At 42.7% G+C, this 144,179-nt stretch overlaps 6 protein-coding genes across 10 annotated transcripts; 2 read left to right on the top strand and 4 right to left on the bottom strand.

Moving 5' to 3' along the window:
* Positions 1-42,316: 42,316 nt before the first annotated feature.
* On the bottom strand, positions 42,317-54,043 carry nt5m (5',3'-nucleotidase, mitochondrial). The gene is made up of 5 exons (XM_030399245.1): positions 53,290-54,043; positions 50,753-50,853; positions 48,872-48,932; positions 48,639-48,753; positions 42,317-46,839 (listed from the first exon to the last, which is right to left on the bottom strand). The coding sequence occupies exons 1-5, from the start codon at positions 53,563-53,565 to the stop codon at positions 46,700-46,702; spliced, it is 693 nt and encodes a 230-aa protein (XP_030255105.1). The 5' UTR covers positions 53,566-54,043; the 3' UTR covers positions 42,317-46,699.
* An 811-nt stretch (positions 54,044-54,854) lies between these two features.
* cops3 (COP9 signalosome subunit 3) lies at positions 54,855-65,576 on the top strand. The gene is made up of 12 exons (XM_030399242.1): positions 54,855-55,039; positions 56,010-56,139; positions 57,818-57,930; positions 58,468-58,517; positions 59,553-59,645; positions 60,049-60,228; positions 60,353-60,493; positions 62,530-62,703; positions 63,427-63,513; positions 63,811-63,924; positions 64,044-64,124; positions 64,930-65,576. Exons 1-12 carry the CDS (start codon positions 54,985-54,987, stop codon positions 64,981-64,983), a joined length of 1,272 nt encoding a protein of 423 aa, XP_030255102.1. The 5' UTR covers positions 54,855-54,984; the 3' UTR covers positions 64,984-65,576.
* Positions 65,577-66,068: 492 nt separating this feature from the next.
* On the top strand, positions 66,069-87,716 carry usp22 (ubiquitin specific peptidase 22). 2 transcript variants are annotated; one of them, XM_030399240.1, is made up of 13 exons: positions 66,069-66,584; positions 72,001-72,133; positions 77,426-77,539; positions 77,868-77,969; positions 80,077-80,243; positions 80,339-80,486; positions 80,830-80,932; positions 83,291-83,449; positions 83,803-83,929; positions 84,024-84,115; positions 84,742-84,804; positions 85,131-85,280; positions 85,422-87,716. In XM_030399240.1, exons 1-13 carry the CDS (start codon positions 66,465-66,467, stop codon positions 85,462-85,464), a joined length of 1,521 nt encoding a protein of 506 aa, XP_030255100.1. In that variant the 5' UTR covers positions 66,069-66,464; the 3' UTR covers positions 85,465-87,716. The 2 variants fall into 2 exon arrangements, with proteins under 2 accessions (XP_030255100.1, XP_030255101.1); XM_030399241.1 differs by lacking the exon at positions 66,069-66,584 and adding an exon at positions 67,701-68,044.
* On the bottom strand, positions 87,711-95,017 carry tnfrsf13b (TNF receptor superfamily member 13B). Its single transcript, XM_030399244.1, has 6 exons — positions 94,827-95,017; positions 93,934-94,117; positions 91,592-91,726; positions 91,195-91,311; positions 89,704-90,012; positions 87,711-89,514 (listed from the first exon to the last, which is right to left on the bottom strand). The coding sequence occupies exons 2-6, from the start codon at positions 94,004-94,006 to the stop codon at positions 89,252-89,254; spliced, it is 897 nt and encodes a 298-aa protein (XP_030255104.1). The 5' UTR covers positions 94,007-94,117; positions 94,827-95,017; the 3' UTR covers positions 87,711-89,251.
* Positions 95,018-109,091: 14,074 nt separating this feature from the next.
* On the bottom strand, positions 109,092-119,306 carry LOC115571668 (somatostatin receptor type 2-like). Of its 4 annotated transcripts, XM_030401182.1 has the most exons (5): positions 118,642-119,129; positions 115,337-115,499; positions 114,608-115,203; positions 112,905-113,230; positions 109,092-111,062 (listed from the first exon to the last, which is right to left on the bottom strand). In XM_030401182.1, exons 3-5 carry the CDS (start codon positions 114,993-114,995, stop codon positions 110,631-110,633), a joined length of 1,146 nt encoding a protein of 381 aa, XP_030257042.1. In that variant the 5' UTR covers positions 114,996-115,203; positions 115,337-115,499; positions 118,642-119,129; the 3' UTR covers positions 109,092-110,630. The 4 variants fall into 4 exon arrangements, with proteins under 4 accessions (XP_030257042.1, XP_030257044.1, XP_030257041.1 ...); XM_030401184.1 differs by lacking the exons at positions 115,337-115,499; positions 118,642-119,129 and adding an exon at positions 119,225-119,306; XM_030401181.1 differs by lacking the exon at positions 115,337-115,499.
* Positions 119,307-138,866: 19,560 nt separating this feature from the next.
* LOC115570795 (somatostatin receptor type 2) lies at positions 138,867-143,291 on the bottom strand. Its single transcript, XM_030399529.1, has one exon. It carries the CDS (start codon positions 142,781-142,783, stop codon positions 141,764-141,766), a length of 1,020 nt encoding a protein of 339 aa, XP_030255389.1. The 5' UTR covers positions 142,784-143,291; the 3' UTR covers positions 138,867-141,763.
* Between the last annotated feature and the right edge of the window lie 888 nt (positions 143,292-144,179).

The following is a 144,179-nucleotide window of genomic DNA, read 5'->3' as shown; positions in this document are numbered from 1 at the left end:
ATCTTCACTGTCCAAATTTAGGTGACATCCACTTCTGAGAACTGTGATGTGACTGTCAAAGCAGGAGCTGACACGAAATATTCCAGCGTGCTTATCAGCTGACGAGGATGAGTCCAACATACGTCATTAAAGACACACGTGGCGAGAGAACGGAGACGTTATCACCATAATGGAGACTAATGGCGCAGGGAAGGTCCAGAGGATCCTGCTTATGCAACACAATGTCATAACTGACCTTAAGCACGTTACGGGTTGGGAATGCGAGGAAGTAAGCCACAGAGCCGAGGTGGTCTCATGGAAACTGTGGTGCTGTCATATGTACTGTGGAGAGAGATAGAAGCAGAGACGACAGCCTGTGGAGAGTAATATCTGAGAGCTATCAGCGGTCTGCAGCGCTCGGTACACCCCAGGAGTTATTTGGTGATTACTTTTTTCTCTAGGTGCGCTCACTTTCCAGCAACCAATCGACTGGACTTCCAAATCCGGTCAACCCCATCATCAGTTTTTTATTACTCTGTTCTTGTTAGTGGCGCTGACACCCGTCACTCATAGCTTCCCAAACAGAGACCCTCGGCAACACCAGAGAGATCAGCTGATGGAGGATGTAGAAATAGGACGTCTCTACAGAGTGACTTTATATCCAGTTAAAAGCTCAGCATGTTTTCCAAACCTGCGATAACTGGTTCTTTAGCCACTGTGGGACAGCGAAGCAAGCTGTTAAAAAATTATAAATATTATTATTAACAATATGAGCAGTCATTAGGTGTTCTGGCTGCCTGGTTAAGGATTTTTCTGGCATTTAATTCTTTTTTTTTTTTAATTGACAAATCGCTTCAAACAAGGGGATGGACACAAAATATTTTAATTTTAATTAATAATAATAATTAATTATTTTATTTTATTTTCAATTTTAAGGCAAGAAACCACAAATCTAAGAGTGAATCTCTGCTTGCATTGTCTTATTTATATTATTATATGTATTATTTATATATTTTATATATATTTGTAACTGTTTCGACATAAGATGACAGCTTCAAAATCATTTTGATGGGGTGAATGTCCGTCACAGCCTGTCACTATCATGTAACTGCAGTGAGAGTGGAGGATCACGGTGTTATATACCGAGCTATTTACAACACATAACACTGTTCGTTTGCGGAGCCCCTATCTGGGTTTTTTGGGAAACTCCCAATTTTGAATGATTTAATTTGAAGCTGTATGCTGCATGGAAACTATGCACAGCTGTATTCTTTGGGAGGGGATGGGGATAATTGTTAATGTTTAATTCAGTATAAATGCACTGCTCACTGGGCTTTCATTTTGGGGAAAGTTGCAAAGTAGTTGCACGTACGACTGATCTGGGATGAATTTTCAAGGTTCTAAACCCACAACAATGCCAGTTGAGTGAGTCTGGACTGAACCTGTGTGCAAAGTTCTGTTTACTTTCATGCATGGGAAGGCAGACTAACATATTAAAACTTCCCTCCAGCCTCTGAGCCTGGGTTTTTCTTTTTTCTAGCCCTGCTCTTTGGTATTCTAGGATCGTATTGGTAGCATTACCGCTCTTATTACTTACACAGTGCTGCTGTGTGAGTAGTGACGTGGATATCAAGCCTTTTCCTCTGAGACGGGAACTTTGCTCCCTTGCATTCATTGGCAACCTCCTCAAATTAAATCTTCTAAAAAGACGGGTCATCTGGAAAACTATACAGCCTTAATTTGCCACTGAGCCGTATCAAATTGAAATGAATCCAGAGTGTTGGCTAACCCTTGAGCCCTCCGTTTTATGAGCCATCTTATGTAACAACTAGTGATGACGCTGCACGCCGAGACAGCATTGACACTTTTCGTAAGAAAATAAGCCTAAGAGTCATTTCCTTGAGATTTTTGCAGAGTTTGTGGCAGATGAGGCAGAAACCTGTATTTCCGCTCTGGCAGGACTGGGCCTGTGGACACTTCTTGCAAAACACAGGGCTGTTGATACACCAACCTGTTACACAAAAAATGATTTACTGACAGAGGGATGATGAGTAGCCCGGCCTCTGGCAGCATCAGGCTTAATCCGTAATGTATTTAAGTTGCAGCAGAGCACCAAAGCAGACATGCTGAGATCAAATTTATAGGGCAGGCCTCTATTTCAGGGTGACATAACAGCATACTGTCCGCTCAGCTGACAGGTTGTTATGGTCAATTAGCAGTATTCTAGGAAATACATCCACACTGAAGAATGAGGCCCTTTGTGTAGCAAGGCAGAAAGGTTTCTGAGCATTTAAGCAGGTAATTGTACGTAGAATCCCAGAATAAAATGATCATTCACCTGACAACAAGCAGAATGTGTCGGCTTTAAGGTTCATCTGTCAGCTCTGTCACGATTGCCTAACCCTGACCATACCTTTAGCAATGCCTCATTTTCCATTGCTACATTTTTTCCCTAAACCTGACTGTAACTGCTAAAATTGCGAAACCACTGGATATTTTTAATGAGACACTGGGACATCAAGAAAATGTTGGGCCTAAACCTAACCTAATGATAGGCACAGCACTTACACAAAATGAAAATAAAATAAGAAATGTCAAGTTTGCTAAATAATTGTCGTTTGCAGAAAAGAACAAATTGATTTCTACTTGTTGAGCAATAAAGTCAGTGAAATAGAGCTCAACAGATCAGTCAATTAAATTAAAGTCAATTTTTGGCGATCATGTAGCTCACTTCCTAGAAAAAACGGCCAAAATTGATTGGACAAACGAAGCAATTGAAAAGTCAAGTGAACAATTAGGGAAGTTGTGATTGGCATTATTCACAGTTCACTGAGACTTGATAGGCCGAATTGATCAGCAGTGATCAATCATCAGCAGCAGTGGCTTCGACGTAGTTGATGTTAACCCACTGTTTACCTTTCAAACAGGAAGAGAGCCCTGCAGGAGTCAGTGTCTTCCTGTCGTGTCATGTGCATACAACACATGCAATTATGTTGTGTTTGTACACGTCCAGTTACATCCTAACCAGGTTTAACCTACACTTTCATGCACGTGAGCCTGTATTCTGTATGTGTGTGTGTGTGTGTGCGTGTGTGTGTACCAAGCCTGGTGACTGATTGGTGGCCGCCACCTACGCCCTACGCCCTACGTCCGGACGCGGCAGCACATGATGAAATCGACTCTGGTTAGCCTGTAAGTGAGCCACAGGAAGTCATCTGCAGTTAAAAGTTAACATCAGTGTTTTCACTTGGCGTGCACGTAGATTTTTTTGCCCAGGTGAATTACACAATTCATGTTCATGTGGATGACCTGATTTTAGATAGATGTTTTCCACATTTATAACATTTCTTTGAGACAATTTAATTCAATTCAAGAAAGCTCGAAATCAATACAAGTATTGCAGTCATCCTGTTTTAAGCTGTAATTTTCAGGTCGATGAACTGGAAAAGGAAAAAAAAAAATGCATCTCCGAGACGGTAAATATTCGTTGTGTACAACACACGGTGCAAAATGTTTCGCAGACTCGTGATGTGGGAAAGCAGAAGTACATATTGAGCTCCAGTGATTCTTCTTTTCCTTTGTTTTTATGTCTCCCTCCTTCATGCTGAGACAAACCTTAATGCAGAAAGACACACAGTGGCACAGAAAACAAACACATCCACACATGTACACACACACACACACACACACACACCCAAACACACGCATGGAAATTGCTCACAAATCTAATTTCGGAGCGTCTGCAGCCGCGCTGGGTGCCCATCCTGTGACACGGATGACTGCTGCCTGTTTGTCTTGTTTGGCTGGAGACCAGGCCTATCATCTAAATGTTGTAATAATTTGCTCCAGCAGATGTTCGACTGCTTGGCTGCTCTATTGCATAGATCGAGAATAACAATGTAAGTTAAGACACCGTGTTTGTCGTTCGCGCGGGGATTAACCGTGTTCCAGTGTCTCATACGGTTTGATAAAACATATTTCTTGGTTAAGTTCAGGGCTTCCGGGCATGTGTTGACTACTTTAGTGAAGAGTCCACCCTCTGTGTGCACTGGAAGCGTCACGGTTCCGCATAACACGCTTGAAAGTGGCATAATGGACCGTGACTGGCTTCCACACGAGTGGTGATGTCACAAAATCCCGCTCAGGCATCGTGCACGAGTTGACCTCAGTGACATTCCACTTTCAGCACGTAAACGCGAAAACTAGCGCCACATAGCTTGCATTATTGTCCACAGTGACGCTCTAACATTCAAGCATTGGGGGGGGGAACCTTACGGATGTATGTTTTTTGATGTTAGAATCTGAAGTTAGTGATTAATTTTGTATTACTTTAAAAAGTATTACACCAGACTCGGTGCCATGCTAATGCTAATGACTTGGGCCGTCTCTTCTGCCGGATTCAGACTACGAGATATTTATTTGTCTGTTAGAAATGAAATGAAATTCAAAATCTGTCCTTTCTGTAAGGACATTGAGAAGGGTCCCGGATGCAGAGTCAGATGTCGTCCACGAGGATACCTGGGACAAAACGATCAACTTTTGTGCCCGACGGTTGCAGTTTGGTTAGGTTCAGGCACCAAAACTACAGAATTAGGTTAAGGAAGAGATCGGGATTTTTGAAGTACAATAGTTATCTTTGCATATGAACAGCAGTGAGCTAATTATGTAAGCTGATCTAAGGGTGATCAGTAGGTTTATATCAGAACATGATGTCTTGAATATCCGGTAACTGTCGGAGGAAGAGGAAATACAAATCTACTGTGTAAACAATTATATTGGATCTGTTGCTATTTAGGGAGATGGGATGAGTTGCGGCCCTGGAAGCTCCCGCCTGGTTTTCGGCACATACTCTCTAACAATCTACCAGTATCAAGCAGACACATCTTTGTTTCCAGAGCTGGAGAGAGCCTCCACTCTGTGCTGCTCCCGCGGGATCTTCTCTGCTCCTGGGTCAGCAGCAGCAGGGCAGCGGGGGCCTCGCGTGATGAGGAGCGTTTTATGAGAAGCTGATGATTTGTGTGTCTTGCGTGGGAGGATAATCTGCCCCTCTGAAAGGCTTTAGATCTGAGCAGACAAGACACAAGAGTGAAGATTCAATTACCGGATGAAAAAAAAGGCGCCTTCATCAAAGGTCCCGCTGATGTGAGTTTGGGCACCATCGTGTTTGCATGGAGGCTAATCCACTGACGCACGACATCAATCGAACAGCAGCAATATCACAGGCCCCAAACGGCCGCGTAGACCCACCACCAGGATTCGGTCTGGTGATTGATTTGATGCACGGCGGGTGGGTGATGACTCAAGGGTTTGAAGGGCATAATTGGCTTGTTGTAGTGCATGTGCTGACTGTTCTTACACATCACCGTGGCTCGCCGTTCTGCTGCAGCCCTGTTAATGCTGCCCTTTTCGTTGCGGACCTTCAGGTTTCGACGCGAGGGCTTCGCAACGAGACGGAGTGTCCTCCATTTCCAAGAGCGCTGCTTTGACAGGAGGACAAAAGGAATGAAATGAAAACATCTTGTGTGAGTGGATTATAAAGACAGGTAGTCCTTGCCTAACAATGTGGCTGCACTTGTATGGACTGGAACATTTGAAGCGGTGCGGCTCTTTATTCGCTGCGTTAAGCGATCTGTTTTTGAAAATGTGAAAACAGGAGCGCTTTGAGTGCATGTTTTTCAATCTCGGCTGCTTTTCTCCCGGGGCAAACAAGTGACTTACATGTGCCATTCATCGCGGAGGCTCTGTTGTGTTTCATGCTGAGTTGGCCCCCACATGCATGTGGTGCACTTTCAACCCTGCCCCTAAATATCCTGAGTCCACCACTACTTCTTCTTAATCAAAAGTGTCCCAAAAGTGCACAAAGTAATCATAGGTGAAACATTGTAAAAGGAGCGTTTTTTTTCTACTAGATCTGTAAGTAACAAAACCTGCCTTCTTGTGAACACAACCAGATGTTTCACAGCACTAAGATCAGGGTTTCTGGGTCTAGTTTTTGTTTCGTGCATTTGACAGTAGCCAGACTGTTAACACTTAAGTGGCAGCACTAACGCCAAAGGGACACGCTGGGGGGGGGGAATGTTGAACAGTGTTTTAGTTATTTGCAGGTCACTGTTGAAATCTTCATTCCTTTTCAAAGTACTTTAATACAACATATAAAATAAACCCACTGCTCTTCCAGGTTTTGAATCCAATATTTGACCTCCATTTCAACATAGATAAGAACCGATCAGATCAGACACCCAAGAGAAGAATTAAATGTTTATGGCTGAGCCATAGCAGCTGATGGGGAGAAGGCTGATACAGTTTAGGGTACAACAACAACTACCAGCCAGGCTGAAAAACTGTTGGATACAGTACATGGCTTGGCTTTGTGTCACGAGAGGAGAGTTTGAATGTTACTTCCTGGTTTATATCGGGCAACAACACTTGTTAAGGTATAGGAAAAGAGCATGGTTAAGGTCAAAATAAGCACAAATGTTACATAAGTTACATCATAAGCATATGTAGGTGAGGTAACGTACATACATACTGGTACTGCGAACACCAGAACTGCAACGTGATGCATGTGTGTACCAAGGCAAGGCGAATTAGTCACTGTCAAAGTAAAGTGTATCGGGTGTACAGCGCGATGATGGGCGGCACTTAGTTCTATATTGTTTAGCACAGTTTATTGTGTACACAGTTTAATATGCTAAGGAGTGCACATAATATACTGGAGTTGATGTTCTACTGGAAGTGATTATGGTGCATCCATCATTCACCACCATATTTTGACACTCATCATGGCCTTTTTACATCACGTATAGAAAGAGGTCAATACAATGGACGGCAGGTAAATACTCGACAACCTCTATAACAGAGGCGTATTCCCTCAAGGCGCTTGTATTAAACTAGAATGCTGCATTTTTCACCTCTGTGTTAATGTGCTGAAAACGAGCAGGTCTGTGGCGGATTAGCTTTGACCCTAAAATAGGAACTCGCCGCGTTGTGTGTAGCACCTCTGAGGTCAGAGTTACACAACTTTAAGGTTGGCTTTGATGAGCAGCACACACATTGCTGTATCCAGTTTGCAGTATTGAACAATCTCATTAAGTTCAAGTTAAACTTGTGAATGCCAATAATAAAAGCAGCATTTACAAAGAAGTAATCTTGTATAGAAGAAATACAAGATGCACTAATGAATCATTAAGGTAGAAATGGCCACCTTCAATCTATTTTATGTCACATTTTGTCATGGCATCACGCTACTGTGAGTAAATGACAGTAGCATGATGATGTCCTCCCTGACCCGTCAACGACCAGAATACAATATCGACATTGTGTTTTGTCCAATGATACTTTCAAATGGTTATTGTCAGTTCTTGGTAAAGTGACAGATTGGGGCGGCAATAGCTCTGGGGCGGCAATAGCTCAGTCTGTAGGGACTTGGCTTGGGGACTTGAAGGTCGCCGGTTCAAGTCCCACCCGGACCAAGAAAGAATGATGTGGACTGGCAGTTGGAGAGTGCTTGTCCACATCCTGGGCATTGCTGAGGTGCCCCTGAGCAAGGCACCGACCCCTAACACTGCTCATTGGGCGCCGTAGCATGTGTGGCTGCCCCTTCGCTCATCTCCTCTACACTGCATGTGTGTGTTTGTGTGTGCACACCTGTGTGTAATGTGAGTGGAAAAAGGAATTTCCCAATTTGGGATTATAATAGTATATCAAAAAAAAAAGATTCATACACTAGCGTATTAGAAAATAAATTATAATGTTTGAAACTTCTACACAAGACTAACTCGGGAGGAAGCCGTCGCCTTGTTGGAATAATAATGATGTCCTTTTTTTCCTGAGCTATTTATTTCATATTCATGTCGAAGCCATTGTCTGGGAACAATTTGCCAACGTAAGCGATTGGCGTGATGACAAAGACTGCTCGGCGGCAGAGCAGTTTTGTTCGACTGAACGCCGCCCAGCTTTTTGTACCAGTGACGGAGTGAGTAGGCCAGAGGGATTTTATCAAACCCCTTGAAGACGATTTTGACGTGAAAGAGCGGGTGAACGACGCTTTCAAGGTGCAGGCGGATGATCTGGGGAGCAGCGATGGTGGGAGGTTAGAGTGCAACTAATAAAGAAAACTTATTAACAACAAACCCAAACAACGATTTGTGGGATTTGACTTTATTCGGCTGAACAAAGTTGCCCGTGTCTGGTCTTGCAGTCAGCCGGTTGCAGTGACCAAACGAGTGTAACATGACGTGATGCAGTGGTTTGGTTTTTCATCCGGCCCCCCTCAGCGTTTCGAGTCACCAGGCTCCTCCAGAAAATTTCTCCAAGTTAGGAACGTCATCTAGTGTGCCTGACCTCAACGTGACAGGACTTTTACTTCAGCATCATTCACCATCTCCGTGTCAAATAGTAATAATTGTCGAATTTGTCTCGGCTACAGCTGCACATGATTCCACAGACCACAAAACAATCTGCCCTCAACCCAAATGACTCGGTGATGAGAGGTCAAGCAGTCGCTGCTCAACAAATCTGCTTATGTCCTTAATGAAATCAAAGAATCTGAGGATTTTTGAGTCACTACAGTTTTTACACTTCCACTGTTACCTGGGGGTAGCAAGCGGGGACAACTATGCCCCTTCCTGACAGACGTGCTTCCATTGCGCTTTGATTTGACCCTTATTTCTCTGGGGGGGAAAAATCTAGCCCGATGGAAGAAGGAAACAGATTTGTGAAATCGAGGTTAATAGGGAGCCAATCTTCACATGGATGGTGTAATTTCTCCGCAGCTACTAACACGCGATCAGTTTGCACTGTCAAATTAATGGAATTATTTGGAAAATGCCTGTGATATGACATATTTTACATACCTCAAATAAAATATCTCAACATGTGGGCCACAAGCCCATGCACACTCATTTCAAATCTATTGTCTTTCTGTTTGTCTAAGTCTGTGTGTTATCCAGTTATTCTGTAACATATTGGTGTTAGTTGTCAATAACTGAACAATCATTTGTGATTAATCAGTAACTCTGAGTCTGGTATTCCTCCCTCAGTAAATATGTGCAGGTGGACGGTTCGACGGGCAGGGACAGGATGTCCTCCAAGCTCACGTGAGAATGTTTACATCTGCAAAGAAAGACACATACTGACAAAGGAATGGTTCTAGCACCACGCATTCTTGGTTTAAATCTCAGGCATCTGTACGGTATGTACCCGGTGCATGACTCAGATCAATAAGCCGTTACCTATTTAATACGGACGTGCTAACAACAGCTTCATCTGAGTGTTGTGCGTCTCTTCCGTTCTCTCTCTGTCCATCTGTCGCACCTTTGAACTCCTTCAACCTCTTCAACATTCATGATCACTTGATTCGTATTCAACGCCTGAGCATCCACTCCGGTGGGCTGCACTTCTTGACTGTCATCCAGTGTAAAAACCGCTCACCTCGAAACCAGATGACAGACGAAAAAGAATTTCATGTAGACAGGCTGGAAGCTTTAAACTGGTGTTTTTAATATAATTGTCGTCTCGTCAAGGCCATGCCGCAGTTTTAACCAATGCCATCAGATTCTGGTGAAGCCGAATGGGCTTTCCCTTCTCTCACAGATGTCCATTTCCAGTAAAACAACAGATGTGGCACAGTTCCCCTGTCTCACCATTCTTTCTTGGGCTGTCATCAGTCTTTGATTCTGAATTTCCAACTGGAAAAAAAACCCTGGGGCTGTTTTGGAAATGGCACATCTCTCATGACGCAATTCACGCCGTTCAGATCATACAACAGCTGTCATTTTGTTTATCTGTGAGGTCGGAGTCCGAAGCCCTGGGGCACCTATCTATTGTCCGTGTTTGTACTATACTCCTCTGGGAGAGGGTGGGTGTCATGTTTTTGTATCCAAGTTAAAGATGAAGCTAAAAGTAATAATAATCAAGTTGGAAAAAATAGAGTGTACATGCGGAGTGATGAGGGAGGATAATTGAGGGGTCTCACATCTTGAGGAAAGAAGCTGCTCTGTGGTCTGCTGGTGTGGCAGTGGATACTTCTGTATCTTTTGCCAGATGGGGGAACAACAGAATGTGGCCGGGTTGGCAATTGCAAGTGTCCTTTGGGCTCTGTAGAGAGATGAGCAGCAGTGATGATCTGAGCTGGTTCAAAGGTGCAATTTGTAAATTAGTTGACATTAGTTTGAGACACAAATAGAAATGTCAAAAGAATATAAAGCAATGTGACCTCTGATGTTATGTTAAAGATGCCTGTGAATGGTGCTGCAGAGATATCCGGCATGCTAATTAGCTGACCCGTGCCCAACCTTTTTAATACCATTCTGAGCTCCCAGTCCGAATGTCTAGCTGCATGGCTAAATGAGCTAACTAGCTAAAGACATTGCAGTAAGCAACAGTTAGCACAGTTGCATGAATTTGAGAGATGGCCAGATCTTAGTTTGTTTTACTTAGCTAACTGCTATATTGACGTTTAATTTATTTCATTTCTATAGGGGCTGGAGGGTTATATTAATTATTTGTCCCTGCAGCTATGTTTTATCAGTTTATCTTTCATTCTGATTATTATTAGCTAGCGTAATGCAGAAGCCCCTCCTGACAAGGGGACTCCCTAAAAACTTGGTGTTTCACCCAGACGGCCGTGGTTTTGCAGGACGCAGCAGTGATCGCTTCAGCGAGTTTTCAGGTTTTTAAAACAATATTTTTTACTTCTCAGTCACAGTTTGGGCAGATTTGGGCAACAGAAATACTGAACTTTAGGATATAAACTACAGCTACTACTTAGGAATCAAAAATCAGCATTCACTTTTGGTTTCAAGCAGGGCAGGAGCAGAAATGATTGCCAAGAAGACGAGACATTCAGAGACTAGTTGATGAGAACACACACCAGGCTCGAGTACCCTGAACAAGTGCACCTTATGTTCTGTTTTCCCTTTTCCCAGAAACACTAACCAGGCCTGGCCTGTGATTCGACCCTGTCATCAGACCATAGGCCTCTTTCTCTAACTTCTCTGCCGTTCATCAGATGATCTCTCAACTGACGCAAGGCCCTAGATACCAGTGAACTTTATCCTGAATGTGTGGCATTAAAGTCGGGCTAAAATACTTGCGTTGCCTTTCGTTCTTCCAAAAGCAGGTTTTGTCGTTTCATATAAGATGAAGCAAACATGGGGGAAGTAATGCTGTGGCTTGTTACTATGCTACAAGAAAGGACAACGCAGAAGAAGCAGCTTGCCATCAGCGCTCTAGCCCCCGTGAAAAATCACCATGCAGTGATTTTGCACAGGTTAGTCATCTTCGTTATATACTGTAGAATGCAAAACACCCGAGGCAGTGCCAGTTAGCAAGCGTCTGTATGGCAAACCTCGACATATGTTCCCTCGTGAATGACTGTGTCCGACAGAAGCAAGTCTCTTTCACACGTCGAGTGAACATTTTCCCCTCTCCCATCCTCTTTTCTCAAAAGCGGAACAAAGAAAAAAAATAATAAAAAAGCGGAAAAGGGACTAATGGCTCCTCGCGGGGAAAGAGATTCTGCCGCACCAGAGATGAAGAGCTCTCCGGTGAGTGGAAAAAAAAAAAGAAATTGCAGGAAATAATGTTACCATTCTGGGAAAATCAATGTTTCAAGTGGGGGGGGGGGCTGTTTTATTACTTTGCGGTTAATGAAAAAGGTTAAAAACAACCCTATGCAGTGTGTTCCTCGATGTTCCACTCAGGTGCTGTTAGAATGTCCTGTTCGGTTTAATAAGCATGGCTGCACAAACTTGGAAAATCTAAAACTTGGAAAGACAGTGAGTGTAATCAGAAGCCCAGCCCGTGTACGCTCCCATATCTAACTCTATCAGAGCTCACACGGACATCCTTTGTTATTGAGGTCGTACTGAGGTTCTCGCAAATACAAATATGCAGCTTAGTTGAGCAATTTTCCCAAAATGTGAAATGGATTCGAGTCCAAGGAGTGTTCAGTTGACATCAGCAACGCCAGAAAAATCAGCAGCTGCGTTACGTGAGCCCGTGCAGGTTGCTGTGTATCTAGATCAGCTTTATTGTCTGTTGTATTACCGCGTCCCTTGTTCAAACAGCCATGAGCATCTAAGGGTGTGTGTGGGCTTGTGAGTGTCTGTTGTAAGCTGCCGCAGCCTGGCTGTGCACATGTCTGGTTAAAAGCCAGCCTTGATTCTTTTCTGCGCTCATTTGTTATTTTCTTTAATTTATATTTTCTTTTCTTATACCCCTTTTATCACGAGTTGATAATAACGTGGGTGCTTCGACTGATAAACTGTGTTGTGACTCCTGCTTATTGGTCCCTAGATTCTCGAGAACACTCAGGATATCTATTTGATTCGGGTGAATCTTATCAGTTACGTTGGAATGAAGACATCACTGCTGCGATGAGCTGTTGTAAAACAGCTGTATGCCGTGTGTGTTTGAGGAGCTGTTTGAGCGCGCAATGCCGCTGGCACCATTGCCCTTGTCTAGCATTTTGGGCGTGCTCGTGTTTGACCTCAGATAGCGTAAGTTCTACAGAAGTGCTGATCATCTTTTGCCTAAGTATTGACGTGTCAAAATCGTGTCCTTACCTGTAGTATTTACCCACCTAGATTGTCCGCCACCTCACCAGCATAACGGAACTAGGTGGCGCTCGGCTCGTGGTGCTCAAAGAACCAAGAAAATACATTTGAAAAAAAAAAACTAAAACTCAAGAGCAATGTCTCTTTCTAGCAATTGTAACCCAGTTACTCCAGGTAGTCCACAGACCCTGTTGGGAACGGTTTCATAGGAACTACACCCCGTCGACTGTGTCACTGTGCAGAAGGAAGAGGCCGGAGGTCAACACTTATGGTAACACTTATAACACTCTCATCCTTGAGTAGCAGCAAGTTTGCTTCCTTCGCGGGGATAAGCGAACACAGTCTATGGATTATCTTGCGTAACTGGGTCATGATTTCTAAAAGGAGACATTGCTATTGAGTCTTTCAAATGTTTATTTTTATGCTCACAAGCCGAGCGCCATCTTGTTCCACTATATTCGAGAGAAGGCGGATCTCAACGGCCAATGACTCACCCCCGAAAACGATCAACATGGATAAATTGCACGACAGGTAAGAGGGAGAATATGGGTGAAGTGTCCCTTTAGAGGACTGACCTTTTCCTTCTATGGAATGTGATTTCATTTTAGCAGTGGACACAGCCTCATTTTCACAGCAATTTCCGTTTCGGTTTAAATAAAAAGGAAACCGGATCGCCTTCTGTTTACGTGACATTTAAGAGACAGTGTTTACTACGGAGGGCCGACAATGACCGGGTTACCTTAGTGCACGCTGCCATTCAGCTTTACTCATTGATCGGCAGGGCAGGCCTGCATGCGGTGACATCCGCCGTGTTATTATCAAAACACAAGTGACGTCAACCAGAAACAGTTCATCCTTACTACTCTGGGAAAACATTACGCAACATGCATATTTATCAGGTTAAATGTACAGTATGCCAGGGTCAAGGAAAAGGCTCTTTTATCAAGTATTGAATATTTGTCTGCTACTACACAAAACTTCAATTCCTCTTATTCCCTTGATACTGACCTCGCTCTGTTACAGTAAGTGCCTACCTATCCGTACAGTAGATGAGTCACAGAGAACATTATTTGTGTGGATTATGATCCAAAGTGATGTCATCTGTGTACTGTAGAAACAGAGGTACCAGCTAAGACGTGAAAACATTCGGATCCTACACGCTGCCTCTCCCCGCCGCTCCTCTGATGGCTCTGATGGAGCTGGCGAGTGTTGAACCAATGGGAAAGAAGAACCACGTTTGTTTTAACATTATAAAATGATTAATGAATGTTTTTTTGTGAATGGGGTCTGGTGGATCGGCCTTGAGACTGATACTGAGATATAAGGTCTAAATATTGTTCATACTCTTAATACTCCTAATATGTATACTTGTATACTGTACATACTCTATTTTCATTTAGTACTTCCAGTGATATTTATATACTGTACATACTGTTCATAGACCTTCTCCACTCTATTTATATGCTGTGCATGCTGTAATATCCGTCTGCTGCACTATTCATACTGTACATACTTTGCGCTTCACTGCTTTTTTTGCACTTTTGATTACGCTAACTGCATTTGGTTGTATCTGTACTTGTACTGTGCACAATGACAATAAACTTGAACCAAATCTAATCTTGTCTAATCTAATAAAAGACGTGCAGTGCAGTGTATGTGATAGGAATTTTTGTGTCTCTCTGGTGAACTGACAGCTGTCTGACAGCAGGGTCGATCGGCGTCTCCAGTCACACCTGTCGTGTTGGCAGCGCCTCTCGACGCCTGTGAGACGCAGACCGATCACACTGGGAGTGACAGGCTTTCACACCAGCTTCAAACCTGTGGAAACCAGCGGCACCAGCCAAGAGGTTTCACAGTTCGCCCCACGCGGTGGCTCTGCCGAGTTCTGCGGTAACCGGCTGCCGTTTAAAAAAAAAATATTTTAATCTCTCCTCCCTGCTGCAGAGGGATGCCAAGCATGCAAGTTGTGAATTGCATCTTTAATATTCTATCTACCTATCTATCTATCTATCTACCTACCTATCTACCTATCTATCTATCTATCTATCTATCTATCTATCTATCTATCTGCTTTTGAAGACTCTAGGAACCACGAGTAACCTTGAACCCTGGGAGTACAATGTTCTGGAGGGTTAATGGTACTATGAGCTCTTTAAGATATGTTGGGACCTGCTATTAAGAGCTCTGTAAATGAGGATAAGGATTTTAAATTCTATTCTGGATTTAACAGCTAATGTGCTCTCTAATAGTTGTTGTCAGTACGCCTCGCAGCGTTCTGTATCAGCCGGAGAGCTTGAGACTAATTTGGCGATTTTGCATGCGCATGCGGAAACTCGGAATGTGTTCGTATTAGGATGTTTCACGCGTGTCTTATCAACGAGTTTCATATCATGTTTTTGAGCTGACTTTGAGCTGTCGAAGTGGGGCAGCTCGACGCGCTCGAAACGGCGCGTCAACGTTTGTGTGATATCCTCAGACGAGATGTGGAGGACGAGATTTCCGGCCCCGTTTGCGATGATGAACTTTTCCAAACTCTAACAGGTGGCGTTTGTGCCGACACCTAACTGGAGCACAAGGACAGCGCAGCTGCAATGCCAAGATGGGTAAAAAAGAAAAGTTGTTAAAGTTTGTTTTATATGGGAGTTAGGGACATATCCTGATCAACGGTAACTGTGAGATTCCTGGCGGTGGAGCAACGTCGTCTAGAATGACTGTAGCATTAGAAAATGTGTTTATCTGTGTCGGTGCGGCTGATTGTGTTGTTGCTTCCTTCTGTGACTAACAGCCAAAGCTCTGTTTCTACTGTTATGACAAGAATACAACTATTAATTTCACAGTTAACTTTTTTCTCATGACTCTGTAAACAAAGATGTTTACACTGCGACGGGGGCCGCCCAGTCATTTGACTCTGAGAAGAAAAACATGATCTGACTCACTGTGAACCCGTTTCTCTGAACTCTTTATTCAGAACTTGTCTCTGGCCACACACTGGCAGAAAGTCTACTTTTCCCAGTTCATCCCCATCACCTATATATCCATCTAAAGCCATACACTGACCCAGACTGCAGTGCACAGTAGCTCTTCTCGTATTAGCAGTGCAGTGTGTGAACTGTGGACGCTGTGCTTTATAAGAGCATAAGAGCAAAAAGAAGGGGTAGATACTGTAAGAGGAGAGACAGGAGAGATGTTTTTCTGACAAGTGTGTGTCTCAACGCAGGCTTGGGAAAAAATACTGAAATTCATCATCACACCTGGCCTGAGAAGAGAGCGGAAAATGCATTACCATTGGCCCACTTCACATGACGGGGATGAAATGGGTTTTTTTTTTTTTTTTATGCCTGACTATGATTTCGGAGTGTGTGCATGGTGAAGAATTACACGCTCCCTTGGTCTCTAAATGGGAATTTTTGTTCCCATTAAGGGACTGTATGAACATCTTTTAGACTAAGAGTTGTGCTGAAAATGGGTAGGGTTACGTATACTTTGTTTTTGCCGAAGGGGAGATCATGGGAAGGCAAAGGATGCTCTTTGTGTTTTTATTACTCCAGATTTCCATAATGTGTTTTTTGCAAGCACAAAGTAGCAATTTGGTTGAAATTAGGGGCTTATTTTTAGCTTTCAGGACAAACAGCAACAGTGTAATCACTGTATTAAAAAAACACAACTACACTGATAAGATCACAACAGCCACAGTTCCAAGTATTTTGAACAGTAACGAGGACATGTACACACAAACTCCCTCATAAAGCAACGAGAATGGCCATTTCACACAATGTTCAGCGCAAAAGATATTCACACAGAATTCTGAACATACGCAATTCAATTCTATAGCAGTCGGCACAAGGCTAACCCAGCAGATCTCAGAATGTGAATGTTGCTATGGAGGGAAATTATTTTTGTAATATGTTGCTGAGTAACCCATGAACTGAACATTCAGTTAACCAAACATTACAACGTGAGGCCATGCAATAAATGTTGCACTCGTGCACATGCAGCGTGATTAAATAAGAGGTTTTATTGCACTTCTTTTGCAAATCTTAGAAAGTGGTTTTATTTTTTCGACACTTTCTGTTCCCGCCCTGCCCTTTGAAAGAGTGCTGGAATGTTTCTTTTCCGAACAAACACTTCCATGCTAAATGTTTTTCACCCTGAACCGCACAAATCATACAGGTCATCTATGAAGCACATTTTCACTGGGGTTTAGCCAGCTGGTTACATAACGCTTCTTGTGGCTTATTTTTTGTGTGTCCATGGAGGAGTCATCGGCACATCCCATAATCCTCTGCAACTCCTCATTATAGGGCACAAAAGACTGGCTGTTTAACCGAGACAACTTCAACCTTCCGAGCAGCTCACATACCTCTGTTGGGTTAGTGACGGAGCGCAGTGAGGCTGTGAGCTGCCATATCGCCTTAACACTGTTCTCAGAGAGCATTAGGGTTTGCAGTGTCCTACTATGGCAACTCTCCATCGCAGTGCCATGCCACTTGGCCCCACTGTTGACACGATGCATTGAATGCCGCCAGGTTAGCGTCCCTGTTGGAGGCAAACCGTGAGTAGGGTATGAACTGAACTCGGCAGGTTGGTGAGCCAATAGAGTAACGCTGTTGGCGTCAGGTGTAGGGGTGTGCCAAAATATCGATACTACGATATATCGCGATATTTCGTCTTGAGGTACGTTATCGATACACTGGTGCCAAATATCGATATTTAAAAATGCCCACCACCACCACCCCTCTTCGGAGGACAGCTTTATCTTTATTCAAACATAGGTATACAACCAAATAAAATTCAAAAAAATGGTTTAAGTAGCTCTGAAACCCACACATATAGATATTTAATGATAGTTGTAGTCAGTGTGTGTGTGTTAAGAAGAGACACTGTGCAATATACTCTTTGTTTACTTGGCTGTCATTCATGTGAAATGTTTTGTAATTGCTGTGAAATTGATTCAGTGCAGTCAATAAATTCTGAATTTCTTCAGTGACACAGATATTGTGATGTATCGTGGATAAAATTCCTTGCAATATATTGATTATATCAGAATCGCTGTATCGTGATATTATCGTTATCGTGGGCAAAATATCGTGATAGTATCGTATCGCGAGGTACCTGGTGATACCCAGCCCTAGTCAGGTGGTATATTTGCTTTGTCAGCGATCAACATCGCAGTTGCCAGTTTGTGGGGGGAAAAAAGAGTAACAATGGCTGTGTTTTCCATTATGCGCCAAGCGAGCTAGCATTATTAGCAACGTTAGTTAGCACTGGCAACATGAGATTGTATTAGCAACGTTAGCTAGCGCCCTGCCAACCAACCGAGGGGGCCGATGATACGGACAGAATGCAGTGTTGTAACATGAATACAATGGAGGGGATGAGATGGAATGCCACATTAAGAGGCTGACTGTTATCAATAAACACCTTTAATTAAAAATAGAAAAAGTCCTCCACTAGTGGAGACTGCATGGACAAAACAGTTGCGTTGTACCCAGTGTGGAGGATAACAATCATGTCTCTGTATTCGAACTTTGTTTTATAATTCACAAAAAGCTAGATAGAGAAACAATAATGACAATTTTTAGAGACAACACAACCCAGCCTGCTCTACTAATGGGAAATCCAAAAATATTACAAGGTTACAAGGTACATATATTGTCATTTATGATTCTGGTAATGAAGCTGCTCTGTAGTCTGGTGGGTACGTCAGCAGATACTTCAGGGGGCAGCTGTGGCTCATGGGGTAGAGCCAGCAACTTGTTATCAGAAGGTCGCTGGTTCCTTTCCTCTGGTCTGCATGTCAAAGTGTCCTTGTGCAAGATACTGAACCCTAAATTGCTCCTGATGTGCTGGTCAGCACCTAGCATGGCAGCCACCGCCATCATTGGATGAATTACTGTAAGGCGCTTTGGACGAAAGCGTCTGCTAAATGCCCTGAATGTAAATGTTTAACAGTGTTAAACTGCTGCCTGCCTTTTCACGAGCAGTCAGGACCACCTCTGAAGTTCTCGGTCATGATTAGATAAAATGGGCAGGGATACCAGAACATTTCGATCCTCATGAGCGTGGGAAAGAGAGACACGGTTACTGACCAGTCACTCACAGCAGCCTTAGGTGAATATGTTTCACTCCCCCCCTTTCTCCACCACAGTTACTTTTATGCAGTCTTTGTTTTAAAAAAATGTTATCTCACAGTAAACATGTTTGATAAATGTTGAAATAAAGAGCTGCTGGCAACGTGCGTGCGTACACAGTGTGTATAGTGTGTGTGTGTGTGTGTGTATGTGTGTAGATGGCTTTACATCATTGATTAAAGGTCACAGGGCTTTATCTGTGTAGCTCATCCAGGCACAGAATGCTCCCTCCCGACATCCTCTCTCTCGGCTGTGACCTTCCCACAGTGTCCAACTTCTCACAGCTGCACTACTCACACACTCACTTCTGTGTATACCATATGGCAATAGCTAATTATGTTACCACACATCACATTAAACACACACACAGTCTTTGTATTCGCGGCCACTATGTAAACTCATGAACATAGATGAGAGGTAATGAATCTTCTTTCACCCTCCCAGCTTATGAATACTATAAACAGGGTCTGTTTTTCATTTAGTTCTTGTTTATTTGAAAAAAAAAAAAAAAATGAAAGAAAGAGAAAGCGATCTGGATGCACACAGTGCAAATGCATGCTTTGCAGCAGGTGAGTGGGTGCAGAGGTGGCAGCGGAAGAAAACATGACAGGTGTTATTGTACAGCCTCAGGGCCTTTGTGAGAGCAAGGTTGGCATAGACAGGCGTCATTAGCCATTAAGAAAACTGACTGGATAGATCCCACGGCCACATGTGTAGAACCAAAAGTAGAAAAAACATTTGTAACAGAGCAGCAGTCACTGCCCAAAGAAAACATGGTCTGAGCAGAGAGCGACTGAAACAGTCTACTAGAGGCATAGGAATGGTTCAAGGACACGTTTGTCTCATGCAGCACTTGCCGTGTCCTCATCTGAAGTCGCAGAGCCGATCTGCCACGGCGAGATAAAGTTTCAAAAAAGAGACAAAACAAAGAAGCAGAGAGAAGTAGGGGTTGAGCAATGAGATAAGACAGGACGTCAGAAATGAATGGAGCGCAGAACAAAGTGATAATATAAACATGTGACGGTTAAAGGACCAGTGGGTAGGATTTAGTGGCATCTGGCTGAGAACATAAACCTCCCTTCACTCTTCTCCTTTCAAGTATGTAGAACCTTTCCAAAAGGCCCTCTCCAGAGCCAGCAGAGCTTGGTTTGTCCATTCCAGGCTACCGTAGGGACATGGCTTGGCCAACAATGCAGTTTTGTTGAAGAGGCCCTGCTTCCTCTGTGGCCTTTTTCTAAAGTAATGAAGAAGAAAAAAACAATTACATTTTCCAAGATGGAAGGTGCCTGTTTTACTTTTTTGACAAAACCTATGAAACGTTTATCTGTGACATGCTGGCTGAAGAATAAGGAGGGAAGAGTTGTGGAAGACCACACCAACAATGCCAATTGCACAGTAATATCTAATATTGCCTTGTGTTTGTTAGCAATAGCTAACTTTAGCCAACACAGAGAGCTGGCTACAAAACACTGATGAAATGATTCTCTTCTTTTTGTCTGTATTTTCTCGGCTGCTTGTTTTAATGTTGTGATAAAACCATTTAAATGTGTATCCAACATTCTGAAGTGCAGTGTAACAGTCGCATTAGAGGAGAAGAGCTCATCAGGAAAGTTACCCTATAATGTGGGTTACACAACAATATGTTACTGTAGCTAATGTTGGTTTATGTTTGCTTCCCTAGTCGGGGTCATTCCAGGGTTCTGTGTCCCCAAGATATACGTGGAACACAATGGGAACGTGACAAAGGTTCCTTTGTTCCAAGGGTCATATGTTTCCCAGTGCTACGTACAGTACATACAGTATTCTCCCAGGGTCTTATTCCTCCCATGTTTCACTGCCATAGCACACAAAACAATGCTCCCTAGCTCTATATTTGCTCAATATGACACAAGCAACTCGTCAAAGGAGTTTTTCTCTTCCCAAGCAGTGCCATACAGGTTAGGGTTAGGGTTATACGCTTTAGGTTGAGCGTGGTGGTTGTGCCTATTGTTGTTTTGAAGCATGGATCCAATTTTAAAAAAAAGGATGTTTATGAAATATTTTACCTTGAATCGTGTCAGATTCGACCCATTCACAGTATGAGTGTTCATGTGTGTAACAGAATGATGAACTGGGGAAAACACAGAACATTGGGTACGGAGGTTTCTGGAAACATACATACACTCCCCATTAGCCATCATAGCTACATGTGTTGGTGACTAGGGCTGTGGAAAGGCCTCTCACCATATTGAACGGAACAACGGTGTGTTTTATTGTTCAGATAATAAATCTAGGGTAGGACTTGGTTATTTCTTACCACATAGTCGTACTATGAAACCAGGCTCTTGCTGAATTGAACCTCCTCTCACCATGCCACCCTACCAGTGAGACTGAAGAGTCTGGCTGAAGACTGGTAAGATCATAATGAATTTGTTTTTGCAGACAATGATGAGCATAATTTGAGCTTCAACTGACTGTGCAGCCTGACGGTGAGACGTCAGCACGTTACGTCTGAGAGATTCCTTAAATGTCAGCACGTTGGCAGGCCAGACGCTGCAGCAGAGCTGTAGCAAGAACATGGAGGAGGACACAGACGTCTTTTTCTGTATAGAATCACATGTTTTTCAGTCAAGGTAAACACACGCGACTCTTTAAAGAGACGAGAAATTTCTAGGAAATATCTATATCTAAATGATGGACAAATTAAAAACCAAAGATAATTCACCTCCTAAGCCTCACCCTCCTCGAATCAGTTTCTAGTAGTGGTGCCTTTGGCAGCAGTTAAAGCCTTCAGTCTGTGTGGTCTGTATCTGTGTTGCACATCATAACAATGCAACTTGCCCTCTTCCTTATTTGGTAAAGTGGTTCAAGCTTGATAAGGTTTAACTGGCGAGTGGGACAGCCTTCTCTAAACAGTGCTAATCACCCATTTAACTTATTTACTCACATACAGACCAAAAGACTGTATGTGTACAAATGAATAATAATTTCAAATCCAACCATTTATTTCCTCTCAAATGGATGTAGACATGAATAGCAGGACCCAAGGTTTCCCAGCGGAACATTGCATTGTGATGAGACGACCGATGTTTCACCTGTTAGTGCTTTCATTGTTGTGGCTGATAACATTTGTATTTCAAGCAGTCTCTTGAGTCCTTTTTCATTCAATTTCCTCTAGATTTATAGTATTTAACAGCAATACACAGATTGGCAGTACCTGCAAATGGGATGGAAAAAACTGAAACTGAATAATTAGCCCTGCACAAAATTATCACACAGGCTGTGTGTGTGATTGAGGTGTGATTTCCCTAACCGCTCTTTGAAGTCAAGTCTTGTCATACACCACCTGCCGAGGCTGCTTGGGGTTACACAGTCATTTTTGTCACCGAATGTGTCATGGCTGCCCTTCCCACTATATCTATGTGAGAATTTTGAACCTACCGTTGCATAACACATTGAGTGATGTCAAGACTGAAGCTGAGCTAGGTTCTGGCTAAGTAATCATTTTGTGCGGGAATAAGATTACCAACTTTTTAAAAATATACACATTCCACTTTTAATTTGAAAAAAAAAAATGACAGTTAAATAAAAATGCAAGTTGGGTTTCACATTTGAACAGATAGCCAATAGATACAGTACTTTGCTTTCTTTCTCTGTGATTAAAAAAAAAAGTGTAATTACAGTTCCAAACAATGGCAACAATGGAAAAAATTTAAACATACACTTCCAGATTCTAATTTCAGCAGCATCTTTGCTGCGTACGAAAGTTTTGGAAGTAAACTGCTACATTCAGCTGTTCCTTCTGCCGTGAAGATTAATACATGAATAAGATGTTAGGCCTTAATAAATAGATCGCCTGAACACTGCACACAGTACAAATTAGAGCCTTTGAATTGACATCCTTCAGGTATAAAATAGGTCCAAATTTTTTAAATCTAAATTTGAATGAATAGAATAGATACTTTATAAAGTTAACTGCTACACTTGGCTGATCCTGCTCACGCTAGTGCCGAGAGAATAAATCTAATAGAAAACATCAACATAAATAATATAGGCATGTATTTTTAAAGCATGTTTAATACTGAATTGCTTGCAAACATAAGCAGTGTGAATGTATTTGATCATTTGTATATATAGTTTTATCACAGTCGTGAGGCTAACTTCCCTTAGCGCGTTAAGGGGAATTCCCATTAAGAGTTAGCATCAAGCTAATGGGCAAAATGGTTGTCATGTAAAATCAATCGCAGAATTCATACAGTATCATTTCATCGTAGATGGAATGCAATTCATATGCTATTGGTTTCATACAAAGATTTCAGACATATTGACATATCCAGTTTGGCACACAGTGATTTCAAGTGAATAGGTACTCGGAAAAAATAACGTAATTTGTTTGGTAACCTTGAAAGTACAGAGCTCAGTACCCAGTCCTACTTTAGAGCCTACATTTCCATAGAAATCACATTTTGGCACTGCTCTCTTCAGTCCAATTTGATCTATATCAAGCACAAGACTGTGCACATTGTTACACCACAGGTGGCAACACATACCATCGCTCCAGAGCAGACAGCAGTGTATGCAGTGACCTTTTGAGGCTTTACGACTCTGATAGTCACAAAAATTATAGCCTCTGTGCGTGTTTCTTCATAGATGAGTCCAAGTAAAGGACAGATAAGTGGGTTACTCATCCAAAACAGCACTGGAGGGGAAATGATGACATATTAAACAGTACCCAGCAGCTGCAGTACAGCATTAAGTCCCAGAAAGCTTTGAAAGGGCTCATGTGATATGGACATTTCAGTGTACATCCTCTTTATCATCCCTCTCCGTTTGATCAGTTTCTTCTAGCAATTAAGACACAGTTTCTTGCAAGGAAGTCTACTATAAACGTGGTGCCATCACCTCTTTTTATGATCATGCTTCACAAAGGTGTCTGATGTCAACAGCAGACAGATTAAAATCTTTTCCAACTGATGATCTGTACCTGTATTGTATCAGATTTATTTCCCTCTATTGTCAGTACCCTAAATTAGGGGTTGACCGATGTTTATTTCAAGGCCAAAACCGATACCAATTATTAGTAATCAAAGAGACAGTCCATATTGGGAAAAGGGTGGGGGATGGTGGAAGGTTTCAATAAGCACAGGACTTTGATTCAGGAGACCACTGTTTGTGTCAAATACGAAGTCAGAGAGCCAGAGAGTATGACGTGCTAAAATGTCTAGCTATTCTTTGAAAGCACAAGTATTTTCAGCTGCCATCGCAGCATGCCGTAGAGACAACTTGAGGTGATATCACAGTGTCTCTATTTGACCAGTTTCGGGTCCATGCCACCACAACGATCAACAAGACGGACACGGAAAAGCAAGACATACACATCGCAGCTTTAGTAAAGTGAAAGAGATGATGCTTATTTTTTATTTTCAGTGTGCCAAATCTACCAGACGGGTACGCCCGCCACATAGGAAGCCATCAAAACACTTCCAAACGACACAGGAAGAAGTTACAGTGGGGGACTAATCAAAACACTTCCAAACGACACAGGATGAAGTTACATTGGGGACTAAGTATTTAGTCAGCCACCAATTGTGCAAGTTCTCCCACTTAAGATGAGAGAGGCCTGTAATTTTCATCATAGGTATACCTCAACTATGAGAGACAAAATGAGGAAAAAAAAAAAAAAAAAATCCAGAAAATAACATTGTCTGATTTTTAAAGAATTTATTTGCAAATTATGGTGGAAAATAAGTATTTGGTCAATAACAAAAAAAGTTCATGTCAATACTTTGTTATATACCCTTTGTTGGCAATGACAGAGGTCAAACGTTTTCTGGAAGTCTTCACAAGGTTTTCACACACTGTTGCTGGCATTTTGGCCCATTCCTCCATGCAGATCTCCTCTAGAGCAGTGATGTTTTGGGGCTGTCGCTGGGCAACACGGACTTTCAACTCCCCCCAAAGATTTTCTATGGGGTTGAGATCTGGAGTCTGGCTAGGCCACTCCAGGACTTTGAAATGCTTCTTACGAAGCCACTCCTTCGTTGCCCGGGCGGTGTGTTTGGGATCATTGTCATGCTGAAAGACCCAGCCACGTTTCATCTTCAATGCCCTTGCTGATGGAAGGAGGTTTTCACTCAAAATCTCACGATACATGGCCCCATTCATTCTTTCCTTTACACGGATCAGTCGTCCTGGTCCCAGACATCAGAGCATGATGTTTCCACCCCCATGCTTCACAGTAGGTATGGTGTTCTTTGGATGCAACTCAGCATTCTTTCTCCTCCAAACATGACAAGTTTTTACCAAAAAGTTCTATTTTGGTTTCATCTGACCATATGACATTCTCCCAATCCTCTTCCAGATCATCCAAATGCTCTCTAGCAAACTTCAGACGGGCCTGGACATGTACTGGCTTAAGCAGGGGGACACGTCTGGCACTGCAGGATTTGAGTCCCTGGCGGCGTAGTGTGTTACTGATGGTAGCCTTTGTTACTTTGGTCCCAGCTCTCTGCAGGTCATTTACTAGGTCCCCCCGTGTGGTTCTGGGATTTTTACTCACCGTTCTTGGGATCATTTTGACCCCACGGGGTGAGATCTTGTGTGGAGCCCCAGATCGAGGGAGATTATCAGTGGTCTTGTATGTCTTCCATTTTCTAATAATTGCTCCCACAGTTGATTTCTTCACACCAAGCTGCTTACCTATTGCAGATTCAGTCTTCCCAGCCTGGTGCAGGTCTACAATTTTGTTTCTGGTGTCCTTTGACAGCTCTTTGGTCTTGGCCATAGTGGAGTTTGGAGTGTGACTGTTTGAGGTTGTGGACAGGTGTCTTTTATACTGATAACGAGTTCAAACAGGTGCCATTAATACAGGTAACGCGTGGAGGACAGAGGAGCCTCTTAAAGAAAATTACAGGTCTGTGAGAGCCAGAAATCTTGCTTGTTTGTAGGTGACCAAATACTTATTTTACCGAGGAATTTACCAATTAATTCATTAAAAATCCTACTATGTGATTTCCTGGATTCTTTCCCCCCATTCTGTCTCTCATAGTTTAAGTGTACCTATGATGAAAATTACAGGCCTCTCTCATCTTTTTAAGTGGGAGAACTTGCACAATTGGTGGCTGACTAAATACTTTTTTGCCCCACTGTATCTCCCACAAGAAAGAGGGAAAAAGTAGCCAGTGTTGTCCAAACTAACCTCACAGCACTTGAGCAAATTGCTGTTTGGCGGAGCGGCGAGGCGGGGGATTGAGATGTCAGACTGAGCAACACTTCAGTTTCCTCAAAGCAGACATCCACTCGACTGGAGCTCCTGTTGACTTTGTTTTTGAGAGACTTTTTTGCGTTGGCGCAGACTGCAGATACAGTCACACATCACACTGACGTCAAGGGGGTCGTCAGACTTCTTTCGCCTGCTGGAGAGGCAAACATTGTTTTTTTATAAAGAATCTGCCTGTTGAGTATCGGACAGCAAAGGCCCATTTTTCACAGTCCTGTTGGGCCAACATTCAAAAACCACAGCAAAACACTGTAAAATGAAAAATTATATGCATCTCAATTTCGCACCAAAACATGTATGATTTCATTTTACTATTTGGATTGTGATCGTCGACAAGATGTTGAGTCACAGTTCATCGGAGGCAAACACAGACACCTTTTCTGTAATTATATAAACCATAGATAAATGTTTGCTCGCGCACTACAAACACAATCCTTGTCTCTATGTTGTATTCAGTTCAGCTGAGTTGGACAGATAAGATCTGTTGTTACAGGTCTTATGTAATGTGCTCTGTGTTCATATTTTGTACTCCTGGTATGGTGACATCCTTGCTGACCTGATTTAGTTTTGTTTTTTTTAATGTCAACTTAAGCTGCTCTGTTTGGCTGTTCTCGTATATTTTCTTTTACTGTTTTTTGGCTCACCCTTCCCATTGCTGTTTAAAGCTGCTTTTTTGTAAAGTAGTTTGCGATCATTTCTGCTTAGAAAAGTTCATTTTAATGTGTGTTTATTATTTTTACATTACACAAATACACCAGAGCCGTTCACTGTGTCTCTTTCCCTTATTTTCCCCTCGCTGTGTCTCCCTCGGTCTAGTTTGTATAGCGGCAGCATAACAGCCTGTAACACTAGATGTTATTATACGACCACCTTATAAAGTTTCTGTTGCGAAAAGTTCCATATCTACACACCACGAAGATACGGCGCATTCATTCATTCAAATTAGCCTTCATCGAAAGATGCGCTATGTAAGAATTGGCCATGTGTCAAATTGGCAGCTTATCCCCGGGGCGGCTGTGACTCTGGGGTAGAGCCAGCGTGTTGTTATTGGAAGGTCGCTGGTTTGATTCCCTTGGTCTGCATGTCTTGCCCAAATGTCCTTGGGCAAGACACTGAACCCCAAACTGCTCCTGATGTGCCCGCCGGCACCTTGCATGGCAGCCACCGCCACCAGTGTATGGATGTATTTATAAATCACTGTAAGTCGCTTTGGACAAAAAATGTAAATGTAGCTACGGTGTGGGGCTGGACAGGTAGTGTACAGTGTGGTTATTATGATTTAGTTTTTATCAAAAGCAGCTGCCTATGACTGCTTGAAACAAAAACAGCAGAGATGCGGGCAGTACAATCAAAACAACGAGCTAAAAGATGCCGTATAGAGCCGTGGAGCCGAAGGGAGCTGGACAATTCTCTGTAGGTTTGTCAACGTGTGCCATTTATCTATAATACATATATGTTTGACTCACTGTTAATGTGAAACAAACCGAATAATAAAATAAATGATATGAATAAAAGAACAGAGACTTTCCTTGAGATATGTAAAGCTTTCCGCACGGCTCTATATAACAACACATAATCGTACATTGAACAAATCCTTTAACAGGTGCTGTAACAGCAGACAAAGACTTTCCATTACTGTAACTCTACTGTAATGGCCCTTATGTAAGCCCAGAAACAGCATTAAGTTGAGTTAGTATTTCTGCAAATAAGAAGCACTCACTGTGCCACCTACATCAGTGAATCAAGATGAGTTGTGTTTGTTTTCAGGCACTGAAGTGCACATGCACGTGTCTCAACCAGACCCGTCCGTGGGAGTGAATGGACGGAGAGTGGGCCGACATCTGAGAGATGTAAGAGTGTGTGATTAGTTTTAGCTCACAAGCCTTGTGGATCACTTAATGGCCCCTCTCTCATCTTTCGTCTTTCTAGACAGCCCTGTACGGAAGTGTAATACGCCTACTCAGACACGTCCTCAGTGCCATCAAAGAAAAATGGTTGTCAGTGCCAATGTTTATATGGATATTTTCAGGCAATGATGGCCATGCGGACCGCTGGCAGGAAATGGCCTCCCTCATAATAAATCCATGCTACTTCCACCTTTTTACGGGCATGATCAGAACAGATTCTGCAGGTATTTTGAGGCATTTTAAACAAAAGACCAATGCTGTTCTTTGTCTTGGCAGGGAATGTGAATTTGTTTTTGCGAGGAACATGCTAACTCTAACACCTGGAAATAATGATTAAAAAATATGACATGAAATTAATTTTGAACCATAGGGTCACCAATACTTGTCTTAGGTGGGGTTAGGATTTCAGATTTTCGAAAAAGGAGGGATTTTTTTTTAAGAGGCCCTGTATCGGAGTAACTGTAGATTTCACATTTCCACATTGTTTCAGATTATAGTGCTGTAAGTTTCTTCAATTGTGTAGGCGCTATATGAATACCGTGTTGTGACGTCTTAGCTATACCGCCTCGGCACAATTGTGGATGCAAGGACAGTTCCTGCTCAGGCCCGTGAAAGCTGACCAATCAGAGCAGACTGGGAGGCTTTTAGGGAGGCTGACCTTAAAGAGACAGGCACTAAAACAGAGCGTTCAGACAGAGGGTGAATAGAGGTGCTGCAGCAGTGGTCAGTCCGTGAAAAATCATGTGTTTTTTTTCCCGTTAAAGCAGGTGAGGATTCTAAAATGCGACCTTTAAAATGTAGAGTGGCCACAACATAGAGTTGTTTTATTTTTAGGCTCTGCTTTACAGAGCCTAAAAATAATGTAGCAAACTGCTTTTTCACACTTTGCTACATTTTTTTTAAACATTCACCCTGAATGATTAAGGCACAAATGAGGTTTCACACCGCTATCAACACATATTGGATGATATCAGTCCCAGGTAACTGTCTGAAACTGGGTTCTAGCTCTGAAACACAGTCTTATTATTAGTCTGGGAGTTGATCAGTGTGGTTCAGGTATTACATTAGGGGACACAGTCAGTGGTTAGTCATAACCCAGTCTTAAATTGAGCTTGCAATCCATACATTCACAAAATGTGTGTTGGGACTCGAGGACAAAACAGGTTTCCCACTGCCCCGATATGACGACACACAGCGTCAGCCCGAGTCTAAAAACAACAGCGCACCAGGGGAGTCGAGGGAATGCCATGTAAGTATTAACATACTGACTCTGAGGAGTAGCGCTGCGTGCGCGCACACACACACACACACACACACACATTTGTGAGTGACAACTTGGCATCAACGTGAGGCACCACACTGTGAGCCTTCCTCTCGCGTTGCAGCCTCAATCTGTTACCCAAAGACGTCAATGTGTGAAGTTTCCTGGCAGAGAAAATCAGAATGGAGGATGCTCAGTTCGCTGTCTCGGGCACACACACTCGCAATGAACACAAATATAGACATGAAATACAGACGGATACACAGGGCGTTGGGGTCGGCTGTAAAAGAAGAGTGTCACCTAAACCCAGCGCTCCAAAGGTAAAATAGAAAGTATAATATTTAGCCCTTTTGATAACCAAAGAGCTGATACTGGACCAATAGCAGCAGTCTCACATCACCCCTCATGAGGTTTAAAATCCACAGGACATCCCGGTGGAATCCACCACTTTAGCACCATCTTTGAAGAAATGTTCACACCGAAAAATGATTCATCGCACCAGAAAGGAAAACTACGACATTTTCGTGGTCGGGGGTGGGGGGTTGTAATTTTCTCTGTTTGTTTGTTGTTTATTTATTCATTTATTTCATTCTAATTTTAGCCCTTTTCTCACATCAGAACTGGATGATTCAAGACTTGGGGTGGCAGCTCTCCGTCCCGCGCTTGCACACACACACACACACACACACACACGTACTGTACACTCACCACACACCAGAGAGGGTTGCAGTGAGTCAGTCTGTGCATTGCACTGGCACAGAGCCCTCTTTCTTTTTCCTCTCCCTTCTCGGGCCACACGCGCATATGCACACAATGATACAAACGCTGTGTCATTTGCGTCATCCTCCATTTCCGCGGCTCCCGCGCCGACGCCGTCCGGGTCTCCATTGCATCCGAGCTCGCTGAGTTATTTATCGTCACGCTCTCAATGGAAACTTCACAGTCCTTGAACCTGGCTCTCGGAAGATGGCCCCGTGATGGAAAAACAAAACGAAGTCAAATGATATTAAGGTTTTACAGTGACCTGTTGATGAGGGGAATACCATGACTCAACAACAAGCTACACTATATATTGACCCAGAGTCATTTGAACAATTAGAAAACACATGTATCAACTTGGCTGTGTCAGGTAAGTGATTGTAAAGGTTGCCAGATAAAATCATCAATAAAAAGGCTGCCAGCTGCCTTACTTGACCTACTTACCCATTCTTGGAAAGTAAACTGCAGTCTCAGTGATCACACATTGACTTACCTGTGGTGAATGCACTGAATACTTTAACTTTAACCATTAACTGTTGCTATCAGATACTTTAAAGCTACACTAATCACTACTAAATGTATTATTTTGCCAGTGGATCTAAAAATTATTAGATCGTTAATTATTAAAAATTATAACGAACTTGCTTTGTCCGCTATATACCTGCCCAGTGGATAACAATATGCCGACAGAGTTAGCTAAACAATCATAACCAGAAATGCCAATGATGCTGCCCCTGGCAAAAAAAAATGTCAGGGTGAACTTGTTCTGGATGTAAGGAGACGAGCCCTAAAGGTAAAAACAGTTAGCTTTTTCACATTTCTACAGATAGCGACCAGGTTAATGTGAGGGTAACTCGCCATTTTGAGGTTGGGGTTGCAAAGTTGAAGGTTGTCGTTGTTTCCCGGGATGGGGATTTTGAAAGTGTTAACGGAATGGCAAAATAAAATAGCCTGTTGAACATTGTGTAGCATTTATCAGCTAAAGAATTGGAATTTTTTTTTTGCAGCAGACAAAGCTTAAAAAAAGAGTGACAACTGGGAAAAAAAATCATCGGGGAACAGTAACGTACACGTTAGTTTTTCTGTGTGTGTTGGGGTGTGTAAATATGCAAAGGTTTGCCAGCACACTGACCATAACAACTTAATACAGTCAATGCTGTGCTAACAGCTTAAGACACAGCTGTTAATGTTAAAGATCTTTTTAGATCATAATGCAGGTGTAGTTGCTATATGAATACCGTGTTGCGATGTCTTAACTATACCACTTCAGCACAATTGTGGTGGCAAGGACAGTTCCCTGCTCAGGCCTTTGAAAGCTGACCAATCAGAGCAGACAGTAGCCCTTTTTAAACAGCCTCTCCGCATTATCTCCGGAGCGGTGGTTCGCCAATTCCCTGCCGATGGTGATTCACACATAGCAAAGCATCTCCGCCTTCACGTGTGTAATTCACACAGAAACCCGGTCGCTGCGGCTCCTAAAGAGGTGTGACGGTACACGTCATGTTGATGACGTCGGTGTTTCCCCAGGTGTTCCCCTTGTCTATCTAAACCCGCGGACAGTTTATAATCATATGGATGCTGTTATAATGTGTAGTGATTGAGATCCTGACCCACCAAACATCCTGGAAAGTGACGGAGTTAAGTTTTTCGCGCTAAATTACATAATTATACATAATCACCATCAGTAAACAGGACACTGTCTGACTCTGTCACTCACGGGGACGGAGGCTGTTTTCTGGGGGAAAGTTCCCTGAAGTCTCGGTCCGGAGGACTGACGGTCGCGGTGATTTATTTTCATCACAAACACTTGGTGAGTTAAAGTTTTTTGCCGGTGACAAACGCTGTTTTTCGGGCAGAAATGTGACGAAGAGCCGGTAGGACGGACAGGAGGACAGACACTTCTCCACGTACAGCTGTGGTATTTGTTTTCCTCATATAAGTTGCCAAAGACAGTTACAGTTACTACGTTACTTTTGTTCGGTCCTGTAACGTTGCTTTGTGGGACATTTCTCTGTATTTAGTTGAGTGAAGGACCTGTGTAGTTATCAGACTGTCAGACCGACACGCCCTCGCTCCGCGCCACCGGATTATCCGTTCACACTGGGACGGCTCGCCAATAATGCGGCCCTGATACTACCTCCAGAGGCGGATCAGCACCGGAGTGAAATTTCCCCCCTCTCCGCATCTGAAACTTTCACACAGAGGAGGGTGAGGAGAATTGGCGCAGGATCCCCGCATGCAAACGGCAGTGTGAAAGAGGCTTGTGCTTTCTGGGAGGCTGACCTTAAAGAGACAGGCACTAAAACAGGGAGTTCAGACAGAGGGTGAATGGAGGAGCTGCAGCAGTGGTCAGTCCATGAAAAATTATGTGTTTTGTTTTTTTAGCAGTAAAGCAGTAAAGATTTTCTGGTAGACACCCAAAATAAGAGCATGAACCTGAAAATGCGACCTTTAAAATGTAGTGTGGCCACAACATAGAGTTGTTTTATTTTAAGGCTCTGCTTTACATACGTATCTCACACCTTGCTCCCTTTTTCTGAATATTGAAGCTCTCAACACATATGGGAGTAAAAAAAAAAACGTCAGCAGCTCACCCCGAAGATTTCAGTGCTATTCTCCCATTTCCTTCTAACCATCACCACCGGGAGGCTGCCTCTCAAAAGCGTCACGATGGAGGAAAAACGCTTGGCGTGGTTGCGACAGGATGCTGAGGGCTTATTTATATCAGGCCATACTTTAGAGAGAGTCCCAATAATTGAGCGCATGTGTTTGATTGTGATTATGTGCCAGATTCAATAAAGGTAACATGTTACCACGCAGAGGATCTTCAGATGCACAAACCAAAATTAACAATAGGATGAGGGGGTGAAATGAAATCAAGCATGTTTGTGTGGGTGTGTGTGTGTGCACGCGCGCGTGTGTTTGTGACGTGAGCAGCCTAATGTGAAAATTTTCCAGCTCGGTCCTGTGCCTGGAAATGAAGCAGCTCCATAAAGAGACGTTGCCTCTGCAGCCGTCAACGGCCACGTCTGTTTTTTTTCTGTGAGAGACGGATGGCAAAGTGATGTGGTGGTCTGCTCTCACTGTGGAAATGTACCCGTGTTTTTCCTTACCCGCTTCTCACACACGGACACGCGTGGCACACGACGGCGGGCAGAAACAAACGCACACACGCGGCAGGCTGTTCTTTCCCATAGTGGGAACACATAGGAGATTAATCATGACAAACTTAACAGCTCATCACACCGAGCTGAAACACAGACAAGCGCGTCCCTCACTTGCATAACAATCACATTTTTCCCACTCTCTTCATTTTTTTTTCTTTTTTCCGCAGAAATAATCAAGCCCTACTTGGAAATGAATTACACTTTCAGGGACCTTAAGTGGAGCAGGATTCGCAATTAGTGAGAGTGCGGCAGTAGTCAGTGCTCCTTCCTTGAAATGTAAAAAAAAAAAAAATAAAAAAAAATAAATAACTTTCAGTGCTGGACTTAATTGTTCAGCCCTGAAACTAATGCATATTTCATTGTCTTTCTCTGAAGAGTAAGTGAAAAATAAAATCCCACCCAGTGTAAGCCTGACGTGCGTCAATGGTTTTCTTTGCAGCTTCTGACAGAGATACTGTGAACTCGCTGCCTCCCTGATGAACTAGCCGAAGAGTTGAAGTCCTCCTCCCGATACTCTGTGCTTTTAAAACCATCTGCACTCAAGGAACACACTTCCCTCCCCTGCTTGACCCACTTTCCTTTAACGTCGCCTGCTTGGTGTAGTGGTTGTAGTCGTCGCCCTCAGCATGTCAGCCACCGTTTGTAAAAACACTGAGAGGTTGAAAGTGTTGATTGATCTCTCACTGAAGTGTTTTTCGCCACTGAGGGAGAGCACCTGAACTAAAAAAACACAACAATGACCTCAAGTTGCATTCTGGTCTAAGAAGGTGCCTGTCAGTGCATAAACTGGGAACGTCCTCTCTTAACTGAAACTCTCGCTATGGCTGCTGGACATTGCTGAAACGGGCGGCTCTGGATAAAAACCAGTTTAGAGGAGATCGTGCCGTTTATCACAAAACGAAAGCTACTATGATCTGTTTTTGTTCTTAATCAACAAAGGATTAAGTGATTGGGTATGTGAAAGGGAAGAGATGGAGAGAAGCACCACCCGTTTCTGCTGTTCCACTCAGCTCTACTGAGCATTTTATCATCTTTCAGCGCACCATTTTTGGCGTCGCATCTACAGCTGCGACTTTGCTGATCCAGCTCACTCCGAGCAAGAGTGAGAGTGAACAGTAAGACTGAAGCTCCGCAGCGAAGTTTGCAGCTGTTTTTCGGCAAAATTCTCTGGAAAAAAACAGAGTGCGGTGTAAGTATAGCTGATGAGCATAGAGGAGTGTTAAGCAGCTACCGGTCAGAGCCGGGTATTTCATTCGAAACAGAGCGGAAAGGAGAGTGAATGTTGGTCTAACATGGTTGAGGTCGCCTATTATTATTATTATTATTATTATTATTATTATTATTCCAAGTATTATTATGCAAGAACAACAATAACAAAACAAAAACACAAGAAATGCACATTCTACTAGAATATATTCTTATATACAGAGTATTAATACTGCTACAGTTGAAAATAAATGGGTTATTGCACATTGCTTTCACTATAAGATGAACTATGAAATATACTAACTAAAGCCACATTAACTGAAATGTTGATAACATGTCAGTGTTGCGTTTACAGGGGTTTTCCCACTGCCATGTGTGGCCAAAAAACCTCACCAACATCAGATTTACGTGAGGAGAACAGTCGATATTTGATACGTCGAGAACTGTGTTAGAAGGGCTAAAAGCTGTGATGCTGCACCACTGTATTTGTCTGACAGCTTGACTGTCTGCTGATCGTGCTACGTGCCACATCCATTCAACATACTGCAGGCTCAAAGGGTTCAATCCGAGCACTGTGGCATAACATGTTGGCTGCTAGAAATATGTTGGGTTTTTCTTTATACTTGTTGCTTCCCAATTCTCCCCAGAAGCTTCCTAATGCAGCAAGTTGAACCCTTCTAGACTCATAGGGGGGGAAAATAAACTGAGTTGCCAGGTGTCTTTCCGGAGGCAACTTGAAAGTGAAACGGCGATGACCCACATTACGGAGCCTATATGTGGACATTCAGCCGCCCTCCTGATGATAGTGCAAACATTCACCCCTCAGATCTTACTTAACCTCAGGAAGTGCTTAGGATACACTCGGCAGACCCAATTTCAGGTCGCTCGCCGCACAAATGAAAGAAAAAGAGACCAGAAAGCTTTTTCTTTTTTAAAATCTTTTTACAAGTGAGAATTGATCAAATCCATAATTGGAATGGAAACTTCGATTTAGAAAAGTTGTTACGCCAGTCAATTGGAACAGTTAACCATATTCATTGAACACAATGCGCTGGGAGACAGGCATGAGGGCGACAACACCGGGCACCATAAAATAAGCTTATCACTGTAATTGTTGCTGCACTGTAATCGACTGCAGGTGTGTGTGCGTTTTTCTTTTTCTTTTTCTTTTTTTTTTTCCAGTGTTTGTCTTCCACCCATAACACCAGCTCAGCAAAAAAAAAACACGGCGTCCTGTTCCCGCAGTCACACAGATGGATGGCTAGAGAGAGAGACAGAGAGAGAGAGAGAGACCAAAAGACAGATGACAATATGCCAGACTGACAGATTGACAGGATGAGTCGGTCGCTGGCAAAAACACGCAAGCCGCTGACTCAGATACTTCGCGCCACCTGGGATATCTCTGAGGCACAAACACAAGAGGAATCACACACTCGTGCACACGGAGTCACGCACACACATGCAACGGGGCGGAGAGAGGCAAGCACGCGCTGCCGTCTGCAAGATAATCGTTACTTACAAGTACAAAAGTGTTTTTAACAGTGACATTTTCAGAAGTCCATAATTAGCGGGTTGTTCCTATTGTTTGGGCTAGCAGCTGTGGAGCAGTCCGCTAAGATTTAGAGCTGGATATTACATTATTTGTTACAACGTACATATGATGTCTTGGCACAAAAAAATAAAAATGAAAAAAGTATTATCGTTGGGTCTCACAAAGCTCGGGAAACTTTGTTGATATATGCATGCTTGACCCAGTTTCCGAGGAGTTTGGCTCACCGGATGCAGACTGTGGGTGTAAAGTCTGCAATCATGCGGCCAATTCAGTCAGCATTCTTGATTATTTTGCTATCTACGGTTAACTGCTCTGAAAATCCATGTCGCTTTGACAGACTATGATCTCTGGGCTAACAACCTGCAAGCTGAAAAAATGGCGAGCTACCCTCACCCAGACCTGCAAGCTAAACGCCAGGGCTCGCCTTTCTTTCGTACGCGCCACCAAAAGCAGTTATCCCGGAGCAATTTTTTGCACGATTGGTTTCACCATTTCTCAATGGTGCAACCGGACCTTTATCGATTGCTGACACAGCACTGAAACTATCTTTAAATCAGCGCCTCTATCGGAAGCCTCTATCCAGAATTCATAGAACAACTGTCACATTTGTAACTTTTTTTAAGCTCCACCCATCAATATTTTTCAATTGACAATTAACCAAATGCCTGTTTGTCACATAAAAGGGGCTGATCGTCATGATCAAAAATACTGTCAGTGGTATATTTTGATAAAAATGAATGAATAATCATGAGTAGTGGTATCTTCCAACTCAATCATTCTGTGCAGCTTTTTCAGTGTATCACAAGATTCAGGAATTTAAACCGGTAGCATTAGATTTTCTTTGGCCACTTTCTCATACCAGCAGATTTATTAGTGATGCTTCACTTCATGCAGACCCTTGAGTATGCAGTATGTTGAATCACTGTGTGATGACTATGTTCTCTTGTGTGCAAGCTTCTGCACAGACATATTGTGTCATTTTGTGTCTACGAAGCTCCATGAAGTCGAGCGGTGACGCAGAGTCGATCCCTGTCACATTGTTTTTTGCAATGTCACTTGACACATGGGTAATATACAGATATAGCCACTTTAAAGAGGCAAGTCATATCATCATTTCCTGATTTGTTGTAAAAAAAAAAAAAAAAAGAAGAACACGGCGGCTATAAAACCAGACTAATACCGGTATGATCCGATCTGGAACAGAATATGCAGCACATTTCAAGCATGTCTCTTTCCTACTCAGTTGTAAAGCAATTAGACAAACAGAAGGAGAGCAATCCAAACAGACAGAGATGGTGTGAAACACAGGGAGGGGGTAGGTGGTCCAGCGCTGTGACGAAAGGAACAAAAACAACTCTGCAAACAGGAAGAGCTCCACCTGACCTGTTTTCTTTGTTTTATGTGCTTCGGCGCACTTTCCGTTCTTCCATTTTTTCCGGTCTTGCATTTGTACTGTTGTGCTGTGTGGAGTGTCACACACACAAACACATATGTTCCATGAAACATGACCACGCAAGCTCAGTGGAATACGCAAGGCCGCAAAATTATGACCCTTGAACATCGGCAGCATGTGGTTGACTGTAAAGCTGAAGTCTAATCCAAACATAAGTGCTGACTTCAAGCCCCCTTTGTTTCAGTGAGGACATCTTGTACATTATATGACCACTGGACAAACAATACACACTGTGCTGTAGTACAGACCGTTTCCTTCGTATGTTCGATATGAGCCCACTCCCATAAGGCTTCTGTATTTGTCTTCAAGGAAAATTCTTACTGCTCTGTTGGGATTTCCAGGGGACTGTGACGCATTAGCCCAAAAGAGGACAAGGCCTTTGTACAATGTAGTGCATTTGCACAAGGACGTGCCCTTTATTCCAAGGCTCAACGCAGCTATTTGATTAAGGCTCCCTGCTGATAAGCAACCAAATGATTATTGTGTTCCTGATTAAACACTTTCTTTCTTATTCAGGTTTCAAGGATTCAGCTCGACTAATCAGAAAAAAGATTTATAGCAAGGACAACAATAGAATAAGCTTAATTTCCTTCATCACCATGATGGGCAAACAAGGTTGGCGCCTATTATTAATTTGGTAAAATTGGTGATATTATCAAGCTGATATCTGCCTTTGTTAAACACATGCATCTGTAGTGTCAACCTCCATTAAGTATTTTCCAGAATTTATCATGCATTTAAAACAATGTTTAAAGCCGCACCAATCAATTTCTTTACATAAACAACTGGTCAAATGACAGTGTGTAATATGAAAGAGGTCATTCGCGTTGACCAAAAAATGTCCCCGCAGCTCGAGTCTTTTAGCATCACTGTTTTGGTTTTAATGGCTTGCAACGTTACTGGTTTGGATCACTTGCCACGCTCATCAACCTTTTTCTGACCCAGAAATATATGGAGTTGTGGGAAAAGAAATCAGAAGACGCAGTACGGAAACTACCAAGTCTGTCCTAGAAGTAGGATGGAATTTGTAGTTGGGATAAAACAAGCGTGGGCCTTTTATCAAGGAGACCCCTGTTTGTGTCTAGTATTAAACTAAAAGGCAACTGGAAGTTATTCTAACTTACGTAGCGCACATAAACTATATCACATACGCAACTTTACGTTACTAAAGAAGCTAAGTCAACTTGACCTAAACCATGATCTTTTTCTAATCCTTACCAGTTAGTTTTGTAAGTTTAACATAATCAAGTAGGTCTGTTGCCTAAACCGAACCAAGTAGTTTTGTTGCCTAAACCTAAACAAGTAGTTTTGTTGCTTAACCCTAACCAAAGAGTTTGTCTAGCTAACCTAAGCAAATACTCCTGCACACAACCGAGTAGTTTTATTAGCTAAACCTAACCAACCGACTTTGTTGCCGAAACCTTACCGAGCTGTTTTGTTAGCTAAACCTAACCAAGTTTTGCCGCCTAAAGCTAACCAAGTAATCTTGTTGCCTGAACATAACCAAGTAGTTTGGCTAGCTAAACTTAAACACGTAATGGAATTTGCTAAACCTTACCAAGGACTTTTGTTGGCTCAACCTAACCAAGTGGTTTTAATAATGAAAACCTAACCAAGTGCATAAGTCTAACCAAACAAGACTGTTTCACAACATTAACCATGATATGACGAAGGTACAGTCCAGAGCACCTGTCACTTGCGCGTTCATATATGTTGTTTGACGAATCGTTGGCAATGGACCTATTCAGCGATTTAGGTTTGAGAATGTGTTTCAGCTGAAAAATAGAATATGGAACTATTTTCTAACACCTTTGCTACGTCAACAGTCCGAATTAGGTGTTTAGGCTGCGCACAGTAATTGTAATTGGTGACTTTGGCCAAAATGATACAGCTAATTAAAAAAAAAAAGACTGAAGTCAGTCAAGTCTTGGCAAAAACAACAGCAACCAGGGCTAAAGTGCCAGACAGCATTTATGTAACTGATGAAAATAACAACCAAAGGAATGGACAGATGGATGTCTCCTTTTTTTCCTTCTGTTTGATGCAGAGAAACCAAGCACCACCTGTACGAGTCCGACAGCACGACACACTGTTTTGCCTGCAGGTAAAATGACACGTACAGAAGAAATGTGGCTGTCTGTGGGTCTGACTGTAGAGCCACAGAGCGAGAGACCAAACACTGACCACTGATTGATACTCAGCTGGTGTTACGTGTGGAAGTGAGTCACTGTGTGGGTGTCTGGGTGATGACTGACAACTTTTTAATTTACATACAAACACAACGGGACACGTGACCACACACACACACACACACACACACACACACACACACACTCCATAGTATTTCACTTGACGACCACGATGAAAACGAGGGGAATGTCGTTTAATGAGCATGTTATTTTGGTTCCATTCAATTCTACTGTGCCCCGAGGAAAATGCTCAGCACAAAAAAAGACCTCAAGAAAATCTCATCCTGACCAATTTCCCTATTGTCCTCCCAATTCCAGTTTCATTTTTCTTGCTTTTGAAGGCCTGACATCTTGTTATTGGCTGTGAAGTTACATGAGGATTGGTATATTTTTGATGCGGTGACGGCAGGCGAAGCAAACTCGTTTCGCAATCACACAGATTTGTCATCCTATTAACATTTCAGATTACAAACGCTGTTAGTCACCCTGCGCTAAAAACCAATCATGTCCAAATCGGGCTTTGCTTTTCCTTTCTTTTTTTTTTTGTCCTGTGCCATTATACCGCACCTGTTTGAAATTAAATAGGCCAGCAACACTTCCTTCAAGCCTCTCAGCTCATGTGTGCCCCCTTACACCCGCACCTCCACCATAAACACCTCCACCGTGCTCACCGTGCCTACACTTTGAGTGCACATCATCAGGTTTCCTACCTCAATATCAATATTTGCAGAGGACAAGTGGCGCCAATCTGACTCGGTTTCGCAGCAAAGAAAATGCAGACTGATGCAAAGTTCAGGCATTAGAACACTATTCACTTTGAAAATCAGGTGCACATTTTCTTCAGTCTGTCTTTAAGCTATATTGCCCATGTGAATACTGGAACAGCTCCTCCCTTCCTGAGCATTTATCCTGTTCATTACGGGCCATAAGAGATCTTATCCAGGTTGCAGGATGTTTGAGCAGAGAATTCAGTTGTATTGACTTGCTTGGTCAAACTGAACGGCACATGCAAACGGTAATATTTGGACAATTATGAAACACTGAATGCTTTTATTTTTTAAATTCTTTTTTTTTGTTTTTTTTTTTACATTTAAGTCAATTGCTAAAAACTTCAAAATGTTCGCTTTTTAGAATATCTTCACATGGAATCTCACGTTGTCAAAAGCATCAGTGCTTTAAGGATGTGACTCAGTGCCTATAACAGAGAACAACAGTAGTTATGATATATGATATATTAGATATTTAGAAACCGCTAACAATAGCGACACACCAAAGAAATTTCACAGAGCCCCTTTAATGTAACACGTTATAAACGGCATTTTAGGTCCCTGAGAACTGACATTTTGGAAAACTCCATCTTTGTTGAAGATACTTAGACACCCATGTCCGCTTCCTAATCAGGAGGTGCATGATTTGCAAATGTGAAACGACATGTTGGCTATCATGATATTGTGGAGTATTTGATTTTTTACATCGGAGGAATGGATTTTATATTGATATATTCATTAAAGACAAAGGCCTACCAAAGGGGAGACAACAACAGCTTATAAAAACAGCATTATCCATTCTGTGAAGTGAAGTCATGTTTCTCCGCCTTGTTCTTCGTATTTTTCGGAACCAAGCAACCAGCCTCGGGGTAAACGATCTAATACAATTCCTGCTTGGCCGGCACACGAAAGCCCAGTCTATGTGAGAGGGAATTGTCTTAGTGTGGATGGAGATTATTTATAAAACGGTGCTAAAGCGCTCGTCTGGATGGAAAGCGTTATTGCTTAAAAACGCTGTTTCCAAAAATACCTTTGTACGTGTGGACCTGGCCTAAATTTGCTAAAAGCCTGTGAATACAACACTGAGAACAGACTGCAGGCAGCCAAATTCAACATGAGTGCTCAGTGGCTAAACGTTGTCATACAGCAAGACATTTCTGGTTTGTGCGGAGCGTGTGTGCCTTCACAGTAAGACCGACTGGAAACTTTTTCAGGCTTGCGGGTCGCGAGTTATCAGAAGTGTGATCATGCGCTCGGTGTACGAGCCAAACAGATACGCAGCGAAAACTCAGCCAAAGACGTTATTCTGCCAAACAGATTCTTAACTTCCCAACTGTTTCCATCTGATGATGTCTGCGGAGACGTTCGTTTTGGCAGGTGCAAAATGCGGATAAATTAGAGCCATTAAAATGTCCCGAGCCTGATCGGAAAAAAAACTACAAGAACAATGCTGTTTTTCAAGTGGATTCAGCTGCATCCATCAGTTTTTTCTGGATTTGTATTTACCTCAACACGCAGAACAGTCTTTGCATGAAAAAAATAAAATAAAAAAGGGTAACGCACCATGTGGCTCGCAGCGGGAACAAACAACAACAAACTACCTTTTTTAAAAAATCTTTGTCTCGTCCCCCTGTTAAGAGACGATTCAGAGCGTCACTCTGTTCTTTGCCAATGCATTCTGGGATAGTCACCAGCCCCTCAAAACCCCGCTAGGCTTCCGTTAACAATTTATGAATGACACGCTGGCGAGGTCTTTGTTCCATTCAACAAGCCCGACTCTAAAATCGCACCCGGGAGACAGAACTCGATTGAGCAGCACAGCAGACCTCAGGTGCATGTTGGGGTGAAGATCTCAGTGTAGCAACTGAGGACAAAGAAATGAACAGAAGGTCTGAAAAGAACCGAAGACCAAACGCTGTGTGCGGCTGATGAAAGATTATCTAACCCCACTCTCTCTTGCTAGACATGTGGACGTGTTGACAGAACCATTATGGAGAATGACTGTTGACAAGTAGCGGCCGCACACCATCTGCTGCACGCCGCGGTATGGGCGAGTCAGAGAGGTGATGTTGTGGTTCATGCGAGGACAAGTCAAAATGGAACGAAAGACAAAACAGTCTACCGTGATTACACTTTTAGAAGTCTTTATTAAAGCAATGCTTTTTGAATCGTGGTTTCACAATTCTATCTGTGAAAAAAAAAACGATCGTCCACAAACATGAGACATTCATTGACAAAAATGGCTGACATACAAGTGACACACATGCAAGTGTTTGTGCGACCATTTGAACAACAGCGCGGCTGCTGGGGTTGGCTGGTCACGTGGAACGGAGGGCACTTCCCGAGGAGTTCCAACCACAGAGGCCTCCGGCATTTGTGCCAGGCAGCTGACCCAGTTGACCAGGTGGTTAGTGTTGGTCGGAAGTACGGCGGGGAAGCAACGCTGCGACTTTGAAAGTCACAAAAGCGGCTGCAAAACTGAGGGCTGTGTACCGAAGACGGAAAATATGAGAAAGATGCAGTCATGCATGTAAAGCAGTGTGTCTAAATATTGACTGAAAGATATTTCTTGGCCTGTTTTTTTTTTCCTTCGTATTCACACTTTCCCTCGAGCTTCATCTGTGATCTCCTGTTGCATCCTACAGTTCAGTGTGAAGTGAAACACTATACTGCTCGCATGTGCGAATGAGAATATGTGTTTTCGACATAGTATCACGGCAATTTCCACCTGCAGGATTGGTGTATATTGAGCCCTCAGCACAGCTATCTTTCCTGTTCGCGCCTTGGTTTTTTTTTAACTCAGTGAAGCACTATGGACCGCAGTGGTGTCGCAGATAGGAAGTCAAGGTGGATGGTGGGCGTCTGTTGTTAGGTTTTTAAGCAACAATTATTTAAGTTCCTGAAATAGGACGAAAGCAAAACCTAATCTATGGTCAGTAGGAGGTTCAAAGGGGAACGCCATCGCCCCCTTGTTAGCAAAACGACCAAAATGTGTCCACTTTGTTATCCCTCCATCCCTCACATCCCCACTCAGAACACTAATAGGCGGGCCGCTGTCAGGATCTGGACCCAGATGCCATCCTATCCAGACCTCCGATCCATAACCGAGGATGACAATCATTACTGTCAGAGAGTTTCTATTTTAACTGGCGCAGCTTTCTAGCCTTTTAGTGAGCCAGAAAAACTCACGGACCAGTTGCGCGCGTTGTAAATCGCTCACATAACGCTGATCACTCAGCTGATCATATCAAAAATAACTCTTATGAATGTACAGTATATCTTCAATGTATGTATTGCCCATGGGCAGTTCAGTTTTACATAATGTGTTACATGAAGTGGAATCATTATGCAAGTTAGGAACAATCTTTTTCTGGACTTTTGTTTACGGAGGTTTCCTCAAACTGGACCTCTGTGAGTTTAACTTGTGTTTTTTCTCTTTCTGAAACCAATCAAGTTTCATCTTTGATCAATAGTGTTCTCTCGTGGTGCTATTTTAAAATCGCCTACAGTCTATAGGATCCACCTGTGTTATGGTTAGGGGAACGATCATGATCGGTGGGTTCATATTAATACATCTTTGTGAAATACCGAAATACTAAGATTTGTGTACGCTGACGTGAACTGTTCATTTTAAACTCGTGCTGTTGATTAAATATAATCAGTATTTGACAAACTGCTGCGATACTGTGTCGGTGTTTTCACAGTGTGTTGGCCCCGTGACGGAGTGACAACTTGTCTTGGGAGACCTCTACAAGGCACCTTAAAAATAGATACCTTTGGTACCCCTGAGAGAATTTAAATCCTTCATCAATCACATTCTCTCTGTTTGTTCCCGTTTTAATTTAAGTGCTTTTATGTCTAGTTTCTTTTATGAACAGTATTCATGTCTGCTTGTAAATGTTCTTTCTCTTTACTTGACACGACTGTAAACTCAAAAGGGAAATAAATGATAGATAAATGCAGCCTCCTTCGTTCTGTTGTGAGCACTGTAGAGAGAGAGAAGGCAGTCAGAGTGTACGACAGAAATCAATAGTAAAACAAAAAGATTTATGGCTATAAGGAGGCAGATTTTGACATTTGATATCAGCAGTTTCTCATGCGTAGCAACGTCTGTTCTGGAATGATAGAGTGATGGCAAGCTGAAGTCTAGACTAATGTTTATATGTGGCTGTTCCTTCCATGTGTTCTTAACCGATATGATCGGTAAAGAGGGGAAATTACAACAGAGATCACAATAAAGCAAGATCATCGTGTTTAGTCAAACAGTTTGCCAGAATGTCAGACCACGAGCAGAGGACAAGTTGTCCAAACTTCTGTCAAAAGGAATTTGTGAGCTCATGTGACTTTCGGCCGTGTGTGTGTGTGTGCCATAACAACAAACAAAGAAAATGAAAATGCACCTTTAATTGCACCAGAGAGAGAGAGAACCATTAAAATTTTCCACAGCCCTCCTATAATTCTTTTCATTGACAGGCAGAATAAAACACAGGCTCTAAAAAAAACCCCCCCAACCGACAGATAGAAGCGTGTTCGAATTACATGCACGTCACTCAGCGCCCGGCACGACTGTCGTAACACGTGGTCAGCACCAGCCACCTTCTTTACCACAACACATTAGCAGCAACAGGCTAATTTGTCACTGGCCTGACAGGAATATTCACAATGGATTTGAACATACTTGTGGCAAAATCCTGACAGAAAGCTGTTTTCTTAAGTGTTCGCTTGCTTAAGTACATCGTCGCAGTGAAAAAGAGTAGTCAGACAAATGCAGCTTTGACGACACCAGACGTGGATATACTTTCTATTCATCGTGTTGCGGGGGTATTATTTTTAATCTGATGCAACGTGCTTCTGTAAACACGCTAAGAAGGGAAATTAAAAGTAAACAACAGTTGTGAGTGTATGTTTCATGGCTTGTTTCGCCACATCTACTCCAAAATGGTGCAGATCATGACCACTATTCAAACAAGAGTTTTTTGTATTAAAAACAGATGCCAGCGCTGTGAACTGGTTTTGACATGTTGGGGCAATGTAACTTGATACAATATGCCGTCCGACTGGCTGTGTGAAAGTACAGCATGTAAAAACAGGAAGTGTCTCACAGCGTAAATCATCTCTTCTGAAGCTTAGTATATCAAATCTGAATAACTTTTCTTTCTTTAATACTTTCAACATATTCAGCACACATTTCTCAATGAATGTCAGTCTAATATATTCAGCACTAGTGATGGCTTTGGCAACATGCATAATGTATGTGTGTCAATTCTAAGAATTCTTTTTTTTCTCCTCGGTGTTATAGTTAAGATGCATAGATCATTGTGAAACAGGAAATAATTACGAGAAGGAAAAAGAAAGAAAAAAAAAAAAAAAAAGCACCAACGTAATCATACTGGCCCTTTAAAAATCTTAAAGAGATATCTCTGTGCGTTTATGTTTGAAGGGCAACTCCAACAACTTTACAATATTAAAGTGTGTTTACAGGTCTTGTGGAGTGCTACTGAAGCTGTATGTAATCTGATGAATTGCCTCCAGTCATGTCACTATGTGGCTACGTTGCATTGTGGGTAATTCAGGTGACCAGCGGACTGCTTTTTATAACCTGCCGGCCACATTACCCACCGTGCAACTTAGTCACCGAATGACATTGCTGGAAGCAATTCACCAGATAACATGAAGCGTCCTCTGGAGCCACAAAAGGCTTTTTACTACTTTTTTTCACATATGCAGTAGTTCTCTCCAAGCTCTGTAAACACACTTTACTGTGTACAATTAGTGGAGATACCCTTTGACTTACTACTCAGTGACCCGAGACACACTGCAGTACTCTAAAGTAAAACGATAACCTGACATAACAGTTCAAGTGCTTGTCCATCCAGGTCACTCTCCTGTGTGTATGTATTGCACATAGTCGCCAGTGCCTATGACTCATGGAGGCTATTGTTTTTTTGTTGTAAGTGCGAGTGTTTAGTGGAGTGCCCTGTAGTTGTGAGTGAATTACAGTCCCCTGACTCATTAATGCGACACAATAATGTCAACTACTGATGAGACCTTTGTGAAGAAAAACCACAGATGAAGTGGCTCCACAGAAAAAGAAAAATGTTTTCAACAAAAACAACAAAAACATGTAGCATGCAGACACAGAGCAGCTAACAAAAAGTCCAATCTGCTCCTCATTTTGTCCTAGTGGTCAGCTGTTCTGCCGTCACAGTTTTACAGTAGAAGTGGTGTAGACGCTGGGTTGTCGACGTCTTCACCTTCGGTCTCAGAGCGCCCTCCTGTGGTCGAACAGGTGAATGTTCTCTCCCAACAGAGTGCAACAAGTGTCTGCTTGGTGAATCTGCCCTGTATGTTATTGTGAATTTGGCTGATCACTAGCCTCTCTCTTCTCTTCTTTTCTTTTTTTTTTTTTACCTTTCTCTTTTTCAAATGATAAATTCTGACATCCCGACACAAGCGTTTCCTCTGTGCGTTCACACACACGAAAGGTGTGGAGATGATGCCGGAGCGTCCTCACTGCCTCTTGCTGTCCAGGATGGCCCTCCAGTCGTCCGACCAGGACAGGAGTCGTCTCTGGGACGGGCTGGTGGGTTGATGCTCGTTGTGGCAGGCGGTGAACAGGATGTGCTCCCACGTTGGCTTGGGCTCCACTCCTGATCAGGAGGTATGGAAGGCACAAACATTGCGTAAGGGACAACCTGCACATGTGTCACTGCTTTACACAACCCAGGCCAGCAGCTCACACACCGCTAACAGCTGTCTTAAAAGCGGCTAATGAGGCATCGAAGTTGATGTATGCAAATAATTACACCCACATGACATTACAAACAGGATTATGCAATGCTCCTCTTTTCACATTTGTTTCCCTCGCTCCCTTCCTTCCTTTTCCTTTCAATCTTTGGAACACACTCTTCATGTAATTATTTTGATAGTATTTTGCAACATATTTACATTTTGATTTATGCCGCTATGTTTTTGCAGTCAACGATCATTATATGCAGCACTTACGTCAGCGAAAAAACCTCAGCTACGGGTTTCAAGACCAAAGGACTTACAATGTTGTATTTAGATTCCCAAAACCCCAACCACATAACAGCAATTGACCAATCATAGCTTAGCAACTGTCATACTTGCAAACACTTGCGCAGGAGTCTACCCATTTTTATCCCCATCCCCCGCTGTGCTTTCCAATTGGTAATTTCTCCCGCTATTCTTGTGATTTCAAAATTATACACATCAAATGGGTGTTTCTCGGTTTCTGAGTGGGATGTTTGTCAGGGCACCTAGAAAAAGCCAGCTCAATCAGAGGGGACTTTGTGCAAACAACCCTGCCTGATGTGCTAATTCCTCAGTGCACTCTCTCAAGCCCGCTGCTCCACTCAGTTTGCTGCTGAAAATGGATGAAACGGGTCCAAAGAAGAAATACACTCTTCACTGATCATTTCTTTGTATATTTTATATTTTATATGGTTTTTTTTGTTGTTGTTATTTTACTGTGAGCTATGAATTTAAGACTAGTTAAACATATTTTCACTTTCACGTCTTTGCATTTATTCTTTTCATCTGTGGTTTAGCATTACATTGAGGCATGGGCATCATTGGTCGCCCACCCACCAGCACTCCCATCTTCTTCGCAGCCTAATGGTGGCAGGAACGGCTACCATCATTTTCTAATCACTTTAACATTTACATTTAATCACATTCAATTATGTTACGCAGATGATGTTTTTGTTGGGCTGAATGTCTATAAAACAGTTCAGTTATTCTTTTATAAAGAGGACTGATTTGTTTCCTTGAGAATAAGGGTGAGTAACTAACAACGATTATTACAATGTTTGCTTTATGTACGACTATGACTATGTATCACTGTAGCTTAGCAAATGACCAACTGAACCTGGTGTTGCTACTTAAGTTAGGAAGAGCTACATAAGTTACAATAACTTTCTAGGTACAAGACTCAACAAATCCATGTCGACAGCAGCTAAACACTCAGCAGGAGAGTTTCTGTCCAGACCGACGTGAAGCCTTTCAGCAGTCAACTGCAGTTTAATTTGACGGCACAACAAGTTTACGGCAAATAAATGTACTAAAGTACTTTGCTTGGAAGTGAATGAGTCTTGTCTGGTAGCAGCTGTGATTATTTTAAGCTTACAAAAGCAACGTTTACACGCAAATGAGAAACCTCCTTTTTCTGCCTTTGTGTGAAACCAAGGAGCAATTGTTTCATAATGACTAAAAAGGAATAAATCTGACACAGTTAAGGCTGGAGACTACATGTGTTCAGTGCAAGGGGGAGGAGGCTTACTGAGTACAATGCAAAATATTCATAAATATATCTCACACGGAATGATGTGTAAATTATTGAAAACATCAAGATGTTGAGATGAGCAAGATAAACCTTGCATGTGCACACAGACACACACACACACACCGACACGTTTTCGGTCCTTACCTAAAATGTCAGGCTTGTCATCTATGAGGATATCTCCGGTGATTAACGTCTTGTCTCTGGTCAGGATGACCTGCTCCAGGAAGTCATGGCCCAAATGTTTCTCTACCCAGGCATACTGAACACACACATACACACATGCACAGTTGATGAGATCTAATTAGAGAAAGGAAACATGGTAATAATTTACAAAGGAAACAAAATAGATGTTGTTGATTGGGGGGGGGGGGGCTCACCTTCTCATATGGGCAGTGTTTGTACTGTTTTATTGGGCTGGTGCAAATAAAGACATCTGTGCTGCGGAGAGAGACGGAGACAACGGGGCCGGAGTGGAAAAAATTGAAAACATACAAACACCTCGATAAACCAGCTGCTCAGACTTGACAAACACATTGGCTCTTTATAACCGGAATGAATGACTATTTTGGCGACGGGCAGAGGGCCTTCAATGGTAGGACAAGTGAAAAACACGAGATCGCACCATATGGCAGATTCCCCAGATAAGAAAACATCCCATTCATTCATTCAAGCGCTGGTGTTTAAAGAAACCCATTCATTTCCACCAGGAGAGGAAATGTAAACACGCAGTTATCTAACTATGGTGGCTATTTTTAGGCGTTATTCCACTGTGTTGGCTTTTTTGGGGAATACTTGCCGAAAATAGCAATCGCAGATAGCTCCATGTTGACCGATGCCAGAAACAGTAGAGTGCATTACAAGCACATGGCCGGTGCTGACTAGTAAGGCGCTATGGAGCAATGTTTTTTTATGAATGGATCCTCGTTTTGTTTGCACTCATTACATTTGTTTAGCCACCACATAACACTGCTTGTAAACGTAACTTTTGTTTGTTTACAATAAAACTCCATAAGGCACTTTTAAATGTGATCACAGTGTTTCACAAATATCATAGCTCCTGAAGTGAAGGTGACTCAGAAACAGCAAAAACAAGAGGACATGGAACCTCTGACACAGCAACAGAATGACTGGTATTCGTTATCAACCCGAGACAGTGTCTCATTGTGTCTTTATAAAAACAAATATAACATGTTAGACAGTCTGTTTTTGTTGCACAAGTCAAGGAAGATTTTCTTCCGTGAGTGTGAACGGCCCACAGCACTGACCTGCCTATATCCCATATTTAAAAGGTCCCATATTATGCTAATTTTCGGGTTCATATTTCTAATTACAACTAGAAAATGTTTACATGCTTTAATGTATAAAAATAAACAAAAAAAACACTGCAGTATCTCTGTTCAGACTCCGTATGAATTAATGCTAGTGACAATCTCTTAAAGGACCCCCTCCCGAAAAAACCCCACTCTGCTCTGATTGGTCAGCTCTCACAAGCCTGAGCAGGGGACGGAATCATCGTGACATCACAACATTATGGAAGTCCTGGCGGCTTGTTTGATGGCTCAGTTCCTGAATACAGGCTGTGAGCATTTCTCTTTAAATTGAGTGTTTTAATACTTTGACAGTATTTATATAGCATATATGTATATAGCGCTGATGTGCTCTGTAATCAAAAAGACAGGAAATCTCACTTCTGCAAACTGAGACCTTTGAGTTGCGTACAGCAAACATGGAACCATGCTTTGTGAGTCCTCTTTCTCTGACAAGTTACAATCTTAACAACTTGACGCAATCCCCAACCATTAGTGTGCACCTCCGTTTGATGTCACACGCCAAAACTCTGTGTCAAACCGATTACCAAATGTTTCGATCAATTAGCCTAACAAGTGCCTGCAATATTCAGTAAACATCCATAAATATGTAGGAAGAGTCTGAGCTGCTTACTTTAATCTGTTTTTCTTCTTCTCACATGTTTCTGTGCGAAACCATCCACCACCTTGTTAAAATCAAGGGCTCTCAAAAGATCGCTAGATGAAAATTGCTACCTGTTCATCTTTTCCACCCAGTACTTCTGTGATTTGTCCAGTGAGAGGCTCAGTCCTCGTGTTTATTTCGCTATGAGCTCTCATTTATTCCTGCTTTGTTTTCAATACACATTTCAAGATGATGTTGCTAAGAAACCTGTCTATGGCGCATTTCAATTTGCCATCAGCCAAAACTGTCTGTATATGAGATGAGTGAAATGCATCATCAAGACTTACTTATCCATCTTGGCCATCTCCTTGACCGCCTCCACTCCTCCAGGCAGTGGTTCCAGTTCTATGAAGAAGTCCTTGGACTCCCAGATACTGATGGCTTTTTCCTGGATTCAAAAAAACAACAACAATATGCATATTGACTTGGACATGCCCAAAGTGAGGTCCACAGTGGGAGGCTATCGAAAACACACCTAAGAATGTCTCATATATGGAATTTAGCTTATCGTCTTGAATAGTACTCTGGTGATTCCTCTAATATCCAGTTCAACTCTATAGGTTTAGCTCATTTCTTTGGGCTGGCCATGAGAGCTGCCAAAAAAAATGCATTTTGTCTAAATGGATGCTGAGGATCTTCCAAGTCACTCGCAATGGGTGAACAAATTCAACCATTGTATGCCATTAGAGACGATCAGTTAGAATGCAAGAGGCAAACCACAGAGATTTCATAAAACATAGCAAGCTCGGATTGACTTCCTGGAAACACTGCTCCCTTTTAATCATATCCTTTATTTTTCTTATTTGGTTACTGACTTATTTTGCATTTTCATGTTGACTCTAGGGGTGGTTAATCGGCCCAATTTCCCGATCCGATTCCGATTATTGAAGTCTCGATTCGATTACAAAACGATTTTCGATTATTAACGATTATCGATTCGATTTTTGATTATTAACGATTATCGATTCGATTTTCAATTATTAACGATTATTGATCTTCCACTTAACATCAGTCAGCTGCTGAATTATTTTACTTATCTTGGGAGTAACACCTCACAGCACCTTCAATATTGTATAGTGTAACTGTAATATCAAAATTATTATTCTTTAATTTGTTTTAAATGTAGTGTTTCACTGTTAAAAGAAAGCTGCAAATCTCAGCAGCCGGACTCATGTTAGAAGCATTGTTGGTGACGAGAACCAGGGCGTGTTTCTCTATTCCCCACTCGTCTGCCATTGCTTTGAGAAACTCACACATATTTGCGCCTGTGTGGCTATCATCCATAGCTCTCGTCTGAAGTACGTAGGACATTAGCTTCCATTAACTGCTGACATAATGAGCTGTAACGGTCACATATGAGACTGTAGCTCTGGATGTCCAGGCGTCGCAGGTTATTGCGACCCTGTGAGCAGAGTTGAGGGACACTTGCACGGAAAGGTTTGTCTCCTTGTAAAGATTTGGAATCGATTTAAGTGTGAAAAAGCTCCGGGATGGAATAATATATCTTGGCCCCAGACTGTGGACCATGTAGCGAAAGCCAGTAAGAGGAGTACTCCAGTTTGTATTAGTATTTCAAAAAAAAAAAAAAAATTCAAATTGATTTTTGGAAATTTAATAATCGAAACATAATCGTCAATATTGTAATCGCGATTAATCAATAATCGATTTTTTTCACAACCCCTAGTTGACTCTGCGATCCTTTGGAAGAATACAGGGCGCTCCGTTGTGTGTATATATATATGCTACAGTTTTCTGATGTGCGGCTGTTACCCACCACAGTATATTTGTCAAACTGGATGTAATATATGATTTGTAGACTGTGTTATAATGCAGGTTGCATGGAGCTTCTCCTTTGCCTGTACCAAATATAGCACACATCACTGATGTATATGAAAGTAATCTGCTACACAGCATATATGTCATAGCAGAATGTGGTAGATATTTTTTTTTGGAGTAAAAAAAGTTCAATAAAAACAATGTTTGAACAATAAACACACACACACAGCTCAGTATCTGCGTACATTGATAAGGTGTAAATGTGTGTGTGTGTCCGGTGAGCGTACATGTGCTCTGAAAAAGGAATGTCCAAAGTGCACCGGTCTCAAGTTCAGCTAGAAACTCCCAACTCTTCGAAGGAAACAAGTTTTCCCACAAAATACAAAAAATAAATAAAAATAAACGTTCACACGCTCGACTATCAAAATGACATTATTTTGTCTTCAAAAATTGTCACTATAAGAGCCTTTATGCCTGACTATAGGCCTGTGATTGAGTAAAGCATGATGACAAATCAAAACCCGGAAACCAAATGAACCCAGTCAGTCAAGAGTAAACTTTAAACGACACTGTTGGTGAACTAATTTTGTCCTTTTATGATGCTGGCTACGTTTTGTGCTTTTCCATCCCCTCATGTGTGAAAATAATGACACAAAAAACATGCAAACAAAAAAAAAAACTTCAGTGTTTTAACTGGTCGCACTGTGCAAATGCAAACATAAGACATATACAGTAGCCACTGCCGTCCTCTCAACTATGTTAAAATTTAAATGCAAACTATATTATTTAATAATAATAATTTTTAATAATTACATAAAATAACGTGGGAAATGTTGTGGATTTACATTTTCATTTTCAAGTTCACATTATCATTTTTCATAAAGTCCCCTCTGGTCTTCCATTGAGGTAGCAGTATATTCTGTACTAATGTAACTATTTTACAGGGGGCCACTGGAGCCCACTCAAGGGCCTCACGGTCTGTGTAGGACAGCAAACAGGAATTTCGGGAACTATTTTTGAAAACGTGTAACCGATACTTGTCACTTACACACAGGTCACTCCTCAGCCGCCCGTATTGCGTCGACACCCAGAACCCCCTCCTGTCATCCAGGGTGATGTAGGGCTCGCTGGGGTACCTGGCCCGGTACTTCTTCAAGAACCCGCCCTCGAAGTCCGCCAGGACCCCGTCCATGTCAACCAGAACCCGCAGTCTCTTACCGGAGGCAGAGGTGGACGACATGTTTACGCAAATCCTCTTAACCGGATCACGGAGCAGAGTTGTTCCTCTTCCGAGTAGGCGTGTTGTGCCGAACAGTAACAACATTGTTGACTGTTTTCAAAAACGGTCACTGCGTCGAGTGGAGACTCTGGATAAAGTCCGCATGGGAGTCAAAAAAGTTTTCCAAATACTGCAGCAGTGAGACCGTGTCGTTCTCAGCACACGTTATTTTGTTGGTGCTGTTATTTGTCTTAAGGCAGTAAGTTGTTGTTTGACTGTTAGCTTAACTTTGTCACTCTGGGCGTCTCTCTGCTGGCCAGCTGCAGTTGAGCTAACGATCGGTAGCTTACTTTAGCTGTAAGGCTAGCCGCATAAGGTGCGGACAGGTCAAATGTGACAAGCCTTTTGACCACAGTGTGCTGGGAGCTGTTTGCATCGTTTGTCAGTGTGTATTCCCCACAGCCTGCCTCAACCCCACAACATCTGTGACAACTGCTGCTGGGGGCAGCCTGAACTACGAGGAGCAGTGCTGGCACTGCAACATCAAGGACAGTGGGAACAGACTGTACTACAACAAGGCTGTTCGCAGCAAAGATTATTTAGGTGAACGGGACGGCTCACTCCGGCGCTGTTCTCCGTGTGAGAGCCAAGCATAACAGTTTTACACACAATTCACCACCACCATTAATATTTTATGGTCTAAATGTGACAAGAGATAGTCCACTCTGAATGGACGAGGTAGTGTGTTGCTCATATGCCATGATTGAAAATAATCTCTACAAATAAGAGACAACGCGCTCAGCCGCAGTCATTAAACAGTTTGTTGAGCGTGCTGTCCTTTACTTTTCTTTTTGCTAATCATTTCTAAACGTTTGCTTTTACCATCGTGCAGTACATTACAGTACATTACTTTTGAGTAATTAGTTATGCATACGGTGGTACAGCAATAACACGTAAAGTATCACTTTTGTTATATGTAACAACAAAGATAACATAATTTAAATCAAGTGTATGAAGGCAACTGACCAGCACACAACAGTTTTCCATATTCATGATGTACATCCAGACTGTGTCCAGTCTATAAACACCGGACGCTTAAAATCCAGTTAGACAAGTGCTCCTACACCCTATACCATCTTTGTTAAAAACCCGGTAAATCATACGTCAGTTCCCTTATTTCTTTCCCCTTAAATGAAGAACGGGCACTGCAGTCTGAAATACACAACTGTAGAGCATTAACACACTTAATAAACACAAGAAGTTACAACTTACTAATAAAAAATAGTAATATTGAATGTATGACTGTCATATTAAAAATACTTTTAGGCAAATCGTGTGGCTGGCCCTTTAAGAATCCACTGGTCGATTCGTAAACTCGTTGCAGTCTGCTCTGTTCTTATGATCTCGCGATAGCTTCACATCAGTGGCGGCTGTGTGGCCCCCCTGTCTTAGTCCGGACGGAGTTGTTTCTGACGTTTGAATGAAAAACAGTGCAAATTACCTCCACTTTGGACCCAGGAAATAATGGCTTCAGCCTTGGAGCAGTTTGTGAACAATGTGCGGCAGCTCTCCGCTCAAGGTATGGTTGCTAAACTCATTCGAATGGGAAGTATTAGCTAGTTAGCTAGCATATGCTATTCAATGCCTTGCCGATAGCTAGGCAGCCAAACTGGTCAGAGCCCTCTTTTTGCTTTATCATGTAAACACACCGCAAAAATGACTTTTTATGGCTGCGAGAGTTCTGTAAAGTGTTACCAGAAGATGCGTTAGTGTACAGGGACGCCAGGGATAACCGTGAACTAGGTGGGTTATCAAAGAAAATGTCTAAATCATACTTTTTGTTTTTGATCTAGAAAATAATTTCTGGGGTTTGCCTACCGGTAGTCCCGCCCTACCGCACCATGATTGGCTAGCGAACTGAATTAGCAAATATTATTGGTCCAAAGTCATCTGTCAATCTAACTTGCATTACCTATGTTGCAAGGCCTTGACAGGACACTTGACCGGGCGATTTCTACTGAAACACTGATTACACGATTATTTTGGACAGATTTGTCAGTAAATTTGTTTTCTACATTTGCAAAGAATAAGCTCACGACAGTCGTGGTCAAGAAAAGGTACATTTGATAATTAATTTTGGCACTTAAAAAATAAACAAAATGCCTCAGCATACCTGGGGGGGAAAGTGTTTTATTGATTCATCCTCATCGTTTACATTGGTTGTGATAGGGGAACTGTTATAATAAAATGTATAGTTTTGGTAACCAGTGCGGTTACATCTTTGTGCATGTGTCCCTCTTGTGTACACCAACAATTTATTAAGATTATAATGTTTTAGCAATTAAATGCCATTAAATCCTAATATAACAGTAATTTAATTACAAAGCAGAGGGCCTGCCTAAAGCAGTTCTTTTTAAAAAAATTTCGCATCCAGCAATGCAATGTAAACCGTCTTACCTATATAGGACAGGTGTCTTTCCAAAGATTTAAAGTACATACAATAATGTTTTTAACTCTGTCTCTGTTTTCCTGCCCTCTAACCCCCTCAGGCCAGATGACTCAGCTGTGTGAGTTGATCAACAAGAGTGGGGAGCTGCTGGCCAAAAATCTGTCCCACCTGGACACGGTGCTGGGGGCGTTGGACATCCAAGAGCACTCCTTGGGCGTGCTGGCTGTGCTGTAAGTAGCATGCTCCATCTCAATTTCTTTTCTAGGTTTGTCACCGTCAGTGTAGTTGGCACCAGTCAAAAAACTCCTCCTCAGGCTGTAGTGAAGTCCTCTGCTGATTTGATGATTTATTGCTTTGTTTTTGTCTTTGTATTCACTTCCGTCCATTGTTGTGTCCATCTATCCTCCTGCCTTCATTATGCTTTATTTCTGCTCCTTTTTTTCTAAACTGGGCCAAGAGATTCTTTTATTGTTGTGCCTGTTGAATGTCACATCATACTTTTCATGAAGGGTAAGGTAGAGGCGGTGGAGCCTTTGAGAAATATTGTTAACCAGGAGGAATGTTAACCAGCTCAGTCTGAGGTGAAAGTGTGATTTGCCAAGTCAGTAAAAATAAACCAAGGATTCTTTTCTCGATTAATCCATTCCTTGTTTGGTCTATAAGATGACAGAACATGATAAAAGATGTCGATTGGACTTTCCCGAAGCCTAAGATGACGTCCTCAAATTTCCTGTGTTGTCCACAACTCAAAGATAGTTCAGATAGTTCAGTTTGCCGTCATATAGGGGGAGAGAAAACGGCAAATATTCCCATTCAAGAAGATCTTGAAAAAGTACTCAAACTTCTTAATCAATTATTTAAAAAGTTGGTGAATTATTTAATCGTTCACAACACATTGCATTTCTATAAATGATCCAATATTTGTACGTCATAAAAAGGGTGCCATGTCCTGCTTCTGTTATGTTTTTTTCTTTCATAGGCTGCCTGTTGCATGCAGGACAGCAAATGTGATACAACCACAAAGCAGCTAAGAGCTACCTGTTGCATGTACAGCTGATAATGTAGACATGAACTAACACTGTAGCAAAAAAGAGATTGTGAATCAAGAAATGCCCATGCTGCATTGAACAGTCATGAAAATGATGATTATGTTCAAATGATTCGGTGTGATTGTGATATGTAAACCGTGGGAAAATCATAAAATTATGTTTTTTTGTTTTTTTACTTTAAGAAAACTCTAAATATTCAGTATTTCACTTGTGCAGCATGAACCCTAAACCTTGCAAAGCTCAACACTGTTCCATGGAAACCATTTGACTGGTGCAGTTTTTCTATATGAAGAAAACTACCTTCTGTGTATGGAAATGACCAAACAACTAAACCACTCAATTTTGCATTGACATTTTTCATCCCACATGAAGCTGTCATGTAGATACATAATATACAATATATCTGCATTAAAATGTCTAAAAACAACTAGGCCTTTGTTATAAAATCTGTTAAGTTTTGTACTTGGATTATCCCCAATTTTATTGTTTCCAGCAAAGTTCAAACCCAGGGAAGGCTGTTATTTTTATTCAAGGTAACTGGTTTGTTTGGTTGGGTCACTTGTTGCCATAACTTCAGGAGAAACACCAGATTATGTCAGAAAATGAGGAAGGATGTCAGCTAAGACGAACAAAACTTAAAAGCACTATCTCGTCCGTGAACATTTCTGCCTGAATCACATCATACAGATTTTCATCAGCAATGTTTTTTGTTTGGCGGTGAGGACAACAACTCCCATGACACTACTCCACAATGTCATCAGACTATGTCACATAGCAGCAGAAATCACATACTGTTCATTTGAGGCCTTTTATTAAGTTCTCCTTGCTTGTGCTAACCTCCTACTCATTTTTGTTCCAGATTTGTGAAGTTCTCCATGCCAAACATCCCTGACTTTGAGACGCTCTTCTCCCAAGTACAGCTCTTCATCAGTACCTGCAATGGAGAGCACATTAGATATGCAACAGACACTTGTAAGTCCAGAAAACCTTTCACTCCTTAGAAAAATGTTTTGTATCCTGTTGTGTTTATGTTTTACAGGTTTTTACTTGAACAAAAAAGATTTTTGCCCTAATCAGTGTTCTGTTCTGTTGCCAACTATACTATGCCCACTCACTTGTGGCCGTATGTCAGATTCGGCTTTTTTCCAGTCTCCAACTGTAAGCTCTTAAAAGTGTTTTAGTTGTCACCCAAAAGCAAGAACATGCTGCATTGTTACAATGGTACGGCATCTGTAATTCAGACTGTGACAGTCAGGTAAATGGCGCAGTTGAGTCTTTCAGTAATGTTCAACAGAATCTGCTGTTGTAAATTATATCCCAGATGAATGATTACACAGTTGATGGGCTCACTTGAACCTTTGAAGAAGAATAAGAAACACTGTGTATGTACATGGTGCAGTGAAGTGAAGACGTATTCTGTAGACAAATGTGAGTACTTGAATAACAACTAAAAGAGTCGATCATCAATTTTCTTTCAATACTTTTCTTCCTTTCTGCTTCTTCCCGTAGTTGCTGGTCTCTGCCACCAGTTGACAAACGCCCTTGTAGAGCGGAAACAGGTAAGACTGTTAATGACTTAGATCAGATGGACATGCCCGACTAGATATCCTCACAGAGCTTTAATTCAAAATTAAATACTTTTTCAAAAACTCTGAATGGCCGTTGTAGATGTTTGATGATGGATTTTGAAAAATTTCATTTTATTGTATAAGACATACACTATGCCTGATATGGCATGAGTAAAGCTCTAATTTCCACATTGACTATTTCTTTATAGATTGTCCATTTTGTATTGCGGATATGCTTGAAACAATTTTGTTTCCATGCATGACTCATAGCCTTCTGCAGTGCTGTGGTTGCTAATGAAGTATGAATAGTTTAAATACCAGATGAGAACACAGAATGCAAATGAGGCCTGTTGATTCCTCTTACAACTGCACAGTCAAGCATCATGTGAATAGTGTGATATCATCGACAGAGTGCTGTTTCAGCCATGTAGACCAGCAGCTCCAAAAGGCATTGGGCCATTGTTAATCCATATAATGTTCACGCATGTCCACATTCCACTTACAGTGTGTATGTGCTGACATGTTCCATACAGAAATATGCTCACACACACCTTTGAATTCAGCTGACAATACTACATCAGCCTAAACTTTAGCAGCACAATCACACGACTCATTGAAAATGTCTTCATCCATTCTTAGTTTTGTGGTGTTATTGATTTCTCTCATGTTCTCGTTTCTGTAAAGTATCTTTGTCAAATGTCTGTATGTGCATATGATGAATTAGAGTACAGTGCAATGTCTTGACAATTTAGCATGTGAGTGTATGAAACATTTTGTATTGGCGATAATGAAATAAGTACATTTAAATTTTTTTCTCAACACTGGCTGACAAGAATGAGTCATCCTATTGCTTGTACTTCACTGAGTTTCAGCATCCAAGAGTAGCATGTTTTCCTTTTTCCATCGTGATCTAAATATTTTAATGCATTTTAAAGTGCTGTACAGCCTGGACCGTTTGTGCTGTGTTTTCATGTCTCGGGAAAGCCGCAGCTGAATACGTGAATATATCTTTTCTTTCTCCGGCAGCCATTGAGGGGTGTTGTCGTCCTAAAACAGGCAATAGACAAAATGCAGATGAACACAAACCAACTTACCTCAGTTCATGCAGACCTGTGTCAGGTGAGTCACAGGCCCTGGATATTATATGGCACTAGTTTTGTCTATTCCTTTTTGTAAAGGCCACAGTACAGAAAAGTGATGTAACTTATCCAGACTGTTCCAGTTATTATTTTAAGGACATGTAGCCCAGCCCATGAGCTGTAATCCTAGATGGCCTCATGGGTCAACTTGCACATAAAATGTAGTTACTAAATGTGATTTATTTAGCTGTATTATATGTAATCAACATCACATTAACCTAATGATATTAGTTGTTTTCTCCCTCTTCTCCTAAATTCATACTTGTTGAATAAGCCATTTAAAGGGCTGTGTTAAATAATTCAGTTTCAATTCAGTTCCCTTCCATTGTGACTCTCCAGTTTACCCCTCTTAGTCAGCCTCACAACTTACTGTCTTCTTGCAGCTGTGCTTGTTAGCAAAGTGCTTCAAGCCTGCCCTGCCCTTCTTGGAGTTGGACATGATGGACATCTGTAAGGAGAACGGAGCCTACGACGCAAAGCACTTTTTATGTTACTACTACTATGGTGGCATGATCTACACGGGCCTCAAAAACTTCGAAAGAGCACTGTATTTTTATGAACAGGTACAGGCACACACACATGGAATGGCATCACAAAAATATTCCAATTAATTCTCTAGAATTTGAAAGCAGAGTAAACCGTCAAGTTGTCCTCTGGTTTATCATGCGTTTCTCATGTTCTCCTCAGGCAATAACCACTCCAGCCATGGCAGTGAGCCACATCATGTTGGAAGCCTATAAGAAATACATCCTGGTGTCACTCATTCTCCATGGCAAAGTGCAGCCGCTGCCCAAATACACCTCACAAATAGTAGGGAGGTTCGTCAAGGTAAGAAAAAAGAAAGCATGGATGGAATGATAAGTATCAGGACTTCACATTTGCATATGGAGACATTTGAGTAATCACATTTTTAACTGATGCAAGTAGGCTTACTGTAACTACACCGCGTAAAGCAGATGAAGCAATTCAAGAAATGTTGCTCAATTATAACATTCTGTTGTGGTTAACAGAAACTGCTGAAACTCACACTATTATACACTCGGTGGTCAGTTATTCAGGTTACCCCTTGCTAAAACTGCTGCAGTCTAATACAACAGTCCTAAAATAAATCCTGCACTCATGAGTGTGTTGATCAATTTGAAGGTTTCAGTTTGTGGAGCTGTTAAATTGTGTTACATTGACAGGTATTTCTATCGTTTTGTCCACCCCATTTATTTCAATGAGGATATGCTCTTAGTATATGCAACACAAAGTGCAGCATCCAACATGCCAGCATTATGCATTAAACATTAGGTCTGAGTTTAAGAAATGTCTGGTTAAGATCATTCTTCATTTAAATGATGTGGTATTCATGAAATCCAGAGAAGGATCTTTGAATATAACCCTTTTTTCATCTAAATGAATACCCCCCAAGTGCCAGATGCACATAGATTTTCAACTTGGGTTGTGAATGTGTGAATATGAGGGGTTAATGTACCAAAACAGTCGCGTCTGTAAGAAATATGCTGAGAGTCTGTACTGCATTTTGGTGTACTTTAAGGACGCGCTGCTTTTATCCTTTCAGCTGTCTGTCTGTCTCAGAGTTTCACACTTATTGAACCTCAAACTCTGAAACCTTAATCACTTTGTACAGCGAGGCGCTTGAGTGTCGACAGGGACTTAATGATGCATTTAGCGCAGCTTGTTAACTCAGAGGTCCAAATGAAATTGGAAGGTTGTTTCTTAATTTTCTTTTGTTGAACCACATATTTCTGAAAGTTTTTAATTTCTTAATGTAAACATGTATAACTTTAATAATCCACACGGTTAGAGGGTTCAATGTACAATTTAAAGCACAAGTTCTCTTGGAATCTCTTTTACCTCCAAGCAAGATTGGCACCGTGACTAAACTATCCCCAACCCAATCATTATTGAATCGATTAAATCGAGACCATGTGAATCAGAGTCGAAGTGATTCAGGAAAGCAGTGGTAATACCCAGCTCTCCCAAACATTGGGTCCTCCTCCCATCCCCTATATTCCCCAAGTCATGAAAAATTCACCAAAAACAAGCACTCATTTTAGCTTGTTTAGACGGTCAAACGATATAAGACATAACGTAACAGGATGTCAGCAGTATAAATCAGTGCAGTATAAATCAGTACAGTAAAAACAACAAAACGTTGATAATTAGGTTGATATACATACAAAACTCCTTCAATGAGGATGTACACAAGGATTTTTGGTACTGTCTTGCCAGATGGTGTTTTAAATTTCATGCGCAAGCATCTGTTTTCTGCAACTTCTGAACATAAGGTTGCTTTGAAAATCTAGGAACCCCCCCCCCCAGCACCCACTAAGTTGTGCTATCATGCATAGCCCTTTGTTGTTTATGTAGCTTTCATAAAGACAAATAGGCCAGCAGCACTGTTTATTCCATTTTCTAATTTTCTTGGAGTTAATCAGTCATTATTATATCACAGTCCAAAGTGCTCAGTTAACTAGCTGTAAACAGCTTAAAATGGCTGTTTACAGCTTCTCCTGTTTGTACTTTAAGCATAGCTATTGTTCATACAATTAAATCACAAGAGAAATACCTTACAGCAGAAATTTGACTTGCTGTTAAGAAAAATGATCATCAAAGGTGTGAGCAACCTTTCTTCAGTCTCTGCTTCAAACTTCCATACAAATTCCGCTTGCCTGCCAGTTTGTATTCAGCTCTTAAATCAACGAGGGGACTTAAATGACTTGGTAATCGTATTGCTTGCATTGTCAACACGTTGTAAAAACCAATAATGATCTACTTGTGCAGTTGACAGTTTGTTGTGCCATGAAGTGACTGGTTATTTCTCTGTCATTTCTTCTTTGTCTTATTGCCACTGTTAGCCCCTGAGCCAAGCATACCACGAGTTAGCTCAGGTTTACACCACCAACAACCCGGCAGAGCTGCGCAGCCTGGTCAACAAACACAGCGAGACCTTCACACGAGACAACAACACAGGCCTGGTCAAACAGTGCCTCTCCTCTCTGTACAAGAAGAACATCCAGAGGTTAACAAAGGTGGGTCACTGTATAAATGCGAGCCAGATGTTTTCACAAGAAAGCAGTGAAATTCTTTCAATCCTGGCTCGTTGATGTGGTCAGGCTGTGGTTTGACTGTTCTGTTGAAGGTTTTTTGACTTGAGTTAACAATTAAATTTCAGTTTAGTTTAGGCTGGGGGTTATGGAACATATACGGACCAATATGGATCCTTGGTATTGTAAAATTAACATAGATTTACACAAATTAGCCATTTAGTTTATCTGGTCTAGTGAGAGTCACTAGAAGTGACAGTAATTAAAATGACAGGAAACACCCCAGAAACACGGATGGGGGAAGGCAGATTTAGATATCTGATAGCAAGCTGTTACTTGGAAAGCTGAGCAAAGCAGAGATATGAAACAAGAGCTTGCTAGGTGATGTATGACTTTAATGCCTATGTTGTGACACTAGAGGAGCTCTACTGTAGCATTTTAGCGATTTTGATATCACGATTTCGCTTTGATTAATTTTTTCTGGCTCGTGAAGGTTTTGTTACAGTCAGCTGGCATATTCACATTCCGCGGGATTTTCTATCTTTCAATATTCCTTTGTGTAAATATCTGCAGAAATACATGCATATAGCCACGTCATTTTATACTCAATATAATATATAAAAAGGAACTGTACATATGGCTTCCACTGAGGTCCAGCACATATTTTAGTCTAATCTCTTTTAATATCACTTTTTGTTTTATCTGCAGACCTTCCTGACACTGTCTTTGCAAGACATGGCGAGTCGAGTGCAGCTGTCCGGCCCCCAGGAAGCAGAGAAATACGTCTTACACATGGTGAGTCGGTCCAGAGAGACTAAAGCAGGAAAAGCCAGTCCAACATGTCGTCCACACACTTACTTAAAATTGGATGAAGAAGTTTGAATCACTGCACATTAAGTATGCTAATTCATTTTGATCAGCCACTAAAATGTATATAATGTTAATGTAAGAACTTTAACATTTTAACTTAACAGTATCCTGTTTTCTTCATCTTTAATCTGATTCCTGACAGACTTAAAAAGGTTGCTATTCATCAGTACTAGAGATTTTCAGTTTAGTTTTCATCATTCTCCTCCTCGTGCTTCTGAACAGATTGAAGATGGTGAGATCTACGCTAGCATTAACCAAAAGGACGGCATGGTCTGCTTCCACGACAACCCCGAAAAATACAACAACCCAGCAATGCTCCACAAAATTGATCAAGAGGTGAAGATGTCCTGCTCTGTTGTGTTTGTAGTCCTAACATAATGTAGTGAATGAATCCTGATATTATGTTGAGTGGTGAATACTTTTAAAGCGAAGCTATATCACTTTTGTCCTTTCAGATGTTGAAATGTATAGAGCTGGATGAGAAACTAAAGTCTATGGATCAAGAAATCACAGTAAACCCACAATTTGTGCAGAAGGTGAGACATCTAACATCTAACAGCATGAAATGCATAAATATTATTTTGACCTTATTTGAACAACTTCTTTACAAATCCATGAATTTGTTCCGCTTTGTGGAGTCATAACAAATAAAAAAAACTGAACTAAAATGATCAACAGAATGTGAGAGATGAGCCTTTTGACGTTATGTCATAGATGTCTGTGTTGCAGAGATATATACAGAAGTGTACATGCTAACCAGCTAGCCCTGGTCAGTTCTGTCACCTCATGTCACTTTGTACCTAATGAGGTGATAGTCCAATAGTTTTGCTGAGGCTGACTGATATAAACACCAACAATTCTACAGTGCTCCGAGATCTCTTTGTAGGCAGTCTCAAGTCAGCTATTAGGACTGCTAGCTTATTAGCTAATTTGTAAGGAGTTTGAATTCAGCGGCTGGCCACTTCTTGCATATTGCACATTTAATTCAGATGTTTTACATTTGGTAGAAAATAAAATGAAAGAAAAGAGAATAAGTTATGTAAGTAATGTTAACATGGTACTAACTGTGATGTGTACAAAACAGGAACAAAAAATCATCAATATGGATTAATACTTAAGGACAAGCTCTGGTTTTATTAACAAAGCTGTCCAGGTAATTCAGTGGTAAGTCAACATGCTTCCTGGAAAAAGCCCTTTGTTAGTTCTAAGAGATAACAAAACTATTAGCTGTTGTTTACGGAAGTGCAGCAGGAACCGGTTTTTAACCCAGCTGTTTGGTCTGTTGAGCAACAGGCAACATGTGACAGCTTTTTTTTTTCTTTTTTTTTTTTCTTTTTTCAGAGTATGGGATCGCAGGAGGACGATGTCGGTAGCAAAACGTCAAGTTATTCCTGAGGGGCCTTGGACAGGGAGAGAACGATGCAGCCATCCAACACGTTCTTCCCAGGATGAGTTGGATTTTTTTAAAAGAGGAAAACAAACAAACAAACATTCTATTGCATAAGGACATTGGTCAAGGAAAATCTAATTGTGTGGAATGATGATAAATTTGGTTATTCTTTCTTCACAGTGTCTTAAGGATAGCAAAAGATCCTTACAGAAAAAGGAAAAAATTATTACAATTTTGTCAGTGTTTTATTTATCAATGTTCAGGTTGGAGCGCCACTGCTACATTAACAGAAACCACAATAATAAAAACTGGACTTATTTGTTCCAAACGTGTGTGAATAATCTCACTGTTTGTTTTGGTTCTGCTGCATGATGGCCGTAATGAGGGCATTACATATGAGAAACATCTATGGCTGATGAGGAATAAATCTGATATGTTCTACATTTGTAAAGACTGCAATGATCGTTTCCCTCGCACTCCTTTTGGTTAGAATGTAGATATCATCAAAATCCAATCTGTACAAATCTGTATCTGGACATGCCCTTGACCAAACGGCACAATGGAGGAGTCGTTCACAATCTGGTGCACTGTTTTGTTTTGTTGTTTTTTTGTTTTTTTTCCTTTTCTTTTTTTGTTTTTTTAGGTCGGATCCACTAGAGGTCGCTAGAGCACTGTATAGAAAAGCCGTTTTTGACAGCTTGTTAAGAGGTGAAGTCAACAGATGAAACCAAAACTGTCATGTCATTTTGGGAGCTTGAGCTTTGCGATTGTGGATCTGTTAATAATAAATTGTTTAAGAATATAGTTCTGGGTTTCATGCCTTTGTGAAAAGACACTCATCCATCTGTACTGTAACTGTAGGGTGTTTTTTGAATCTCCATCCACTCTTGGTTGTCACATTGTAACATTCTTGGCTGATAGAATGAAGCTGATGTACGCCTAAGCCAATGAACGTCTTTATTTAGGCGGATGTGGTTTGCAGGAAAATTGCACCAATCACGACGCAGCACCCGCTTCAAAGAGGCGGGACTTAACCGGGAAAAAGAACGTGGGCACCCGCCAATCATGCGCAGCACTCGCCCCTCATTGGCCCCTCGTTTTGAATAAGGTGGGACTTGACGACACTCACCGTGTAAGCTACTGTTGAAATTCCAGTGCTAACCAACTTTAGCCAGCTTGCTAACATGTAATTTAGCCAATTGTTAAGAACTGCACACGGCGCTGTTCTGGATTTAAATGCATGCACAATATTTCATGTCAAACCGAGGAATGTTGGACACGTCGTCTTGATGTTCGCTGCTGCGCGTGTCTCCGTTACCGCAACCAGGACATGTCCAGTTAGCCGGAGCGCAGCGATTGCTGGATAACGAACCTGGCAAGCTAACCCAAGCCAGCCCGTTCGGGGACTGGGTCTGCGTTGAGGGGATTTGAAAAAGGTTTTCTTCGCTCAGAGGGACAGTAAAGCCCGGATGCTTTGACTACTACCATGAGTCCCGCAGGCTGCCCCCATGTCAACAGCTTCAAAGTGGACAACTGGAAGCAGAACCTGAGGGTTATCTATCAGTGTTTCGTGTGGAGCGGTTCAGCCGAGACCAGAAAACGCAAGGTAACAAGTGAACAGAGAGAGAAACGACCGTTGAGACGGGACTCGAACGCACGACGGACCGTGTGTGTGTATGTGTTTGTGTATGCGTGAGCTGCGGTGGCGTGCGTGGACAGTTCCCCGCCCTTCTTCAACAACAAACATCCGACGCTGCGCGCGCGCGCGCACACACACACACACACACCGTGAACGCAAGACTACTGTAGGCTCTCACCCGCATACTACATGCTCATTGTCGAATTTTGCTTCGGTACCGGGACTCAAACTAAGTCCAGATTCCCACTTTAACACCTGACGGACTCGCCGCATCTGCAAAAACAGCCCAAAGTGAAGCAAACTACCAGCGTGGTTTTTTTTCCTCCCAGCTGAAACGTTGGCGTACTTCAGATCTAGAGACCGCATAATAGATTAGAAAGCTGATGTGCATCTGTTTGCATTGGCAGCGCGCCTGCAGTGGCTCCACTTCCTTCCACCAGCAGACTGCAGACCAGCTTCACACGGTGGCTTTTCCTCGCTCAGAAGGCATTAATTGATTTATTAAAATCAATTAAGCGGTCGTGAATCTTTTCCCCGCAGCCAGGAAATAGTGACAGAGATGCGTAATTGCAATCATGTTACTGTATCAACCAGGTGTGTGTGTGTGTGTTTTTTCCCCTGGAAAGCAATGTGTGTGTGTGTGTGTGTGTGCGAGAGAGAGAGAGTGTCATCAGTCAGGTGTGAGAAGAGGAAACCATTTTTTATTGACCCATGTTCAAGATTCACATGAGTGGATGCAGAGCAGCAGATGTGCTCAGTAGTAGTAGTAGTAGTAGTGCTTGCCTCTGCAGTGTGCGGAGTGTGTCCTGCATCCTTGCACTCTGATGCGCTCTGGGACAACCCTGTGTTCCCTTGGCATTTTTGCTTGGCATCAGTGGGAGCTGGTAGTCCAGGAGGCGATGTTTACTGCAATAAACTGTGTGAATATTTGCAGGCTCTCCCTGCTGTAATCGCCCCCAGCTCTCTGCCCCTGCACCCCCCACCCCACCCGAACGGCAGACGAGGCTGGCAGGAGGGGCTCACATCACTGCTGCGCATCACTTCCCAGTGGCACTACATTTCTATTGAACGCAAGCTCAGTTGCATATACACATCTGCCAGCGCTTTTCCATCATTCGCGGCCAGCACCGGGGCTCTCTCTCCACCCCCACGCCTCGGGTGGTCTCGATCAACATTCGGTCAGCATCAGGGCGGTCCACTGACCTTCTGACGCAGATTGAATGTTAAAGCGTTTGTTCACCTTGAGAATACAAAGGCTTACACTCCCTGGTCGGCTTCGGTGTCAATCACAGAAGTGTCTGATCGTGTCTGAATTTACAGGTGCCTTGGATTTTATCCCAAGATATTGCTATGGAGGATGTCCACCGGAGCCTCGCTGGATAATGCGTCCTCTTTACCCCATATAAGCACATTCAATTGCGCCACTGGTAAATTCATAACCATCCATTTTCGTGTTTCATATAGGCTACACATAATCGCCCTTAATTGGCCCAGGAGGAGATGCATGTGCATGTGAGTCCAAAGGCTTCTACGTTTAGATTTTCTTTTTTTCATTATGAACGATAATGTTAGTTTAAAAGTTTGAGGGAAATGTTTAATCTTTGAAAAACGTCCTTGAATTTCTGCATGTCTCAGTGTTTTGTGTGTCGCCCTCTCCGCTCCAGTGTAGGCATGCACTCGACCTGGCATGGACTCCACAAATTTGTGCAAAACCTGATGACTCATGTTATCCCAGCATGGTTTTGACAGTCTTCCACAAAGCTTCTTATGATGTCACATAATGCTCGGCTTTCTCAGTCTCCCGGTCTTCAAGTGTGACACCCCCCCCCCCCATTAATGTTCAGTGAGATTGAGGTCAGAATCATCACGGAGGACACAGTAGCAAATGTCAAGAAAGGAGCCCTGATGCTATTTGTGTTTTAAATACCTCTACTTTTTTGTTTTGGAAGGAATAGTCCTTTCTTATTCACCTACCTACACTCCACCTATCAATGCAGGCCTTTCCCTCCAATGGCGCAGACAGATGTTGTTGCGTTTGGCTCATAGTGAGATAATGTCCTCACGTACACTTCTAACCAGGATCTTTCCGGCCCATTACTCCCCCCCTGTGTTTCTCCTGGCTCGTCCTTAAAACCTCTTAGCACTGGGAGAAACACGACTTGGACAGAGCTCGGGATGTTCTCTGGATGTTGGGAAGACCAAAAGTACTGTGTATCCTTAACAGTATACGTGTACTTGGAGTACTCTTACTGGCATGGCAATAGAGGGTGTAAGGATATGTTGACGTGCTGACACAAAATCTGACATGATTACAATGTTCTTAGACATACACGTGCATAATGTAACGCTGACAGTTGGAAGAATGAGTGAGGAGGAACTTGCATACTGATGCCTTTTTCATAATTCATGTGCTGTCTAAGCACTTATGCATGGAGGTGTGTGTGAATGTGTGTGTGTGTGTGACTGGAATAAGAAATCGGTGTGTTTTGGTTTTGCTATTTTACCATTTTGTGTCTGTGTCCATGTCAAAACTGGCGTGCCGAGCATGTTCCAAAATATCGTTTTTATCAGAAAACGATGATCTGACCATGAGTGTTAATTAAAGTGTTTTTAAGATGACAGTCGTCACTTAGGGTTTAGTATGATGGAGCCTTCAAAATCATCACTTGAGTCTGTTTAAAGGGCAACACGGATATCTGATTTTTTTGGCTGAGAGTTGAGCAATAATAACATGAGGTACTGCATCAGCAAGAATTAGTATTGGGGGAAAAAAAAAGGTACAGTGTGTAGGATTAAGTGGTTAGTTTGCAGATTGCAACCAACTAAACACCCCTCACCTCACCCCCCTCTTCCAAGCATGTTGAACCTACGGTGCGCACTAAAAATAAGACAAATGCGAACAGCCCTCTTCAGAGCCAGTGTTTGGTTTTTCGCTGTTCTGGGCTACAGCAGAAACATCCCTCTAGATACAAAAGGCTCATTCTGGGCGAACCAAATCACAATTGTTGAAAGTTTCAGGTGATTGTATGTTAATGAAACCATTATTATGAATATGATATTACATGTATCCTAAATCCTACACATTATACCTAGCCAGGATGAGAAAATTGGTAAAATATGAGGCTTCAGCCAGGGGTAGCTTAGCTTAGCACAAACTCTGAAAAGACTGGCTTGTAGTCTTTACTCTTTGCTTTGGATTTCACATGAGATATACAAGATCTAATGCATGAAGGGGTGAGTTTGAGTAGATTCCATTACCTTTGGACGAATCCATGCTAGCCGGTCTCCAGTCTTAATGCTATGCTAAACTAATCTGGCGGTAGTTTGGTGTTTTACTGTAGCGTCAAACTTCTTATTTAACAGTTCTTTAACTGAAAATGTAGGGTCTATTGATTGGATCCTTAAACATTTTAATCGATGAGGTTAGAACTTTAATATTGTTGAATTGGTCAGTCAAGAGAAAATTAACCATCGTCATCATTTTTTATAAGCAAAAATGCTTAACACGTCTGAGTTTCAGCTTCTGAGTTTTGGTCATTTTACAAAGTTTTGTTTTAAGAATATTATATATAAGGTTTTACACACAGTGCAGTAGTGATGATACTGCATCTCCCTTTTCCACATTCAAACCAGGGTATTGAATATTCTCATGCAACGTTAGTGTACAATATACAACATGTCTTGGCGCAGACTCAAGGCAATGCAGCAGAACAGTGGTAGTCACTGAAATGCTTTCCTCAGTTCCTTTGAAAATTAGGCCTAGTCTCTTTTGGTCTTTTGTAGCATCTACTTCACAGATACTTTAATGTCATTTATTTGTGAGCTAGTCATTCTCTAAAAGCTTTTTACTGCTGGCATCAGTTTGCTATCCAGTACATGTGGACTGGGATTCAGTTCAGCACTAGGCAGAGTGGCTCTACACCCCCAGCTTTGACCACCAGACAGACCAACAGCTCTTTTCTCATCCAATTTCTACCAACTGGTCCACTCTACATGCTTATGTTATTTGGAGGGGACTGAAGTGAAATTTAACACATTTTGTGAACACATCAAACATTGAATTTGACTTTGAAATCTACCGTTCACTGTGCCATCAAATTAGCCTCTAAATCATTATCTCCTTGATTGTTTGCTTTTGTCTTCGTCTCTCATCTGTGCCCTCGTACCTTCCTCGACCTCCTATCTTCTCTTATTTTCTAGCCTCACTTCTTCCCGGCGTTCGTCCTTTCCCACCTCATCAAATTCATGCTGGCGCATTGGCACGCCAGCTTCTCATCTGCATGCTTTTGAACTGTTGCTATCTGCCCTCCATCCACAGTCAGGCACTCCTCCCTCGTCTTTTCCACATGACTATCAAACGGATGCGGGACTGTATTAATCATTAACAATCACATACGATGCATGTATGAATGAGTGCGTGCATACATATTTTCACCTAAAGAGGGCTGAATGTTTTTTTTGGCCTATGTTCATGTACAGTGCAGCCACACGCTCTCTCTCTCATACACACCGAATGTCCTTGTTAGATTGCTTTCCAGTCGCCTACAATGTGATTCTGCAAAAGGCTCCAGCTATTTAAGATGGTTTTTTTTTGTTTTTTTTTAATTCTTGATAGAAACAGGATGATTAAGATAGAAACAACCAAACGTGATGAAGCCATGTCAGGTATGGTCTTAACAAATAATTAATGGTAATTCAAATTCATTACAAAGTGGTTCATCATTTGACATGTTTTGAAATGTCAAAAACAAAATGTGTGTTAACCACAACGAGGATGCTGTCACACCCATGTAGTATTAAGTATTATATAATGACTAAATAATACTAATCATCATGTTTAAAGTTCCTTAAATGTGGTTGAGGCCCGATATTTTTACATTTCTCTCCGTCTTCCTGCTCATCCTTTTGACCCACATCACTCCACTGCATCTGCAAGGCCATGTCCTCTTGAGTGATTCAATCATAGCTGAAGGATTCTGTAGCTAAACTCTGACCACATGGTTTAGTTTCCCCTATAAATGTACCACTTTACAGAATATAAAGAGGCGTACACGTCTGTGCCACTTTGACTTTGAAGCTACAGGCTAGAAAACCAAAACAATGGGCTGAAAGATGCTAAAATGCCACTTAGAGCTGAGGGTGATAATTCTATGTGTTCAAGCCAAACGACACATTACATATAGTCGATCCATTGTTAACATAAGAGTACGAATCATTTCCATTTTCTGAAATTGAATAGATTGAAACAGATATATTTCCTAAACTTACCTTGATCAAACGCCATCTACTCTTGTTTTATAGCTCGACTTTTGATGCAACAGTTGTGCTAATAATTTCTCTGTCTTTCTGTTTATGCCTCCCCTATCCCCCCCTTCTCTTCCAGGCCAAGTCATGTATCTGCCACATGTGCGGCGCCCACCTGAACAGACTCCACTCCTGCCTCTACTGCGTCTTCTTCGCCTGCTTTGCCAAAAAACACATCCACGAACATGCCAAGAGCAAAAGGCATAACCTAGGTACGGCACACACACACACACACACACACACACACAAAGGAATTCTCAGTGTCCACAGGTGCAGTTGGAGCAGGTGTGTTTTGAGGCTTCTGTTACAAACATTGTGTCGCACCAGGCGTCCAGACCTGCAATTAGCCCCCTTTGTGCAAATAAGTCGGTCCCTGCCTCCTAACAGACACGCTCACAGTATGTACATCACGCACACAAACACACACCTTCACTCGATGCCATCAGTAATGCTTCTTGTTTCAAAACAAAGGCTGCTTAAAAGGCTAATTATACAGCTGAGTGGCTAATGAAGACGTAGCCTGGTGTGATTGCACAAAGCGCTGACAGTTCACAAACACACACACACACTTGAGCGTGTGTGTTTTTGTTGATGCCTAAATTTAGGGTCAGCAATGAGTCAGTTACATGTTGGACTGTGACACATTGTGATGTGTTTAATCGGGCAAAATAATCGGGAGGAACACAGAGGAGCTATTACGCAACCTGGTGCAACATAATTGCAACACAGCCGAAGAGGCTTGGCCTCATGGGGGATTTGAATGTCACCTGTGTATTTGGCCTCATGTAGCCTATTAGAGGGAATATATGCATTAGTGAACTCGCTAATGAATAGGGACTGAGGTCTGTCATGATGACTGATTAAAATTAAGCACCTAAAAATCTACTTAATTGGGTACACCTCCCTGTTTAACAATCATCCTCCGCCAAAACCCTTCAAAATATTTGGCGGTGTGCGTTTATGAGAACACAAACAGGAGATTATCTCTGCCTTGTTTTGACAGGATTATTTTTTCCAGGTCAGAAAAAGGTAACATTAAACATCAATCACGTCAGTGATTTCAGAGACGATCTCCATCAGATTATCTTAAATATGCTTCCTTGACTGAGACGGCTTCTATTTTCAGTGCTGCAACAATCGCACCGTGTTTTCTCGTGGCAGTTCACACGGAGGGCGCTTTGTTGGTAAGCGCTCGCAGTGACAAGCAGGGAAGTTGTATTCAATCCATTGAATTAAATATTTGCATCGAACAGACACAACGTGGATGGCTCCAGATTTGAACAAAGACGTGGGTGTTCACCGAACACCAAGAACAGTTGGCTGTTTTCCCCATCCATGCTACTCCCACAGGGACACGCGGCCTGTGATAAAACTCAGCAGACAAATCGCTGTCTTACTGCAGATGAATTTGCTGTGTATTAACTGATCCCACCCAGTTAAACATCTGCTGAACGTACGCAGTATTGCCTTATCTGTAAAGTGCTGTGTCTTACTTGGTGCAAAGAATGGATGATACTAATATGCAGGTGAATGGATGAAGTGTCTGAGTAAGGTTTTTGCCTGCCTCGTGCCTCCAGAACAGCTTTGATGCTTTTGTAAAATCATGACATAAAGCAGGCCAACAAATTGAACAAGTGTATGCAGACTAGTCTGCTCTGTTCCACTGGTAGAAACAGGAAAGAAAAAAATAATTTTGTTCATTTTTGTTTGGTTGCGGTGGTTCTCTCTTCTTTTAAATTTATTTTTATTTTTTTTACAGTTAATACTTGCCCCGATCCAATTTCTTTCTTTATTTATTAGCACTTATCAAATAACAACTAAAACTTTATTGTCATGTTCAATCTTATCCACCTTGCAACAGACTGCACAATACATAGTTTCGCCCACATCCCATAACACCATCCAACTAATCTCCTGTTTCCAGGATAACTGAATTGTTGTAATTTATGTTGAAGTGCACTGTTTCTGTTTACCGAATTGTGCTTAATATGATGTTTTCAGATGCATATTGCTTTTGCAGCCAGATAGAAGAAAACTACCAAATATGATGATGATTGAGTATGATTTGGCTTTTATAATAGAAATTTGCTACACACAAGCAGCAAATAATGCACATGTATTGCACATTGGATATCAGCAGTGGTTGGCGTTCTCTGCCCATGCAGTCGTGGGGGCTGAGGAAAAGTCAAGGATAGAGGGAGGTTGCACCCTTTTTTTTCATCTAACTAGGATGATGCAAAGCGACCGCCAAGTAGAGCTAGACCAATAAATCTGCTAATAGTAGCTCATAGCAGACGTGTCGCTATCGATGTACATGTCAGCCCTGACGTGACAAGACATTGTTGTACTAAAATGGCAAATAAATCATTGGCGTCATTGAGAAATAGTCTCTCCATCACAATGCCTGGTCACCATATTTTTCATCTGGAAAATGCCACACTCACAATATAAGGGATCCACATACAGTTGTTTGTTAATGTAAGGTTTATTTTAAGGTGAGGAATTGGCCACCTGTCAGCAACATACTCAATCCAGTCGGGGGCAGCATATCGCAAGAGTAACTGCAGTTTGTTGCTATTGATAGTAGGGGTGGTGAAAAAAGACGATTATTGATTAATCGCGATTATAATATTGACGATTATGATTCGATTATTAAATTTCCAAAAATCGATTTAAAAAAAAAATAAATCAATCATTTTTAATTTTTTTAAATTTTTATTTTTTAAATAGTAATACAAACTGGAGTCCTCCTCTTACTGGCTTCCGCTACATGGTCCACAGTCTGGAGCCAAGATATGTTATTCCATCCCGGAGCTTTTTCACACTTAAATCGATTCCAAATCTTTACAAGGGGACAAACCTTTCCGTGCAAGTGTCCCTCAACTCTGCTCACAGGGTAGCAATAACGTGCGATGCATGGACATCCAGAGCTACAGTCTCATATGTGACTGTTACAGCTCATTATGTCAGCAGTTAATGGAAGCTAATGTCCTACGTACTTCAGACGAAAGCTATGGATGATAGCCACACAAGCGCAAATATGTGTGAGTTTCTCAAAGCAATGGCAGACGAGTGGGGAATAGATAAACACGCCCTGGTTCTCGTCACGTACAATGCTTCTAACATGAGTCCGGCTGCTGAGCTTGGCAGCTTTCTTTTAACAGTGAAAGACTACATTTAACACAAATTAAAAAATAATAATTTTGATATTACAGTTACACTATACAATATTGAAGGTGATGTGAGGTGTTACTCAAAAGAGAAGTAAAATAATTCAGCAGCTGACTGATGTTAAATGGAAGATCAATAATCGTTAATAATTGAAAATCGAATCGATAATCGTTAATAATCGAAAATCGATTTGTAATCGAATCGAGACTTCAATAATCGGAATCGAATCGAATCGGGAAATTGGGCCGATTAACCACCCCTAATTGATAGCCTTAAGCTCAGTTAGCTGTGCAGCTAGCCATCTGGACTGGGAGCACGGAGAAATTAGCACAGGGGCTTCGGACCATGACAGACCAGGGTTAGCTGGTTGGCATGCTAACTTATACATAGACATTATGACATGAAGGCTGATATTTCTTCACATTCTGTTGATAATTTTAATGAATGTTTTGATTTTTTTCAACTAAAATATTACATGTGGCACCTTGTTAAGAAAATAAATTGAAAAAAAAATCTTTTATCGGCCTGAAAAATCCAGTATCGGTCCCTCTTTAGTGTCCCTCTTGGTGGTTGAGTTGGCTGAGTCTGATGGAGCATGTGAGAACAGACCTCAGGACAGCATAGCACCATCATATAGTTTCCAAATCATATTTCACAGTGAATTCTGCATCATACAGGGCCTCCAGACCACGCAATGAGCTGAGAGATTGCCACTTTACATTCGTGGAGTAGGTGGCTGATGTATATGCAAAGACACGTAGCAATGTGCGGAAATGCACAGTGCAGTGCAGCATTTTATTGAAGGTAGAAGCTGCATTGAGATGGAGCGTGCAGACATTTTGTACAACCCTTTTTTTTATCGTGTATAACACACGTAATGGGAAAACACGACTTCAGAAGCAACATTGCAAAGACAGTGAAAACAGGATATTATCTCCAACACGAGGCATCATCCTGTTCACCTAATGCAGCGATACCGGCTCCACACCCCGCCAGCTTTCTTTTTTTATTCTCCACATAATAGAATTAGGCTGCTCGAGCAGCGAGTGAAGTACGTTCCACTGCGGTGTGTTTTGGAGGAGAACGGCGCCGCAGCAGCAAAACACACTCGGGGTGTCCATGACAAAGGCTGGTTTTGGCAGATGTTGAGAATCTGCAGGATTGTGATTTTGTTTTTTGTTTTTTTTTGTTTTTTTAAGCCCTCCTTTGCTCTGCGTTATCGCCCAGCTCAGGAGGACCCCCTCTGGTGTCTGTCTGTGTGTGTGTGTGTGTGTGTGTGTGCGCGCGCGGGTGTGTGTTTTCCCACAGAGTGTTATTGTGAATTTAATTAGGTTAGATTCTGAATCAAAAAAGCGGAGTGAGAAATGGTCTAATGCGGAGCGAGAGAAAAGATCTCAGCAGACTGGTGAGGAGGTAATTAAGTCGTCTTTAACAAACCCTGTGGAATTAGCCTCCATTAAACCACCGGCACCTCCTCCTCCTCCTCCTCCTCCACCCTGCCTCTCCTCCTCCTCCTCCCTTTTTCTTTTTTGCCATTCCACCTCTTTCATCCAACCGTTTTTATGCGTTTTCACTCGCAGCTATTTGATCAAACACTGTTTTGCAGCCTTGCGTCGGGCCCCGTCCTCCTCTCTATCCTCGTCTGTTTTTCCCCTCCACTTGTTCCCATGGTTACCTGATGACCCTTTCGATATTCAGAATTGTAAAAAAGCATTTCATCTAATTGCACCGTCAGCCTTGTACCTCTGGCGTCTTCTTTTTTGTCCCCCTTACAATCAATTCAGTGAAGTTTCTGTACTCCTTTCCTCCCTCCTCCTTCGCGTCTTCTCCTGCTTCTTTTTTTTTTTTTTTTTTTTTTTTCCTCCATACCTGCAGAGGATAACAGCCCAGGAGAAGCCTGACAGACAGGTTGTCATGGCAACAGCAAACAGGTATCCGCAGGGTACAGAGAAGGTGAGGAGACGAGGGAGAGAGGTAGGGGAAGGACAGTTTTTGAAGATTTAAGCGAGTGTGTGACGGCGGAAGATCGCACCGGAAGATAGGCGCCTCCCTCCCCTCCTCACCTTTTGACTTCTCATTGCTCTCTCCGTCTCTCGGGGCGTCTCTCCGCCGTTCCTGGATGGTGTTAACAGATAGCTGATATGTCAGCAGATAAGCCCCGGCTGCCTGGCATCGCATGAACACCATGACAACGTGGCCCGAATAGAAAAAGACTTTCAGAGATGAAGCAGTTAGCGGTTCACACACACAAACCTTTTTCACCCTCAGCGTCGCTGCATTTGAATAAAAACAGCTTGCATTGTTGTTTTCTGTTTTGTTTTTTTTTCTCCCAGCTATTGACCTGCTGTATGGAGGAATTTACTGTTTTATGTGCCAAGACTACATCTATGACAAAGATATGGAGCAGATCGCCAAAGAGGAACAGAGGAAAGCTTGGAAACTGCAAGGTACGACCGCACTGCCCACATGTAGCCGCACCACACGCTGTGGCGTCACACGGCGCCACTGGATTCAAGTGAAAATAGGCTTAAAACAAAGAATTTCAGCGTTCCAGTTGATATCAAATAATATTCATCAGCCAGATCTTGGCTAGAGCTGGAGCTGCAAAGGCTAATCGCTTAGTTGTCATCTGTTAGTGATTTATACAATAAAAAACCAGCACGAGCAAGAACATGTTTTTTGGAAAGCATGAAAAGGAAGGAGTGCACCACGAATGTTAACGGCAAGCGTGTAATCCTTTGTGTGTGTGTGTGCGTTTGTGTGTTTGTTTTCCAGGCATAGGGGAGAAGTACTCGACATGGGAGCCCACCAAGAGGGAGCTGGAGCTTCTCCGCCACAACCCCAAAAGAAGGAGAATCACCTCCAACTGTACTATTGGTTGGTATCTCTTTTGTCTTTGGTGCACCGGCTGTCTGATTGTGTTGCTGCAGAGAGCACGGCGTCAGTGTGGGCTGATGGCTCGGTTTCAGAGAGGGAGAGAGAGAGAGAGGGGGACAGACTGCAGAGCTCAGAGGGAGCAGCAGAACGTTAGCTGCTGCTATCAGAGCTGCATGAACGTTGGAACTTTTTGTTCCAACTGTGTTTTTCCTGTTAAAGTCATTATTGTGTGGTCATAGAAGAGTACATTCAAGATTACACTGTATGTTTTGGTGGGTGGTGTTGTGGTGAGGAAGCTTCCAATCTCAAAATACTGAAAGTTGAGTAAACATTATTATTATTGTGATTATTACAACAGGACACTGCTGGGGAAAGAAACATACCGATAGGACCGTCGTGCATCATCATCAAGTACACTTTATTATTAGTGGTAATCCCAGGACTGTAGTAACCTTAACATTAACATACCAATAAGAGCTGAAATAATTCAAAATAAAAAACACAACTTAACACAATTTGCCTTGGAGTTTACCAGTTAAGAGCCGAATAGCCTCAGGAAAGAAGTTTATATCTGCTCCAAGGCGGCATTTACTTTAAGCTTCTGATCATCTCTGATCAGCCACCCTCAACATTTTGTACACATTGCTGGAGCCGGGTTTCTAACCAGCGACTTCACTCTTACTAGACGCCACGCTCCACACCTGAGCTACAGCCACCCAATTCTAGTGCTTCATTAGGTGCACTATATCACATCTGTAAAAAAAACAATTGATAAAGAGGTGACAAGCTGAACATGTAAATGGAGAAAAGTAGGCATATTTGAAAATATGCATCTTTGAATTAGTGTAGACATTATCGATGTTCAGCCACAATCATTTTTTATAAGCGAAAGTGTCACTTTTAAACAAAAAAAAGCCAAAAATATTCATTGTTTCGAGCTTCAAAAGTGGAGGATGTGCTAGTTTTATATCATTATATTCACATTAAAGATGTTTAGCGTTTGGACTGTTGGTGAGGCAGAAGGCATGATGTGCTCTGGGAACTTTTTACTTTCTTACCAAGATAATATTTTATAAAGGGTTCATTCTTAAAGAGCTGCAGCCCTGCTACAAACAGTGATAATAATAACGCTGCTATCCTACACATGTCCGTGATAACCGGTCGATCACGCAGATATAAGCTGGCAGACATATTGCCCTCCGAGAACAGCAGCAGAATGTATTTGAAGCTACAGGGGACGTCGGAGTGAAGCAGTAGCGGGGTTTGGCAGCCTGCGGGACCGAGGAGAGCCGTCATACGTTTAACACCTTGTAGCAGCCTGCAGGAATCTGCTCGAGCGTCGTTAACATCCCTGGCACTGTCTTAGGTGAGGGAAATTACAGGCCTGGCTGCTCATCTGTGAGAGAAACTACCTCCCTCGTACTCCTCTATCCTCTTTCCTTTTCTGTCCGTCCTTCCACCTTCTCTCCTCCCTCCCCCGTCTCTGTGTGGTGTTTTTCTGCTGTAATCCGGCAAGGGTTTCCCTGCGTGCAGTCCAACACTGCCTCAGGAACATCACGGTGTGTGTGTGTGTGTGTGCGTGTGTGTGTGTGCGTGTGTGTACGTGCGTGTGTGTGTGCGTGTGTGTGTGTGTTCGTCTCGCATTTAACAGCATTGCAGCTTTGATGCCCCACTGCAGCAGCCAAGAAAAATGATCTGGCTCTCTTCCCCCCACCCCCTTTTTTTCTTTTTTTTTCCTCCCATCCACCCTCCACCCATTCTTTCTCTCTGGCTCAGTCCCAATTTGTTGCCCTACCTTTTGTTTTCAAGTGCCCCCTTGCCCTTCAGGACAGTGTCACAAGGGGTAGAAGATGAAATCCACCTGAAATGGGACACCGCTTCAAGACCCTCACACGTCATCAGTTGTTAATGATCAATACACCATCTTCCGCTGTGGGGATTTCTCTCGTGTTACTGTGGCGATCCCGGTGTTTGCCATTTATCTGATGGCGAGAGAGAAAGAACGGACGCTCGCAATTAAGGGCAAGCAGTGTATTAGGATTGGGCTTCTGTCTCTTCTTTGTTGCCAAATTCTCATTCCCGTTCTCCCTCCTCTCTCGACCCTCAGGCCTGCGAGGTTTGATAAACCTCGGCAACACGTGCTTCATGAACTGCATCGTCCAGGCGCTGACGCACACCCCGCTGCTGCGCGACTTCTTCCTGTCCGACCGGCACAAATGCGAGATGCAGAGCAACTCCTGTTTGGTGTGCGAGATGTCGCAACTCTTCCAGGAGGTAAAAGAATCGGTTCAAAAGAGAGGAATGAGCGGAGGTCAAGGTGCAAAAAAAAATAGAATTTCCTCTCTCAAATACACACCTTCCTTCCGCAGTTCTACTCAGGCCATCGGTCGCCGCACATCCCCTTCCGTCTTCTCCATCTGGTGTGGACTCACGCCCGTCACCTGGCCGGCTACGAGCAGCAGGACGCCCACGAGTTCCTCATCGCGGCGCTGGACGTCCTGCACAGACACTGCAAAGGTTGGACAATAAAATGAAATAAAAAATTGATGCGACGGCGGCGAGGGAGAAGCTGGAAGAACGACAAGAGAGGAGGCTTTTAGCTTGAGTGTAGGAGTGATGGGGGGGGGGGGGGGGAGAGAGAGCTGGTTGTAATGAGAGGAGTTGAGAGGATGACAAAGAAAACACAGCGATGCACCGACTGACAGAGAGACGGAGAGACGCACAGGACTGATCTCTGCTGGATCCCTGTGTCTCTCTCTGCAGTTCATGAGCAGAGAGAGGGTGGCTGTGAAGTTACACAGCATTGCTTTTAGTGACTGTGTGTGTGTATGTGTGTGTGTGTGTTTTTACACCCACACAGACGACAACGGGAAGAAAGCCAACAACCCCAACCACTGTAACTGCATCATCGACCAAATCTTCACAGGGGGCCTGCAGTCTGACGTCACCTGTCAAGTCTGCCAGTAAGTGTGATGGAGTGGGTGTGTGTGTGTGTGTGTGTGAGGTTCTTCCAGGAGAAACGCAACACAAAAAGCCTTTTAGGTCACACTAGAGACTGCACGAAGCCGAACAGAACAAAGCCACGACCCGGCACCGTTCCCTTTTGTCACAGTGCGCCCGTCTTGACTGAAACAGCCGCTCAAAAATGACACGCTACGCTCGTCTCTCGCCATCCCGCATCACAGCTCTCTAATTCCCTGCCCTGAGGTGACCCTCCTGTCTCCATCATTCACACGAAGCATCATCAATCACACACACACATGCACACACACACTGAAGCCTTGCACTGCAGCAACAGGAAAAGCCTTTCATGGCATACAGTCTGGAAAGCGGACCTCTACCTCCACCTGGTGGTCGAAAAAAGAACCAAAGCTTTTTTAAAATTTTTTATTAACCACGTTTTATGTATTTACAGCGGCTGGCACATTGTAATGGGTGTGCGTAGATCTACCAGCAAAACAGGATTTATCAATCAAAACTTACAACGTCTGCCTTCAAAGTTTTTAGTAAAAGTAAGAAAGTATTATCGAAAAGTTGTGTGAACTCGAGCACTCATTCTGCCGTTAAACCGACAGGACAGCTGACAACGGACAGTGATTCGAAATAACTGAAAGAAGCACTGTGCTTTGGCCTAGAGTCAAACAAATCGCTTGCAGAAAAGAGGGAGGATTATAAAATAATTATCAAAAGAATGTTTAGCATACAGTGAAGTCATTTGTTATTTTCCCAGCCGAGAACCCCAAAATTGGATTCTGGCGCTTTGTGAAACTCATCCTGCAGCCAGCAGATATTCTGCAAAGCACAGAGCAGCTTACAGAGCGCCACTCACCACTTACAGACTGAAGCATTTAGTCAGGATCCAAAGGTGAAACCCAGCTGAAGTCCTCTTTTTGTAAGGCATAAAATGAACCCCAAATGACTTTCGGTGGCAGCCGTGGAGCTAGTTGACGCTCTCTGCTTTTACCAGCCGCTTCATTACTGACTCTGCTCACTGCGCTCATCTCCGTGGTCGTGCTACGACAAAGGCTGCTAGTGATGGAGGTACTGTGATGTCAACCGTCCACTCACAGCCCTGGTAACATAAGACAGTTTTAACAACCATCATATTTAGTTCTTGTCCGTGTTAGTGTTAATAACGTTCCCTGTAAGGTGCAAGAGCTGCAAAAAAAGGGGGGGGGGTTGTCTCCTTACATTCTTTAACAAACTATTAAGCTTATTCTAATTTGGATTTGTTTCCCGCACAAACCAGGAAAAAGCAAGGTGACAAAGACGCCAACGTGAAAACATTTTGATTGATATTTCAGTCAGAAATGAACAAATCAGGGCGAGGAATGAAAATGCCTGTGAGAATAAATCAGTCTCTGGATGAGATTTAAAACTCTGAGCAGAACCTGGACCCTGTGTTCGGATGAATTACAGGCCTGGCAGACTTGAATGGGATCAGCAGCTCACTGACTTTTGAAATACTTAATAAGTAATTGTACTGTAGCTTCTTGACTGAACAACGATTAAGTGGGTTACAGTAGTCAAAACATAGGCAATTTGTTCAAATAGAGGGACAGAAGGGGAAAAGCTTGGCAGTGTGTCACAACAGAACAAATAAATCTGTTGTGTTCTGTAGGGACCAGGCTGGAGCGAGAAACTTGCGTGTTTGACTCCCCCTGCAGGATAATATTATGCTGCACTTTGCATTTTCTCCGTGTGTGTGTGTGTGTGTGTGTGTGTGTGTGTCTTCTGCATCTTTGTGGAGACTTTGAATCGGGCATTTATGCTTTTATGCATAAGTTTGTGTTGGCCCCTGTGACAGACTGCCAACCCCGCCCAGCCTGCACGCCACCTCTTCCACCCAATGAGAGCTGGAAACAAGCTCCAAACCGTGCAAAAGATAAGCGGTTTAAAGACACGCTCGATGTTAGCAAAAGGGAGTTCTTTAGAAAAAAGATCTCCGCCCAAATGTTCGCAGGTCGCGGGCACTATCGGCCAGCGTGCTTTGTTCTGTATCCTTCACTGCGAGCGCTAAGCTGCAGCACACGGGTCTGAAAAATGTTCGACAGTAGAATTATCTTTGTCGCCCAGACGAAGGAGCTTAGCTGCCAACGTTAGGAGCACAAGGGTCTAAGCCCACGGTGCCAAGATGGGGTTGATGCCAGATTTTTCTTCTCACTTACACGTCTTGTCTGAATAAAGGAAAAGCTACAAAGTGCAGGGTCTTACCGGGCCTCCTGTGAAGTGGCTAGCTGACCGAAAGATGGAGATATGGACACCATCTTCATCTTCTCATTCAGACTCGTTCATTTTGCATCTTTCTATCCTCCTCCTAGCGGCGTTTCGACAACCATAGACCCGTTCTGGGACATCAGCCTGGACTTGCCGGGCTCCTCCACCCCGTTCTGGCCCCTGAGCCCCGGAGGAGACGGCTCAGCACTTAACGGAGAGAGTCACACCACTGGAGCCACGACACTGACGGACTGTCTGCGCAGGTAACCGACGTCCTTACTGCATTTTATATCATTTTTGGACAGTTCCCCCTCTCGAGCATCAGATCTTCCCGTCTCTCACGCCACACAATTCCAAAACAGAAGTAACCGCCGGAGCTTTCTGTTTCCCCGGACGGAAATAAACGCACGCACGCACTGATAAACTCAGAGATGCAAACAATCGAAAGAACCATCACACCGAAGCCTGTTAGAGAGCAGGGATCAACACACACATGCTTGGTTCCCTGAACACTAATTCCTGTTCTTCCCAAATTCACTGGAGACTACAGGGATTATAGAACACACACACACACACACACACACACTGGCACTAAACCTCATCCTCTCCCGTCTAGGTTCACCAGGCCGGAGCACCTCGGCAGCAGCGCTAAGATCAAGTGCAGCGGTTGCCATAGCTACCAGGAGTCCACCAAGCAGCTGACCATGAAGAAGCTGCCCATCGTCGCCTGCTTTCACCTCAAAGTACGAGCGCGCGGCGGCGGTTTGACTGCTAATTTCGGCGATATCAGTTTATCGGAGCCGCGCTCTAACACTCGTTCCTTTGTCTGCTTCTCAGAGGTTCGAACATTCAGCCAAACTGCGGCGGAAGATCACAACTTACGTCTCCTTCCCGTTGGAGCTGGACATGACCCCCTTCATGGCCTCCAGGTGAGCACGGTCCAAATGGAAACTGGAGGCAGTCAGCTAGAAACAGAAAAGAAAAGAAATAGGATACACCCAGACTAAAGAACTGGAGGGATGGAAGGAAGACCTTTGATCTGGAAGAAATACGTGACTGCCTCTGCTCTGACCTCAGCCAACATGTTTCAGCTTTATAGTCACGGTTGTAAGAAATACAGCAATCCCTACATTTAAGAAGCAGCAAATGTTTGATGTATTTGCTTGAAAAATGACTGAAACGGAGAACTGAAGTGTTTCTTTAACCAAAAAGCCTTCTGTTTTCATTTATTAAAGGTGCATTATGTAGTTTTCTGTACGAAATTTTAATCAGAAGAAAACGATATTCATTGAGGGATATTTTTATTCCTAAAGAAACTAAACAATTAAAACTCATACACACTGGTATACCAATAAAAATGCAGGGATCAAAAGAAGGATGAGGAGCACAGAAGTAAAGGAGGCATTTTGAGTAACTGTGTCCCTTGTTTTGTAGTTTATTTTAGAACAAAAACTACAAAGAATTAAAACCTATTTGAAAAAACAAACATGTTGACTGCTAACTCTAGCAAGAGCAGTTGATGTTTTGACCTGGTTTGTTCTGCTGTGTGTTTCAGTAAAGAAAGCAGGATGAACGGGCAGTACCAGCAGACCGTGGACCCCTTCAACAATGACAACAAGTAAGGCAAACATCCCTCTGTCATAAACCAGTATCTGAACCAGCGCAGGTTAATCCAATACAAACAGATAATCATCACACTGTCACCTACAATACAAACATACATTCAGCGCACTGTTCTCTGACCAGTTATAATCGTTTCACAGCAGAGAGTCAAACACAGAAACTTTTCCTGGCTGTATTGTAAAAACAAATGTTCTCTCAGATGGATTTTGTCTTGTCTTACCAAGTGTATCAGTTGTTTTGTAGCTGCAGCACACATGCAGCCTGTGTGTTAAGCCTTGTTGTATCATTAAGTATCTTCTTCTCTCTCTTCCTCCGGTTCAGGTACAGTCTATTTGCGGTGGTGAACCACCAGGGGACACTAGAGAGTGGCCATTACACCACCTTCATCCGCCAGCACAAGGATCAGTGGTTCAAATGCGACGATGCCATCATCACCAAGGCCAGCATCAAGGACGTCCTGGACAGTGAAGGGTGAGCTGAAGCTGTATCTGGCTACATGTATCAGATGCAACTACATACAGTTTGCCTCTGTCTTTCCAATAGCTTTTTTGACAGCAGCTGCTTCCTCATTAACAGCGCTGCGATCTGACCTCAGTGTACTTATCTCCCCAGGTACCTTTTGTTTTACCACAAACAGTTCCTGGAGTATGAATAGCTCCCTCCATCCACCCGCAGGAGGAGACGAGCTGCGATGCAAGGATCACAGTAGTTGCATGGGGAGTGATGAGAGAGGCACGGAAACACAAAACACAAGCCTACCTGAATCACCCTTTTTAGTCGCAACTCTCACTCTTAACACGGAACCGCTCTTCACCACATACTAATACTCGCTCCACTGTCCGACATGGCAAGAGAGAACTGTCTGCCGTGCAGGAGTGGTGCGGAGAAGAAGCGCAAGAACCAAACAAAATGCAAGAAATTTGGACGGGAGATTTGTACGGGCCCCTGAAGGAATACCGCAAATGTTTTTCACTTGAATGCAGGAAATGAAGAAGAAAAGTCAGCTGTGGTTATCTTCCATAAGAATAGAATGACTGCAGAATCATTTTTCTCTGTTACAGGGGGTTTCTTTAAACCCCTAGTTTACCTGCGGAAGGTTTACTTCACCACAAGTACTGTTCTTTACCAACATCCTGTTTCATGCTAGCACTGCTGCATTTTAGTAACACCGGAAGGCGCTACGAAGAGAGTGGCAGCGAAGAAAAGTTAGTTTTCTCTCGCCAAACCGGCAACTTCTCGACACAAGCACACTTGTCCGTCCCACACCCACACTCCTCCAAATGACCAAATATATATCACGGATGGAAGTTGTCTTATTATGCATTTTTGCTCAGAATGCAAAGAGTGGGGAGGAAAAAAAAAAAAGAAGAAGATCACCTGACAAATGGTATTATGAACTTTGTATAGAGAGACAGTTAATTCCATTCATTACTTGTGAGGTGTAGTTGTCAGATACTTTTTAGGAGACCGAGGACGCAAAGGAATCTGTTGTTTTCTGGCCTGTCATGCTGCTTCCAACAGTCACAGGGGGGAAATAGAGTACACAGTGAATATTATATTTTTATACATACTGTAATTAAAATGTTTGTTTACAGTTTTGCATTCTCCCTAAACCGTCACATTGTTCGTCTTGTGTTACATTGTGCCGTCAGTCATGTTATTTGTACACACGAAAGGCAAAAATAGTGTTGATAACTTTCCTTAAAACCGCCTCTAATGGCGGCTAAAGGAACTATTATTATTTTATCCCCGCGATTTAACCGTAATCTGGCTACGTTTTATCTATTCTTTAGCGATACGGGGGCATATTCTCCATGTTCAAGATACGTTGTCGTGATGCCGTTTCGGGTAAACGGCGAAAAGAAAAATGAAACAAAAGAGGAGAGCATAATTCTCAGTAAAGTGTGCGCGTGCGTGTGTGTGCGTGTGCATAATTATGGAAGACTATTGCTGCCAGACCAGAATCAGAAAAATCATATAAGTATCAGGTTATGACTTGAAAAGTTAATTGTTATGAAATGACGTTTCAACAAGATATTTCGACCTCTCATACAAACTACTCACATTATAAGAAGACATTTTTCTGGTTATAGCAACATGCTATTTGTGTTGTTACGTGTAACATGTCACGATATAACGTGCAACAACAAAATGTTGCAGATTACAAACGTGATAATTGATACTGGTGAAAATATACATGAGAATATTTTGTTAAAACGTGAACACATCTACTTATAACACTTAACCTTTTTACTTCACGCCACGATACCGATCTGTTTTTTTCGTGCACGGCAGCAGTGGTCCTCCATATGTAAAGGGTCGGCTGCTCGATCCTGCAGTGTTAACCGTGGGCCGCATGTTGCTCTAATTCAGTGTGTTTGTACATGTGTGTGCACGTGTATGTGTCCGAGAAATGAGTGAGGGGGTGGGGGAGCTCAGTGTGTTTGTGTAAAATATGTTATTGCGGATTTAAAAAAAAAAAAAAAAAGGAAAAAAAAGTGTGTGTGTGTCCCTGTTTGTATGCACGTGTGTTGTGCGCGTGCGTATGTAGCGTATGTTCCGTGTACTGAATCAGTACTTGCATTCAGCATGCCGTCTGAGCTGGGTATCACAGTTTGATGGGATTTTTTTCCACATGTTGATGACGTATGTAAAAGTATACATGTACAGTTTGTATGTAAGAGACAAATGGTGAAACCTCAAAGTTGATTTTTTTTTTTTTTTTTTTTTTTTTTTGGTGCAAGTCGTTCTTCTCTGTTGCTGGATCCGGAAAAAACACGGGGTCGTAATCAGAAGAAACTTGTCCTGACCCGGTCAGTCATTCCTCGCACACATATGTAACTGCTGCAAGAACTGGACACGGTGACTGAGAGACACTCAAATAAAGAAAAATTCTATATCTGTAAACACTTGGTGCCTGTTCTTTATTTTCATTAATACCATACCCATTCTGCGCGTGACCTACACAAGCAAACAAGACAATCGCCGAGAAGATGTGCCATCTCTACATGGTGTCACCAGGTCAGATTCCAAGAGTTAAAACTATTTTTTCAGTGAAACGATTCTTAGTTAACTTTGTTTCACCATCATCATATTACAGTTATTGATATGACATAACACAAATGGATATATTAGCTCATCATCGCCACATCTGCTTAAACTTGCAATAGACAACTCGATCACTTTAAGTTATCATTCTGAAATACATACTGATTGCATTCACGGTAAGACTCGCCTTCGCTTTTCCTCCTGCTGTTCCTCCTCCCCATCAAACCTGCCTGTTTCACAGCACTGAGATCAAGCTTTTGTTGGTTTGTTGGTTTTCCTTTGGACAGTAGCCAGGCTGCCGGCTGGCAGCCATGTTGTCAATGCTGTCTCTGCGATAGCGGCCAAAAGTAATACCAAAGGAAAACACTTGGAGGGTTAAAAGTTGAAATGTATCTGTGTCTGCTTTTTTTAGGGGATTATGAATAAATCAGACAAGCGGGCACGACAGTGGTCAGGTAGTTTCAGCTTTTCTCTGTGATGCGTTCGGGTGAAACTTTTAGTCCAAGCCAAGCATCGGTTGCTCTTCTTTGCTGCCCGATTTGTGTGTCAGTGATTTAACATTGCTGCCACCAAAGCCCAACAATACCCCCGAGAGGCCCTTGGACACACATGCACCCTAACAACTAAGGGTAGGTCAAGTCCTTGTCCCATTTTCAGTGATACAACAACCCACGTCTATGGTGGCTTCTAAAAAAGGTCCTCTCTGGAGCCAGTGCTTGGTTTGTTTATTCGTGGCAGACTCCATGGAACCCTCTTATCTTCCTTTTGACAATACCCCATAGATTCTCCACGGGGTTCAGGTCAGGCAAGTTGGCTGGCCGAGCAAGCACAGTAATACCATGGTCAGGTAACCAGCTGGAGATGCAGATTTCCAAAATCCGTGCTAATAAGCCATACTAATCATCAAAATTAAAACAAAAACAGGCTTGAAATAATTCACTATATGTGTGATAAATCTTGAATATAGGAAAGTTTCCCTTTTTGAATACATTTACGGGAAAAAAATCAACTTTTCCTTGATATTCAAATTTTTTGAGATGCACCTGTACATTGAAACATGCCATTATATAGTCAGGACTATAGTACAAAAAAAAATGACGTACATTTTGAAGAAGACGCAACAAAGCTGTCAACTCTTCATGTCAGTGTAATGAGAAGGTTAAAAAAATACTGTCATAACATTTGTTAATTAACACAAATTAAGAACAATGTGTGACATAAGGGAACAAGTCAGGCCCCTTTAACACCATTGTATTCAGCCTCACTGTCCAAACACTTTAAAAACATTTGCAGTGACGGAATCCACAGTCCAACATACTGACACTGACTCTCCTCCTATCCGTTAGGGTCACGATTGGCCACTCCAGTTGTCCCAGTGAGACAACAAGTGAGCTTCATCCCACCGCAGCCTCTTCCTGCACCTCGGGCCCAGAGGTGTATAAGTTCCCCTCAGTCCAGAGAGGTTCTCCGTTTTGGATCTGGGCTCTGTGGAGGACAGCCTGCGGGTAGAGTGACAATGGTGCTCTCGGCGGCCTGTCGTGGCCCTGGCCTAGCACTTTCAGATCAGGGAAACAGTGGACACACACGCAGGTCTCAGTAGGGCTGGAGTCATTCGACGGCTCGCGGTCAGTGGGAAGGCTTGAATTTGTTACAAAATCTGTAGAAGGACGGACACACATAGGATCGAGACATGGAACAGATGCCACAGTGTCTTCTTCCAACATCAATCTAACTACATGTGAGTTCAAATTAATAATTAGTTGTTGAACATAAAAGAAAAGAACCTGGAAAGATCTGTCTCAAGGGACACCTGCTGTACAGAATCTTAAATCCGTAGCACACTAACCGTCGGAGCTCTGTCCTGGCTGGGGACCTGGCGGGCCGACCTCCTGGCCCAGCTGGACCACGCACTCCTGGTTGCGCTTATTCTCCTTGGTAGCTGGGTTGGAGCTCTTGGCTCTGGCTCCCCTCAGAAAGACAACCAAGGCAAGAGACAAGCTAGAAAACAGCAGCACCGTGCACAGCGACAGCAGGGTGTACAAAAGAATAGTGGGGTCTTCCAGGGCTGTCGGCACTCTGGAGTACGGCACGTGTGATGTAACTCCCACCAGCAGCCTATTAGTGGTCAGGAGCTTTTTTATTGGAGGTGGTGAAGCTGGGGGACAGACGAGAAGAATATCAATGTGATGTCTCTTTTGGCTTTTGACTGACTACCTCTAGCAGTCAGTTGTCAATATGGTCACCAGTGTCGATATACCAACTGATCCAGCGATATAAGCTTTCGGGTATTGGCATACCACTGCTGTTCTACAGGTATAAGCATTCAGTCTGAAGCGACACATACTGTCATGTGTCGATGGAATAACAGCGGCATACCACTCCAAGGATCCGTATGCCAGTCCAAGGATCGGTATATGCCGCTGGGCAGCAATTGACATACCTTCGGCCACTTTACCATCTCGGTGTCACTCACTGGTTTTGCGTGTAAATGTACTTGATAGACACCTCAGTAAATATACACTGGGTTTTCTACAAATGAATGCTGCAGCGATGCCCAATCCTACCACCTGTCTAACTCTGAGAATGAGTCATTTTTATGTCCACAAATTAACCTCTATTATCGAGCAGGCTGCTAACAAATGTGGGCCTGTACCTCATTTGTATTTCTATTTCAAGCCAATAAACACATACATTCAAAAAGTATATATATATATATTATATACCAATGCAAAAAACAAAAAAAGTTCTAAAAGATATCTAGTTTAGGTCAGGTCATCAAGGGTATTAGACATTAACTTCTCTCACGAATACAATGAAAAACATGTTTATCATCATTATCAGTCTTCATTTTCACTGCACTGAATTACAGGTCCCCCCTTATGTTAGCTATTGGTGAGCTAACATTTGCTAGTGAACACAAAAATGTATATAAAATATGTTTTTGTGAGAATTAAGCACATTGCAAATGATTTGCCTTGTGATACGATAACACAACTAGCATATACAACTCTTTAGTTTTTACTGGGTTTTTATGGACTGGTACCAAACGTGGTTGGGAGCCCATGCTATAATTACCAAAACCATTCAGCCCCACAGCCCTGGAGTTGTGGCTACAGCTCATGCATTTCTGTAACCATTTCGGCTCGCTGCTGACCTCCCCCCAAAAAAAGTCACTGCACTGGGATTTATCTGTTGTTCCACAAGAGTTCCTTTTTTACCATCAAACTTTTCAAGTCAGCCAACATTTTTTGTTCTCCATGAAACGGAGAGGCATCAGAAAAAAGAAGGTCGCTGAATAATACAAGCTCTTAGTCAGGTTATCATGGCGGGCACTCACTCTGGCAGTGCTGGGTGCACTCTGCCGGAGGTCCATCGCAAACTTCAGCGCATCTCACACATCTCTTCAGCAGCCCGTCGTAGTAGTGGCCAGCCTGTGCCTTACAATTCGCCGGCTCTAATGCAGGAGGACACAGTGTGAAAGCAAACAGGATGATTATAAACCTACTATTGCACCTCGCAATCAAGACCGTTACACTTCTTTAGTGCATAATCAAGTTTTATCTCAGTCCATGTAGCATCATCAGATAACACATGAGACGAGTAGACAAACATGCAGAACAAAAAGCCCACAAAGTCCCATGAACAAATGTAAGAAAATGTTCCTGAGAACTTTTAACTTCACAGACTGTAACAACCATGGATTTGTATTCTTGTCTGTGTAAGTGTCAACTCACCACAGTAACTGGCGCATCTGGGGATGACATGTGGTCGCTGGCATTCTATATCACAGTCCATGCATCTACTGATTAAGGCATCCCAGTACTGAGCCGTATGGCAACGATCAGCCATCGGCCCTGACAACCCTCGCTCTGACAAACACACACACACACACACACACAAATAACAGCACAGAGATACCTAGTTAGATACGTGTAGAGGGAACAGTGGTACAGTGAGAGTAACCATACGTTTGTGAGATAGCATACGTCGTGGAAATCCCTCATCATCTCCTAGCTTATGTAAAAGATACCAAACGGTGAAGAGTTGCACGACTGTAATTATTGCATCTATTTAAGGTGATCCAGTGAATTTTATAATAACTTCCTGGCCCCACTGCCTTGCACATTTGTTTGTCATATTTATTTATTGGGGGGGAACAATAGACTTCTTTACCGGTGCATTTTTGAACCTCTAATTGCACATAAACCTCTTTGCATTGGCAGCTGTCACTGTCACAGGTTTGTGGGGTAGGCTTTGAGTCAGTGATGGTCTGAAGCCCCCACCACTGTGTTGAAAGTAGTCCTTAATTTTGCGAATGCTGATTCGTGGACATGTGATACTACATAACTATGCTATACTATGCTATGCTAAGCTATGATATACTATGCTATACTGTTCTTGTATATGATACTATATCATGCCATGCTATATTATACTGTACTTTACTGTAGTTTACAATGTTATGCAATGCTATTCTGGTATACTATACTGTACCATGCTATGCTATGCTAGAATCTTATACTATACTTTGCTATGCTATACTATACTATGGTTTACTTTGCTATGCTATGCTATTTTGGTTTACCATACTCTACTTTACAATGTCATGCTTAACTATATTATGCAAGTATACTATACTATACTATACTATGCCATGCTATGCTATACTATTCTAGTATACTATACTATAATATACTTTATTATGATATACTATACTACATTTTACTATGCTATGCTATGCTATCCTCTACTTTACTATACTGATCTACTGCACTATACTATGTGTATAATATGTTAAATGATACTATAGTGAATCACTACTACAACTATACCATTATTATTTAAGTATTCTAAATTATATCATACATTGTATTGCACTGTACTGAACTATGTTAGAATCTGTTATGCCATGTTAATCTAGTATACTACATTCTAGTATACTGTGCCATGCTATGCTACGTTATGTATATGAAATTATTGTTAACTCATACAACGTTGTTCTATACCATACAATAATCTGTTATACTAATATACTAATATATAGTATTACTATACTATACTATACTAAGCATGAAGGAATATTGTGTTGTAGAAATATAGTAAATAATATGTCTTGCTATTAAATATAAGCCTCATGTCTTTATAGCATGATGCATGAAAATGTCAAAATGTGAAAGTTGAAGCTTTACTTAGTCTGCACCTGGCCCAGTTAATCACTGTTTTATTCAGTGCGTACAGGATGAATTGGGGAGGGGCCCTTGTACGGAGGCACCTAAGCTTCAAAAGCAAAGGCGGCCCGTTTCCTTTTGCGGTTTCAAACTTTTCCTTATAGCAAGCCTTGCGAAACATGTACAAATTCCAGTAAATCAAATATACAGAACCAACCACCAGCCTCGCTGCTACTGCAACACGTAGAAGGCCAACCTTCGAAAAGTCACGTCTTTGTTCTCTAACACAGCCTTCTTCACTCCGCTGAGCACTGGGTCAGTGGACTGTGAAAGACACGCAGATCTGAACCTCCTCCGCCCTCCATTGCTTTCACATGCAAAGACCTGCCTGATTTATTCTTGAGTCTATTTGTCACACTCTGATACTCGACAATTACCTTTCAGATTGTATGTAACGTCAGTACAATGTGCATTTATCATAAATACATTCCAAAGGTCTGTTTTTCCATACATACCAACACCAGCATTTAGAGTAATCTTTCTTATTTCTGTCCCTCCTTATTGAGTTTTGTTTTTGCACTTTTGACTATTTTTTCTTTTTTTTTCCCCATCATAAGACTCTCATTTTGGCCTCCATTATTTCTTATGGCGTGTGTTTTTGTGCGTATTCGTGTGACCAGCGTCATAACTGCGTTCACAGCAATGTGAATGTGTTTCTTGTAGAGCTCCCAGCGAGCTGCGGAGCCGCCGCAAACTTAAAACTAGTTATGTGACAACGCTTGCTGAAATCAAGGGTTCAATTCCTAACCCAGACTACCACTAGTGACCCCAATTACTGAAACACTAGTACTTGATCTTTTGTCGTGACCTGCTATGGGTTGAAAACAGGGTTTAGCTGGTTCACTCACCTGGCGAGATGAAGACGCAGTGGGAGAATCCGTGATTTGAAGATGAGAGTGAGACAGGCCCACGTTTCAGCATGTAAACTTATTTGGGTATGAACTCAGTGTCTGATCTGGGACTTCCCCCTTTGCAAGAGGAGGATCCCCCCCACCCGACGAACACACACACACACACACACACAAAATCTGGCTGAGGAAGAAGATAAAGATATTTTATTAGGTAAAGATAATTAAACCATGATGTAAAATTACACAAAGTAAAAGTCCTGCATTGGATTTCTTACTTTCTTTTATTATTATTATATGATTGCTAAACTAGATATTATTATATGATTAATAAGCGCTGAAGTAGTGCGGTCATCACTTTGTAGTGGACCTAAAAAGCAAAAGATTTGCCTCCAAAATGTATTTGAGTGGAATCCAAGCCTTCAAATTACAGTAACACTTAATATTAAGGTCCTTGTAGTGAGTGAGTGATTAGGTAATGAGATCTTGAAGTCTTTATAAGACACATATTCATATTTACAAGACTGTATGTGAGGCTTTGTTCCCCCCTTACACCCTTGCAAATAGTACGGTCAGCTGTAATGAGTGGCTAGTTGGTTGCTTATAAATGCATAAAAAACACGTGTATTTTTCTTAATAAAGCAACAACAAAGTAGATGTCAGTAGGTTTAACAGTGGCATAATAGGTTAGTAAGTTTATCTCAATAAATAGGTTTCAAATACTATTGCAAGCATCTAGAAGAAACTCATTTTTTTACACAATCTAAATCAGTCTGAAGTGTTAACAAGCTTCTCATAAAAGTCTTCAAATGTAATCTGACAACAAACATGCTTATTATGCTTTTACAACTGATATAGTTTCATTAGCAATAATCTCATCAGGGCCGTATTACCTCTTACGTATTGCTTATTCCAAGGAGCTAATATTTGTGCGTGTTTCCCACTTCTCCTCTGTAGCTTCAGCTTTACGTTTCTGCATGTTGCCTGTAGCTGCTATGTAAATCTCCCTCACGTGTAAAATAGAATATTTATAGAATCAAAGGTGTGGAATATAAGTCACCTCCCCGGCAACAGACTGCGGCAGGTTTTCATTCGTCATTTCCCCCCTTCCAACCGAGCAGGGAGCGCAGCCTGGCTTCCTGCTGGGAGGTGCAGCATGCGCCAAATACGCTGGCGAATAAAGCAGCGAGACGAGGCCATAGGACCCGAATTGGTACTTTTCAAACCCGACTGAGACACGTTTTCCTTTTTGGAAATGCTCCTTCTTTCCACAGATTCTTGACCCATCTTAGCAGGACAAAAGCACACCATTAATATCTTTAACTTTATGGCTGCATTCCATTTAAGAGTGATCCCAGGGTCATGTAATGGTACATGCTGGCTCACATGAATGGATCTTTAGTTCTTATTGATAGAAAAGCTTTTCACATTTCACTATAATCCAGTTTTTTTTTGGTCTTCATTCGTCTCTGACTGCTGCATGTCTTTTCATTTAATCCGATAATGGTTTTCTCCATTTTTATTTGTTCGAAACAAACTGAAGTAAACCAAACTTTGAGGTGTGGCGTGAACTCAAACCACTTTCACCGCTTGATTGCGCACAGCCTTCTCCATTTGCCTTATCATGCCACTTCTAAAAGGTCCAATGATTAATAAGGGGAGAATCCTCACTCGCGCAGTCATTCTGGTTCTTCTTTTGCTATTCAGAAATCAATCAGTGTCCGTTTCAGTCTTTTGAAAAATCTCATGCTGACGGAGGCCCGACTTACAGTTAACCAACTCAGGACCACAGTGACTCACAGATGACGGGTATTAGTGTGTCAAACAGTTGTTGGATTGAATTCGGGGGATGTGAGAAAACCCACTTTCTCGACACCGGGGCGAAACTGTCGGGGGCAATTCCACGCCATGTGTTTTGTTCCTCTCCGCTGAGCACAAAACAAGGCCTCAGCGTTTTTAACTCTGCTTCCACTTCTCGAAGGAACCAGGATCTCTCTGGCCATGTGCAGCTTAGATTTAGACTGAGAAGTGAGCACAGTGGATTTATTTTTAAACGCAGCCCGAACACCTGAAACATGCGAAAAACACGACCAGCGACTTATTTCTGTCCGGTTTTGAAAGAGGCCTCACACAGTGCACGCTTATACCAAAAGGAAACGATTAATGATGTATTTCTTCTAAATAAATGAAGTGTCTAGGTGTAAATGTGGAAGAGAGTAGAAATTAAAGTTTGTAAAAGAGGCAATACTGGGAGATCGCCGCAAACCGGGGGGAGATGGAAGAAGAATGAAAGGTGCTTCAAGCCTCTTCAATGCGCAATGACAATGCACAGGCTGTGTCACCCTGAGACTTTCAGGGGGGCTTTGCTGGTGCACCTGTTAGAAGAACCGGAAATTCTGGCGGGACAAGTCATTAAAAGGTGTTAGTTTTGTTTTTGCGACGGCCTGATTTGGCTCCATTTGTGGCATTTAAAACATTTAGCTGGAGACTGCTGCAAACGAGAAAAAGGTCAGGGCGGAGACACTGCGGTCGATGTTGCCTGCAGATAAGATCACCATCAGGGGGCTCAGGAGCGCCGGCGCCGGCAGCTGGGAACAGAAGGTGCTGCTAAATGGATGAGTATAGAAGGGTAGAAAGAGTATAGATGGGTAAAGTAAACGGCAGTGGAAAATAGATGATACACCCAACACATGGAGTGGGATCAGTGATGGACCATGCCCTAAAATGAATTGTTCAGCACTTTAATAGTTATGGTTGGATACGACCTGTAGTTGGTTTTTGGTTAGGAAAATGAAGTACGGTTTGGTGCACTTGAGTCATTAAAGAACAACCACCTCCACACACACACACACACACACACACACACACACACCATATAGACTCACAGCTCTTTGACATTTATGATCAACCAGAAGTCACTCATGCTCAAAAATACTGAGCGACACAGCTCGGCCCTCAAGAAGCCACCCTGGATCTGTGCAGCGGCAGGCTTTCTGATTGGCCGTTGGGAAAGTCTCTACAGTGGCATTTAAAACAAACACTCTGAGAATGAACGATGCCGACAAGTCATCTTCGGGATTCTTTTTTTGCAGGACTACACCTGCACAAGTTTGCAGAGAATAAAGTTCTTCCTCCACTTTGGGTACATCAGTATGTAAATCACCTGAATGCAGCCTTGTGTGAAACACAAAAATCCAGAGGAAAACCAACATGCTGAATTTGAGGAAGCGCAGACAAAAGTATGACTCGGCTCGGTGTTGAGTCACAGCGAAACCTACGCAATTTACATTTAAGCTGAAACTCTGCAGGTACAAAGAGGACATAGCAAGGACAAGCATGTATATGAATACGCATAAATAACATTTATTCATATTGTGAATCAAATAACGCTTTTATATTGATCGACATGCAAGAAAAGTAAATTAACATTCGGCACACACACGTACAACCAAGGTTTTTTGTGCAGTATTGTTTCTTTCTGTATTTTCTGTCAGTATTATCATTCCAGTGCAATGGTTTGCTTTTGAGAATTTGCTGCATACGTGCAAAAATGTGGCAAGAGTTAACCCAACATAAAAAGTGGAATGGCCCATGCATAGAAACTGACAGGCTTGTCCGCCCCAGCCCGGCCTCGGTGGATAAATGTGATGAAGTGTGATAGGCTGTGTGCCACATTGACACTCATACAAAACACGTCACATTCATATCACGTTTATGACCTGACTTCCAGGAGCTGGACGGGGTGGTGGTGTTGCAGCCACAGGCTAGAGGGCTGCCAAGCCGGTGACCGCTGTTCTGACCTGTATTTCAACATTTGTATGTGAAAAAATGCTTATATTTCTTTCGACAAGGATCCATACTGTTTCAGCATTTGTAGGCGACACGCCACTGGATATCTTTTAAGAAACCTCAGGACGAATTCGGACCACGTTTGTGGTGACAGAACGCCAGAACACCTCGAGCTGAGTTTGCAGAGACCAAAGTCCAAACACGGTCCGTTTCCTCACCGTAACCAAGACCAAGAGCGTCACTGCTTACCTCATCACAAAAACTCCAGAGAAACTCCATGATCGGAAAAAATGACAAGAGAAAGGATCGCTTATGTGCGTTCTGATAACTGTGTTCAGCGATAAAGAAAAAGCTACGTCCCATCAGTAGACATGCATCTACGTGAATGATTTTTTTCAAATTAGAATGCCATAAATACAAGCTCCTGCCTGCTGGTATATCATAATATAGTGAAATAAAAGTGAATGTTGTGAATACATGAGAGGGTAAGGCAGGTCAAGAAGCTGTTTGTGCAGCCTCAGGCTCACGCCTCTAACCAAACAGCCACCTTCAGAAACCTGAACACCCAGAATAGACTCACTGCAGATGGGTAGTCAAATTAAGAAAAGTAAAAAAGGAAGCCAGTTCACATGAGTGAAAAACAGAACAATGAAAAAAGTCCAAATCTTGACTAAAGCAAATGTCGCTTTAATTTGAAAAACATACATTTACATACATACAGAAATATTCATTGGGTTAACACCAAATGGCTAATTTGTAAGTTTGGGAATTGTTTCGGGGTGGGGAACTCCAGAGGACAGAGAGTTCTGTGGCTCTTACTTTTTTTTCAGCATCATTATATGAAAATAGATCAAATCAGACTGGAGTACAGCTGTAAGAGTAAATTGTATACAACAGCATTACTACTACACCAATTCCAGACTTGGACCAGTAGATGGCGACAGCCTGCAATATTTGAAGAGACAATCTTGTTCAGCGCAGGATCAGAAATCATTTCCAACCTCATCTCAGATCGACATCATCACTCCTTATCCCACTCTTAATCATCCGGGGGGGGGATTACCCTTTTTTACCATTCGAATCCCGTCTCCCCATATAGCTGCATGTCCGAGTGTTCTTGAGCAAGATACTGAACCCCGAATCCACCTCCTGATGAGCAGTTGGCACCTCGCATGGCGGCCTCTGCCATCGGTGTATGAATGTGAAATCATTTGTAAGTCGCTTTGGACATAAAAAAGCATCTGCTAAGTGTAAATGTACTTACAGGTAAAAGATTTGGAGGGGGTGAAAGCAGCCTCACTGTGAGATATAGAGAGTATTAGCATGTGTGTGATCAAAGGATGAGAGCCCACATGCTGTACAGTGCTCCCCTGAAATGTCTACTAGACCAGAGAACAATGCTTCCCCCCACGAGGGTTATATCTGTTCAATGAAACCCGCCGTGTTGACTTTCTTCCACACCACCGTTACTACACTGACAGAATTGTCTGTGCTGAGCAGTACTTGATTGACTTTAGAAGAGTGGAAAACCCGAACAGACGCCGCCTTTTGTTCTGTGCCGGTGGAGGTTGTGAAATGGAGCACACATCTGGTTTTCAGCGCTCTCATCTTGTTCCTGCCGAACAATCCGACTGCTATCATGTGAAACAGATGGTCTCGGACGCATTTATCTTTCATGTCGTTCTTCCCGCAGTGTAGAGATTCTGTTCTCATGAGTAGTGCAGGGAAACCGACAGATTTCTACACAAAAAACTCCACGGCAGGTACCTGTACGTCAACCTCTCACTGCATTCCTGGCGGTGGTATTCAATCTGTTCCTGCAGCAGTTTGACCTGATCAAGCTCCAGGTGGATACACAGCTCTGATTTTCTTATTAGGATCTTCAAACCAGAAAAAAATCAATAAAAAAAATCAGTGGTTTTACCCTGTCAGCTTAAAAATAAATGTAGTCGACGAGCTGTCATTACTCAGCCAACTCGCCAGGATAGAATATTGGCAGTCAACGTAACTGCAAAACCATGATGTTCGCATTTGTATGTTTGATAGGCTACAGATCTCCGTAATGTGTCATATCACATTCACCTTACATGTTTATGTCCTAACTTCCCTGTGTGTGAAGAGGATGGCTGCGGAATAACAGGCATCGAGGCCGGCTGCCGCTGACCACAGCTCAAGACGTGTTTTTAAGCCCTATTTGTGGCAACCAAAACAGATATTTTAGGCGAAAAAAAAGGATCTTTTCCTAACCCTTACCTGGTGGTTCTTGTACCTAAACTTAGGAGCTTATGTGCTGCGTTGTCACAAGACAAAACAGAAAGTTAAAGTCATGAAATAAAGTGGCAACGTAAAGCAACGTCGACACATCAGTGGTTTTGCAGAGACGTTCATCGAGAGAGATTATTTTTTAATGAATTAGAGAAAAAACGGCATCTTTAACAGAATACGGTTCAAGTGCCGCCTGACGGATATCCAGCCTCTCAGAACAAATGAAAACAAAACAGACAGTCAAGCTTGAAACAATGCCTCGGCTTGACTTGAACAGGTTTCACCTGAAACCCAAATTTACTCTCGGGAACTCGAGGATATCTTCACTTTCAGAACGTTGTGCTTTCCCATCCTGTTCAGTACCGGTACCTTACGCTGTGTACTTTTTTTTTTTTTCATTTGCTGATTCTAGTTCGACGTACTTGACTTGGACTCTGCTCTACTTTGAGCCCAAATTATGCAACAGAACAGAGAGGAGTGGGATGACAAATCAGTTCTCCATCTAGACACCGAAAAAGGTCATACATACAGAGGCTTGATCATACACTGGCATAGCTCCGGCACAGCGCTGACCCGTTATGATAAATCTATTGCGGACCGCACTGAGGGTTGCGTTTGCTGACATTTTTTTTACATTGACATTCAAACTCTAATCTCCCAAAGCTCACGTTCAGCTGGCTGGGGAGCGAACTTGAAAATTCACATTCTACTTGGTGCATCTAATCCTCATTTCCATCCTCTCACCTGCCACCACCACAATAAAACATCCCCGAGCACGACATTCATTACAGAACACATTAGTTGTTTTCACAGTGAGGCTGAATCCTCAGCAGTGTTGATTTGCACGGCGTTCCTGGTCGTGAGTCATATGGAGGCAACTCAGGCGGCAGAGAAAATGAGAGGTGTACGAGGGAATTTGTTGCGAGAAGGCTCTCACATGGAGGGTATTTAATTGAGCCTTATCCACTTTGACGTATCAGGGGACGTCTGACTTAATCCACATTAAACCAAAGAAAACATGCTTTTAATATAATTTTGTCTCAAGGGGCCTCGTGTGAGATGATTTAGAGCTTCAGCTACAACTTAATACAAAATGATAAAATTGTGAACGCTTTAAAGACATTAAAGATGCCGGTAATTAGCTTATGTGAGTGGACTCCATTTCTCAACTTAAGTTAGCTTCTGTTGCTCTCCGTTAGCCGAGCTGAGAGACACAAAAACGAGGCACTCGAGATCGTGCATAAAGTCGAAAAACCTGACCTGAGTGTGTTGTACAGATTTGGGGCAACAGAACTATTTTCTCTCAGTGCAACAGAAAATAAACTCAAGTAGTAGCCACCTGGATAAGCTTTTAAAGCTAAAAGCTATGGTATGGCATGCGCTGTGTTCCGATATTCATACTTCCATGAGTACACTTACACGTAGTACACTATCCGCACTTGCTAAGTATGCAGATTTCAGCAGGTGAGTGTTGTTCCAAATCTAATACTCCGTGGTGCACTTACCGGAAATTACGATCGATCGCGACAGCCGCCTCGGCTCGTCACCCGCCAAAAACATCCCGCTTTGAACGGTGAACAAAAGACATCTACGACTTTACTTTTTAACAATTACAGTCCTACAATCCTGCAAAATGGCTCCGCTGCAGGCAGTGTCATCTCAGTAGCCATAAAAAAAAAAAAAAACATTTCAAGCTGAGTACCTCTGCCTGGCTCCGCTTCTTCTGCTACGTAGACAAGATGGCGGCCGTTGAGTGCGTAAAGTGTACATCGTTGCACACTCAACGTTTTTGCCTTTATGAGGGCAACATCCGGGTCCTTCAGGTACACTTCTTTTCGCCGCGATCGATATCGGAACACCCTAAGTACTCAAACTAAGTATAGTAAGTACGGGAAGTATGGATATCGGAACACGGCAATGGTAACTAGCTAGCTAACCAGCTCCCCATTCCTTCATCTGCACAGCCCAGGTTATGCACACGTGTCAGGTTGTGGGATGATTTAGCATGTGTTTCAGTGTATACGTTTGTATGCTACTGTGATGGCCACAGCCACACAGGGTAAAATCTAACCGACTCACTCTCCACTTTAGTTTCATTTTCTACACAGGTTAATTTAATTTTGCAGCTAGCCACACCAAACAATTAAAATTACACAATTTGATACTACATATGTGGTTTTATTTAGAAGTTTTTTATTTACTTGTTTATTTTACCTTGCCTTGTCACAAGGGTTAGGGTTAGTTGCAGTTGGCGTCCATTTTGTTTTCCCCTTGTGTATTATTTGGTTTGGCCAAGCCACAATATATGTGCTCCCTTATGTCGTTTAGTGAGGTCTGTTCTATTCTGTTAACATCTCAGTTCCTTGTTGTTATATTGAGTTTCGTTATCTTTTGTTGACTTCTTTTATAGGCTTAGTTAACAATTTCGACCTTGACTTTTGTAAAAGATATCATTTTTGGGTAAATAAAACCCTGTTTTAATTGCCTTACTGCTTGATCCCTGACAGCTACCATAATAATCTCCTAATATTAGATTGTTAGGTTGTACTTACCGTGGTCGCCATCTCAGATTGGTATATTGGCAGGCTAACATTTCCTTATCAGAGCTCAACAAAAAGTCCAGCCAAGGCTGATGATGGAAAGAATAACAATGGGATTAGAAAAAGGTTACTACAATTTATCCCGTGGTAAACCATGTTGATGAACTGGCGACTTGGGGTGTACCCAGCCGTCGCCCAGTGTCAGCTGGGATCGGCTCCCTGTGACCCAGCCCCCCTCCCTGTGCACAGGATAAGCAGTTTCAGATGATGGATGGATGGAAACCGTGTTGCACAAAATTTCATGGAAAATCATCAATCTACATAATTCAGTTTGGAGCGAAGCAGCTGACCGACCTGCCGAACGTTCCGTTTCTGAAGTCACGTTGCTGGCATTGCTGAAAAAAGGGGTGAGGTAAAGTCAGGTGAAGACTAAGTCAGGCTGAATAACTCTGGTTTTAACAGCATTAATATTAGTATATTCCAATGTGTGGAATATTACAATAAATGTTTAAATACAGACATTGAAATGCTGCTATAACAATGTTGTATGTTCCCTAATTCGTCTAAATTACTTAGACGACAAATTCAACGCCGCTTTTAATATACACATCACTAACTCTATTCTTACAAGGTGAGTTGAGTCTTTTAAGTCATTTTTCTAATTGTGATAACTTTTAGGGTATCAAATGGGACGATCCTGTATGGAAAGGACTCCTTGACCAATCCCTGCAGATGTCAGGGAGGCTCAGCTCATCTGGACAGAATGTCTAATTATCCGGCATACATCTCCTCTCTTCCCCCCTTTCCACCCAATTAATTTTCTTTTAAAAAACGGACATTAATCAACATTACTGTAGATGTGCCAGCGTTTCCAAGATAGATCATTTTCGACTGCAAGTCAAGATAACAAAATAAGCATTCTCAAGCCGTGCACAAGCCATGCAGAGCAACAGGAAACAGCCAAACATTAATAAGATAACGAGGCAACGGCATTCACTATTCAGCACACCAGGCAAGTAAACAACATGGGGCAACAAAATACAGATGGAATATTGAAAATCACCATTTCCTGACACAAGCAGGGCAGCGATAAGTAATAGGACATAAGTAAATTCTATGTTGATCTTGATAAAATGGTAAATGATGTAATTTTAAATGAGTATTATTCATAGACACACCTGTAGAAGATCACACCACTATGTTATTTATAAATGTGCCATACATACAGTACCCAAGCCATCAATCTTCTGTCCATCCATACATCTATTTTGCCTTTTTTTGTTTAATTTCTCTCGTGGTTGAATTAAATAACCTCCTGTGTGGTCTCGCTTCCCTGTTTAACCTTGAGACATGTTGCGACTGATAAATGATGTGACCTAAGTGTTTGGCAGTTCCTTCACAGCCCCTTGAGAAACTGCTGGAATTCAGAGACTCCCACACTGGATACCATCTGTATACAACATTGTGTATTCTGAGTGATGTGTTCAGGGATCAAGGAAAAAAGCTTGGATTTCCTCCAAGTAATGTATTTCTGGAGGAAATACACAGTAGAAGGGGGCGTCCCAAGTTGAAATTCCAGGAAACCTGAGATATAAAGTGTTCATCGTACATAGCGTGTATTCAACCAACCAAGTCCATATCAACACACACTGACGCACGGGCTACATAGGCACATCCGGTTACAAAGAAATACACAGGTTGTCCCATGAGAGCAGAAACTGGCCTGCATTTAATTGCAGAGACGAGGACATTGGCTTGTCCGTTACAATCAATGATCACATTATTTTTCTATGCAACAGTAAACAGTCACAAATAAACATCTGCTTCTGACATCATATCACACAAACATAAGCTATGTAAGCCGGGGAGATAGTACTAACAATGGAATACAACACATCTGTGTTATGTTCGGTTACCAACATGTCTGCACAGTACGAAGGCCTTTGGTTGTTTGGCTTTTCGGGAGAAACAGGTGAAAGTGTTGTTTTTGCTGTACATGGGTGTGATCACGTGATTTCATATTAAGTTCCAAGGCACATAGAAAAAGTTACTGCACAGAAAAGTACATATCCATGGCTGTACACTGTCAGAAACAAGCATGTTTTGTAAGTTACAACCGGCTTGGCTAGATTTCGTCCTAGCGGCCTGAAAAAAAAAACCTCTGCAGTTGAGGTTTCTGCTGACCACAAATACGTTAAATGTGTGTATTACATACCTATCGTATCGACATCACACAATACATGTCATTTCATGTTCACATGACATGTATATGAGCTGACTAGCATGTCAGAATGAGGTGGAGGGATGTTGACGTGACAGCTGTGACTGCTTGAAGCTAGAGACCACTGTTCAAGACTACGTTTGAACTCTTGTGAGCGCTAAAACTGTGGATTTTTCCAACCATGATAGTCGCAACAAAACTTTGATAGTGATGAGACAAACCTGGTATTTTTTTTAACAACACGTCCAGACAATTTCCAGCAGTGTTTGTGGCAGCAGAACCAATGTGAAATATCACCTTTTTCTGACCATGATCAATTGTTTTTTGTGTCTGAACCAACTGCAAAATGTTAACATATCCCTGGTTTGCAGAAACGTACACTGCCAACATTTATTCTCGCAGTTGGGCTGCTAAATTTGGCTTAGTCAGCATTATATCGCTGAATTTGCAGTGCTGAAAAACCCACATCTGATTTTATTTCTCTCAACAAAAGTACGATATTTGCTTCTGATCATAACTCCAAGAGCTACAAAGTTGAACGTTTTTCTGAGAGTGCATCTAGTGAAAAAAAGTTCAACCCAGTACGTGTCTCGACCGGTTTTTCGCTATTGAGGTGACAGCGACGGTGGGATATGCAACCCTTCCCCTCCCACCCACTGCAGGAACAAGCAGAGCATACCACAAAACATAGAGTTAATTAGTATTGAACGATGCATCCTCGGGAGTGCACGCTCTAGCCCTTCGCAATTCAACTTGTGTTTTTTTTTTTTTTTTTTTTTTTCGGAAAAAAAAGAAACAGAGCAGGCAGAGGTTTCCCATTCCTCTGCTTCTGCCTCTCATCTGTACACTATACAGTGGCGGGAACAAGTAACAAGCCCGAGCTTCGTGTCAACCCAGATGAGCACATCTTCCTCAGAACTTGACCTAGTTTCAGAGAAACATTGAGGTCCCGATTCCATAAAAATGACAGACCGTTTCATTGCCTCAGCTGTCCTCTTGGCGCTACATTTTCACTGGTTTTGGCACAAACCATCTTATCAACATCTATTAAACATCAGAATGATCCATTAAGTACATTAAGTATGTCCAAATAGCCTGCAGCGGTGGTGCAGGGCATAGTGTGTACCCTTCAGTAGGGTTCAGTGGATTTCAGCTCAGTTCATTTGGGTGGGAGTAAAACGTGTGTCAGCTCAAATTGTTCTTTGCCAGCTGTGCACGCAAACGAGAGAAGGAAAGGGAATGGATAGAAAGACAAAGAGAGAGAGAGTAAAAGTAATTAGCTGAGGATGATGGCAGCATGGTACTTGCAATTCAGGCTCGAGGGCGCTAAATACCTTAACAGTTGGGACTGTGAGATGAGTTTCTCACCGTGGCGCGCGCGCGCACACACACACGCACGTACGCACGCATTTGGCACCGAGAATAAAGATATACGGCAAGAAGAATAAAGATATACGGAAAGATATTGCATGTTTCCGGATGATGCACTGTTTTTTAAATCTAATCGAATCATCGCACTCCAAACAAACAGAATCTCCGGCTGTGGTTACTGCTCCCGCAAAGCCTTTGGTCTAGTGATGTGTCACAATAATACGCACACAAACATGCGGTCGACTGGGTCAGCATGGCGAAGAGTCGGTCACCCTTACCGCCCTCTCTATTACTCAGACAAGAGTGCAAGCAGCTTATGTCTGAGTGACACATGGTTTTGTATTTTCTTTGCTTTATATACATCATGTGGAAGTGTGCTGAGCCTCGACGCATGCCAACGTGAGCCAACATGAGCGTGTCTATTCTGCCCTGCAAGAATAGATGGGACTGACAGTGCTACACACTCTACTGCTACTATAGCGACAGCCCAGAGACAATGTCATGACAAATTATACGGTGTGTGGTCAACTACCTGTGTGTGTGTGTGTGTGTGTGTGTGTGTGTGTGGCTACAGGTAATCATTTTCTGCAGTAACCTCTCAGGACGTAACCTCATTTCTTCTGACTGCTCTGATTGATGGCTCCTAACTTGACTGATGTGCCCGGGACGAAGTGAATCCGACACCGCAGCATATGGTGGGTGACTTTATTACCACAGAGGCTTTGCAGCCGTTTGACAAATCTCCCAGCAACCAGGTGTGGCTCCATCATGGAGGTCCGTCGGAGAAAAGTCGCCGTGCACGAACAGCCTGATAGCTAAACGGAAATAGATGTCTACCCCGGACGTGGGCTCATTCAGTTGGCATTAATGGAGTGATAAGCTTCCCAGATTGAAAGGTCTTTGTTGTAGCTCCTTTGGCTCATACTTACCAATGAAGCTGTAGCTAAGTGGAGTCTGCCCAATTATCTACTATCTCTAACTGGTACGGTTTTAGAGAGCAAATTAACCAGCATGCCAGTTTATGAAAGTTGAAAATGATGCCACATGCGGTAAGTCTGGGTCACCAATGGAGCAGTCCTAGTATGGACAATACTTAACAATGATTAAATGTTCCAATTCAAAGCCATATAGACCATCGCCATAGGCCATTTTGCTCTAACGTCGGACTCAGGGTGGGAAGCTCAGTTGCTTGGGACAATGTTATGCTGCTGTGTTCCGGGTCGCATGTTGTATAAAAGGAAATCATTGAATTATTATCATTTCTTCACTTCCTTATTGATCAGCAACTGAACGCTATAAATACTGGAAATACATGAGGACTTTGGGTTGGTACCTTAAAGTACAACTACATATTTGCAAACCCATTAACTCTAATAGAACAACAGGTATCGTTAGCATTTGACATGCCTAGCAAGCATTACCATTTGATTACATCCAGCAGGGTTTCAATTCCATGTTCATACTACTGTATGTGTTCAAGATGTGTGTAAATATTTTATCATTTTGTAAAACTGTTATACACTTCTGTTGGCTAGGAAGGTTGTATGCTAACGTTAGCTGGTGACTTATGGAAGCTCACAGGTAAGAAATATGTAGTTATGACTTTAAATATAGACCAATGTCCCTTGGTTGTCTGGGTTGTCACTATCGCCTGTCTTCAGTTGCTAATCAGTCAGGAGATAGTGAAACAATTTGTCAGATACCAACAACAGTGGCAACATTTGAGCTACCGACCTTGTGCGTATCTGCATTTATCTGTTCAAGAAACTCTACAGGAAACAACAATTTTGCTACCTCCAAGCTAGCAAGCTAGCCTGCAGACTGAAAATGACAAGACACCCCAAAGTGGGCGTTAAATTTACGCACGTAAACAAGCTAGCAGCGTTTACCTTTTTTTTTTTTTTTTGCAAGGATTTAGCAATTTGATGTCAGTATGCACTATTTTGCAGGAGCACTGTCCTTGCAAAAAGAGTTCAACACCACCCAAGAAGGTTGTGGTTGTTTTAAAGAAAAGCAAATAAGCCGGAGCGTTTTTTTTTGTTTGTTTTTTTCCCCCCTAGAACAGAATAAGAACTGGTGCAGTCAGGCCTTTCTCCAGTGCTGACCTGGTGCGCCTACAGAACATCATTAGTTTTGCAGGTAGTCCATTTACCAAAAAAGCGGTAAATGCAAAACATCACAAAATATTAAACAAAATTAAAAATTGGACCTCATGGATGGAAAGTTAAGGGATCAGTAATTACAGTTCTTTCTGTGGGGACCATGAATATAGCTAAAAAACAAAGAAACATGTGAATCATATTCCACCAACTGATTTTTTTCATTTATCCATATGGTTTTGACATTACCATAAATAAGGAGGAATAAGACTTACAGGGTCAGCGTGAATTGTATACCCTTAACTCTAGCTGCCTGGTTATTTTACACTATTCATTCAATGTTTTGAATGCCACTAAGAGAAGCGAGAGTCCATGCGACGTAAATAGTATTCATTTTACGTAGTTTGGTATATATTTATATGAGAATACGATTATTAACAATAAGTGGCCTTGATGGGAATGTTATCTGGCCTTATATAGCTAGATACATAACAGCTGCCACATTTCTGTGTCCTTCATTCTCCACTGTACAGCACACCATGAAGTTCAGTACAATATAGAGCAATTTCAATAAATCTTTGAGTATGTATAGGGGTGAGTTCAAGCTCAATTGAGGTATATATTTTGCTCATTAAAGGGGTACTCCACCACTTTTACACATATAGTTCAGTTTACTCGTCACGAGGCCTACTATTCAGCCCCAAAACAAAAACAGTTGAATATCATTGTGTGTTGCTCTGGGAGGAGCGCTCTTATGTCTGATGAAATAACCTCTGATGATCCTTCAAGACAACAACTGTATAACAGGAGTTCTGTGTTGCCAGCTAAGAGTCGGGAGCCTCTGATGGAAAAGTGTAGGATCCATTTTTTTTGGGAGATTTACCCACACTCCGTTCTCAAATTTGGGATCTCTCTGCTCCTGCTGCTTCTTCGATTTTAACTAATTAACAGTCCGTTACTTGTGAATCCCCCCGAATGTATCGAAGTACAAAAAGGAAATCACTGGAGTACACTTGGCTACTACAATCTCCCAAGTTTTGTGTATTGTTTTTTTTTTTTTTTAGATGCAATGCATACACAAGCATAAGTTTGTCTCCTCTCCTCTCTGTGTCTCCTTATCCCCCTCTCTCCCTCCCTCTTTGACGTCACGACGCATTTTCCTGCCTTCTGCGAAAGTTTGCGTTTTTTTGCAAGCACACGCTGGCCGAACTAAATGTGACCGTGAACTCAGGAGGTAATCTTACATTGGCAAAACACAACACTTTACAAGTAGAAACAGGCTCCTTACAATGGCACTGCCGGCACAGGGAGCAACTATTAAGACCCAGAATACAATGAAGTGTAAAGTACATATGATGGTTTTTACAAACATGATAAAAGAGCCTTCTTTGATGCATTACGATGATACAGTTTTTTTTTGTTTTTTTTTACAGCAGGGATTGCCTTTGAAATCCATTCAGTCATTCATTTTAGAACACGGAGTCGTCCTCGTGCGAAACTTTCCCCCCCGGAGATTGGCAGAATACTTTTTTGTATTTACAGAGTCAAGCTGTTAAAGCGAGCAAGGTCAGAGCGACTGCAGAGAGGTTTGCCTATCCTTTCACTTAATCAATAATCCAGGAATTTGAAACCAGAATTTATGCACCAGTGCGCCTCCACTCGCCGTGATGCCGGCTAGAGAGTGAAAAGGGGCATCCTTCCTTTGCCTGAAAATAAGACGTCACGTTAGGAGGTCATCGCCTTTTTGTTGCCCCGTTGATTATGAAAGAGCAGACCAATCAGCTGGTATGAATGAAATACAACCACGGAACAATTCAGGGTTGCGGTTTGTTGATTTTTCTTTGTACAGACTCACAGCGCTGGCTGATTTCCGCTGACATGTTCGGGCGGTTTCTCCAGCAGTATTTCCACATTCAGAAAATAAAAAATCCATGGACGAGCTCGCCCTGATATTCTCCAGTGGGTCCGAAGCGATTCACTCTCCCACCCTCTCTTGGTTTTAGTCTGGATCAGTCTGACAAGTCTACAGAAACCTCAAGCTGGCAAGCATGAACAGCTTATTTAAGTCTGATGTGGACATCACTTGTCTCTACAGAGGTGGAAATCACTCCAGTCGAGACAAATTTTTTGCCGCGCCTCGGGGCAAATCGGCTCAAGTTGCCTAATTAACCCACATATCAAGAGTTTGGCACTGGAGTCGGTGTACTTTCCCTGACCTCTGGAAACCCTTAGGAAATCGTTTATTTTTCACTTAGACTTTGTCCATGTGTTGACGTCCATGAGCAGCATTCATCACATCATCCTCCTGCCCCCGCATCTCTGAGCAGGGGTCACTGGCAGTGCACTGGCGACCCATTAGTCTGAAGGACCCGTGCGCCGCCCTGATGTGACTGCCGCTCTTTTTTCCGGCCCTCAGATGCTCGTCTGCAGCTCGCCGTTAAGCAGGGCAGCGTTGTGAGTCTCCAAGTTGGCGTTGATTATCGCGGCGTCGTTAGCCATCCTGCTCCTGTCCGCCCTGCTGTCGCTGCGCTCTATCTCATCCAGGCCCGCCACCTTCTTCAGGCACAGAACGTTCTGAAAGCTCTTCTTGAAGTTGTCCGACAGGAAGGCGTACAAGATGGGGTTGGCGCAGCTGTTGGCGTAGCCGAGCACCACCACGAAGTCGAAGGTGCTCTTCACGGCGGAGGTCGGGTTGATGGAGCCGGTGACGGAGGTGACGTTGAAGATGTAGAAAGGCAGCCAACAGAGGACGAACACCGCCACCACGATGGACACCATGCGCGTCACCTTGCGCTCAGAGCGCTTGCGCTTGGTGGAACCCACTCGTATGCCGGACGATTTAACCTGGGAAAGGGATGAACTGTCAGTGGTGTGAAAACCCCCAAACATTAAAGCACAACAATGGATTACCCTTAGGCACATATACTGCTCTAAATGTAAGGGAACATTAACATCTACGTGTTTGTTTTCTTTTTGTCAAGAGTAAAACGATAAGATTGATACCACTCTTGTATCTGCCTTGTAATATGAAGCTAAAACAGAGCGTTATCTTGACTTAGCATAGTCAGAAAACAGGCTGGCTCTGTCCAAGGATAAAAAAAAAAAAAAAAAAAAAAAAAAAGATAAAATATGTTGATTGGTGAGCATTACACATGCTGATACTGCGCTTAGCTAAACAGCCGCTGGCTATAGCCTTCTAGAGGCAGGTACTGTATACTCATCCAAGTCTTGGCAAAAAAGCAAATAAGTGTATTTCCCAAAGCGTCAAAGCACAGATTTTCCCACACAGACATTTCTTAGACAGGCTGCCCCGGTACATTTTAACTGGAGACCCATCTTTGCATTTTTTTTACTTTTATTTTTGTATCCGTCTGAGAGAACTACACCATCAGCGTTTGATTAACAAGTGGACAATCTGTCCCTCGTGTTCCCCCTCCTGTCTACTGACATCCACACATGCTCTACAGAGAAAAAACACAGAGAGAGAGAGAGAGAGACAGGGAGACGTTCTCTGGTATAACATCCCTTCTATACGCACTGATTGTGATATGAACTCTTTCGCTGAATCCAGGCCTACTAATGCTGTTGCTGTTTTTTTACGAGCTTCTAATCGCATCCGGTTTTCGCAGTGTCATTCAGAACCATGTTGGTGTCAGTAGACTGCATAATTGCTGACAATCTTCCTCCCCACGGGGGTTAAAAAAAAACGATTCTCTGAACTATCCCTTTATGAACCAAGGGCACAGATTTAAAAATGTTTTTCTATTAACATGCTTTTAAAGCTTGAATGTCAGAACTGTAACCAATCATTAAATGCCAGCTGGCTAATAGACTTGTTTCAGAGTCAGAGGGATTCAAAACATTTCAGTCAGTCAGGAATTTAAAAAAAGATTCACAAAGGAAGTTTGCTTTAAAATCGTGTATGTGTGCCAGCACCAAATAAATGCATTAAGCTTCAATAATGCATGATGTATTATTATATATGGTTTCTTCTAGCTCTTAGTTATCAGACAGCACCATTAGATAACAGCTTAATTGAGCTGCAAGGTATCAAATTAATAATTGCCAATGTCATACGTGTGAAAGCACATCCAACATAATCAACAAAACCAATATGGTTGATCCAAACAAAACCGTTTTAAGGAATCTTTCCCTTTTTCTTTTATTTCTGAGCTGGCTTTCTACTTTAATAAATGCTTGTTTGTGTCTTTTTCTGGGCAAAATTATCCCCGCAGGATCCGCCGTCTCTAAAACAATGTTTTTTTTGTTAGTAGAGCAACTTGCCAAGCCTCCAGATTCTCCTGAGCTTCCTATTTTTCAATGTCCCCTTCTCCACTATCCAAACGTCTCCACATTTCTGCCACAAAATTACTCCATAAAGTCACTAGAATGCAGGAATGCATTCTGTGAAATTAACAATTTTCTTTGTGAAGATCTGCAGATACCCTCAATAGGTTTGGTTCCCCTGGTTTAGGCTAGTGCTGAAGGACCATACAAATTCTTCACCAGCCACGGTTATTGATTTGGCTTTTCGCCGTGAATGCTTTCAAGTGGTGAAATTGGCTGCTGAAAATTCCTTAGGGATTGCAGTGGGTAATGTGACAGAAGGCCAACTCATAATATTCACCCACTTCACACAGATACTGACTGAGATGTTGGCAGCCCCAGTACAGGCAGGCCTCTTACCTTGACTATAATGAGCAGGTAACAAAGACATATGACCGCCAGTGGCAGGAAGAATCCAATGAAGAAGGTGTAGAACATGAAAGCTTTGTAATAGACATCCTGGGGCTCCGGCCACATGATCCCGCATACTGGAACCTTGTCAAGGCCGCTGAAGATCATAGTGGGGAGGATGACCAACAGCGACACACCCCATACCGTCATGTTAATAAGCTTGGCAATGCGGGGCTTCCGCCATCTTGTGGACTTAATAGGGTGGACAACAGCCAAGTATCGATCGATGCTCATCACCATCAGACAGAAGATGCTGGTGAACTGATTGAGAGAGTCTGGGGGGAGGTGGAGGAGAGAGAGAGAGAGAGAGAGAGAGAGAGAGCGGAGGAATGGAGAAGGTGAGGTGAGGATATCTATTAAGCAGCAGTAAAAGTAAATGTGCGTGTCCTTCATTAAAACAGGAGACCCATTAGGTGTTACACAGGCTGTCAGGAAGACAGCTAGGATGACGAACACTGTTCGAAGACACAGCCAGGGGACGGTTAGCTTAGCTTAGCATAAAGAGTGGAAAAATGGTGAAATGACTAGCCTGGCTCTGTCCAAAGTTTAAAAAAAAAAAAAAAGAAATCCATCTGCCAGCATCTGTGAAGCTCACTTATTAAAAGTGTAGTGATGACTAAGCAGTTCCACACGTAGCCCCCATACAACCACAACTTCTGACAACTTTCTTTGTTTGTTCTTATGTTGTTAATAAATGTTAATGTTAATGTTAATGTTAACAAAGTGCTGGTAGACATTTTTTTTTTTTTTTTTTAAACCTTTGAACTGCAGAGCAAGGCTAGCATCTCCCACTGCTCGCACACTTTTCCTTAGCCAAGCCTATGTACCTCTGCGTTATATCTAACGGCTAAATAAAATCTTCTAATCTAACTTTTGGCCTTATTTGACGGCTATTTCCAGATATCTCAAACTATTCCTTTAAGACAAATACATTACCAAGATGTTGAAAAAAAACTGTCTCACAGAAAAAAAAAGTTCACCCAAAAATAGAAATTCAGTGATTATCTACTCCGCCACATTAAGATGAATATTCAGGTCAAGTTTTGTAGTCCACAAAACATTTGTTTAGCATTCAGTTGTTTAGCATTCTCCTAAACAACTGAAGTAGCTGGGGACTAAAAACACACCTCAAACAAAACATAGAATGGCTCCATACAGCTCACCCTGAAACAGAAGTCATATACACCCGTTTATAAGCTGAAATGTTCACTGTGGCTGCAAAGCTAAAAGGCGTTGGCAAGCACCCCTTCAGAAGTGGGTGCCCAGGCTTGGCCGCGCATCGGGGGTGTAAAGAACATCGTCTAAAATTTGGGATCTTCTAGTTTCTACAAACTTGGATTACACAGGGCAAGCTGTATGGAGACAATTTATGTTTCTTTTCTGTGTGTGGAGCTCCAGGAATATTTTTTGGATTACGCACTTTCAACTTTTAATCAAGATGGGGGTGAGGAGACAACAAATAAATGTAGGCTTTTGGGTGAACTTTACCTTTACCATTTCGAGTAAGGAGGGTTTTTTTTAAATAGCAACCGTAGCACACAATCATGTCAGGATAATTTCCTGTAGGGACCCCCCCACCACCACCACCAAAAAAAAAGACTTTCTTACCCAATGAAACTAAGCACACCATTAGGCTTCTGCTCGACACTTACCTACAGTCATGATCACCCTGCAAAGCACCTCTCCAAAGGGCCAGTGCACCAGTGCTAGCTGCAGGGCGATGAACGGCAGGCTCATCATGCACAGGACATCTGCCACAGCCAGGTTCAGGATGTAGATGTTAGTCACCGTCTTCATTTTGGCGTAGCGAAGGATAACATATATGACCAAGGTGTTGCCGCAGAGCCCCACGGCGCACACCATGAAGTAGATGAAGGTGATGACCACCGAGCTGGTCTTGTCCTGGTGGGGCTCCCTTGTCTCTGTGACGTTCAGGTCCAGGTCCGACTCGTTGCCCTGGATGTAGCTGTCGTACAGGAGGGGCTCAGGGATGGAGATGTTGGGGGAAGTGGGGAGAAAGGGCCACTGATCCAACGCCATGATGGCTGAGAAGGGTTTAGGGAACCTAGAGGGTCTGAAGAGTACGAGTTGGTAAGTTCTAAAATAACCCTTGGGTTCTGGGAATGGGAGACTTTGGGGTATTGGGGTCAGGGCTCCTGGGGATCGGGATGACAGGGGATTTTCATTAACGAGGATCCTCAAGAATCACATCCCAGCATGAGAGAAACAGCAAAGGAGCAAGATAGATCTGCAGAACGAGGAAACAGAGTGAAAGAACAGTAAGTTTGGCTTTAGAACAGTATATCCTTTGGCAAATAATAGCAGTCTGTCAAGATCCATGGCAACAGTTACAAGGTTATATTACATAACCGCTTTCCTACCTTCAGTCACAGCAACATGTCAAATATTGTCTCGAATCGATAATCCAGATACTTTCCCTCATTATCCTCAACACTCCATTCCCTTCGCAGCGAGCGTTTGGCACAGAACGAGAGGAGATGTCCAAATCCAGCCGAGTCCAACTTTCGCACGACGCGCAGCGCTCTAAAAATAACTTTCGATCATTATCTCCTTCGTTTGAGAAACACAGCAGGGAAAGACACGAGGGCTGAGAGGGTCATAGGTTAGACTCAAGCCAAATTTTTATTGTTTTTTTTTTGTTTTGTTCCTCGGCCAGCAGCCGCCAGGATATCAGACAATACTCAACCCAAACACACAAAACTGACATTGATTTGCACTTTTGCATAGAGGAAGGCATCTGTATAAAACTCTATATAACCCCAAGCCCTAAGCCTGTGCAGGCATGGGTGACTCAAACGCTCATCACAACATCCAGTATAGAGCCATATTTAGATACAATCTCATAATCTTCGCTGGAACTCATCTGGTTTTTTTACCCGTATAGTTACGTCGGAAAGACGCATTATGGGGAGGCTCGATAGGCCAATTCACAAACACTCAGCATACTACGTCTTTCCAACGTAACTCGCGTCGAAGTCTGCAAGACGTACATGCGCAAGTGGCGATGATGACGTATATCACGCGACGACAGAAATACATTTTTCCTTTCACATCGTTTATTTCGTCGCGTCACAAATTGTACTACTTACAGAAAACAGTTTTTTGGGACAACGTTTTGTGCTCTTCTGCGTGGCATGGATGCCGGCAGGAAATACGCGGGAAGGCGACGCAAACAAACATGGCGGACAGTGAACGCGACGCGGAACAGGGTGATTCCGGGAGATGGACTCCGACCAGCCTAGGACCTCATGGCTAAGGGAGTGGCTTTGAGTGAGAGTGGATCTACTTTGGGTAGGAAAGTTTGCCATGCGAACTTGGTTTAAGTTGACCTATATCAGGATATAAGATTTTGGTCATATCTCACAGCCCTAGGTCTTACGTAGCCCTTCTCTCACTTTCCCACTCAGTCCAGAATACAAATCCAGCCGACGCTAAACTAAACCCGGAGGTCCATGTCAGGAGTGTGCATATGTGAGCGCGCCTCCCCCCTACGCATGCATACATGTAAAAAGGTACGCCTGAGCGAGAGAACGACGAGGGCACCGCGCTGCCGAAGACAAATGTTTATTCAATTGATCTCGGGGACAAACAGCTCTGACACTGTGGCGGGATCGCTCACTCCACCACCTACAGTGACAGCAGCCGGGGACAACAGTCCAGTTCCTGCTTTCATAATTCACCCGAAGTGCATGTGATCGTCGCATGTGGGTCCTCTCCGGACAGTCGGCGTTGTGCTCATGGGGGGTGTTGAGAGGAAAAGGTTTGTTGCAGCTGCTTGTTAACACAGAGGGATGATAAACACTGTGTGTGTGTGCGGTGAACGTGTCTGACTACTGAGGATTCTTGTCGTTTTTTTTTTCCTTGATAAATCAATTGTTTCATAAAATGTTAAAAACCAAAACCCCACATACCCATCAGTTATTACCAGAGCCAAACAGGGATGGCTTTAAACTATTTTGTCTGCCTGTCAGACAAAGGCTTTTTGATTTTTTTCAAAGACAAAAACAATCTTCCTGTCAAAATAATTGCCACTGCTTGGATTTGTTCACCGGTTTTCAGCTATGCCGATGTGACAAGCCTTGCCAGTACGATCCCTATTGAGGCCAATCACCTCCGAGACACCGGAGGTTCATCTGCTGTCACATGGCTGCACACACCAACCATCAGTCTGCTCCGTGTTGAGTGCTTGGCTCAGACAGCTGCAGTGGAAGCAGTCTCTAATATCTGCAATGGAACTTTGCCAGCCTAAAACATCTAAGATTTTAAAAGGCTGTCTACCGGCTGTTTTAGTTTTCTCGACCGCGTGAGAGGAATACCACCGCAGGCGCACTGTCATCTCTTAATCTTTAATCAGTCTTAATATCACTGCGTGTGAATATGGTCAGGTTTAGAAAATGCCATTCTTTAGATTGAACTGCTGGCTGATTTGGCTGCATCTGTGTTACTGGCGGGAATGGCGGACCCTGCCGCGGAAAAATGTGAAACGACTCTACTTTATATATGAACTGAATGAAATAACATTGAATGATACATTCGGGAAAAAAATGTTGTGAGAAATTGGATGTGATATGATAAAAAAAATCTTAAGGATTGGATTGTTACTTTAAGTGCACAAATTCAAAAACAACTTGTATCAGCCTTTACAAACAGATGTCTGTGTGTGTGTGTGTCTGTGTGTGTCTGTGTGTGTGTGCGCGTGCCTGAGTGAGAGCGCCTCCAGGGAAAAGTGTACAGAAGAGCAATCCGCTCTAATAATACATCCACTAATGAAAGGATTTACCTTGTTATTTTCTAGCAGGAGGCGTAGACTAATGACTGTATTAGAGTCACTACTGTTTGGTGTCTTGTAGTTTAATTATAAAGCAGGGTAATTGTATTAACAAGAGCAAAAGGGGGGAGGATTAGTGGTCTATTCAAAACTCCCACAAAGGGAAAACACATTTTTAACAGGCTCCTTTGGACTAACAGAACAATATAAAGTGCCTGCTGGATGTCATGAGCTGCATGTCAGCCTCACCTCTGACTGTGTGAAGAGATGAAGTGATGCCGGGGGAGCAGCCCGGCTCCATGCAGCCTTATGTCCAGCTCAACAGGAGGCTCCTTTAATTGACATGGAGGTGGATATTCTCATCCAACAGTGGGCAGGTTGGGTTATCTTCTCTTCTCAAGGGCGCTGAGACATAAAATGGCCGCTGCAGGCACCGAACCTTTGACCTCTTAATTGAAAGACAGGACCCCGTGTCATCCCCTCTGGCCAGTTCCTTCCCGTGGACTCATGTAATTACCTCATGTGGAGTTGCACCTGTTACAGCTTTCATTTTTTTTTTTTTTTTTGCTTTGCTGAGCTGATGGACCAACCATCTACCGTCCTCTTGAACCGACAGACAGAAAACTGATCTTAGAATGCGCGTAAAAGCGCGTTTTTTATGGTGACATTCCATGCGCCAAACCGCTGCGCCACGATTGGATCATATAATTGATAAAAAAAAAAAAAAAAAAAGGTACTTTTACCAGACAGGCAGAGCTGTATATTCAAGGATGTTCACTACAGCGCGCAAAATCCACACAGAAATACCCATGGATGAAGGCAAAATGTAATAAGCTCCACTAAAATTCAGCACTAAAATGTCCTTTCCCAATATCCCGCCCCTAAAGAATCACTTACTTTTTAATCCGAAAAACTTCCCTCCTCACATCAAGTCCATCATGACAAGGCGTCAGTCAACGAGTACGCGGAGTCTGGCTGCTCCGAAGCGGCAGCTGACAGCTGCCGGACAGCTGCATCCCGCCAGCCTCTCCATCCACCTGCTCTCCCAGGGTTACGCACGACGCTGGCGATCGGAGCGCTCCCACTCGCCACCTTCACCAGAGCCGGTGATTATACCACCGACGTCTCTCAGGTCATTTCTTATCCTTTTTTTTTTTTCTTTTTTTTTTTTTTAACCTCCCAAGAAATATTCCGCGTTTCTTTTTTTTGTTTTTTTGTTGTGAACCCGTAAGTTTGGCAAGACCGCGTCTTTACAAACGCCGTAGCGCGCTCACAGTGCGCTGCGTCCAGCCGGTCTTGGCACCGAAAGCCCTGCGCGACAAGTCGGTCAGAGCGGCAGGACGCACGACTGCGCCGGAGAGAGAAAGAGAGAGAGAGAGAGAGACACACACACACACACACACACACACACACACACACAGAGGGGGGGGGGGGGAGAGTAAGAGAGAGAAGGAGGGAGAGGGAGAGAGATGCGCGTCACCTTATGTGCGTCGGTGTCCTGCAGATTGCTGATTTTGAGTCACGTATAGCAGTTGGCTCTTTCTCTGGTGCCTGGTGATTGTAGTGTTCCACGTCATTCAGTTGTATCAAGATAAAACAAATACATAATAACAAACAAGTGTATGCGGTATATTCAGTGTTGCACGTACCTCAGCTTATCAGTGACACATTGTTTTTTTTGTGTCATTGGACCTCCAGATGCGTCGGGGGAAAAAAACACTGAGATTCCTGCAGAGAATGCGAAAGAAAGGGAAAGAAAACAACAACCCGAAGCTGCGACACGAAATGACGCCGCAATCAGGCCGCCTCCGTCCAAATCCACCGGCTTCCGCCGCTGCAATTACTTCAAGTGGTAGCCAGGCCTTCCGCTGAACTGCTCTCAATCAATGGTGCTGATTCTCCTTGGCGACAGCGATGGCACTCAGGTCTGGAGCGCGCGAGGCCGATCCAACAGTCCCCCTCTCCCGTCCTTTATAAAAGGAAGGGGTTATCGAGTGAGTGCAGATGGCGGGGTATCTTCCGTGACCTCTCTCAGCGGAGAGCCTCGTGAGAAAATGTCCCGCCACTTGCCCTCAATTTAGCAACGCAAAAGTGCTGCTATTATTACCGTGGATGTTGTGGTCCTTTCAAAGATTAATGGCTCTATTTACAGCACGTCCAATATCTTCGGAGGGAGGGAGCGTGCTCAGAAAAAAAAAGAGAAGCCCAGTAAAAGAAAGGATTTTGGTGGAGGCCGTGTGTCTTCGCTTACTCTGTGTTAAAATCCGAATCCACGTAGTTTGCAGTCAGGTGTGTGTGTGTGTTTGTTGTGCGGCGGTCTCGAGGTCAACAAGTTCTCTGGGTGAGTTCACTTTTGTGTGTGTGTCACTGAGGCACACGGTCAGACTGCAGGCCTTCCGTTGTTAAATAATCGGCGAGGTCACAGTGGGTAGAGGGAAATAGCTTTGTGGCGTTTTAGCACTATTTAAGCTCTTGCAGAAAGTTAGATGAGGAGGCGGATATTACTCTCATATAGGCGCGCTGAATATGAAGCTAACTGTACAGCCGACAGCTGATAACGACGGGAGGTGGCCTGGCTCCGTCCAAAAGCGTTAAAAACCTCCACGGGTGCGTTCAGACGTGAAACAACGCACGTTTTCATTCCTTGGATCCAACCGCTAGACCAACGGGTTGAGCAACCGCTCGGCTAAAACAAACATCTGGTACAGGTAACGTACTTTTCGGGTATGGATGTCAACCAAGTAAAATGTTTCTCCATCCGTGCTCTTGTAAATTCTCACGGGGTTGCTGCCTGAAGTTCAGTTATCAAACACAAGCTTTGACTTGTTCCCTGAATGGTTCATCGAGCCTACCCTATAGGCAATCACGTTAGAGGGTTACGAGTTATTGCCTCGGAGCAAGGCCACAACAACAGCTCGACTGAAGTGGACCTGGCAGGGCGCTCAGGTTCTTTCTGTTACTTCCCTTCAGTCTCTGTCCTTTGTCCTGCTGTCTCAGTGCTTTCGTGGAGTGGGCTCATAAAGCCTCACGACAGGCACAGTTTCTACTTCAAGCTGAAGCAGCTTCAGCTTAAGTGTCTTCACTTTGGTCAGTTCGGATCACCTTGACACAGGTGTCGCTTCAGGAAGCCAGAAGCGACTCCGAGAAGTTACCGCCAAGAAATAGTCCTGCCTCCAACTTTCTGTTACCGTTACAGTTTGTCATTTTCACACTTGAGTTTTTGTGGGGATCAAAAACCAAGATATAACAGGTCAGTTTGTTAGCGTTACAGGAGCTGGTGGGTTGATTTTTTGCGATGTTTGGGCAAAGGTAAGCTAGCTGTTTCCAACTGCCTGCTGACTGTGGCCTCACAATTTGCTGTTTCATTGATGTTTATCAGTTCTGGCAGAGTACTTAGAACAAACAGGTCATTTTCTAAATCACGCCACTCCCAACAACCATCAGTGAATGCGTCACACTGGCTTAATGGAAATTATCTTATGCTGTTTAATTTTTTTATTTTTCATTTTTAAAGCAACATCACACCAAGGAAGTTAGTCAGTGTGCGTGTTCAGCAAAGCAGTGCTCATTTCAATGAAACGCCAGATTTCAAAATTGATTCTACCGTTCAGTACCACCAACCGCTGAATATACTGCTGAAAGAAAAATCAACAAAGTCAATGAAACCGGTCAGCGCTGTCTAACTGTCCAGTTAGTTAGGATCTCCGTCGGTTGCACGGATGTTTGAAACGCAGCGGACGGGGCTTTTAACCAGCCGATACACGGCATAATGAATCTCAGGCTCTCTCTTTGCTCGCCACTCAACAAAAACACGCGCATTCGGCCTTGAATGTCACTGGTCAACAGCTCTCCTCGCGGCCTTCAACTGTGACACGCGTCTAAGTCAATACGAAGCCCAGCTTGAAGGGTAAAGGTCCATTTGCGATAAGGCTTAAAGATCAAACACTGACATCAGTCAGTTTCTCGCATCCTTGCCTTTCTTACAACTTGCCCGCGCAAAAAGAAAAAAATGCTATCTGTCAGCAGCACGAGGCTGATGAGAAGCTTTATTTCTCATTCATGTCGGCGACAGTGTACTTTGGGCTGTGTGGTCAATCAGATCTGTTTGAACAGATCCAGGACGGCAGCTGCTGATGTCGCGCCCCTGACATATTGTTTTTTGCTGCGTAGATGAGGTGTTTCAAGCAGCCTGAGAAGTGTCAACCCCAATGTGTATCTCTTTTTTTTTTTTTACTTGTATGCAGCCCAACGCCTGTTACCCTGTCATGAGCTATTCTTTTTGCCTTCTCTTAAGCCGACTTTCCATACATTTCACGGCCCCCCGGCACAGCAACCACGCCACACCAGAGTGTTGACTGACTCCGTGCTCATTGTGAAACTCCTCCAGAGACGCGGTCAGCATTCGCGGTGACATGATTTATCTGCTGTTTATCACCTTGACCCCCCGGTGACGGCTCGGCGCCGCGGCACGTGATGTCACACCCGCCGTTTGATGCTCCTGGCGCTGAGAGCAGTGGCGAAAGTGCCGCACCTCAACGGGGTCACCCGGCGTGGACAAACAAAAACATTCCGACCGGTCCTAAAGGTCATAAAGCATTGAATATCTTTCCCACCTGAATTATTTTCCAACCACTGGCAGCCATAAAAAAATGAAAGTTGTATTTGTGTATTGTTCAGTCACGTTCACCCGCTTGCTTCTTCACTCTCTGACTCTCCTCCGCAGGTCAAAGCGACCAGATTTGACCTCACTCTTACCTTGAATAAAGTCACCAATCTCTCTGCGTTTGAAAACTGTCGGAAACATTTGGGATAAGTAATCAGCACGAGACAATACGGAGCAAAGAACTCAGCGTTTTTAGTCATTTCAATGTGGAAGCGTTACATGTTATATCATCAGTTTTCATCACTGCGGCCGTCTCCGCAGCCAGACTCGAGATCAAATAGGGGAAAAGAACATGTCAGCCTCTTTCTGAGGTCCTCAGAATTGATTTTTAAGATCCTACTCATTACCTTTTGAAGCACTTGGCTTGGCCCCAGATTACACCGCTCTCTTTATCAACTCTCTCCTTTTCAACCCGCACACAGTCTGAGGTGTTCTAAGAGGATGGAGAAATGTCGCTTTTAGAGGATCCCAGCTGTCGAACTGACCTGCTGGATGAGCTCTCCAGTGTGCTCAGTACGTCTTACATACCCTGTAATAAAGGGAAAGATACCCAGCAGTTAAATGATTTGTTACACTCCTAGATCCTTATTCGCTTCCATCTTATTCCATGTTCCCCGAAAGTGATTAGACCGCATCTGCGGAGTAGTGCGCCGTAACCTGCAGGGTGTGAGCTGAAAGCGTTAACAAAAAATGGCAACCTCACTAGACAAGAGTGACACCTGCCACCATGGTTACTGTTCAAGTCAAAAATTGACATAAACAAAATCAAAGTCACCTAATGCAGGTTTTTTCAAATACAGTACCTCTTGCTCCCTGTCAGACGTAAAAAAACAAAAACATTTTGTGGGTATTTGGTATTTTTGAGTTTGTAACTTCCTGGAAGGCCATTAATGAAATGAAATGCATCGGGCCACAGGAAGTAGCACTTGATTAGCCGTGTCGTTGGGACTTTAAAGTCTGTATCACAGGAAAGCAATGTCATTTTTTTTTTTTAACTTACCAGACTGTTCAACTTGATCTAGTACTAAGTCAATATAGTATAGAATAGAATAGCCTTTATTGTCATTGTACTGTGGGGGTTCAACGAAATTTGGGGTGCTCTCACAGAGCCACCGTGCATCACAAAGAGAGGACAAAAAACAGCATACCACAAAAAACAGAAACAATATAAAACTAGACGGAGATTAAAAAAACAGGCTATATATGCACGTTAGCGATGATTATTAATCAACAATCTCATTGTGCTAATATGTTGTGAAAGTACCAATAGTCAACCCTGCAATACTGCCACCGTATTAATATCCTCGCATTTATTAAGTGCGTTTATGGAGATTGGAGAGTGGAGAGACATACAGAACAGTGTTTGTGTGCATGTTTATGTTTGTATTTTCATTTATATAGAGGTGTTTCATTCGTTCAATTTCCATGCTTTACTAGATTTCTTTCTTAAGTACTTTTTTATTCATTCTGATTGATGAGGTCCCTGCTGCTCGTATAGGCTACAAGTGGTTGCAAGCACACACCGAGCAAAAAGAGTTTTTAAATACATCTTCATGTAAATGCCAGTTAACAGGTCACCTATATTAAGTGCGACTTCGTGTTTATTCGTACCACTTCACTTCACGTGTTCTGTTTATGTGTGTGTGTGTGTTTGTGTGTGCATTTCTGACACTGCTGCTCTTTCTGTTCCACCTGACAAAAAGGTGTCTCTTGAGAAGGGTATTTAACGGTGAACGACTGTGTCATGCTATCAGATTTTGGCAGTCTCAAGTAGATTCAGTCATTGCACAAATCCTCAAATCAAGAGATGGCAGACTCTTGAGACACAACAGATTACCAGAAGAATGCTTGAATTTGCTGTAAAAAAAAAATGTCTTTCTCCTCTCTAGTGTGTTGTGTTGGTTTGTAATTGTAGTGTGAAAATGTGTTTTTTTTTTTTTTAGCTGAGTAGGTGGCAGTTTGCACAAACTGGGAGTTTAGACCACCCAGAACAGAGGAGGGCCTTGGGCAAGATCAGCGACCACACGGATCTTGGTGTGATGCGACGGCCAATCGCCTGAAGGAAAACGAGTGCGATGGTCGCGCCGGAGTGTAGGGTTTGCCAGTGTCTTGGAGGCTCGAGCCACTGCATTATAATGATAATCATGAAAAAAACAGCAAAAAACAAACATTGAACCAAATTGTAAAACAAGAGAGTAAATCATTTCTTTAAACTTGTCTCCTAGTTGAATTTTTACCTAATGCTCAATCTAATATAAGGTTTAGTGACTGTCCAGCAATACGGTACTGTGAGTTACATCACTTAGGTAACTTACGTTAAAAGACTGTATTTACTTGACCCAAAGTAGGATTTTTCCTCAACCTAACCTAGTCGTTTTTGTGCCTAAACTTAACCCAACCGTGGCCGTTTGACAACGTTGATAACATTCCTGAAGTCACGATACGTTACAATATGTGAACTGTTCATCGGCAAGCATTATTTCCAAAGTGAAACCCGACATTGCATGTAACATATTACTGCTAACCTTAATGCGGAGCCCTTTACGTGCAAAACTCTAGAGGGGTAGGTAGAGTGTAATAGCTTATGGCCATTATCTAAGCTGCTGTATTTGATGGAGTTGGAGGCGAGAACATGTGAGTTTAAAAGTACAAAAAAAACGATGGTACTTCCTGAGGAAACTTATAAAGGCAAAATCCCTGTTTTTTGAAATGACAGTGCTTGAAAACTTTTTACAGACGGGCAACAGATTGATTCCCGACTGGAAACATTACAAATTGAAGGTGACATACCTCCACAGAGCCCTAGGAGTTGTAGGCAACGCAATCCATGCTGCTGCCTGCCAAGTGATACAGAAGTATCCGCTGCCATACCAGACTACGCAGCGGAGACTGTTCAACTCATCCTCACCGCTCCTCCAAAAATGATGTTTTTTTTTCTCTTCTGTTTTGTGTGTAGCGCATTTCCTATGTACAATTCAGTGTTGTTGAATGATACATAACTTCATTCAGATACAAGGCACTCGAACTGTCAAGTGTAAATGGGACCTCGGACACAGAAAGCAGATAAATGCATGACATTGACAGAATCGAGGGTCGCGCACAACTGATGTCCTCCTGGAATACGTAATCGTTTCAGTGTGTAGCGTCGAGATCAGTGCGATACAAATACGAGGTGGAATTATTCATGGCAAAAGTGCTATTCTGTACAGATATGAGTAAATGCCAGCTGCCTGAATGAATCTTTTAACATCCTCGTCCCCGCACTCCATAAGCTGGTTGCCATCTTACATAAGGAATCTCCGCTCATCCAGACAACACATGATGATATCATGACCACAGAAATATGTGTCAGGCACGGAGCTCCGAGGCACCGCAGAAAACGTTTGTCGGAACGTGAATCACCCCGGGATGACAAGCATATTACATGCTACTGTGTCGTGATCGGAGTGTGAGCTGAATGTTTCATGATTTGAGGCCCTTCATGGTTAGCGCATTGATACAAAGTGCCATTTAGAGAAGTAATAAATCTATGTTGTCGTTTCGATGGAGCACGTTCGTGATGCAAAACTGGAACCCACGGAACAACCCGTGATAACCCGCTTGATTGAAAGGTGAAAAGGTGAAGTGACAATCTGTGTGGAAATTATAGACATATTCTGCCATCCGGTGTCATCGCATTTGATTTTGGTTGGATTTCAGTTCCCTCTCAGCAGAACAGTTCATCAATGTGGCATTGTGGCCTACGGACACGGAGGCAAAACATGCAATTTCCCGTCTCCGGCTTTGGGGAGTAATAGAAAAGTGAACGGTTACGAGGCAGTGGTTATCTCTCTTAGCTTGTGATTTCGAATAAAAAACCCCAAAACGCGGTCGTTTTACTTTGCAGACGTGGAGACGATCGAATTGATTCATCGTGTGTCCATACGGGCCCCAACAGTCTTCAACTGCATCAATTCATGTTTTTAATATGGTTGACACGTTAAACAGTTTGATGTATGTACAGTTCTGAATTAGCTTGCACAGGAAAAAAAAAAATATATTGATGACAAATTTTGATCACACCACAAGTGATTAATTGTATGTTGTGTGTGATTGCATACACAGAGCATTTATAGTCATTTTCCCTTAACCATCTTCACCATCATTAAGAATTCTGGTCTGCTTTCATACTGGATTTGCTACTTATGTCATGTAATTATGTGTAATTCAGTCTTTTCCGTAATGTGTTTACACATACGGCACCGGGGCTGTTGTCCTTTCATATAAAATACTTAGAAACAGACAAAAGAAGAACAAAGAAAAACCACCAAGTATCCACACTCCGCATTAAGGGGTTTCAAACACATTTTCCTGATAGATGGTAGAAATAAATAGCAAAACAAAGATTTTGAACAGGAATTACTGTTTAACAAGGGCTTCTGATTTTCACAAAACAACTCCCCCAGGCACACACATCAGAGCAGACCTGACAAAATCAAAAATCACTTGTCACGTCCAATCACTCCATTCGCAATTTAGCGTTTTGATTTTGTTTCTTTTGTGAAGGATTGGTAATGAGCCGTTTGAGGGCTCAAAGAAGGAAATGATTGAATTAGACTTGACTTTGGACATATCGGCCTTGATTTGGGACTTGTGGGTCTTCCCCTGGGACATGTTATTGATAGTCATGACCTTGCAGGTGTTGATGTGGGACTTGGTGTTGACTTGCGACTTGACCCAACACTCTACTTGGGGCCCGACTTGCTCCCGACCAGACAAACCATCTCTGCATGGCTGTGGTTGACCTTTTTTTCAGAGGGATCCACGTCACCGATAATACGTGTAAGGTCTCAAGATAGCTCCAGGAACACGACAGTCTCTTTAGCTTGGTCCCTAGATTATGGAGACGACAGATAGAAAATATCGTCCGGAAGTGACTGACGTTACCAACACCCTCACGGACCATCGCCCGGGTGAGACGTTAATGGCACCGTGTTCTATTCAAAAGCTCAAAGAAGACTGACAGCTCTCAGTCGGGGTCGAAATCAGCGCTTGCTGCACCAATATAGAGGATGAAACAGGAGGAAGAGAGAAAGAGACAGAAAGATGATGAAAGGTACAGAAAGAGTTGGAGGATTAATAGAACAAGTGACTTTTCAAAAAGCAGGCAAAGGCCTACTTTGTGCCAAATTGATGACACTCATTCTACTGCAAAAGATGGTCTGTAAGACAAAACCTAGGCATTCTAGAAAAACGACACAAATGAGGTTAAAACTGGTCAATCTGATTGCCAAGTTAATTCACATTTAGTGACTGAGTGCGTGTATAAATATATGCAAATATAAACGGGCTATAACCTCCCCAGAACACTGTGTCAAGGCTGTGAATGAAGTGAGAAACAGTAACACCGGGACACTATCAACCAGCGCAGTTGACACCCAGATTATGATCGGCACGAGGAGATGCATGTTTGAGATTCATGATTCGGATGATAGGTAACAACACGGTCAGTTAGTTGGGAGGAGGTTATTTTTCATTCCCATCCTTAAGAATCATTAACTAAAAGGACAGCACACACGGAAACGCACACACACTGCAGCAGCATAACACTCAGAAGAGAACAAAGCAGCCAGTAATACATACAGTTTCTTACTCGGATCATAAACCTCTCCAGTCCACTGGGCTTAAGTGGCATCTCTTCAGGGAGCTGAATGGAAATACATGATGTGCTGGCTGGATCAGTGAGTGCAGTTTAAAGCTCGGACAGAGAGTCTCCAAATCTCCAATCAAATATGATCTACAACTTTCTGAACTACAAAGTGGAATGAAACTTTGGTCAAAAAAACAAGATATATTGGAAATTAAGTACGAACAGAACAAATTGAAAGCCCATACCTGACGTAAACAACCATGGTTTAATTAGCACTACACTTCTGCAGACCCCTGGAGTCCAACAGAGATTTATGACTTCAAAAACGGAGAAATCATTGACAGTGTATTGATCGGCTGACTCAGACAGAACCAGGGACGTGCAGAAAACCTTATCGGAGGTAGGTGCTCCAATTACACAAAGTTAAAATGATTAAAAGGTGCACTGTGTAGTTTTGGGAAAGAGATTTTATAGCTCTTCATTCATTGATTTTTTTTTTTTTGATGCCTTAGCAAACTAAATAAACAAACTTTCAATTGAATAAGCAGACTGCATTGAAAGGACACCGCAATTTTATACAGTTTTGCTTGTATTTGGCGGACCCTGCCACCTTTCTAGCTTCAAACAGTAATCCCTTTAAACTTCCACTGGATAGCTGATGCATGATTTTGAAGGTGACGTCGCGTAACGCTAATACCAGTACTCAGGCATGTGATTGGAAAAGGCCTACAAAAGCAGGAAGGCATACAAAGTATACTCCCCTCCCCCCAACACAGTGAAATTTCACACTTTTTCCCCCCAAAAATCTATTTCTTGTGCTATCACAATATAAAGTAGGCCGAATCATTGTTGAATGTTTATTTTTTCACATTCAGTTTGTGATTTAATTAGTTGATGTCTCAATACAAAAAGATTCTAAAACACCATACACAATTAACGGTAGAACTTACGGTCAAAAGAATAATATGGAATCAAAACATTCAGAATGACAGGGGGCTTATTAAAAGGTGCACTGTGTACTCACTCCAAACAATGGCAGAGATGGCACAAAGGAGCAGGTGGGAGTTCTGGTCAGCATCAAACCAGACATGGCAGTGTTTTGTTACAGCTGCAATTTTTAACAGTTCGATCAATATTTGATAGAACTTTCTCCTTGCCCTCTAAAAGCCCCCAGCATGTTTTGATTCTGAACAAATGTTGATTTAATGACCTGAGCCAACGTGTAATACACATGTAGATACCGTGCTGAAAGCAAAGATGAGAATATTGGCAACCTGCAGCTCATTGTCTGTTTTTTGTTGTTTCTCTCCGCAACGGTTGAAATTCTATCTTTGTCTCAGCTGATGTTGAAAATTGATACCCCCGTGTCTAAAAGGAGGCAGGCTCAGAGTCTTTTTGGTGCATTTTAGTCTATATTGATGTGTGCTGAATCACACTTAAAATTTCAATTTGCATTTTAACAAGGCCGACTTTGTGCTCAGATGATGTGGAGCTCACTCTGGACGTGAGCGCGGACTCCCCATTCTGTTTTATCATGAAGGGACGTTTTATATCACAGCAGTCTTAGCCACAACTAGTAAGATTTTATTCCAGTTCAATCAAAACAAACTTACTTTGTGCTTTTCAAGTGACGCGTGAAATCGGCCCACACGGCTGCTCAAGCTACAAAAGAGCTGACTGAAATGTCTGACAAGCCAGGAGAGCATCTTCTTGTCAGCCATTTCTCTGGTCATTCAGGTGAAAAATCAGGCGTCGTGACTCCCCCTCAAACTGCGCTTCAAATTACAGCCATCTGGCAGGAATTAGGCAACGCTGTGTTATTCCATCGCCTTATGAGATAACTCAGTTCGGAGGAAAATTAGACATACTTGGAGAAGTTGGCATGGGCGAAGTGTTCTTCCCTGCTCATTCCTCTCAGAGCTCCTAGTTTTTGTGTTGCCACGTTTCAAAGGGCAAGCGGCTTGACGTAAGCTACACCTAGTTGGGTTTTTTATATTTGAAGAATTCCTATTTAGCTGTGGCAGCTAAGATAGTAGCATACCGGTGTTTGGATTAATGAAGAGGGTTCTCACTCGCTCTTTAAGCCAAAGTAATGATAGCGTTACATAAGCGAAACTCAGGGGTTTTTTAAATGTTCAGTCCGGTGGAACTTAAACAAAACTGAGCTGCGAAGGTTTGGAAGGGCTCTAGTTTTGCCAGTCAAGATTTTTAAGCCGACCATTTTGACCGTCAGTTGTTGTGTTGTGTCAAATTAGGTGGAGGGAACTAGCAGCGCCTGGCTAGTTAGCAGGAGCCAGCTGATTAGCACAGCTCCTCGGGTGGTGAGGTGCTTCTGTCTTGTTATGCGGTACCAATGATGGGTTCATAGTGCCATTATACTTCTCAGACTGACATTCGCAAGAAGGAACTCTCATCGGTAACAAGTTGGTGCAAGTTACACTGCAGCTCGTTAGCATAACACGCCTGAAACGTCGTACGTCATGTTCATGTCAGGATAAAAATCCATAGACTCTTAGACATAGAATTACTCTTTTCCCTATCATAATTTGGGCCATTCGGTACATTACATTTGGAAAGCCGATGAGAGCCACACGATTAAATGATTGTATCGCCATCACGTTAGCCTGGCACTAAACCAAAAGTTAGCCAGCTCGGTCAGGGATCGAGGTATTTTCAGAGTCGGGAAGTCGAGCTTTTTTGGCTTTAAAACACCACTGAGCAGCTTTCAGGGGAATGAATGGGGCTCCACCTCCAACACTGTGGCCAGTAATAATAATAAATAACCAGTGGATGTTGATAACCCGGGTCTTACATTTAGATCAAAGCTGAGCTGATGTGATAAAAACCTGCATCTACTGCAGAGTCAAATGACCCAGGTGTAAATGCAGAGTTTACACATTCCCTTTGCAGGTTTAATTCGGATTTTTGACAAGTGGAAAGGGGTAGTAGGTGCAACGCAGCAAACCTCACTGCGACGCTCAACCAAAAAACAATGTAGCCCACAGACTTGTCCCGGTGCTCTTAACTCACATGCATTAGGTAGAGGCCAGTATTTTTCAAACCTGGTCCTATGAGCCCCCTGCCCTGCATGTTTTAGATGTTTGCCTGTCACAGCACCATCGAGTCAAGTGACTAGGTCGCTATCTGGCTTCAGCAAAGCTTTTTGACGAGCTGATTATTTGAATCGGGTGTGTATAAGGGCAAGGAACCCCAAGCTCCAGGACGGAAAAAAAGTGTCCCAACAATACGGCACTCAGCTTCAAGCTTCAAACCATTAGGCTACACAAGCAATATAGAGCAACACAGCAGCAGTGGGTAGGTCAACCTACAAGAAGAACACAAAAAAAAAAATGTGAACCCACATTTAAATATCATCATACAGCGTATTCACCACCATCCGTACGGGACGTCACATTAGATCACTCAAAGATGGGCGGGAGAGCTTTTAACACGCGACGATCCACCAATGTGCCACGCAGGAAAAAGGCTAGAAAAGAAGGAAATGAATTAAGACATGCCATGCAAAGAAAGGATGAGCTATGCATGTTAAAAACTCGCTCTGGTCTGGGGCTGTGTTCACAAAACACCACACCACAGTGAACCGAACACACATGCTAATGCGCTCACCTACCTTAAGGCATTTCCCAACCGCACACGTACCTTACAACACGCAAATAACGCTGCGTCTTATTTGCATGTCGCCGACAGGGATCAGATATTGAGGATGCCAACCTTTGTCTGGGACGTGTAGCAACAGCCTCATTCTTTCAGCATTATATCATAATATGTGTAGGCAGCGTGTTGTTGACCCTTTTAAAGCAAACCCATTATGCCTTTTCTGTTTGCTTTCCTGTCCTTCAGTGTGTAATACACATTCTTGTGCGTGTTAAAAGCTCTTAAGGAGTCAAGTTCACGGGAGCTCCTCTCTCCCACAGAGGAACACTGCTCCTGAAGTGCCTGAAACACCTCTTCAATAGTCCCGCCTTTGTTTCCATGACCTTGTGACATCACACTATGCCACATGTTTGAATAATGTGTGCCTGTATTCATGGTAGAAAGTGGAGCTGACACGGTGAGCTGTGCTGGCTCAGGCGTGCGTGAGCTGACCAATCAGGGCAGACTTGGGTATTTAGGATAAGGTGGGGCTGTAAAGAGACAGGAGTTTACCGGAAGCATTAAAAAGTTAACTGTAAATGACCAACGTGACTCAGGGAGTGAGATGAAATTATTTTTTGAATCATTCTTACAAGCTTGTGAAGTAGCCAGATTAAGACGTCTAGGGTCTCAAATTTGAAAAGCATGTTTAAAAAGACGCTGTTACGCCATTTGATTTATTATTCATATATCTTTCAAAATCTTGGTTATTCTGTCTTTTTCCTAGTTATTTCACGTTTTTTCAGCGGTCCAAGGGGTCAAATCTATCATTCACCAGGTTACACACCCTGTCTAGTCTACGGTCCTCAATATTCGGTTGTTCTGTCGCCCCTAAATTACCGATGTCTGAACAGAGCCCATACATTTTACTCAGATCGGTTCAGAATCTAGGAAACCTAGCTGCTCTGATGAGGTTTTCATCACAGGTGCGCTTGCCCCTGTTGTTCACACACGCACTTTTATTAAGACGCCCGTGTAGCGGTCGTCGAAGAGCACTGATTGTTGTGCATTGTGCAGCCAGACAGATATGTCTCTGCAGCTTCTTCTTTATTTAGCATAGACTGCAGACCCACAGAGTCTTTCAAGGGGCAAACTAAACAAAACTCAGTACCTTATCACTGTGAGAGTCGGCCCATCGCTGGATCCCCATAGTACCTAAAAACAGCCCCATTGATAAACCTCATTTGGTCGTATGTACCCTTTGTGCACTCCGGGACAATTTCCAATGGGAATAGTTCGTGCTGTTTCCTTCCTGAGAGGCACTTTAATTAAGATGGATGGTCTAAGATGCAGAATGAAGTGGAAAGTTATGTTTTTAGATTATGATAATGAAAAAAAAGAAAGAAAAAATCTCTCATCGCTGATGAATAGACACACAGAAAGGTCTCACTTGCTGACTTGCTCACTCTTGTTGATGTAGTCTTGGTTCTGAATATCTCTATCCTCATCAGTGGCATTGTCTGGGACCTCTTTTTGAATTTAAAAACACGGCAGTTGAAAAGGAGAGCAGACTCACTTTGCAACCCGGCCTGAAAATAACTTTTTTAAAAAGATCACTCAGGCTCAGACTCATTAAGCCTTTTTAAAACTATCCCAATTATATTCCCTTTTCTGCTCGGATGCGGGCAAAATAATATATTACGATCATGAAGAAAAGCGAGAAAGAGGCTGCCAGTTCAACTTGTTTTCACATTCAGAGGTGCTAATGCAGCCTTGATCTGAATGGACATATCAAATAGGGAGAAATAAAGACCCCAGACCTGTTTACAGCCCTGCACTCAAATCATTATGTCCGTCTGGTCTGCGGTCAGTTTCATCATCATCATCAGCAATGCAATTGCATGCATTGAGAAAATCAGGTTTAGGTTCACGAGGCTGGCTTTGAAAGTGTGAACGTGTAGTCATATACCCCCCCCCCATCACCAAGAGATCATGCGCTCCAGCTTTAAGGCCGACACACTAGGCCCACCTCTGTTTTAATATTTCTCTGATCCATTCTCTCTATGTGATCTGCAACTCTCTTTGTTCTCCTCGACGCTCATCTTACATCGTGCATTAAACACACGGTTGTTTACTTGACAGCGATGAAGCCACAGCGACCTCCGCCCCGTTGCTGTACATACATGAGTATGATATGCACTTCATATCTGGCAGGCAGCCGTCTGTCTGCACATATCCGAGCGAGATTAGATAAAAAGAGGAAAAGGGGAAATTGTTTTTCGGTCGGCCATGCGCGATGTCAGAAAAAGAAAAACAGACGCGGATCACACAGGTGACAGCAGAGAACATACGGAGGGCATGCGACCAATATCGACCGCGCAGGCAGAGCGACATCACAGGAGCGGGGACGTAAACAGACATCTCGAGGGGCCGTTGCTCTGAAAGGGAAAAAAAAAAAAAAAAAGGAGGAAAGCAATATCAATGCAATAAACAGAGCTCGAGTGAACTTTTGGCAGCTCGCGTCTACTCGCAAAAGCAGAGATGAACTGAGACGAACTTAAAACTAAAGGAGCGGTTCAGCCAAAAATGAAAGTTCAAGCCGTCATCTGCTCAGCCCCATGCCGATGGAAACCACCGAAGAAGCTTTGGACGAGACATTTTGGACTAAAATGTATAAAAAGCGGCCATTTAAAACGTGAAAAAGGCTTCTCCCACAGCTAGCGAGTTCTCAGAAGCTCAGGGCTCCCAAACTGATTTGAAAAGACGTTAACCAGACCCTGGACGAACCGCCAAGCTTGTTCACCCGCTTTGAATTGGGAACGCGCTAACACCTTGAGCTAAGCAGCTAAGCATGTTTTGTCTTTTTTTTTTTTTTTTTTCAACAGTTATAAACGTCTCCATCTGCAACGCTGCTTCGCCCTGAAGCTCTAGAAGTGTTTGGTGGATTGGGAAACTTCGCCTGATTTTTTTCCATCACCATGAGGGTCAGCAGATAACGAACGAGTTTTTACAGATTTTGCTGAGCTGTAATTTTCAGTAAGTGTCTGAGCCACATCTCCACATCTGACAGACATATGTTGCCAAAAGTCCACTGCCCAGCAAGAGTTCCACATTCTGGCTTTTAAGTATGAAGCTAACTGAAGTTCAATCAAGTGCAGACTCGTTAACATCCCGGTTGCCTGAACACAAAACAAACTTTACACGTTTTTGCCTTTGGAGCTTAACACTGCCATCGATGACTTTGACTGTAAAAGACACATTTTTTTCAAGCCATAAAAGTGAATACCACAATACGTTTTAATCAAATGTTAAAACGTTAAAACTCAGATTGTTGGAGCTTGATCGGAAATTAAATATACTTCATCCGAAACCCAGGTTTCTCCTCTGTATCACGCTCTATCAAGAGTGGGGAGTATTGGAACGAGGAGGAGCAGCCACAGTGAGCCGTGAGGTGAAGAACAGATAACAGCCGGCTCTCAGGCAACAACGGTTATAACATTGTGTCCTGATGTTGGTTGGGAAACCCAGGTAAGCCACAGGTGTTGCTAATGTAACCCTAGACTCCTACGATCTGCACCAAAAGTCAATGGGGTCTAATCTGTGTCGGGACCCATCCTCCACCCAAATCTCGTGGAAATCTAATAGCTTTTGTGTAATCCTGCTGACAAACCAACCACCAAACAAGGGACACAGGTGAATACATACACCACCTGTCTCTGTGGAGGTGATGAAAAGGCGTTTCTTCCAGTGTTAAGTGTTTTGCTCTTCACTTCACTGACTCTGTGTCTGAGCCACATAACCACCGCGACGCACTCAGCGGTCTCCTATTGCATAAATACTATTATCTCCAGATAATTGTCCTCAGCGAGTCATAAACAAATTAGCGCATCACAAGACGTGACTTTCGATCAACTGCCAGATTCATCAAATCTCCGTTTCTCCTCCTGCTGTTTATTGAAAAGTGCAACTGGAGACAAGTGTAGCTGCGTGCAGTAAAAGAGAGCAACATCTGTACGCGTGCTGTGTAAAACGCTTACTGGGAGCTGGAAGGCTGTTCCGTGCGCAGATGTCAGAGTACTTTATAAATCTGCGAAAACAGCTTCACGGCAGGACGACATGAAGCCAGTTTAGCTTTCACATTTTTGTGCTTTCCAAGAACACAGCGAAAGCGACAAGAATTCCTGCCTGCTTCTGTTTGCAGCCCGTCCCCCCCCTGCTGTGCTGCAGCTCTGGCTCTGGTTCATTTTTGTCACAAACATGTAAATATTGGCTCATTGTCAGTTCCTGTCGGGAATTAATGGAAAGTGGCAAAGTTAATTATTTAAAAAGATGATTTCATTGATGGGTATTGAGGTGAGGGAATGGCAGGAACGATGGAGGAGGAGGAGGAGGAAGAGGCGGAGGAAATCTACAAAAAAAGACATGAGGAAGACACGACGATATGCTTGACAGCGAGTGGACAGTGTGTGAATCGCCTATTTGACCTTTATTGATCTGTTCCTCTGATTACGGCACGGACAAATACACACACTGGCGCACACAAATGCGCGCACACACACTCAGTCTCAGGGGTCCCATCAATATTCTTTACTGAGAAACCTCTCAGGCAGTTTGCATCTGGTCTTAATTACATCGAGAGGGTGAGGGTTGGATCAGTCGGACCAGAGAGGACCAATGAAAATAACTGTCTGCCAGTGCTTTAATTAGGACCAACACACACGTACAGTACGGCACACACTTGAGACGCACTTGAGACACACATTTGATTACTCTGACCTTATGGGCTGTGGCTTATCAGTTCATTGTAAATCGTAAATTTGATTAAATAATGGTCGATTGATCACTTCGCCACAGATTGTGTGAATTACTTGAAATCCTGTGGTTTTTAGCTGGTATTTCCTGTTACCGTCACCACATCTGGTTGTTTTTATGATAATGAAAAGCTGATATTGTTTTTTTTGTTTGTTTGTTCTTTTTTTTTTGTCATACAGCATCATTGTGCGGAAATAACGTAAAATGAGCCAAGATGAAACCAATGGTTTTCAGTCACAGGTTTGAAATCAGTCAGGCTGTTGATTTAGTTAATGCCGTTGAGTTAGATTGATACCACTTTCAAATATGTGTTTAATTCTATAGCCAGTTGCTTCAAGTTAAAGTGGACACAGACAACTTTTCAACTTTCTGTCTATTTCTTTTCTTTTCTTTCCGAGGGGTTTCCCTGTGATATTCGTCTTGAGCCCCTGTGGTCAGGGGGAACAAATAACAGCTGAATGAAAAAAGCATCATTATTTTTTTGCTAGTTTTTTAGACCATTGCAAGGTTAAGTATCACTTATCACAACTATCAATAACAATCGGTAAACTTACCAGTTATTTCACGAATCCAAAACATTGAAATGCATTATAAACTATTTATTAAGCCTTCATACAGGTTTATGAACATCAGTTGCAATTGCTTCGTTAAAAGAATACAAATAAACTATTGATATAAATATAAATTAACCATTTATTAGTGATGGTTATTATAAAGTGTCACTGAAGACCAAGACATAGATCAGACAAAAAGCTAGCCTCTAGTGGCAAACAAAAGAAGTGCATGTTAAAGCCCTTCTTTGGGTTCAAAACAGAGCTGTGGGCCAGCCAGCGGGTTTATAACATTAACTTATGTAGGCATGTTAAGCTTGATATGACACCAGATGTCATCCATTCCTGCAAATCAATTAATTTGGCCATATGATATCATGTCGAAACTGTCTGAATATGATATCTATTTTAGCCGTGCAGCAACATCTGTTTGTGAGTGCTTTGTGCTTTTGGGCTGACGATGAACATGGCCCTCCTCTTCCTTTCCACATGAAATTATTCTTTGCCGCTGGCACTCGAGCGTCTTTAAAACTTGATGTGGCAGGGGTTCATCATTTTACAAAAAAATAAGCCGGCAGGCACTTGTTAGCAGGCCTGTCAGTTCACCAGGTCTTTTGCAGTACACAGAAAACCTGCTGAGCTTAATATCGACGCAGACGGTCAAGAAGACGCTCTGCTTGTTCATCTTACCGAAGAACACCATGGTGTCTTGAGCCTAGTGCAGGAGTGCAGGGGAATTTCTTTAAAGGGGGATCTTCAAACATTAAAGGTCTCTGTCCAGACAGAAAATGCATATTACATCTCCATTCATGCACACATGGTATGCTCATACCGGATTAAACAGGAATCATGGTTGGTTGCTTAGTTACAGAAAAAAATATGATGTTACTTTCATTTCACTTTACTTTTATTTCATTTTAAAGGACCAAATGATGACAATTTCCAGATCATTTTCGGTGTTTTCCAAAAGGTTGCGAGGTAAATCTGGAGGATTATTGATGACTCATGGGCTCGGAAAGACGAAACTCTGCTACACAAATCTGTATTCATTTGTGGGGTTTTTTCTCTTCTGTAATTTGTGACACATTGGATCATTTTACCTCTTTGAACCCCACAAAGTTATTTTTACTGAAACCATCTTTCAAGTTTAGATGGTAGTACATCCTCCGATGGAACTGTAAAGAACTTATCTGAAAAGTGACAGGTAGTCTCAAGTAGGGGTCACAAGCTGGAAAGGTTTGAAACTTCTGGTGTAACAAATTGAAACACACATTGCATTTTGTAAATATATCGTGTAGGTGAAAGTAGCAGAATGCCGCACAATAACGTACATTACTTGAGTAAATGTACTGAGCTACTTTTCACCGTTCTATGTTTTTCACGTAAAATCTTTCTCTGAAAAGTGAGCAGTAACTTTAGTCGTCCAAGAAATGAAGGACAAGTATAAAGGACAACATCTCCCTCTACAGTGTATCGGAATAGAAGCATAGGTAACATTTTATAGTAATCATTATCATTAAATGGTGTGTTGCTAGTTAATTAAACTTAAGTTAATAGTTATTCAACTGTTAACAAACAATGAAATTCTTTATAAACCATTTATTAGCAATTGTACAGTTGCAAATGTTCGTAGTTAAACTAAACAGTATTTATTAACCACCAAGTATTAAAGGGGCACCATGTAGCTTTGGAGAAGAAATTCAAACTCAGACTTGTAATATCTAAAATATCAATGAGGCACTAAATACAAAGTCAGAAATGTAATTTTTTTCCATACCTTACTAAAAAAGCTGTTCTCAGAGGAAAATAAGGTGTTTGAAGCTAGAGAGGTGGCAGGGTCCGCCAAATGTAAACAAAGTAAAACAGAATGAAATTGTGTTGTCTTTTAAGGTCAGTTTGTTTATTCAGTTCATTCAGTCATGAAAGCAAAGAGAGTCTTGTTTATTTCATCCCCCAAAACTACACACTGCACCTTTAAAAACATCAGGCCCAATGTTACAATAAACAGTTGCTTAATAAATGCTTTCTAAAGCCTTTCATTTTTTGTTAACAGTCAAATAACTATTAACTTCAGTTTAACAAACTATACATTTATCAGTCACTAATAAAGGTTGTTACCAAAGAATCCTATAAAACACGAAACCCTCACACCATGCAGCAGTACCCCAGAATTAAAGTGAGTGAGGCACTTTTATAAATGTTTACACTCCACTTCTGCCGTGAATTCAGGGATGTTGTCAGAAATTGCACGTAAGAGTGCTCGTGTGTCTTAAAGCATTAACTCTGTTTATGAGTCCTTTACACGATGTGGAAAAACGAGAAAACAGACTGCGTGACACAGCTGGAGTTCATTTCTCCGCACTGAAATAAGATGACAGGAATATGAATATGACGCAAGAAACTTTATTTATTTACAGTCAATAATGGCATCTGATAATGATCATATATACAGTATATATAGAGAGAGTGACTATATGCGTTCCATGTCTCGATTAGCAGTCTTAATGAAACTGATTACATAACTGGCTTTGCGAAACATGCGTTAAATGTGAGACGTTGACAACAAGATTTGAAACGAGGCAGTTGCATCTCCGCATATTCTGACATTGGACGCGTGTTTCAACAAAATACACACTTATACAGTCATCATTTTCTCGTGAATACATATTGACAGACAACATCTGCTCTGATAAGTATGAACTGCCTGCCTTCTGTACAGATTTTTTTGAGTCTTTGGGCAAAACATTTGGTTCTGTTCATGCATCTCTTATTTCATTGAATGCCAAATCTATCTTGGGTGAGTTTATACCTGCTTTTTTTTATGTGTTTATGTGTCCACCCCAGGGTGGATGTTAATTCCACAGAGAAAAGGGGTGTTCAATCCGAAGCAATGTCCCTAAGAGGCATGTCGCTGCTCTTACATGAAAAGCCCTGCTTGCATTCAGGTGATTTTCAGGTTTTCACTGAAATTGTTTGGGTTGGGTGCCGCTGTGTGACTTCACACAGAGGCATTTTTTTTTTTCAATTTTTCCATCACGACTTCAAATTGCATTTTCATCAAGCTAAACCCACACTGCTTTCACATCTCTCAGTTGGTGACATTTTAGGGATTTACAGCCACGAGAAAAAAAAAAAAAGCTGGAGTGCCATAATCCATTTTGGAGCAATTTAGGAAAAAAGATTATGACGCTCGCTTTAACACAAAATAAGTGCTGGTAGGTTGTTTTTTTTTTCACTCACTTCATACTGTAGGAATAACCTCCGTGAATAAAGTGAATATACTTGTTCACCTTGTATCTTTTGGAAATCCTCTTAAGTGAATCAGGATCAAGCAGAATACCACAGTAAGCCCGCGGCACGCAGGGTTCCCAGCATGCACGAGTACAGGTGCATGGCCACCCAGGCACAAACACACACATCCGACACATCTACACACAGAGGCATCGGGACGTAATCCAGCTGTGGCAGTGGAGGGGCTGCCTGTGTGTGTGTGTGTGTGTTTTTGTGCTGGTGTTCGGCCACAGGCGTGCGATCCACGTTATTCTGTTTACACTCCACCTGTCCACACTTCATCCCTCTTGTGCCTCATTTCATTAGTTCTGCTGAAACGACGGATTACAAGAGATGCGGCAGAGCAGGTCGCCTCAGTCACCTGGGTCATTAGAAGACATATTATACAACGAGTTCGTGGGTCTGTACTCCATCAAGACAGGGGGATTTGTCAGAAAGTGTGGGTGTTATGGAAAGCCCAATTGAATGGCGCTGTTTGATGAGAATTTTCTTTCTATTAAAAAACTCTTTAGTCTTTTTCGTTTCCATAGGGACAAAAGGGGTCAACCTTTTCAGCTGCGCGGCCAGAAAGATTTGCACACTCTGTACTCAAACTGTGAAATGTTTGATCACACAAGTGTCTTGGAAACCCCAATCTCTTTAAACCCCCGATCCCCTTCGCTTGAGAAAGTGCTGATGACAGTACATGCCTTGCAAACACACTACCCAAAGTCCATGATCTGATATCATCGTGTTGGTGCTGTTCCCGGGGAACATCACAATCGATGTTGATCCAGGACCATCCATACAACCGACCAATCACATGTTTTTGTAATGTCAACACTCTGCGACTGAGGGCAAAGACTGCAAAAATGCTACATTACATTACAATAATACATTGGAGGAGTTTTCCTTTCCAATAGTTGGGTGATGTTGTGAAAGGGTGCACATGTATTTTAACCCCAACAATGGCTTTAACCACCTTTTCCTAAACCTTACCACATTTTTTTTGTGTGTTTTTGTTGCTTAAGCTTAGCAAACTGCGACAGAAAAATGAAAAAAAAAAAAAGAGGCAGAAATAAGGAATTAACTCATTGTGAAAGTAAAAAGTGCACTCTGAATGTGGACTTTGTGTGAGTTAAAGTGATGGTTCTGGTGTAATATTTAGTATGATGTTCCACCAGCGCTGGTCACAAAGCTATGACATCAACACATTAGCGATTGTTTGCCAACAGACCAAACCACACCATGTACAGTCAGAATGAAAGGGTATCTGATCAACTTAGACAAGAAAATCAACAAAAAATATGTCCAACTTTGTTCTTGGAGGCAAACAATGTCCCCTCAATACATTCCAAGCTAATTGGAGAAATACAAAATTAAGAAAACAAGATCAGAATTGACCACATATCTACAAACCAAGAGTAAATAAGTATCATGCAGTGCACCACGGAGTAATGGAAATGGAGTAAAATGGTGGGACAGTTTTTCATCTTCTCTCTACGCCAGAAAGGTCACATCCCGCACGCCTGTGTCGTTTAAGTCATACCGTTCAGTGTTGCACTGCATGCTGGGAGACGACTTGGCAGCTGGGCAGAGGAGCGTGCGGAAGTGTTTCCTGAAGGTGTCGGAGAGGCAGGCGTAGAGGATGGGGTTAGCGCAGCTCCAAGAGTACGACAGCAGGACCACAAACTCAAAAGCTCTGGCGAAGGTCAGGAGCAGGCCACTTTGAAACAGGGAGTAGAAGTTGAAGGTGTAAAATGGCAGCCAGCAAACCCCGAACACCACCACCACTGCAACCACCATTTTGGTGACCTGTCTCTCCAGCCGGTGGCTCTCTTGGTTCGGCGTTGTCGCTCTGAGCCGCTGGGACCTCAGGGTGACTAGCAGCGCCGTGTAGGAGGCCGTCATGATGGTGAAAGGCAAGGCAAAGCCCATGACGAAGGTGTAGGATAAGATGCCGAGCCACCAGGTGTCTGAAACAATGTCTGGTATACACAGGCCTCGATCAGCTGAGAAGTGAAGCGCCATGGGAAGGATGGTGAGGAGCGAGAACAGCCACAAGAAAGCCGACACGATCTTGGCGCAGCGTGGCGTCCTCCAGCGGGCAAACTGGAGCGGGTTGGCCAGCGCCATGTACCGGTCGATGCTCATCACCGTCAGGCAGAAGACACTCGTGAACTGGTTGATGCCGTCCAGCACCATGACCACTTTGCACGCCGTGTCGCCGAACATCCAGCGGTTCTGGAAGTTCTGGCACGCTATGAAGGGAAGACCGACCATGAAGAGTCCGTCAGCCAGGGCCAGGTTGAAAATGTACACCGTCGTGGACGAAGACATCTTGTCCAATTTCAGAATGGCAACGATGACGAGAGAGTTGCCGGCCAGTCCCAGGATGCAAACCACCAGGTAGAGAACAGCCATGGTGATGCCGAAGCCATCGATAGAGTCTTCCAAGTACAAGTGCTCATCCACAAAGGTCTGATTGTAGTCTATCTCTGATAAAAGTGAGGTGTCCATCCTGTCTGCGCATCAAATGACAGATCAAAGTAGAAGAGAAAAGAAAAACGACTAAATTGTTGCTGCTTTTGTTGGAATGCCTCTGCAAGCAGTCCTCAAGACACCTCTTGGCTCCCCGTGGTGGAAGTAAAAAAGCACTCTAGAGGTAGAGGAGTAAACAACTCAACCTACAAAAAACCCCCCCTGAAAATTGAACACCGTTTTTAGGGGTTCGAGAACAGACGGGCTTCAGCAAGTCTTCCAAACTCCCTCCTTTCAGTCAATCACTCCTTCCTTTTATCTTTTGGAGGGAAGAAAAAAAAAAAGGAAAACAACCTGCCAGACTTTATTCCTTTGTGGTGTAGACAGCGCTCATCTCAGATACCCATGTGCACCTTCACACACACACACACACACACACACACGCTCAAACACTCGGGTAAACACACTCGGTGACGCGCAGCGGTGGAAACGAGCAGTACGGCCGCTCGGACGCTCGCCTGGCCGCTCTTTCTCCCTGGGAGCCCTTTTTATATCTCTTCCCCCCACAGTGTGCAAGGAGTGTGTCTGCTGCTGCTGCTGCTGTGTGAGTGCCGCCTGTGACCTCCCCCCCCCCACCCCCCTCCTATTTCCACCAGTCTCAAGAGATTGTGATAAACTCCAGTTTGGCTCATGCCCCTCCTCGGCGCTCCCCCCAGTCCCTGTGCCGTAATGCTGTTTCCAAGGTAAATCCTGGCCCCCATCTGCTACAATACTTTTGTTTTCATAACTTTTTTTTTTTCTCTCCCCACTCTTTCTCCTCTCCCTTCTTCTCTCTTGTCTTCGCTTCTGTTTACTTCACCCCCCCTCTCCTCCCTGCCATCCATTTTGTCTCCGCGCCTGTGCAACCTCCGCAGTTCAGTGGGGGGTCACACAAACACACATACACACACACACGCGCAGATAATAACACAATCTCGTCGCTTGGGCCACCCACCTTTACAGCCCCGGACAGGAGAGTGAGGCTCTGTCTGTTTTTTCAGGGCTTTTGTTTTTTGACATTTGACATGGGACGCTGCTATGTCTCTTCGCCTCCTCCCATCCACCTTCCACGTTGTTTTTCTTACCCCATCCGTCACGAGGAGGAGGCGAGAGAGGAAAAGCGAAAAAAGGTGAAAGGGAGACGAGCGAGCGGAGATGAGCGGAGACGGCAAAGACAGACGGGTAGATTGGACAGGAGAGGGAGTGAAGATTAAAGACCCTGGATGAGCGATGACCTCCGTCCTGTTGCCACTCTGACACGCATAGCTTGAATACCCCAGGAACATCCCCCAGAACCCCCCCCCCCCCCCCCAATGTGTTCCGCCACCTACCGTCAACACTGCCCGCTGAGCTCGATCAAAACTAGTCAACTCTTTGCATCGATTCAGCCTTTACC

Source organism: Sparus aurata, chromosome 20, assembly GCF_900880675.1.
Source record: "Sparus aurata chromosome 20, fSpaAur1.1, whole genome shotgun sequence".
NCBI classification, from domain to species: Eukaryota; Metazoa; Chordata; class Actinopteri; order Spariformes; family Sparidae; genus Sparus; species Sparus aurata.
The sequence above is the reverse complement of the archived record's forward strand: the minus strand, read 5'-3'. Positions and strand labels throughout refer to the sequence as shown.

Coding starts and splice junctions, on each gene's coding strand:
- nt5m (XM_030399245.1), bottom strand. CDS start 53,565: ATGTTGTTACTGTTCGGCACAACACGCCTACTCGGAAGAGGAACAACT. Junction 50,854..53,289: donor GGCTGAGGAGTGACCTGTGT/GTAAGTGACAAG, acceptor TTTTGAATCCAG/GAAAAAGCCATCAGTATCTG. Junction 46,840..48,638: donor TGACAAGCCTGACATTTTAG/GTAAGGACCGAA, acceptor CCTCCTGATCAG/GAGTGGAGCCCAAGCCAACG.
- cops3 (XM_030399242.1), top strand. CDS start 54,985: ATGGCTTCAGCCTTGGAGCAGTTTGTGAACAATGTGCGGCAGCTCTCC. Junction 55,040..56,009: donor GCGGCAGCTCTCCGCTCAAG/GTATGGTTGCTA, acceptor TAACCCCCTCAG/GCCAGATGACTCAGCTGTGT. Junction 63,925..64,043: donor TCCACAAAATTGATCAAGAG/GTGAAGATGTCC, acceptor TTGTCCTTTCAG/ATGTTGAAATGTATAGAGCT.
- usp22 (XM_030399240.1), top strand. CDS start 66,465: ATGAGTCCCGCAGGCTGCCCCCATGTCAACAGCTTCAAAGTGGACAAC. Junction 77,970..80,076: donor CACCTCCAACTGTACTATTG/GTTGGTATCTCT, acceptor CTCGACCCTCAG/GCCTGCGAGGTTTGATAAAC. Junction 84,116..84,741: donor ACCCCCTTCATGGCCTCCAG/GTGAGCACGGTC, acceptor TGTGTGTTTCAG/TAAAGAAAGCAGGATGAACG.
- tnfrsf13b (XM_030399244.1), bottom strand. CDS start 94,006: ATGCTGAAACGTGGGCCTGTCTCACTCTCATCTTCAAATCACGGATTC. Junction 90,013..91,194: donor GTGCACCCAGCACTGCCAGA/GTGAGTGCCCGC, acceptor TCTGTCCCCCAG/CTTCACCACCTCCAATAAAA. Junction 89,515..89,703: donor GCCAGGACAGAGCTCCGACG/GTTAGTGTGCTA, acceptor GTCCTTCTACAG/ATTTTGTAACAAATTCAAGC.
- LOC115571668 (XM_030401184.1), bottom strand. CDS start 114,995: ATGGCGTTGGATCAGTGGCCCTTTCTCCCCACTTCCCCCAACATCTCC. Junction 113,231..114,607: donor CAGGGTGATCATGACTGTAG/GTAAGTGTCGAG, acceptor ACCTCCCCCCAG/ACTCTCTCAATCAGTTCACC. Junction 111,063..112,904: donor ACCTGCTCATTATAGTCAAG/GTAAGAGGCCTG, acceptor TCCCTTTCCCAG/GTTAAATCGTCCGGCATACG.
- LOC115570795 (XM_030399529.1), bottom strand. CDS start 142,783: ATGGACACCTCACTTTTATCAGAGATAGACTACAATCAGACCTTTGTG.